This window comes from Lissotriton helveticus, chromosome 2_1 (genome assembly GCF_964261635.1).
Source record: "Lissotriton helveticus chromosome 2_1, aLisHel1.1, whole genome shotgun sequence".
NCBI classification, from domain to species: domain Eukaryota; kingdom Metazoa; phylum Chordata; class Amphibia; order Caudata; family Salamandridae; genus Lissotriton; species Lissotriton helveticus.
The window spans coordinates 1,952,431,675-1,952,575,853 of NC_136059.1; the positions used below are offsets into that span (position 1 = coordinate 1,952,431,675).

Sequence of the window (144,179 nt, forward strand, 5' to 3'; positions counted from 1 at the left end):
GACATCACTGATAACAACATCCAGTGATTTTTTGTTTCTGTAAAGTTTAAATATGTCTTACATATTGAAGAATGAGTGGATGTGTAAGTGTCTGGACGAAGGATTTAGTAGGTGCATGACTGACTGTATGAGTGAGTGATTAAATGTGTCTCACTGAGTGCATGGGTTAGTGACTAAACTGTCTTAATTTGTGCATCATTATGTCTGTTGTTCTGTAAACTGCTGCATGTGTTGATCAGTAGCTATATGAGTAACTATATGGGTTATTGATTGATTGCCCAAGTATTTGTATGGGAGACTGAGTGTGTGTGTGGCTAGCTGGGAGGTGTGTGACTCTGTGCAGATCAATGTGTACTTGTATCAATGATTGTATAAGAAGGTAAGTATGTGTTAGTATATGTTTGAAAATGTAAGGTGCTCTATGTTTAACTGTATAGACAAGAAAATGGAAGTGTCATTGATTCTTTACAGGACTAACTAGGTGTGTGAGTAACTCCATGGATGAGTGGCAGACTGTGAGTGTCTGTATAGGTGTATGAGTGCATATGATAGTGTTGTAAAGATGAGTGATTGTATGTATGAATGATTGTATGGGTGAATGAGTGAAGGTGTGTGTAGACGTAGCAATCAGTGAGTGCGTACGTAGTAACTAGTATTGGTGTGTCAATGGTTTCAAAAATTATACTCTGTATTTAACACTGGGTGAAACAGAGGTTATATTAAAATGTGAGGAGATACATTGTATTGTCACATGAATGATATCATCAGTGATGTGGTCATTGATGTCAAATGAGATGTCATCAGTGATGTCATCAGTGATGTCATTTGAGATGTCATCAGTGATGTCATCAGTGATGTCACTGACCATGTCATGAATGATGTAATATGTGACATCATTAGCAGTGGATTGCGGGTGCGCGATATATAGTTAGTGCAACTAACTATATATGGAATTTCATTGGTTTTATGTCAATAAAATGTCCAGCTAACTATATATGGTCTCTAACCTATGGTTTTTTCAGTGAATTTTCAAGGTTTTGTAAATGCTAATTCCTAACTATATATGGTCTATAACCTATGGTTTTTTCAGTGAATTTTCAAGGTTTTGTAAATGCTAATTCCTAACTATATATGGTCTATAACCTATGGTTTTTTCAGTGAATTTCAATGGTTTTTTAATAGCAAATATCATAAGCTGTCGAATGTCAAGTACGTGGTAAGTAAAAACATTTTCGTGTTTATGCACACTGATCTGCTTTGAATGCTGCCCCCCACCCCTCATTTCTATTAGGAGTACTCTCTCTTTGCAGATAGTGAAGGGTAGTTAACGCAGGCCTTTGCCCCCGCTGTAATCCGTCGTGCCTGCTTCTCTCTCCATTTGATTGATTGTTCTCTTTGGTTCATTCTCTATTTACAAACAAGCACAGAGTCGCAATACTCTGTTTAGTCTTTGCAGATAGCGAAAAATCGTGTAAAAAACAAAAGGAATCGAGCAAAATCAGTAGGCCACTAATGGGATCTCTTTTTGACCTCGCTAAAATAGAAACATTAGGAACAACCTGTTGAAAATAGCAATGTGTATGTACATAAGCGGCGTTCATTTGTGTTCACAGTACCCCTTGTTGATTGTTTGAATCGAGCATTGAATTGTTCGAAGTTGGTTCTCTTAAGGATCTTCTCTGCCTGCAAACAAGGAAGAATAGGAATATTCTCTCTCCCTTTGCAGATAGTGAAGGGTAGGTAACGCAAGCCTTTAACACGTCGTACCTATTTCATTCCTCATTGATTGATTGATTGTCCGAACATTGACTGTTTGGGAATTAGTTCTTTTTGGAGGTATTCCCTGTTTGCAAATAAACGTAGGAAAATCTTTACAAGTAGTGAAAGGGTAGGTAATGCGGACCTTTCTCCCCCGTTGTAATCTGTCATGCCTATCTACTCCCCACTGATTGATGCACCTGTTTCACCCGGACCATTTACTAGAGATATCTGGCCCAACAAGAGAGCACCCCTAGTGAAAAGGACATATGCAATAATAACAAAGTGATCACTGTATCCTGTTAACAGAAACTTTAGCATGAAACAACCTGGAAAGAAAAGAATAGGAAAACGAAAATCAGTAGGCCACTGATGAACATGAACTTTTATTAAACAACGAACAAAGAAACGATAACATAACGTAATGATAAAACCTATTAATGTCCTAGAAACAAGAAAACGTTAGAAATATGCCAGTGGTGAGAGACTAGAAAAACACTAAGAGAAACCAAATCACCCCTCGCTGTCCCACCGCCTGCCACGCCAAAAAAATCGATAGACTAGGGAAAATGCAAGTCAGTAGAAAATCAGTAGGCCACTGATGAACTTTTTATTAAATAACAAACAAAGAAACGATAACAATACGTAATGATAAAACCTATTATTGTCCTAGAAACAAGAAACGTTAGAAGTAAGCCCGTAATAAGAAACCTGAAAACATCGCCCCTCACTGCCCCAAAACGTGTCTGTCCCACCGCCTACCACGGCCAAATAACGGCAAACTGGGAAAGATAGAAGTCAGCAGACATCCGCCCCATTCTAGAAACTTCCAAAGGGCAACAGGTTTTCGGCTACGCCCAGCCGGAAACAACACATATAAGGCGGGTCCTGCTGCCACGCCTCGGAGATCATCACGTAGGGTGTAGCCGGAGGAGAGGCCGAGGCCGAGGCCAGCGGGACCCGGCCAGGGGGATTGACAACGCTCGAGAGTTGCAGGGGGGGGAATGTCCGTGTCCTCGACCCTCCCCTCTCTCTCCCAGTCCGGCCGCGGTGGCCCTTGACAGTTTCAGGTAGTCCCGCCACATTCTCTACCAGTCCGGCCACCAACGGCCGGGGCCGATGGGATCCGGCTGCAGCCGATAAACCAAGGAACCCGTTCATGGGGCCAGAGCAAGGGGCGTCCGGCCGACATCCACCGGAAGCCCGGCCCGAAGACGGACGGGACACTTCTTCTTTCTTGAATAATGGCTGCGACAACACTGGGGGGGATGTCTTGCACATGCCTCCGACCCCCCCCCTCTCGTCCTCATCGCCTGGTCCGGCCATAACAAATCTCAAGCGGGCCGCCGTGGGGTGCACTGGGAGGGAGAGACGGTGCGAACAGGCCTCTCCCGCCTCCCCAGTGGAGGCTTCCCACCTGCACCCTCAGCGCTCCAGGCGCCCGGAAAAGGGTTCTTCCACTGTGGCGATGCTGCAACGTCTCGCCCGGCAGGGTGGAGCCCGTCCGCTCATTTGATCCCGCGAACGCCAGTAGCTACCGAACTCTCAAAATGGCGATCGACGTGGCAAGAGCATAAAGAAATGGCCCGGTCACTGGTTGACTCCACCACAGTAGTCCTCCACGACCTTGAAGATTCTAGAGGAGCCGCGGGAGTCTCCGACCCCCGCAGACACCCCCGATGGGGAATGACTGCCATGATCGCCCGTGGAGTGACGAAACTGTATCCGCGGGACGTCGGCGCTCCCATGCTGGCGCCAGCCTCACTTTGAATTACTAGAATCCTGCAAACCTCAGTTCCGGTGAAAGCACACTGTGACCCGGTAGGAAAAATTGTTGCACCCCCTCCCCTTTTTGACTGATAGTTCAAACCACCGATCCTTTCCTTTGCCCTTTTACCAGAACTTTGGACTGCCTCCCCCTCTTTTACATTTTCTAGAGAAAACAAAACATTAACCTCTACATTAGCACAGCAGTTGACACCAGAACTGTTTTCAAATTGAACACCAACAACATCTTCAACAGAATCCTTTTTGTTTCTGCTGTGACCCTGCTACAGCACAGGCATTGTCCCCAGCAGTAATTCTGCAATGCCGGTAAGAATACCTGTAGTGCCTACTGGACTCACTCACCCCCGCGGCGCCCCACGCCGTTATTTGCTGGGCGGCAACTTACTAGACATCACCTTTGTGCCATCTAGATTTTAGCGCGTTCTGCTGCCTTGGAACTATTCGCACAACAGACTGCTACTGACGACCCACCCCCAGGCAACATCTTCTGAATTTTCATAATTTGAAAGAACTAGTAACATGTCCTCATCAGGAATTTCCTCATGAAAAGTCTGCAATGATGATTATTGTAACTCTATGGTCTCCAAACATTCGATAAATTCGCCATCAAGAGATTGATCAAAAAAATCATTAAAGTCATCTCCTCCTTGTGAGAAAATTTCATTATTGGTGCTGTCAATTTCAATAAATGTATTGCATAATTCAAAAGAAATTGCCACGGTCTCTTCGTTGTTTAAATGTTTTTACTGTTTTTGTTTTGTTGTATATATTTATAAGTTATTAAAGTTTTATAGTCCTACTACTTTGTTGGAGTGCTATATATTTTTAATGTGACACATAAATGTAAAAACTTTGATGTACAAAGAGTCATCCCTGGAATCTTCCGCTTCAGGCTCGGTCCCCTCCCCAATCACAATACAGGATGGTTTTCAGATAGTAGGAACACGTGTGGTGTGACGGATCTCATCGGGTGTGGGCCTTGATCTACTATAACTCCTTTGAAGAGGGGTGATTCTTTACAGCTGGGGCCATAAACTACATCTGCAGGGCTAGCTGATAGCCTGGACAATCAGACACAGAGGAAGAGGAGTGTCAGAGGGTGCGGTAGTGAATAGGGCGAAAGGGAGGTGTCGGGCGGGCACAGAGTGTGATTCTCAGGGAAGAGCAGCGCAGATGGGGAGCGGTTTATTGCCCATGCATAACACAGAGAGCGGGGGTGACCAGTGCCTGGGGAAGATGCTTGCGAGGGTGGGGAGCCATGCTACGAATCAACAGCGTGCAGAGAGTGGGTCTGGTCAAGGCATCTAAAATGGCTGCCGTGCACGACAAAAGTGTGGCATTTCAAAAAAGGCAAGATGGCGCAAACAATGTTTTTCAACACTTCCTCATTTCCTTCGAATCGAACGTTAACAGACGTTGGTGCATATTACCAAAGTTAAGCGATATTTATCGCTAACGATGCTTACCAACGAATTTTTTACCGCTAAGCATCGTCAGAAATTATCGAAGATAAACCTTGCTATTATCAAGGTTTATCGCAAATGCGATAAAAAACGACCGCAATGCATTAATATCGCTGAAAACTCAGCGATATTCATGCATTACCGAGCTAATGCTCTTAGCCATGTCATCCACCTCCCATTGGATAACATGGCTAAGAACTGCTCAGGGCAGGTGTTAGTTTTTGGAGATATTCGCGCTTAGCGCGAATATCTCCAAAAGTTGGTAATAGGAGATATATATCTTGCATGTTGTAATGCAAATTATTGTGGTATATGGAACTCATACCATAATCTCTCAGGAAAGCAGAAACTGATCCTTTTGGGACCGCCTGAGAAGGCCTAGGGGGTGAGGGGTACTCTACTTTGCCCCCTTTTCACGTTCCGAACTATTTTATTTTACTCTCTTCTGTAATTACACAAAATAGCAGCGATAAGATGCATCAGAGACACACAGTGAGAGAAAGGAGGCCGGAGATGAAGAAGAGATGTCAAATACACATTGGAGATAATATAGTGGGAGAAGGGCAGTAAATATGAGTAAACTTACCATGTAACATAAAAATGTTGCACTCTATACTATAAGTCTCATTTTATACTACAATCACTTCGCTACAACCTCATAAATTAAAAATAAAAATGAATAATGTCTCAAACAATTTTTGATTTCTAAATATAAATTTATTCTTCTGAATTTTCTAAATTTGAAAGAACTAGTAACATGTCCTCATCAGTAATTTCCTCTTCAATCATCTCATCTGGAATCTCCTCATTAAAAGTCTGCAATGATGATTCTTGTAACTCTATGGTCTCCAAACATTCGATAAATTCGCCATCAACAGATTGATCCAAAAAATCATTCAACTCATCTCCTCCTTGTGACAATATTTCATTATTGGTGCTGTTAATTTCAATCAATGTAGTGGAATCATTCAAGTCATCTCCTCCTTGTGACAATATTTCATTATTGGTGCTGTCAATTTCAATCAATGTAGTGGACAATTCAAAAGAAATTACCACGGTCTCTTCATTGTGAGCCATTTTATTTTGAAATTGCTTGCTGTAAATTGCAGAAAAAAATAATCACTTTCATTTATCGTTTTTAGTAATACATAATATAAAACTAACTTTATCAAGTATTTAGTATAACAGAAGGACTGCAAATAAATAACAGAAAACATTTTTCAAATTATCTTCAAGTGTACAACATAGTTCCCCTTACAAATTAACAACTCACCTTTTTAAAAGTAGGAGAAGTGTTAGTACTGTGTAAATCAAACACCAGAAATTCACCACCAAAAATTCCTCACAAATGTACCTCAGACAGTAGTATCAAAAAATGGCTGTGGTTTCCTCTCATTTGAGATATATACATAACCAATTAACTTTCATCACACACAAATACAAAACCAAAGTAACATTTTAAGTGGTTCTAAATTTCAACACTTTCAAATGTGTTTTCCCCATGCAATTTTCCATAGGACATTTACATACGTCTACAGCCTGAATGGCTGAACGGAATTACACCAAACTTGGCAAAATGGTACATCAAACCTAAGAGGTCAGGAAGGATCTACTATGCCCCCTTATGGTCATTTGCCCCTTCGCTTTGGCCTCCTCTTGTCTCTCGATCCTACCGAGAGACAAGATGGCGGCCGCTACGGACTGTTTGGAATGTTTACAGACGCCGGAGAACCAATCAGCTTCGCAAAGCTCCGTAACGCGAAAAGTACGCGAAGCGGAGCGCTGTTACAGATATATATCTTTTTTTGAACGTTAATTTCTCAAAATCCACTGGAGCACATATATTGAGACCTAGCAAAGGCACATCGGGCTACCAGTCCCTAATATTTTGCCAAGTTTCGTGCAAATCCATTCAGCCGTTCGATTATTATTATTATTTATTTTTTTGCCCCGCGGGGCCCTTTTAAAACCTCCACATCAAACCTAGGGGGTCAGCGAGGATCTACTATGCCCCCTTATGGTCATTTGCCCCTTCGCTTTGGCCTCCTCTTGTCTCTCGATCCTACCGAGAGACAAGATGGCGGCCGCTACGGACTGTTTGGAATGTTCACAGACGCCGGAGAACCAATCAGCTTCGCTTCCCGGTCCGCTGTTACAGATATATATCTTTTTTTGAACGTTAATTTCTCAAAATCCACTGAAGCACATATATTGAGACCTAGCAAAGGCACATCGGGCTACCAGTCCCTACAATTTTGCCAAGTTTTGTGCAAATCCATTCAGCCGTTCGGGCTAAAAGTGAGGCCAACCGCCCTATGGGAAACTCAATGTTAAAAACACGTTTTGGGACCCCCCTTTTTTCTCGTCCCCCCCTTGACGAAACCCCCCCAAATTTTCAGGGGCTGCTCAGAAACAAAATGTTCCATTTTCCTGAAAATTTCAGCCAATTCCGTCCACAAACGCCAAAGTTATTAGACATAGAATTTTCAAAAATCCCATAGAGAAAAAATCCTAACTATATATACCTACTGGCGACCGCCAGTAGGTAATATATATATATATATATATATATTCCTCCAATCCTGCTTTTTTAAAAAGACAGGTCTGACACATGCTCAGGTTTCCCAAAAGTGATTTATTTCCTCCGGTGCACATTTATCAAGCTTCGCGATGTCCACAGTATCAGCGTCCGGCAGACGCGTTTCGGCGTGTGCCTCATCAGTGCCGGTTAAGTAGCTGAATGTGCCAAGGTGAGTTTTACCACGTAGCTGCTGTTTAAAATGCAGTCCAAGTGTTTTCATTGGCTGGGAGTCGTTCTCATAGACAGCGGACAGGGAAAGTTCCTCCGTTGTTGAATACCGCTGTGCTCCCTGCCAGGAAACCACGGCCCCAGTGCACCACTCCCGCAATGAGGAACCTACGAACAAACAAAGTCAGATTAAGGTACAGTGACCCATCCTCGCACACGATAATGCTTTTGTTGCTCTTTCTGGGTCCTTTAGTTGCGGGAAACACAGGTCGGCATTCGTCACAACTGGGCAAACCTTTAAGCAAACGCAATGTCTGCTCCCTCTCCCCATTACCTTCGAGACACTCCAGGTTTGGGGGGGCGCCGCATATGTGCCTTCTAAGCACTCCAAGCCAGGAAAGTTTGTTGGTTATTATGCGGAGCTCCAGACCGAGGGGCGTGTCAGATGAGGCAGAGCCGACCTCCACCTTAACATACTCCTCCAATCCTGCTTTTTTAAAAAGACAAGTCTGACACATGCTCAGGTTTCCCAAAAGTGATTTTTTTCCACCGGTGCACATTTATCAAGCTTCGCGATGTCCACAGTATATATATATATATTTGCGCTTTCTCCTCCTGCTGGTAATGAATTAAAGGAGGTGTATATTGTCATGTAAATCCGGTGGGGTCGATACACGGCAAAATTTTGGTCTTTGCAAAAATGAATATGGAAAGGCATAATAACATCAGAGAGCGGTAGACATAGAGGTAAAAAACTACCAAAATGGCGCTGTGACTGTCAGTGGCAATATTCAGTAGAAACTAACTGATACACGCAACGTTGGTACGTGGAGAGCAAATAATAAATTTTTATGATGGCTCCTAATACACTGACCTCAACAGTGCCAAATCTTGGCAGTAATTTATCAATTATTATTAATTACAGCCGATACACGGCAACAGAATGCATTTTGGGAACGCTCCAAATAAAGCAATCAATATTGTTGCAAAGTGATGGTCAATAATTTGAATTGTAACACATTTGACGTAATGTAGTTTATGTGTTTAAACGGGATGAGTGACCCAAATACAACCTCGATATGAATATACAACCAATATGGTGGTGGAATTGAGTCCCTTGTTTGTTTCCATAGTGAAAGTTACGTGGATGTGAGCAATGAAACATGGCGTCCCCACACAATGTTTGTAACATTGAGGAAGGCGGAGCGCCGAAACGCGTCTGTTGCGAACAAAATAAAGTTAAATTGGAGAATTATCCCCGGAGGGCGTGGTTTCTATGGGAGTGGAAGTGGAAACCCTGAGCGAGATATATATATATATATATATATATATATATATATATCAAGGTTCACAGATGCCCATGCATAAGAAGCACTCGTTCAACAGCTCACATCAGGCTGCAACACAAACCGCAACTCAGGTTTTCAATCCACGTAGCCTGACGCGTTTCCGACTTTCACAGTCCTTGTTCACAGGCAGGGACATCGCTGTAAATGAAACCAGACTGCTGATTAATCACACCTGAATTTATTGCCCCAGTGGGCCTCTTGATAAAGCAATGCATTCTGGTATCGGCAGTCCTTGAACCGCTTCGCAGTTCAGAATATGTGCTGCTCACAGTTCAAAATTACAGCAGCGATGTCTCCAGTATATTTAAAACAATCCAGCCATTAATGGGCTAACTCTGAGTCTTTAGCTTGCGTGCACAAACATCTTGCGCCATGCTGCTGGTCCGGACCGAGCCTCGTACTCACAAGACCCCCGGCCCGCTTATGACAAAGCGGAGGTGCTTCCTTGCGGCTGGACTGCCGCATATAAATCAAGGTTCACAGATGCCCATGCATAAGAAGCACTCGTTCAACAGCTCACATCAGGCTGCAACACAAACCGCAACTCAGGTTTTCAATCCACGTAGCCTGACGCGTTTCCGACTTTCACAGTCCTTGTTCACAGGCAGGGACATCGCTGTAAATGAAACCAGACTGCTGATTAATCACACCTGAATTTATTGCCCCAGTGGGCCTCTTGATAAAGCAATGCATTCTGGTATCGGCAGTCCTTGAACCGCTTCGCAGTTCAGAATATGTGCTGCTCACAGTTCAAAATTACAGCAGCGATGTCTCCAGTATATTTAAAACAATCCAGCCATTAATGGGCTAACTCTGAGTCTTTAGCTTGCGTGCACAAACATCTTGCGCCATGCTGCTGGTCCGGACCGAGCCTCGTACTCACAAGACCCCCGGCCCGCTTATGACAAAGCGGAGGTGCTTCCTTGCGGCTGGACTGCCGCATATAAATCAAGGTTCACAGATGCCCATGCATAAGAAGCACTCGTTCAACAGCTCACATCAGGCTGCAACACAAACCGCAACTCAGGTTTTCAATCCACGTAGCCTGACGCGTTTCCGACTTTCACAGTCCTTGTTCACAGGCAGGGACATCGCTGTAAATGAAACCAGACTGCTGATTAATCACACCTGAATTTATTGCCCCAGTGGGCCTCTTGATAAAGCAATGCATTCTGGTATCGGCAGTCCTTGAACCGCTTCGCAGTTCAGAATATGTGCTGCTCACAGTTCAAAATTACAGCAGCGATGTCTCCAGTATATTTAAAACAATCCAGCCATTAATGGGCTAACTCTGAGTCTTTAGCTTGCGTGCACAAACATCTTGCGCCATGCTGCTGGTCCGGACCGAGCCTCGTACTCACAAGACCCCCGGCCCGCTTATGACAAAGCGGAGGTGCTTCCTTGCGGCTGGACTGCCGCATATAAATCAAGGTTCACAGATGCCCATGCATAAGAAGCACTCGTTCAACAGCTCACATCAGGCTGCAACACAAACCGCAACTCAGGTTTTCAATCCACGTAGCCTGACGCGTTTCCGACTTTCACAGTCCTTGTTCACAGGCAGGGACATCGCTGTAAATGAAACCAGACTGCTGATTAATCACACCTGAATTTATTGCCCCAGTGGGCCTCTTGATAAAGCAATGCATTCTGGTATCGGCAGTCCTTGAACCGCTTCGCAGTTCAGAATATGTGCTGCTCACAGTTCAAAATTACAGCAGCGATGTCTCCAGTATATTTAAAACAATCCAGCCATTAATGGGCTAACTCTGAGTCTTTAGCTTGCGTGCACAAACATCTTGCGCCATGCTGCTGGTCCGGACCGAGCCTCGTACTCACAAGACCCCCGGCCCGCTTATGACAAAGCGGAGGTGCTTCCTTGCGGCTGGACTGCCGCATATAAATCAAGGTTCACAGATGCCCATGCATAAGAAGCACTCGTTCAACAGCTCACATCAGGCTGCAACACAAACCGCAACTCAGGTTTTCAATCCACGTAGCCTGACGCGTTTCCGACTTTCACAGTCCTTGTTCACAGGCAGGGACATCGCTGTAAATGAAACCAGACTGCTGATTAATCACACCTGAATTTATTGCCCCAGTGGGCCTCTTGATAAAGCAATGCATTCTGGTATCGGCAGTCCTTGAACCGCTTCGCAGTTCAGAATATGTGCTGCTCACAGTTCAAAATTACAGCAGCGATGTCTCCAGTATATTTAAAACAATCCAGCCATTAATGGGCTAACTCTGAGTCTTTAGCTTGCGTGCACAAACATCTTGCGCCATGCTGCTGGTCCGGACCGAGCCTCGTACTCACAAGACCCCCGGCCCGCTTATGACAAAGCGGAGGTGCTTCCTTGCGGCTGGACTGCCGCATATAAATCAAGGTTCACAGATGCCCATGCATAAGAAGCACTCGTTCAACAGCTCACATCAGGCTGCAACACAAACCGCAACTCAGGTTTTCAATCCACGTAGCCTGACGCGTTTCCGACTTTCACAGTCCTTGTTCACAGGCAGGGACATCGCTGTAAATGAAACCAGACTGCTGATTAATCACACCTGAATTTATTGCCCCAGTGGGCCTCTTGATAAAGCAATGCATTCTGGTATCGGCAGTCCTTGAACCGCTTCGCAGTTCAGAATATGTGCTGCTCACAGTTCAAAATTACAGCAGCGATGTCTCCAGTATATTTAAAACAATCCAGCCATTAATGGGCTAACTCTGAGTCTTTAGCTTGCGTGCACAAACATCTTGCGCCATGCTGCTGGTCCGGACCGAGCCTCGTACTCACAAGACCCCCGGCCCGCTTATGACAAAGCGGAGGTGCTTCCTTGCGGCTGGACTGCCGCATATAAATCAAGGTTCACAGATGCCCATGCATAAGAAGCACTCGTTCAACAGCTCACATCAGGCTGCAACACAAACCGCAACTCAGGTTTTCAATCCACGTAGCCTGACGCGTTTCCGACTTTCACAGTCCTTGTTCACAGGCAGGGACATCGCTGTAAATGAAACCAGACTGCTGATTAATCACACCTGAATTTATTGCCCCAGTGGGCCTCTTGATAAAGCAATGCATTCTGGTATCGGCAGTCCTTGAACCGCTTCGCAGTTCAGAATATGTGCTGCTCACAGTTCAAAATTACAGCAGCGATGTCTCCAGTATATTTAAAACAATCCAGCCATTAATGGGCTAACTCTGAGTCTTTAGCTTGCGTGCACAAACATCTTGCGCCATGCTGCTGGTCCGGACCGAGCCTCGTACTCACAAGACCCCCGGCCCGCTTATGACAAAGCGGAGGTGCTTCCTTGCGGCTGGACTGCCGCATATAAATCAAGGTTCACAGATGCCCATGCATAAGAAGCACTCGTTCAACAGCTCACATCAGGCTGCAACACAAACCGCAACTCAGGTTTTCAATCCACGTAGCCTGACGCGTTTCCGACTTTCACAGTCCTTGTTCACAGGCAGGGACATCGCTGTAAATGAAACCAGACTGCTGATTAATCACACCTGAATTTATTGCCCCAGTGGGCCTCTTGATAAAGCAATGCATTCTGGTATCGGCAGTCCTTGAACCGCTTCGCAGTTCAGAATATGTGCTGCTCACAGTTCAAAATTACAGCAGCGATGTCTCCAGTATATTTAAAACAATCCAGCCATTAATGGGCTAACTCTGAGTCTTTAGCTTGCGTGCACAAACATCTTGCGCCATGCTGCTGGTCCGGACCGAGCCTCGTACTCACAAGACCCCCGGCCCGCTTATGACAAAGCGGAGGTGCTTCCTTGCGGCTGGACTGCCGCATATAAATCAAGGTTCACAGATGCCCATGCATAAGAAGCACTCGTTCAACAGCTCACATCAGGCTGCAACACAAACCGCAACTCAGGTTTTCAATCCACGTAGCCTGACGCGTTTCCGACTTTCACAGTCCTTGTTCACAGGCAGGGACATCGCTGTAAATGAAACCAGACTGCTGATTAATCACACCTGAATTTATTGCCCCAGTGGGCCTCTTGATAAAGCAATGCATTCTGGTATCGGCAGTCCTTGAACCGCTTCGCAGTTCAGAATATGTGCTGCTCACAGTTCAAAATTACAGCAGCGATGTCTCCAGTATATTTAAAACAATCCAGCCATTAATGGGCTAACTCTGAGTCTTTAGCTTGCGTGCACAAACATCTTGCGCCATGCTGCTGGTCCGGACCGAGCCTCGTACTCACAAGACCCCCGGCCCGCTTATGACAAAGCGGAGGTGCTTCCTTGCGGCTGGACTGCCGCATATAAATCAAGGTTCACAGATGCCCATGCATAAGAAGCACTCGTTCAACAGCTCACATCAGGCTGCAACACAAACCGCAACTCAGGTTTTCAATCCACGTAGCCTGACGCGTTTCCGACTTTCACAGTCCTTGTTCACAGGCAGGGACATCGCTGTAAATGAAACCAGACTGCTGATTAATCACACCTGAATTTATTGCCCCAGTGGGCCTCTTGATAAAGCAATGCATTCTGGTATCGGCAGTCCTTGAACCGCTTCGCAGTTCAGAATATGTGCTGCTCACAGTTCAAAATTACAGCAGCGATGTCTCCAGTATATTTAAAACAATCCAGCCATTAATGGGCTAACTCTGAGTCTTTAGCTTGCGTGCACAAACATCTTGCGCCATGCTGCTGGTCCGGACCGAGCCTCGTACTCACAAGACCCCCGGCCCGCTTATGACAAAGCGGAGGTGCTTCCTTGCGGCTGGACTGCCGCATATAAATCAAGGTTCACAGATGCCCATGCATAAGAAGCACTCGTTCAACAGCTCACATCAGGCTGCAACACAAACCGCAACTCAGGTTTTCAATCCACGTAGCCTGACGCGTTTCCGACTTTCACAGTCCTTGTTCACAGGCAGGGACATCGCTGTAAATGAAACCAGACTGCTGATTAATCACACCTGAATTTATTGCCCCAGTGGGCCTCTTGATAAAGCAATGCATTCTGGTATCGGCAGTCCTTGAACCGCTTCGCAGTTCAGAATATGTGCTGCTCACAGTTCAAAATTACAGCAGCGATGTCTCCAGTATATTTAAAACAATCCAGCCATTAATGGGCTAACTCTGAGTCTTTAGCTTGCGTGCACAAACATCTTGCGCCATGCTGCTGGTCCGGACCGAGCCTCGTACTCACAAGACCCCCGGCCCGCTTATGACAAAGCGGAGGTGCTTCCTTGCGGCTGGACTGCCGCATATAAATCAAGGTTCACAGATGCCCATGCATAAGAAGCACTCGTTCAACAGCTCACATCAGGCTGCAACACAAACCGCAACTCAGGTTTTCAATCCACGTAGCCTGACGCGTTTCCGACTTTCACAGTCCTTGTTCACAGGCAGGGACATCGCTGTAAATGAAACCAGACTGCTGATTAATCACACCTGAATTTATTGCCCCAGTGGGCCTCTTGATAAAGCAATGCATTCTGGTATCGGCAGTCCTTGAACCGCTTCGCAGTTCAGAATATGTGCTGCTCACAGTTCAAAATTACAGCAGCGATGTCTCCAGTATATTTAAAACAATCCAGCCATTAATGGGCTAACTCTGAGTCTTTAGCTTGCGTGCACAAACATCTTGCGCCATGCTGCTGGTCCGGACCGAGCCTCGTACTCACAAGACCCCCGGCCCGCTTATGACAAAGCGGAGGTGCTTCCTTGCGGCTGGACTGCCGCATATAAATCAAGGTTCACAGATGCCCATGCATAAGAAGCACTCGTTCAACAGCTCACATCAGGCTGCAACACAAACCGCAACTCAGGTTTTCAATCCACGTAGCCTGACGCGTTTCCGACTTTCACAGTCCTTGTTCACAGGCAGGGACATCGCTGTAAATGAAACCAGACTGCTGATTAATCACACCTGAATTTATTGCCCCAGTGGGCCTCTTGATAAAGCAATGCATTCTGGTATCGGCAGTCCTTGAACCGCTTCGCAGTTCAGAATATGTGCTGCTCACAGTTCAAAATTACAGCAGCGATGTCTCCAGTATATTTAAAACAATCCAGCCATTAATGGGCTAACTCTGAGTCTTTAGCTTGCGTGCACAAACATCTTGCGCCATGCTGCTGGTCCGGACCGAGCCTCGTACTCACAAGACCCCCGGCCCGCTTATGACAAAGCGGAGGTGCTTCCTTGCGGCTGGACTGCCGCATATAAATCAAGGTTCACAGATGCCCATGCATAAGAAGCACTCGTTCAACAGCTCACATCAGGCTGCAACACAAACCGCAACTCAGGTTTTCAATCCACGTAGCCTGACGCGTTTCCGACTTTCACAGTCCTTGTTCACAGGCAGGGACATCGCTGTAAATGAAACCAGACTGCTGATTAATCACACCTGAATTTATTGCCCCAGTGGGCCTCTTGATAAAGCAATGCATTCTGGTATCGGCAGTCCTTGAACCGCTTCGCAGTTCAGAATATGTGCTGCTCACAGTTCAAAATTACAGCAGCGATGTCTCCAGTATATTTAAAACAATCCAGCCATTAATGGGCTAACTCTGAGTCTTTAGCTTGCGTGCACAAACATCTTGCGCCATGCTGCTGGTCCGGACCGAGCCTCGTACTCACAAGACCCCCGGCCCGCTTATGACAAAGCGGAGGTGCTTCCTTGCGGCTGGACTGCCGCATATAAATCAAGGTTCACAGATGCCCATGCATAAGAAGCACTCGTTCAACAGCTCACATCAGGCTGCAACACAAACCGCAACTCAGGTTTTCAATCCACGTAGCCTGACGCGTTTCCGACTTTCACAGTCCTTGTTCACAGGCAGGGACATCGCTGTAAATGAAACCAGACTGCTGATTAATCACACCTGAATGTATTGCCCCAGTGGGCCTCTTGATAAAGCAATGCATTCTGGTATCGGCAGTCCTTGAACCGCTTCGCAGTTCAGAATATGTGCTGCTCACAGTTCAAAATTACAGCAGCGATGTCTCCAGTATATTTAAAACAATCCAGCCATTAATGGGCTAACTCTGAGTCTTTAGCTTGCGTGCACAAACATCTTGCGCCATGCTGCTGGTCCGGACCGAGCCTCGTACTCACAAGACCCCCGGCCCGCTTATGACAAAGCGGAGGTGCTTCCTTGCGGCTGGACTGCCGCATATAAATCAAGGTTCACAGATGCCCATGCATAAGAAGCACTCGTTCAACAGCTCACATCAGGCTGCAACACAAACCGCAACTCAGGTTTTCAATCCACGTAGCCTGACGCGTTTCCGACTTTCACAGTCCTTGTTCACAGGCAGGGACATCGCTGTAAATGAAACCAGACTGCTGATTAATCACACCTGAATTTATTGCCCCAGTGGGCCTCTTGATAAAGCAATGCATTCTGGTATCGGCAGTCCTTGAACCGCTTCGCAGTTCAGAATATGTGCTGCTCACAGTTCAAAATTACAGCAGCGATGTCTCCAGTATATTTAAAACAATCCAGCCATTAATGGGCTAACTCTGAGTCTTTAGCTTGCGTGCACAAACATCTTGCGCCATGCTGCTGGTCCGGACCGAGCCTCGTACTCACAAGACCCCCGGCCCGCTTATGACAAAGCGGAGGTGCTTCCTTGCGGCTGGACTGCCGCATATAAATCAAGGTTCACAGATGCCCATGCATAAGAAGCACTCGTTCAACAGCTCACATCAGGCTGCAACACAAACCGCAACTCAGGTTTTCAATCCACGTAGCCTGACGCGTTTCCGACTTTCACAGTCCTTGTTCACAGGCAGGGACATCGCTGTAAATGAAACCAGACTGCTGATTAATCACACCTGAATTTATTGCCCCAGTGGGCCTCTTGATAAAGCAATGCATTCTGGTATCGGCAGTCCTTGAACCGCTTCGCAGTTCAGAATATGTGCTGCTCACAGTTCAAAATTACAGCAGCGATGTCTCCAGTATATTTAAAACAATCCAGCCATTAATGGGCTAACTCTGAGTCTTTAGCTTGCGTGCACAAACATCTTGCGCCATGCTGCTGGTCCGGACCGAGCCTCGTACTCACAAGACCCCCGGCCCGCTTATGACAAAGCGGAGGTGCTTCCTTGCGGCTGGACTGCCGCATATAAATCAAGGTTCACAGATGCCCATGCATAAGAAGCACTCGTTCAACAGCTCACATCAGGCTGCAACACAAACCGCAACTCAGGTTTTCAATCCACGTAGCCTGACGCGTTTCCGACTTTCACAGTCCTTGTTCACAGGCAGGGACATCGCTGTAAATGAAACCAGACTGCTGATTAATCACACCTGAATTTATTGCCCCAGTGGGCCTCTTGATAAAGCAATGCATTCTGGTATCGGCAGTCCTTGAACCGCTTCGCAGTTCAGAATATGTGCTGCTCACAGTTCAAAATTACAGCAGCGATGTCTCCAGTATATTTAAAACAATCCAGCCATTAATGGGCTAACTCTGAGTCTTTAGCTTGCGTGCACAAACATCTTGCGCCATGCTGCTGGTCCGGACCGAGCCTCGTACTCACAAGACCCCCGGCCCGCTTATGACAAAGCGGAGGTGCTTCCTTGCGGCTGGACTGCCGCATATAAATCAAGGTTCACAGATGCCCATGCATAAGAAGCACTCGTTCAACAGCTCACATCAGGCTGCAACACAAACCGCAACTCAGGTTTTCAATCCACGTAGCCTGACGCGTTTCCGACTTTCACAGTCCTTGTTCACAGGCAGGGACATCGCTGTAAATGAAACCAGACTGCTGATTAATCACACCTGAATTTATTGCCCCAGTGGGCCTCTTGATAAAGCAATGCATTCTGGTATCGGCAGTCCTTGAACCGCTTCGCAGTTCAGAATATGTGCTGCTCACAGTTCAAAATTACAGCAGCGATGTCTCCAGTATATTTAAAACAATCCAGCCATTAATGGGCTAACTCTGAGTCTTTAGCTTGAGTGCACAAACATCTTGCGCCATGCTGCTGGTCCGGACCGAGCCTCGTACTCACAAGACCCCCGGCCCGCTTATGACAAAGCGGAGGTGCTTCCTTGCGGCTGGACTGCCGCATATAAATCAAGGTTCACAGATGCCCATGCATAAGAAGCACTCGTTCAACAGCTCACATCAGGCTGCAACACAAACCGCAACTCAGGTTTTCAATCCACGTAGCCTGACGCGTTTCCGACTTTCACAGTCCTTGTTCACAGGCAGGGACATCGCTGTAAATGAAACCAGACTGCTGATTAATCACACCTGAATTTATTGCCCCAGTGGGCCTCTTGATAAAGCAATGCATTCTGGTATCGGCAGTCCTTGAACCGCTTCGCAGTTCAGAATATGTGCTGCTCACAGTTCAAAATTACAGCAGCGATGTCTCCAGTATATTTAAAACAATCCAGCCATTAATGGGCTAACTCTGAGTCTTTAGCTTGCGTGCACAAACATCTTGCGCCATGCTGCTGGTCCGGACCGAGCCTCGTACTCACAAGACCCCCGGCCCGCTTATGACAAAGCGGAGGTGCTTCCTTGCGGCTGGACTGCCGCATATAAATCAAGGTTCACAGATGCCCATGCATAAGAAGCACTCGTTCAACAGCTCACATCAGGCTGCAACACAAACCGCAACTCAGGTTTTCAATCCACGTAGCCTGACGCGTTTCCGACTTTCACAGTCCTTGTTCACAGGCAGGGACATCGCTGTAAATGAAACCAGACTGCTGATTAATCACACCTGAATTTATTGCCCCAGTGGGCCTCTTGATAAAGCAATGCATTCTGGTATCGGCAGTCCTTGAACCGCTTCGCAGTTCAGAATATGTGCTGCTCACAGTTCAAAATTACAGCAGCGATGTCTCCAGTATATTTAAAACAATCCAGCCATTAATGGGCTAACTCTGAGTCTTTAGCTTGCGTGCACAAACATCTTGCGCCATGCTGCTGGTCCGGACCGAGCCTCGTACTCACAAGACCCCCGGCCCGCTTATGACAAAGCGGAGGTGCTTCCTTGCGGCTGGACTGCCGCATATAAATCAAGGTTCACAGATGCCCATGCATAAGAAGCACTCGTTCAACAGCTCACATCAGGCTGCAACACAAACCGCAACTCAGGTTTTCAATCCACGTAGCCTGACGCGTTTCCGACTTTCACAGTCCTTGTTCACAGGCAGGGACATCGCTGTAAATGAAACCAGACTGCTGATTAATCACACCTGAATTTATTGCCCCAGTGGGCCTCTTGATAAAGCAATGCATTCTGGTATCGGCAGTCCTTGAACCGCTTCGCAGTTCAGAATATGTGCTGCTCACAGTTCAAAATTACAGCAGCGATGTCTCCAGTATATTTAAAACAATCCAGCCATTAATGGGCTAACTCTGAGTCTTTAGCTTGCGTGCACAAACATCTTGCGCCATGCTGCTGGTCCGGACCGAGCCTCGTACTCACAAGACCCCCGGCCCGCTTATGACAAAGCGGAGGTGCTTCCTTGCGGCTGGACTGCCGCATATAAATCAAGGTTCACAGATGCCCATGCATAAGAAGCACTCGTTCAACAGCTCACATCAGGCTGCAACACAAACCGCAACTCAGGTTTTCAATCCACGTAGCCTGACGCGTTTCCGACTTTCACAGTCCTTGTTCACAGGCAGGGACATCGCTGTAAATGAAACCAGACTGCTGATTAATCACACCTGAATTTATTGCCCCAGTGGGCCTCTTGATAAAGCAATGCATTCTGGTATCGGCAGTCCTTGAACCGCTTCGCAGTTCAGAATATGTGCTGCTCACAGTTCAAAATTACAGCAGCGATGTCTCCAGTATATTTAAAACAATCCAGCCATTAATGGGCTAACTCTGAGTCTTTAGCTTGCGTGCACAAACATCTTGCGCCATGCTGCTGGTCCGGACCGAGCCTCGTACTCACAAGACCCCCGGCCCGCTTATGACAAAGCGGAGGTGCTTCCTTGCGGCTGGACTGCCGCATATAAATCAAGGTTCACAGATGCCCATGCATAAGAAGCACTCGTTCAACAGCTCACATCAGGCTGCAACACAAACCGCAACTCAGGTTTTCAATCCACGTAGCCTGACGCGTTTCCGACTTTCACAGTCCTTGTTCACAGGCAGGGACATCGCTGTAAATGAAACCAGACTGCTGATTAATCACACCTGAATTTATTGCCCCAGTGGGCCTCTTGATAAAGCAATGCATTCTGGTATCGGCAGTCCTTGAACCGCTTCGCAGTTCAGAATATGTGCTGCTCACAGTTCAAAATTACAGCAGCGATGTCTCCAGTATATTTAAAACAATCCAGCCATTAATGGGCTAACTCTGAGTCTTTAGCTTGCGTGCACAAACATCTTGCGCCATGCTGCTGGTCCGGACCGAGCCTCGTACTCACAAGACCCCCGGCCCGCTTATGACAAAGCGGAGGTGCTTCCTTGCGGCTGGACTGCCGCATATAAATCAAGGTTCACAGATGCCCATGCATAAGAAGCACTCGTTCAACAGCTCACATCAGGCTGCAACACAAACCGCAACTCAGGTTTTCAATCCACGTAGCCTGACGCGTTTCCGACTTTCACAGTCCTTGTTCACAGGCAGGGACATCGCTGTAAATGAAACCAGACTGCTGATTAATCACACCTGAATTTATTGCCCCAGTGGGCCTCTTGATAAAGCAATGCATTCTGGTATCGGCAGTCCTTGAACCGCTTCGCAGTTCAGAATATGTGCTGCTCACAGTTCAAAATTACAGCAGCGATGTCTCCAGTATATTTAAAACAATCCAGCCATTAATGGGCTAACTCTGAGTCTTTAGCTTGCGTGCACAAACATCTTGCGCCATGCTGCTGGTCCGGACCGAGCCTCGTACTCACAAGACCCCCGGCCCGCTTATGACAAAGCGGAGGTGCTTCCTTGCGGCTGGACTGCCGCATATAAATCAAGGTTCACAGATGCCCATGCATAAGAAGCACTCGTTCAACAGCTCACATCAGGCTGCAACACAAACCGCAACTCAGGTTTTCAATCCACGTAGCCTGACGCGTTTCCGACTTTCACAGTCCTTGTTCACAGGCAGGGACATCGCTGTAAATGAAACCAGACTGCTGATTAATCACACCTGAATTTATTGCCCCAGTGGGCCTCTTGATAAAGCAATGCATTCTGGTATCGGCAGTCCTTGAACCGCTTCGCAGTTCAGAATATGTGCTGCTCACAGTTCAAAATTACAGCAGCGATGTCTCCAGTATATTTAAAACAATCCAGCCATTAATGGGCTAACTCTGAGTCTTTAGCTTGCGTGCACAAACATCTTGCGCCATGCTGCTGGTCCGGACCGAGCCTCGTACTCACAAGACCCCCGGCCCGCTTATGACAAAGCGGAGGTGCTTCCTTGCGGCTGGACTGCCGCATATAAATCAAGGTTCACAGATGCCCATGCATAAGAAGCACTCGTTCAACAGCTCACATCAGGCTGCAACACAAACCGCAACTCAGGTTTTCAATCCACGTAGCCTGACGCGTTTCCGACTTTCACAGTCCTTGTTCACAGGCAGGGACATCGCTGTAAATGAAACCAGACTGCTGATTAATCACACCTGAATTTATTGCCCCAGTGGGCCTCTTGATAAAGCAATGCATTCTGGTATCGGCAGTCCTTGAACCGCTTCGCAGTTCAGAATATGTGCTGCTCACAGTTCAAAATTACAGCAGCGATGTCTCCAGTATATTTAAAACAATCCAGCCATTAATGGGCTAACTCTGAGTCTTTAGCTTGCGTGCACAAACATCTTGCGCCATGCTGCTGGTCCGGACCGAGCCTCGTACTCACAAGACCCCCGGCCCGCTTATGACAAAGCGGAGGTGCTTCCTTGCGGCTGGACTGCCGCATATAAATCAAGGTTCACAGATGCCCATGCATAAGAAGCACTCGTTCAACAGCTCACATCAGGCTGCAACACAAACCGCAACTCAGGTTTTCAATCCACGTAGCCTGACGCGTTTCCGACTTTCACAGTCCTTGTTCACAGGCAGGGACATCGCTGTAAATGAAACCAGACTGCTGATTAATCACACCTGAATTTATTGCCCCAGTGGGCCTCTTGATAAAGCAATGCATTCTGGTATCGGCAGTCCTTGAACCGCTTCGCAGTTCAGAATATGTGCTGCTCACAGTTCAAAATTACAGCAGCGATGTCTCCAGTATATTTAAAACAATCCAGCCATTAATGGGCTAACTCTGAGTCTTTAGCTTGCGTGCACAAACATCTTGCGCCATGCTGCTGGTCCGGACCGAGCCTCGTACTCACAAGACCCCCGGCCCGCTTATGACAAAGCGGAGGTGCTTCCTTGCGGCTGGACTGCCGCATATAAATCAAGGTTCACAGATGCCCATGCATAAGAAGCACTCGTTCAACAGCTCACATCAGGCTGCAACACAAACCGCAACTCAGGTTTTCAATCCACGTAGCCTGACGCGTTTCCGACTTTCACAGTCCTTGTTCACAGGCAGGGACATCGCTGTAAATGAAACCAGACTGCTGATTAATCACACCTGAATTTATTGCCCCAGTGGGCCTCTTGATAAAGCAATGCATTCTGGTATCGGCAGTCCTTGAACCGCTTCGCAGTTCAGAATATGTGCTGCTCACAGTTCAAAATTACAGCAGCGATGTCTCCAGTATATTTAAAACAATCCAGCCATTAATGGGCTAACTCTGAGTCTTTAGCTTGCGTGCACAAACATCTTGCGCCATGCTGCTGGTCCGGACCGAGCCTCGTACTCACAAGACCCCCGGCCCGCTTATGACAAAGCGGAGGTGCTTCCTTGCGGCTGGACTGCCGCATATAAATCAAGGTTCACAGATGCCCATGCATAAGAAGCACTCGTTCAACAGCTCACATCAGGCTGCAACACAAACCGCAACTCAGGTTTTCAATCCACGTAGCCTGACGCGTTTCCGACTTTCACAGTCCTTGTTCACAGGCAGGGACATCGCTGTAAATGAAACCAGACTGCTGATTAATCACACCTGAATTTATTGCCCCAGTGGGCCTCTTGATAAAGCAATGCATTCTGGTATCGGCAGTCCTTGAACCGCTTCGCAGTTCAGAATATGTGCTGCTCACAGTTCAAAATTACAGCAGCGATGTCTCCAGTATATTTAAAACAATCCAGCCATTAATGGGCTAACTCTGAGTCTTTAGCTTGCGTGCACAAACATCTTGCGCCATGCTGCTGGTCCGGACCGAGCCTCGTACTCACAAGACCCCCGGCCCGCTTATGACAAAGCGGAGGTGCTTCCTTGCGGCTGGACTGCCGCATATAAATCAAGGTTCACAGATGCCCATGCATAAGAAGCACTCGTTCAACAGCTCACATCAGGCTGCAACACAAACCGCAACTCAGGTTTTCAATCCACGTAGCCTGACGCGTTTCCGACTTTCACAGTCCTTGTTCACAGGCAGGGACATCGCTGTAAATGAAACCAGACTGCTGATTAATCACACCTGAATTTATTGCCCCAGTGGGCCTCTTGATAAAGCAATGCATTCTGGTATCGGCAGTCCTTGAACCGCTTCGCAGTTCAGAATATGTGCTGCTCACAGTTATTTTTCATTCGAACTATGCAATGAAGCTGACATTAATTTTTGCGCAATGGAAAGGGCATGAATATAAGAAAGTTGGAGCATACAAATGTTTCTTTCTATTAAAGCCTTCAAGTTTTCCAGTGCGCACTCTGAAAGAGAATACGGCCCACGCTGTTTTAAGCAGACCACGTGGGTGCAATTCAAAAAACAGAGACTGCCTCCCGTGACCAAGGCTTTCACAAGCAGAAACGTTGGGATAAGGAAGCCTCTTGCCTTCGTGATATTTTACTGAAATAAATGAATTTATTGCAACCCAGCCAGAGCCGGTGTGCCTCTTTGAAAGGAGGAAAAGGGGGATTAGTGTTTATGTTTTCCTGGAAGCCTCGCACCAGCAGCACTGGCCGCCCTGCCAAGGTCCAGGTCTATTTGCGTGGCACTGTGGATTGATATATATATATATATATATATATATATATATATATATATATATATCCATCAGTTACCAGAATCCCCAGAAATTGACTCACCCACTTGGGAACAAGTAGAGACACTACAACTCCCATAAGGCCGTAGGTACGGCTAAGCTCCTCCCCAGGAGCAGGCGTTGACTCTATGCATAAAAAGCTATGAAGAAGTTTCTTTCTGAAATTCATGCCACTGAGGAAGGGAATTGGGTGTTCCCGAAACGCGTTTGGCAGACATGAACTTGTGAGGCAGGTGCCTTGTTTTCCCTACCACGAGCGCGATGCAAATAAACCTGCTGTTTTCATCACGAAGCCTCCTGTGTGTTCGCCTCAATCTTTTGGGGATTCTGGTAACTGATGGATGTTTTGCGGCCGCCCTAGGTCGCGAGGAGGACCCGCCGTTATACGGACCCGCAGCACCATTTGGCAGTCTGCTTGGGAGGAGAGCCGCTTGAGCATTTTACCAGCGAATGCTCACGCGAACACGATTTGCACCAGTGAAGCTGCGTGAGAGGGGAGACATAGACGAATGTCTCAGCCTGATGGAAAAAACTTGGAAATTATTCAAAAGAAATTGACTCACCCACTTGGGAACAATTAGAGACACTACAACTCCCTTAAGGCCGTAGGTACGGCTAAGCTCCTCCCCAGGAGCAGGCGTTGACGCTCTGCATAAAAAGCTATGAAGAAGTTTCTTTCTGAAATTCATGCCACTGAGGAAGGGAATTGGGTGTTCCCAAAACGCGTTTGGCAGACATGAACTTGTGAGGCAGGTGCCTTGTTTTCCCTACCACGAGCGCGATGCAAATAAACCTGCTGTTTTCATCACGAAGCCTCCTGTGTGTTCGCCTCAATCTTTTGGGGATTCTGGTAACTGATGGATGTTTTGCGGCCGCCCTAGGTCGTGAGGAGGACCCGCCGTTATAGGGACCCGCAGCACCATTTGGCAGTCTGCTTGGGAGGAGAGCCGCTTGAGCATTTTACCAGCGAATGCTCACGCGAACACGATTTGCACCAGTGAAGCTGCGTGAGAGGGGAGACATAGACGAATGTCTCAGCCTGATGGAAAAAACTTGGAAATTATTCAACAGAAATTGACTCACCCACTTGGGAACAATTAGAGACACTACAACTCCCATAGGGCCGTAGGTACGGCTAAGCTCCTCCCCAGGAGCAGGCGTTGACTCTCTGCATAAAAAGCTATGAAGAAGTTTCTTTCTGAAATTCATGCCACTGAGGAAGGGAATTGGGTGTTCCCGAAACGCGTTTGGCAGACATGAACTTGTGAGGCAGGTGCCTTGTTTTCCCTACCACGAGCGCGATGCAAATAAACCTGCTGTTTTCATCACGAAGCCTCCTGTGTGTTCGCCTCAATCTTTTGGGGATTCTGGTAACTGATGGATGTTTTGCGGCCGCCCTAGCTCGCGAGGAGGACCCGCCGATATACGGACCCGCAGCACCATTTGGCAGTCTGCTTGGGAGGAGAGCCGCTTGAGCATTTTACCAGCGAATGCTCACGCGAACACGATTTGCACCAGTGAAGCTGCGTGAGAGGGGAGACATAGACGAATGTCTCAGCCTGATGGAAAAAACGTGGAAATTATTCAAAAGAAATTGACTCACCCACTTGGCAACAATTAGAGACACTACAACTCCCATAAGGCCGTAGGTACGGCTAAGCTCCTCCCCAGGAGCAGGCGTTGACTCTCTGCATAAAAAGCTATGAAGAAGTTTCTTTCTGAAATTCATGCCACTGAGGAAGGGAATTGGGTGTTCACGAAACGCGTTTGGCAGACATGAACTTGTGAGGCAGGTGCCTTGTTTTCCCTACCACGAGCGCGATGCAAATAAACCTGCTGTTTTCATCACGAAGCCTCCTGTGTGTTCGCCTCAATCTTTTGGGGATTCTGGTAACTGATGGATGTTTTGCGGCCGCCCTAGGTCGCGAGGAGGACCCGCCGTTATACGGACCCGCAGCACCATTTGGCAGTCTGCTTGGGAGGAGAGCCGCTTGAGCATTTTACCAGCGAATGCTCACGTGAACACGATTTGCACCAGTGAAGCTGCGTGAGAGGGGAGACATAGACGAATGTCTCAGCCTGATGGAAAAAACTTGGAAATTATTCAACAGAAATTGACTCACCCACTTGGGAACAATTAGAGACACTACAACTCCCATAGGGCCGTAGGTACGGCTAAGCTCCTCCCCAGGAGCAGGCGTTGACTCTCTGCATAAAAAGCTATGAAGAAGTTTCTTTTTGAAATTCATGCCACTGAGGAAGGGAATTGGGTGTCCCCGAAACGCGTTTGGCAGACATGAACTTGTGAGGCAGGTGCCTTGTTTTCCCTACCACGAGCGCGATGCAAATAAACCTGCTGTTTTCATCACGAAGCCTCCTGTGTGTTCGCCTCAATCTTTTGGGGATTCTGGTAACTGATGGATGTTTTGCGGCCGCCCTAGGTCGCGAGGAGGACCCGCCGATATACGGACCCGCAGCACCATTTGGCAGTCTGCTTGGGAGGAGAGCCGCTTGAGCATATTACCAGCGAATGCTCACGCGAACACGATTTGCACCAGTGAAGCTGCGTGAGAGGGGAGACATAGACGAATGTCTCAGCCTGATGGAAAAAACGTGGAAATTATTCAAAAGAAATTGACTCACCCACTTGGAAACAATTAGAGACACTACAACTCCCATAAGGCCGTAGGTACGGCTAAGCTCCTCCCCAGGAGCAGGCGTTGACTCTCTGCATAAAAAGCTATGAAGAAGTTTCTTTCTGAAATTCATGCCACTGAGGAAGGGAATTGGGTGTTCCCGAAACGCGTTTGGCAGACATGAACTTGTGAGGCAGGTGCCTTGTTTTCCCTACCACGAGCGCGATGCAAATAAACCTGCTGTTTTCATCACGAAGCCTCCTGTGTGTTCGCCTCAATCTTTTGGGGATTCTGGTAACTGATGGATGTTTTGCGGCCGCCCTAGGTCGCGAGGAGGACCCGCCGTTATACGGACCCGCAGCACCATTTGGCAGTCTGCTTGGGAGGAGAGCCGCTTGAGCATTTTACCAGCGAATGCTCACGCGAACACGATTTGCACCAGTGAAGCTGCGTGAGAGGGGAGACATAGACAAATGTCTCAGCCTGATGGAAAAAACTTGGAAATTATTCAAAAGAAATTGACTCACCCACTTGGGAACAATTAGAGACACTACAACTCCCTTAAGGCCGTAGGTACGGCTAAGCTCCTCCCCAGGAGCAGGCGTTGACGCTCTGCATAAAAAGCTATGAAGAAGTTTCTTTCTGAAATTCATGCCACTGAGGAAGGGAATTGGGTGTTCCCGAAACGCGTTTGGCAGACATGAACTTGTGAGGCAGGTGCCTTGTTTTCCCTACCACGAGCGCGATGCAAATAAACCTGCTGTTTTCATCACGAAGCCTCCTGTGTGTTCGTCTCAATCTTTTGGGGATTCTGGTAACTGATGGATGTTTTGCGGCCGCCCTAGGTCGCGAGGAGGACCCGCCGTTATACGGACCCGCAGCACCATTTGGCAGTCTGCTTGGGAGGAGAGCCGCTTGAGCATTTTACCAGCGAATGCTCACGCGAACACGATTTGCACCAGTGAAGCTGCGTGAGAGGGGAGACATAGACGAATGTCTCAGCCTGATGGAAAAAACTTGGAAATTATTCAAAAGAAATTGACTCACCCACTTGGGAACAATTAGAGACACTACAACTCCCATAAGGCCGTAGGTACGGCTAAGCTCCTCCCCAGGAGCAGGCGTTGACTCTCTGCATAAAAAGCTATGAAGAAGTTTCTTTCTGAAATTCATGCCACTGAGGAAGGGAATTGGGTGTTCCCGAAACGCGTTTGGCAGACATGAAATTGTGAGGCAGGTGCCTTGTTTTCCCTACCACGAGCGCGATGCAAATAAACCTGCTGTTTTCATCACGAAGCCTCCTGTGTGTTCGCCTCAATCTTTTGGGGATTCTGGTAACTGATGGATATATATATATATATATATATATATATATATATATCCATACTAATATTATAAAGAGAGAGCCCAAACCTTTGAGGTGGGTAATCTCAGTAACCGCAGCACCAATCACAACACCCAATACAGCGTTGGAAAGGGCAGTTGCAGCAGAAGGACATAGGCTATGCAGACGGCCACCATGTACATTTAAAAGGTAAAAGAACCGTGCCAGCAAAGTAGTCCCTTGTGGGCGTGTCTGTGTTCTGCTGTGGGCGTGTGCTGGGTGCGTGACAAACGCTGGGGGCGTGTGGTACGTTCCGCCCTTCATGCCATGTGAGTCGTAATTGTGCCGCATCAAGGGGTATGCTGGGGGCGTGACACGCTGGGGCCGTGACAAACGCTGTGGGCGTGTCCGCGCTGTGGGCGTGTGTCCGCCCTTCATGCAAAGTGAAGCGCAAATTATGCAATTGCGCCGCATCAAGGGGCACGCTGGGGGCGTGTGCTATGTTCCGCACTTCATGCCATCTGGGTCGTACATTAATCAGATCGTCTGCTGTGGCCGTGTGCTGGGGGCGTCACAAAGGCGTTCACCTCGAAGCGTGGTAAGTAACCATTCGCAAGACTCCCTTGGGGGACTGCCCGTTGTCTAACACATACTGGGGTGCAGAATGCAGTGTGTGCCTTGGCCTGGGTGCGTCTGAAAGGGCCGAACGCAGTGTGTGGCTTGGCCTGGGTGCATCTAAAAAGCACTCGAGCTGAAGAGCGTCGGTGTGGGTCATAAAAAAATAAGAACAGCGGGAAACAATCATTCAAGACTCACACAATTCTAATTGTTAGATGGTCGCTGCTGGCCCTTAAAAATGGGGTTTTAAACCCATTGAGGGTCACCACAAATGTGGTAATTGCATATCTTGCGATTCAACAATAGAGGGAGTGGAATTTGAACACATGGGGATAAAGTGGAAAATGAATGGTTTTTCAAACTGCAGGACACGTAATGTGGTGTATGCAGTGGCTTGCACTTGCGGAAAAATTTACATAGGCAAAACCACTCAGCAGGCTAACAGCAGGATTACCCAACACAGGTCCAGAATTAAAAAGAAGGTGCTGAGCGCTCCAATGGTCCAACATTTTTTGGATTCAAATCATACTGAAACTGATGTTCGGTGGACCATATTGAGTACCATAGTGCAATCAGGAAATAAAGGTCCCATTGACATTGATGAGACCTTGCTTAGAAAAGAAGCATATTTGATCCTTAAATTCAATAGCATACAACATGGACTAAATACGCTTTCTGAGGTATCGAGGTTGTAATGTATAGAAGAATGAAAAATTACATGGGGCTCCATGTGAGACTGTTGATTCCTCCTTCAAAGCGGTAAACCAGTAGTGAGGCAAAATGTGGGCAGCACAACACATATAAACACACATTACTCAGATTTGGATAACTAGAGATCCAACATCTTTGAGGCTAGAGCGAGTAAAATTCTAAAAACTACATTTCCCAGAATCACAAAGGTCACATGATCGCTTTAAGTAATCAGGTGACAGGGCCGCCGTCACCCACAGTGAGGCGAGCGAGACGTTGCCGTAAATAGGTAAGGAGCGCCGGTGGGGCACTTGGATGGTACCCGACGGTATTTGTGAAGCAACTAGGGATTAAAACCGTGCACCGCTTTTTCCAACAGTGCGTGAATGCGAGAGCAACCTGAATGGACTAATGTGGCGCGCATAGCGGGAGTCTGGCAGACTGATTCAAACAAGGTCAGTACGGACGTGCGGTGAACTGCATGCAGCCACTTGCATTTAAACCCGCCAATCTAAGAATCTGCCGTTTGTTATATCTTGACAGATTACCCGCATGCTTAAAATGTCGAGTATTTGAAGTAAGACGCCCCCAAGTTAACGATGGACCCAACCAGGTATGAATGTCCTCGGTAACGGTTTTAGTAGTACATCTTAAACTCACATAAGCCATCAAGTGGTTAACCAGCATTGTATTACTCTTAGGTCAGAAGGGAGCTGAGCTGTAGGGGCACGCCCAGACACGGAATCTTAAAGGTATGTCACGCAGTGTTTTTGTAAAAATAACCGCATTGGACAAATTTGAGTGTGATTCTAACAGGATTTCATTGATATCCTGTAGATTGCAGCTCAAAGACCAAGATTCAGATATAGGAGAATAAAGGCTACAGGAAAGGTAATATGGCTTTATCATATACCATTATGGAAGCAAAAATACGAGGCTATGAGAAATAACACTAAAACATTTTTTGGTGTTTCTCTTTCTTTTACACACATGCAGATATAAGTGACAAAGCCCTGAGGAGAACCCATAATTGTTTATTGGTGTTCGAAACGCGTCGGCAGAACGGAGATAAAAATTTGAAGTATTTATGATTTTTGATTTGTGAATTATTGTTTAATATCTCTGGTTGATTGTGACTTTGTTCACTACTGTTCTCATTACTATAATCACTGATGGTTAGTAAGGCAAAGAGCTGATATTTGTCCTTGGAACAGACAAGAAAATGTATAAGCTATGTTGTGTATAGTGAATGTATATATTTATGTATTAATGTTTTTTGGTGAATGTTTTGTACAAGTTGTTGTATATATGTGATATATATGTAGTGTTGTCTTTCTGACATAAACCAATGATTTTTTCAAAAAATTGAATTTAAATAACAGGTAAAAATAAATATACCTAACAAATCTAAATAATATTGATTTGTTGCTTAAATTCTGAAGCAAACAAAACAAGGTGGGCTGGCATTCTCTCTTTTTCTTAGTTTATTATAAGGTCCAGCTAGTCCCACATCTTAAGGACCTAACTCCTTTACTTCAAAAAGTCTAGGGCGGGTGTTCACCCGCGAGAGTTGGACACGGGCACTAAACAGTGTGCCCTAACCACTCAGTATTAGAAACGCGGAGGGTCCTTTGGTCCCTCCGAGGTAATGTCGGAAAAAGACACACTGTCTTTTTCGGAATCACACATTCAAAGTTTAATAGCCTCATCTGCTTTTGATAACATCACGTTGAGTACCTCCGCACAACAACAAAACGAGTCAGATAAACTAATCAGACTTAAGAAGAAGCATATTCAAACGGAGCTCCACGGGCATTTTCTCCTGAAGCACCTTAGGGGTGGCACCATCCCATGGGGACTGCAGGTCAAGAATGTCCCTGTCATATTCACGGAGGACATAGAATATAAGAAAGGATTCAGTGGTATAAATACCAAATGTAGCCGGGATCTGATGGTCCATACGATCGAGACAGCCCAGAGACTCTGTATAAAAGAACTAGAAGAAATTGAGACTTTAACTAAAAGTCTTCAAGAGAGTCCTGCGATTACCGATGCAAGAACACTGCTAGAAAAAATTGAAAAAGACATCCTAACATTTAAAGACATTACCATTAATACCAAATCTGCACAGTACGAGAGGGATTCAAAATCATTCACCCTAGAGAGGACTTACCCGTTCCTGAAGGAGGACTACTACACTCAGACGGAATCACGTGGTGCCCTATATAATTTTCAAGGTCGATCGAAAAATCGTTTCAAAACCTTCTCTGAAACTTCCTCCTCTTCGAATTCGTCAAGCACAGAGGACAGGGAAAATAATTCCAACAAGAAGGTGGCTTTTTTAGAGAAAGGTCAACAGGCCAAAACACGATACAAACCTCCGTGGGAAATGCGCACGCGCAGAAACTTTTACAAATCATAGAAACCCCACCATCGACAGTAGTCAATTTATCCACGAAAGTACTGACAAGGGATGAGGAATCTGTCCTCAATCTAGGTTTAAAATTTGTACCCAGCCAGCAAACTGATTTTACCAAACTTAAAATGGAGACTATTGCCTTTTGTCGAAAAATTCGTCTGAGAGCCTTTTTTGCAAACAAACCACCAGTGATTGATATGGAAACAACAGGTTTGAGGAACAAGTCTACGTTTATCCCATATCAAAATATTCCCAAGCAGGTTGTTGCATTTGAACAGATTATGTTATCATCGATAAACAAATTGGAGAAGAATAAGAAATATGTGAAACAAAATATTACAAAAGGTCAACGTGCAGCCCTAAAAGATCTGAAGGATGACCAATCGGTTATTATCAAACCCGCAGACAAAGGCGGAGCAGTGGTAACCTGGTCACAAGAGAAATATCTCAAAGAAGGGGCAACACAGGTTAACAACTGCGAGTGGTATAGAGAACTTCCTGAGGACCCAGTCAGAGCCATACAGGGCCAGATTTCAGGAATTATACAAACTGGACTGGAGAATGGGTTTGTGGGTCAGAAAGAGAGTGAATTCTTGATAAAGAAATTTCCTAGAACGCCCATCTTATATTTCTTACCAAAGATTCACAAAAATTCGGACGAGCCCCCAGGACGACCCATCGTTTCAGGGTGCGAGTCTTGCCTAGAGCCACTCTCAAAGTATATAGACTTTTTTCTTAAACCGTTTGTTGGCACTGTTAAATCATATTTGAAAGACACGACCGATTTCTTGTTAAAAATTGAAGGAATGGAGTTTGATCCAATGAAAGAAATGATGGTGACTATGGACGTTACGTCCCTATACACCCAAATCCCGCAGGACGAGGCGCTAGAGGTATTAGAACTCTACCTCGAAAGCAGGGAAAGACCACATCGAGTACCAACCTCATTTATTGTGCAATTGGCAGAAGTAACACTGAAGAAAAATTATTTCAGGTTTAATGACAAATTTTATATGCAGATCAAAGGTACGGCCATGGGCTGTCCCTATGCGCCTGAAATGGCCATATTGTATATGGCGGAGTATGAAAACAGATTTGTCTATTACAACAACCCCTTTAGTAAACACATTAAACAGTGGTTAAGGTACATCGACGACGTGTGGATCCTGTGGCAGGGGAGCCGCACGGAGTTGATGGACTTTCACCTGTGGATCAATAGAAGGCACCAGGATATAAAATTTTCCTTGGAGTCCAGTAATGAAAAAATGACATTTCTTGACATTGAAATAACTTGCACAGATGGTTACTTAAAGTCATCTCTTTTTAGAAAGAATACGGATAAAAACACGATCCTCCACCATAAAAATGCACACCCCAGAAGCCTAAAAGATAATTTGCCATATGGACAGCTACTTCGGATTCGAAGGAACTGTTCTGAAGTAACTGAATATGAAAAACATGCAACAAGGTTCTGTGGTGAGATGAAGGATCGAGGGTATCCTAAGAAACTGTTAAGTCATTCAAGGAAAAGGGCACACTACACCCCACGGGAGTGCCTACTTGACCGAAAAGTAAAACGTGACCTGGACAGGTTGGTATGTGTAACCACATTTGGACCGGATACCCACAGAGTACGACAGATGGTCCCTAAAAATTGGCATCTGTTGGAAGAACTTGAATGTGCTTTTCCACGGCCTATATTCGCCTACAAAAAAAACAGGAGTATTGACCAATGTGTTATAAGAGCTGATGTACTAATCCCCAAACCAAAGAGTGATCTACTCTCAAAATGGGGTTTTAAACCCATTGAGGGTCACCACAAATGTGGTAATTGCATATCTTGCGATTCAACAATAGAGGGAGTGGAATTTGAACACAGGGGGATAAAGTGGAAAATGAATGGTTTTTCAAACTGCAGGACACGTAATGTGGTGTATGCAGTGGTTTGCACTTGCGGAAAAATTTACATAGGCAAAACCACTCAGCAGGCTAACAGCAGGATTACCCAACACAGGTCCAGAATTAAAAAGAAGGTGCTGAGCGCACCAATGGTCCAACATTTTTTGGATTCAAATCATACTGAAACTGATGTTCGGTGGACCATATTGAGTACCATAGTGCAATCAGGAAATAAAGGTCCCATTGACATTGATGAGACCTTGCTTAGAAAAGAAGCATATTTGATCCTTAAATTCAATAGCATACAACATGGACTAAATACGCTTTCTGAGGTATCGAGGTTGTAATGTATAGAAGAATGAAAAATTACATGGGGCTCCATGTGAGACTGTTGATTCCTCCTTCAAAGCAGTAAAACACTAGTGAGGCAAAATGTGGGCAACACAACACATATAAACACACATTACTCAGATTTGGATAACTAGAGAGCCAACATCTTTGAGGCTAGAGCGAGTAAAATTCTAAAAACTACATTTCCCAGAATCACAAAGGTCACATGATCGCTTTAAGTAATCAGGTGACAGGGCCGCCGTCACCCACAGTGAGGCGAGCGAGACGTTGCAGTAAATAGGTAAGAAGCGCCGGTGGGGCACTTGGATGGTACCCGACGGTATTTGTGAAGCAACTAGGGATTAAAACCGTGCACCGCTTTTTCTAACAGTGCGTGAATGCGAGAGCAACCTGAATGGACTAATGTGGCGCGCATAGCGGGAGTCCGGCAGACTGATTCAAACAAGGTCAGTACGGACGTGCTGTGAACTGCATGCAGCCACTTGCATTTAAACCCGCCAATCTAAGAATCTGCCGTTTGTTATATCTTGACAGATTACCCGCATGCTTAAAATGTCGAGTATTTGAAGTAAGACGCCCCCAAGTTAACGATGGACCCAACCAGGTATGAATGTCCTCGGTAACGGTTTTAGTAGTACATCTTAAACTCACATAAGCCATCAAGTGGTTAACCAGCATTGTATTACTCTTAGGTCAGAAGGGAGCTGAGCTGTAGGGGCACGCCCAGACACGGAATCTTAAAGGTATGTCACGCAGTGTTTTTGGAAAAATAACCGCATTGGACACATTTGAGTGTGATTCTAACAGGATTTCATTGATATCCTGTAGATTGCAGCTCAAAGACCAAGATTCAGATATAGGAGAATAAAGGCTACAGGAAAGGTAATATGGCTTTATCATATACCATTATGGAAGCAAAAATACGAGGCTATGAGAAATAACACTAAAACATTTTTTGGTGTTTCTCTTTCTTTTACACACATGCAGATATAAGTGACAAAGCCCTGAGGAGAACCCATAATTGTTTATTGGTGTTCGAAACGGGTCGGCAGAACGGAGATAAAAATTTGAAGTATTTATGATTTTTGATTTGTGAATTATTGTTTAATATCTCTGGTTGATTGTGACTTTGTTCACTACTGTTCTCATTACTATAATCACTGATGGTTAGTAAGGCAAAGAGCTGATATTTGTCCTTGGAACAGACAAGAAAATGTATAAGCTATGTTGTGTATAGTGAATGTATATATTTATGTATTAATGTTTTTTGGTGAATGTTTTGTACAAGTTGTTGTATATATGTGATATATATGTAGTGTTGTCTTTCTGACATAAACCAATAATTTTTTCAAAAAATTGAATTTAAATAACAGGTAAAAATAAATATACCTAACAAATCTAAATAATATTGATTTGTTGCTTAAATTCTGGAGCAAACAAAACAAGGTGGGCTGGCATTCTCTCTTTTTCTTAGTTTATTATAAGGTCCAGCTAGTCCCACATCTTAAGGACCTAACTCCTTTACTTCAAAAAGGCCCTCAAGCGGGGGCACACGCGACTGACGTGTCTGCGGGGTCAATTACTACAGCCTGTCATACGCGCTGTTACTGAACTATCACATTAAACCAAATTACATGCGCCTGCTAACATCAGCCAGGGCTGTAGCCGGACATAGGCGGCGGATCACTGCACTAATTACATGCGCCTGCTAACATGAACCAGGGCTGCAGCTGGGCCTCGAGCGGGGGGACACGCGCCTGCTAACATCAACCACTGCTGCAGCTGGGCCTCAAGCAGGGGAACACACGAATGACCATATCTGAATACACACATTACACACATTCTATTTCATACCCGGACAACATCAGGACGGGCTGCTAGTTAGAATATACAAAGGCAGTTTGTGGAAAAAGTGACATCAATTGCCCAAAGGTGTCCTTTAAAAGCATTTCCAGACTTACCCCAGTCAAGGTGCCTAGGTCATTGCCACCACAGTGCACAATTATGAGGTCAGGGTGTGGGGGATGCAAAAAGGATTTTACCAATGGCATCAATTGGTGACATTTCAATCCTCTCTGGCCAATCCACATAATATCCACATTTGGTAAGTCAAGGTTGAGAAAGCATCTATTTGCCGCATACCTTTCACTCCAGAAAATATAGATGTGTCCTACAATCCACACTCTAAGCATCTTGAAGGGAGATCTGGATGGGCTCTGGAAATGAAATGGCAGTTTGAAAAGTAGGTGTCACTGTCTCCCTCTCTCTCCACCAATCTTCCTTTTCTTTCCTCTCTCTTTCCATAAATTCTTCTCTCTCACTCACTACTTTTTCCTCTATCTTAATATGCTTCTTTTTCCCTCACTGTCACTGCCCTTCACTCAATCTCACTCCTCTTCTCCTACTGCATATTCTCCTCTCTGTACATCACTCCCATTCCCTTTCACCTGCTCCCATTCCCTCACTCCCCCTCACTCTCTTTCCCTCACTCCATCCACCAGTCCTCTTCCCTTACTTCCCTTTCCTTATTCACTTTTGCTAACTCCCATTCGTTTAGTCGCCCACTACCCTTCACTCCAATTCTCTCTCCCTCTCTTCCTCTGTCTCACTCAGTCTAACCGCCTCACTCCTTCTCAGTCACTCGCTCTCCCTCTGTTTCTCTCTTACTCTCTCTCTCTCTCTCTCTCCCTCACCCTTCCTCTTTCTGTTTCCTTCACTCCTACTTTATCCCTCAGTCCCCTTTCCTCTCTCTTAATCTCCTTCCTTCTCTCTCATTCCCCTTTCGTCACCCTCATACCCTTTCTCTCACTGTTACTGCCTATAACTCACCCTCAGTACTTTTCCCTCACTCACCTTCCCTCACTCCCCTTCCTTCACTCCTCTTTCCTCACTCCCTCACTCCATCTCACTTACTCCCCTTCGTTTATTCCTTCCCTCACTTTTTTTTCATCCATTTTTCTCTCCCTGTCTCCCTCTGTCGCACTCACTCTAACTGACTCACTCCTTCTCAGTTCCTTGCTCTCCCTCTCTCTCATTCTGTCCCTCTCCCTTACCCTTAAACTCCTTTCCTCTCTCTTTCTATCACTCCTCCTCTCTTCCTCACTTATTTTCCCTCTCTCTTAATTTTCTTCCTTCTTCCTCATTCATCTTCCCTCACCCTCATACTCCTTCCCTAACTGTCACTGCCCTTCACTCACCGTCACTCCCTTTCCCCCTCTGCACTTCATCCTATCTGTATTTCTCACCCCTTCACTTTCCCGCTCCCTTTTCCTCACTCCCCCTCACTCTGCTTCTCTCACTCCCCTTCCCTCACTGTCCTTCCTTTACTCCTCTTTCGTCACTCCCTCACTCCATTACACTTACTCCCTTTCGTTCACTCCCTCACTCACTTTTTTCATCCATGTTTCTCTCCCTGTCTCCCTCTGTCTCACTCACTCTAACTGCCTCACTCCTTCGCAGTTCCTTGCTCTCCCTCTCTCTCCCTCTCTCCCTCTCTCTCCTTTACCCTTAACCACATTGGTGCTAAGGCAATTCCCGCTGGGTGCTGATTGATTGAAAATCCCATTGTTCATGACAAGGTCAGCTCGTCATAAGCACAGCTCCAGTGCACTGCATGACGAGCTGACCTTGTCATTAGCATGGAAGGGGTTAATCTTCTTTCCTCTCTCTTTCTATCACTCCTCCTCTCTCTCTCACTCACTTTCCCTCTCTCTTAATTTTCTTCCTTCTCCCTCATTCTCCTTCCCTCACCCTCATACCCCTTCCCTAACTGTCACTGCCCTTCACTCACCGTCACTCCCCTTCCTCCACTCCACTTCTTCCTGTCTGTATTTCTCACCCTTTCACTTTCCCGCTCCCTTTTCCTCACTCCCCCTCGCTCTCCTTCTCTCACTCCATTCCTTACTCCCCTTCTCTCACTTCCCTTTACTAACTCCCTCCATCCCCTCACTCCTCTTCTCTCTCCCTCACTCCCCATCTCTCACTCTCCTTTACCCCCCTTTCCACATCCTCATACCCCTTCCGTTACCATCACTCCACTTCTCTTACCTTCACTCCCTTTACCCTGCTCTACTTCTCCCTCTCCGTCTCTTATTCCCCTTCCCTGTCTCCGTCCCCTACTCCCCTTTTCTCACTTTTCCTCCCTCACTTTCCTTTCCTTACTGCCCTTCCCTTACTCTTTCACTCCCCTTACCCCACTTCCCTACCCTTAGTCCCCTTGTTTCAGTCACTCTTTGACTCCCCTTTCCTCTCTCACCATACTACTCTTTCCTCACTCATTCCATCAGTCCCTTCCTCCCCTTCACTCAGTCATTTCAGTCATTCATTTATACACTACACATTCATTAAAAAAAAGTATGACACAGTATGTAAGAAATGTAGCTCTTCTTTGAGAAGTGAAGTTAGTTCTTAAAAGAACTGTTTATTTTTTATTTTTTTTGTTTTAAATTTTTTTTTTTTCAAACAATTGTATATTTTTGGGGGATTTTTTTGAACAAAAATAAAAAACAGGTAATGAAAAACTGCTCAACAGGAACAAACAAAATAAACAATTAAATTATCTGCGGGAGCATGTGTGCTGCCTAATCTTCAACTAAATCAGGTTGACACTCTGCTCACCATAACACAGAATTTCATTGCAAAAGTTGCAACGGAAATGAACGTTAGCCAAAAGTGGCCGGATATCCAAACTAGAAGAGGAAGGAGATAGTCCTGCAGTAGAGGTGCTGGGGACAGCAGCTGGAACATTCACTGCAAGGGCTCTAGTTGAAGCCTTAGCAAAGTTATTCGGGTGTACATTCTTCACGTGTCTAATCATCGTATGTATGTGCTGAAGGAATAATGTTTCTTTGGATTCCCTCTTGACAGCACACTTCCACAGATTTTACTGGTGACCTTCGGGGCATTAACTTTCTTCTGTCCCTCTGGAAAGGTGAAAAACTTCCAGATAAAGGACTCCTTGCTCTTCTTAACACGTGGCTGTTCTTCAACAAAGTCCACATCTGAGTCAGATGATGTATCCTGTGGCTGCTGTTGCTCTGCCATTTTGTAAAGATGAAAAGCTGGAAGAAATCACCAAAGATCCTTCTCCCGGGAAAGTGAAAGAGATAGTGAGGGAAGTGGGTGGGGTGTTTGAAGATTCTGGAAAAGAAACTAGTATAAACCAATCAAAAGTGTTGTTTTCTAGTCACATAAATTTACGTGCGTGCATGGGCGCACGCACGTTGCGCGACCGTCGCATATGAATGACGTTTTACCCGATTTTCGTAAATACTTTTAAAAACGTGAAATGGAGGCAGGGAAGTGACTCCCTGACTCCCTAGGCCTTCTCATGGGGTCCCTGAAGGATCCCGAAGGGCAAAAAAAATTTATTTTTTTTTAAATCACGAGGTGCGCGCACGTTGCATGCACCCCCCCGAGGCAGAAGTGACTCAAAAACAAAAGTGGAGAACGTGAAAAGGGGGCAGGGTAGAGACTCTATGTCCCCCTAGGCCTTCTCAGGGGGTCCCTGAAGGACCCCGAAGGGCAAAAAAAACATTTTTTTTTAAAATTAAAAAACCACGAGGTGCGCGCACGTTGCTCGCACCCCCGAGGCAGAAGTGAGTCAAAAACAATAGTGGAGAACATGAAAAGAGGGCAGGGTAGAGACTCCCTGACCCCCAGGCCTTCTCAGCGGGTCCCTGAAGGACCCTGAAGGGCAATAAAATAGCGAGGTGCGCGCACGTTAGAAAAAAACAAACAAAAAAAGTTAAATAACAAATTTGAGTGTTTATATGTTGATTGAAGATGTAGACTATACTGTTCAACTTTATCCAAATCATAAAACCTAGCTGTGCAGTTGCATAATACAGGATACAGTCAACGCATTACAATATGCAAAGGCAGTTTGTGGAAAAATAAATATATAAAAAATATAAAAATTGATACAGAAATTAGCATTTTAAAAACCTTTGAAATTCACTCAAAAAACCATATGTTTCACACTAGTTATAGTTAGTAATTAGCATTTAAAAAACTTTGTAAAATCACTGAATAAACCATACATTTCACACACGTTATAGTTAGGAATTAGCATTAAAAAACCTTAGAAATTCACTGAAAAAACCATAGGTTTCACACACGTTATAGTTAGGAATTAGCATTTAAAAAACCTTTCAAATTCACTGAAAAAAACCATAGGTTTCACACATGTTATAGTTAGCTGGACATTTCACTCATACAAAACCTTTGAAATTCCCCCGTTATAGTGTGTTCAGCTAACTGTAACTCGCGCGACCGCAATGCACTGTTGATGATGTCACATATTACATCACTCATGACATGGTCAGTGACATCACTCATGACATCAATGATGACATCATCCAGTGAATGTGTGTCTTTCTGAAAAATAAATTTTTTTTATATGTGTATATCTAAAGGTCGATGAAAGAATAAATGGGTAAATAAGTGTCTAAATGGATGTTTTTTTGTAAAAATGATTGGTTAACTGACTTATTAAGTGTATCTTAGCGAATACATGTATTAGCGAGTAATGTTTAAATATTTAAATATATGTATCAGTGTCTCACTTTGTGTATAAGTGGCTGCATGGGTAGGTGAGTAGCTACATGAGTGTGTATATGGGTTATTAGTTGTTTTTTTGAGTATCAGTATGAGTGTCTGTATGGTTCGGTGGGGGATATTTCTTAGCGCACAGATGCATGAATGAGTGACTCACTATTTGTATGTATTTTGAAGACAGCATGTGTGCAAGACTGTAAGGGTGGATGATTGTGTGTATGGGTGGGTTAGTGAGTGAATGACTGCCTCAATAGTGTATTCATGAGTAACTACATATGTCTTAAACTAGTATATGTGAGTATTGATGTATATAATTGAGTATATGTGAGAGTGAGTTTGGAAGAGTACCTATATAAATAAGTATATGTTTTTATAATTGATTGTTTAAGAGAGTAAATATGTGTACGTTTCTGTAGAAGTACGTGTAGTGGTGTGTATATAGCAGTATAATCAAGTAAATGGATTTTTGATATTTTTTTTGCATGTGTGAATATGTGTGTGAGTAACTATATGGATGAGCATTAGTGTGTAACAGGATGTATAGGTGTTTGAGTACATATGATGAGTAAGTACATGTATGAGTGAGTATATAGAACTGTTGGTGAATGAGTGGATGTGTATGTAGATATTGGAATTACCTAATAGGTTGTTGTAATTGGTATTGGTATCTCTCAATTTTTAAGAAAATGTTAGTTTCTATTTTTGAATGTGTGTGTCAAAGGTTATTTTACGCTGAGAGGAGGTCTGCCACTTTGTCACAAGGATGATGTCATCAGTGATGTCATTTGACATGTCATCAGTGATGTCATGAGTGATGTCACTGACCATGTCATGAGTGATGTAATATGTGACATCATCAGCAGTGCATTGCGGTCGCACGAGTTATAGTTAGCTGAACTAACTATAACGGGGGAATTTCAATGGTTTTGTATGAGTGAAATGTCCAGCTAACTATAACATGTGTGAAACCTATGGTTTTTTCAGTGAATATATATATATATATATATATACTGCTTACTCCGTTCTCGTGACTTTTTTCTTCACTCCAGACAAATGGACGCAGACCTAAAATCGGTGCAATACTATTTTATTTTTTAAATAACGCCCTGCACCAACGCCATGACGCGTTTCGGGCAACACAGTGCCCTTGATCAGTGAAATGTCCAGCGAACTATAACATGTGTGAAACCTATGGTTTTTTCAGTGAATATATATATATATATATATATATATATATATATATATATATATATATATATATATATATATATATATATATATGCTGCTTACTCCGTTCTCGTGACTTTTTTCTTCACTCCAGACAAATGGACGCAGACCCAAAATCGGTGCAATACTATTTTATTTTTGAAATAACGCCCTGCACTAACGCCATGACGCGTTTTGGGCAACACAGTGCCCTTGATCACATGACGCACATGTGGAGTGCTTCCCTTATTTAAAGTGACAGTGCAAGTGCAAAGGTAACCACGTCATAAACATGAAAGACATACTTCATTATTTTCACAGTGAAAACGGTCAGTTAATGATCCCTTGGTTGTAAGGCTATTTACAATAAATGTTAATAAATAAATGTTATCAACAATTCCATAAATAAATAGACATTAAATATGGTAAAAGCATTTAAAACAAAAAAAACAACCCTCGTAGTGAGTTTTAAAAAAAAATTAAATCCAAATTTAAAAGAAAACCTCATAGCTCATAGCAACAACCATATTCCATTACATAATTGTTCTGGTTTATAATTTGTGTGCAAATTTGCAAAAGGGAAAATGTAAACATTTGACTCTGTATGATATATATATATATATATATATATCAAAACAAATCCTGCCCGTCCCTCCTCGTTGAAGAACGGTTACTCGCAGGCACGGACCTCAGGAAAACTCCTCAAGCAAATTAAGGACCTCCACACCCAGGTTTGTGGTGAAGCAGTGCAAAGTATTTATTTTGGCATAGATAATCACATGCAAGTGCCCTCCATGACGCGTTTCGCTCCTCGTGGGAGCTTGGTCACATGATGCGTCCATTGGCTATGACGACATTTAGAGTGCTCAACAGTGAATAATGTGCACGAATAGCCTTAGAAACAAGGCTCAATGTTATCTACACACATAAATACACAGATCATCTAGGCAATAGCAAAGGAATGCACAGTAATAGTATCGTTCGTAGAAAACATATTGACTAATCAATTGTGGTAGTTAATAAACAGTGCAACTCAATAATACATGTATTAAAATAATTAGGTCCATGTTGGATATATATCCAACAAAGAAATGTGCCAAAATCCGATTCCTGGACAAAAGGTGCTTTATTTCAATTGGCGCAGGCGACCACGTGATAGAGGCACCTGATGCGTTTCAGCAGTTGCTTTTTTGAAAGGTGTATTCTCTTAAGTGCACTGTCCCAGATGTACCTGATCACATTCCTCACCATTAGCCATACTTCAAGTCCCATAATACATCCTGTTGAGACAGAAAACAATCAGTGTGTGATCTCCATGATGTTATTAATTTTGTCTCACAATCTCAATAATAGTCGGTGAGTATGGCCCTATGGGGGGAAAAAGCTGGTGTACTTTTGTTGCACGCTGTTGCCCCTCAATCTCCATTAGTGCTGGGTCCAGGACCTGCCAAGCAAAGGCATCTGCCTTTCCCGGCTCCCTTTGGCAAGTCCCACCACACAATCGCCGGCAATCCTCAGGCTTGTGGCAAGACGAGCGGGTCATGCCCCCCTTATTTAATCCAGAGAAAAGATGCTGTAGTCGGGGGCCCCCAACCCTGCAGGGCGGTCATGGCTGATGCGGAAGACAGCGATTTCCGCAATAAACAATTCAACAAAGAGAAATGCGCCAAAACCCCGTTCCTGGTCAAACAGCATCTTTTTTCTGTTGGTTGAGTAATGGAAAATTACCAGTGATGAGAAAAAATGTGTTTGTGATATTCACCCCTCTTTTATTTTTACAATGGATTATCTTTTAAATGTAGGTGTTTTGTGAAACCCCGTTGCCAATTGCAGATAATCAGTGTAAAGATACGATACATGCAAAGTTTGCAACTGTTGAGATAAGGGACCGAGCTCTAAAGAAGTGGTATTATACAGTTGCAGTTATTTATTTCTATGATGTTTGCATCCCTTTTTACAATTGATTAATGGATTAGTCTAGGCATTGTGCACAAATAGGTTGCCAATCACCGATAATCTGATTATCAGTGAAACATGGACTGTCAATTTTATGATCTGGTCCACAGAGGGTTGAAACGCAACATGTAGCCAAAATAAGTGGACTACAATATCATATAATTGACAATCAATTGGGTCCTTTGATAAGCAATATTAGCTAGTGATTACATTATTTTGATTACTGACCCCTCTCTGTGGCCTCCAAGGACACCCTTAAAAAGTAATTGACCAGCCCTCAAACAAAATAAAACTCCTGTATTTAGGTGTGGCAAACCTGCTGGTTCCATTATGAAAAGAAAGCAAAAACGTATGTACATAACACTAATTGATGTGTACAGACATGTCAGAGCAAAATCTCGTGGATGGTGAGTTATGAGGTACCATTTGAAACATGTGTTACGTTGATTTGTTGTCATTTCAACATTTTATATTTTGTATTTGAAGCAGTGTGCTACTTTTACTAACTTTACAAATTAATCAACAAATGTGCAATGTTAACATTTCTAGGACCACATCATATCCATGTCCCCCATCAGACAGAAGTTACTTTTTATACCTATGGCACTTGTGCTTACTTCCTCTGTTCATGTATTATGATAGTCCTCACCACATGTGTGCCTTATTTGACCCGATTGACACAGGGAAATGACATTGGAGCACCTTTGCAGCTATGTCCAGCAGGTACACATGTTGGTGGCACTGTGTCACCAATTTCTGATGCAAGCAGCAGAATCTGCAATGGAGGAGACCCTTTGGTAAATTAGACCTATATGCATGTGATCCTAGGCAGGCCATCTAGTAAAAATGCCCCTACACAGTTTGTTACTTCAGATTGAAATACATTAACATATTTTTGTCCTGAAATTAGAGAGCACTGTGGCCAAACCCTTTGGCATACAAGGTGCATGCTGACAATCAAGTAAGATTATTCTATGGATACTGAGGTAGTGGTAGGAAGCTTTGCCACATTGTTTACTGTATAAATAATCTCAAATCCAAAGACGTTTTGTAAATGATTAGCAGGATTTCATTTGAATTTGCTGGCGGAGGACAACTTGTCACTTAATCTAATTATTGGCTATTGTGGCAGGGGACCTTCTTTGGAGATGAGGTACCTGCTGGATAAAGGCTGCAACACCCTGGATGTAAATGGCAACACATACACACTGCAGCAGAGGTATTCAAACTGTGGGGCGTGCCCCCCTGGGGGTTCGTGGCTGCATTCCCATGTATCAGTAAACACTTGTGTAAACGAAGATGGCCTGGAACTGTGTTTTCGTGTTTCCAGGCTGTCTTCATTTACATAAAGTACTGCCATTGTTCAGCCTATCACTTTCATTCTCCTGCAGAGGCACTACAAGGTCCTCATTAACAATTCAGGGATTGTTGCTTGCCAACAAAAAAAAATCTAAAAGTATGACAGGTGTGATCCTGAACACATCCTGGAAGGGCAAAGATGTGGCTATAACAATGAAAGATTCTGTAAGTATTTAGTTGTTTTTGTTCCCCTTCAGGCAATTGCCTATAAAATAATGCACACATTTTAAATGAAGAGTAAATGCCAATTAAACTAATTAGTTGGAAGTTCTCTCTTTCAGGTTATGAAACCTCAATAATTTTATGGCAAAACCGAAGGCTCCTATTATGCTTTCTTTTCTTGCATTTATTCAAATAGCAGTCAAGAAAGATACCAAAACTACAGTTCCCAGAAGGCCAAGCAAACAACCGGCCAATGGGAACACAGTAAAACAAAACATCATAACCAATCAGGCAGAAGCGGTAGTTATAACGTCATAACTGACTGCGAACAGTCCTCTTTTCTTGCTGCTCGCAGTCAGAGAAGTGCCTTCTCTTTATTGCTCTGTGCTTAATTTTGCATACTTTAACTGTGACTCGTATAATATATTGTTTGGTAGTTCGTTTACTGTGGTGACATTTGCTCTTACCGAATTGTGTAGCCTTCTTCGTGTTCTCAACGTTTCTTTCCCCGCTAGCTCGCTCGCTCGCACAAGTTGTCTGCGCTGTCTAACGTGTCGCGTGGCGGCTGCTTTAGCGTGTGACTGCCGTTTCACCGCTCTTTTGCCCTGTTGGCGGCACGCGTCTGCCTTTCAGCGCGCTTCCGCGTTACTGCCTCACTGAGCCCTTGCTGTGCCTCAGAGCCCTCGCTGCGCTTCCTTCTCCACACGCGTCTGCATTCCTTCAACACTGCTGCTCTCTGTGCCACGGAGCCATGTTTGCTCCCTTTAACGCCGCCCGTGGGGGAGTGCTCCCCAGTTGTACCGCCCTGTTCCTCTAGCATTAACCCTTTCCTCTCCCTGTGGAGCATACATTATTTTACTATGGAAATTGATAGCTCCCCTGCTTCTGACCTGCACAATGAGAAAGGCGAGGCCTTCAAAAGTGATTTGAATTTCTTTATAAATAGCTCAGAGGAGAATGCTGTGGAAGCATCTATGAAACGTTTCTCCAAAGGCATGGAAAATTCAATGCTAAGTCTGTTGTCCAAAGCTTTGGCCCATTCTGCGGGGGATAGCAGAAAAAGGAAATTGGTACCCTCTGTGTCTTCTAATGTCCCCAAAAATGTGTCACACTTGATTGGTGAAACTCCTTCGCACCTGAATGAGAGCTCCGTTCCTCCTAGTCCTCCTTCTAAGGAGGGGTTGTCGTCTCATGACGGAAAAAGAAAATTAAAAACCAAACATGTTAAGGTACCTAAGAAATTAGTTATATCAATCATTATGGACACAGATGATGATATGGGTGACGCAGACGATGATTTGATGTTTCAGACCCTCCTTCCCCCCTTCAAAGAAACTCAAATGGGACTCCTTTGTTTTTATGCCAGTATTAGACTCTGAGGGTGCCCCCATGTTCGATCCTTCCACTATTGGCCACCCTAACTCCACGGAGTGGTTCCCGGCCTCTCATGCTGGCGATTATATCGCATCCGGACTTCGGCTTCCCCGTGACAAGTCAGCCCGTTCTAAGTTAATATCTGAATGTCCTAAACCTTCTTTACCTTCCAATATTACCGTGGCTCCTTCCATCGACCAAACTATTCTTACTTTTTTCTCAAAATTTGGCAAAGACCCTCGCAAAGGGGTGGATAAGGCTTGGTCCACCTGCCAGGACAAGCTTTTGGATGTTGTAGGTCCTATGGCTTGCATTTTTGATTTGGCAGAAGCTGCTCGCTTGGAAGGACATGATCTGAATGCGGAAGATATTTCCTAGTGGGTCCAAAGAGCATTCTGTCTGTTAAGCAACGCCAACGCAGCCATCACTCATGAGCGCCATAAAGGGCTTCTTATCAAGCTTGATCCGAAACTAGCTAACCTGGCTCCTCTCAGTCCCAGCATTAAGGCTGAAGGTCTCTTGTTTGGAGATTCCCATGTCAAAGACATCAGTAAATTTGTCACTACCTTCGCCTCTTTGGATAAGGCTCAACTATCTATTAAGAAAGTTTTTCCCCTCGGGTTTTTGGGCGGGCTGGCAGAGGCAGGTGTCGCTCTTCCGGCCGCTCCTATCCAAGTCAAGGCTCCAGAGGCTCCTTCAACACAGGCTACCAGGAGTACAAACCCCATTTTTACCCATAACGATGCTGTGGTTACAGAGGCCGTGGACAGAAGAATTTCCTTCGAACCTCTCTGATCTCCCTAAGATCGCTGGCTCGGATCGTCGGTCTCCTCTCTGCTTCCATCCAGACTATCTTTCCAGGGTCTCTTTATTATCAAGCCCTTCAACGTCTAAAGATTCGGCACCTCTGCCAAGGTCTGGCTTATTTCGATCTCATCGCTTTGGATCAAGAGTCTTGTACCCCAGACCTTGTATTAGAATCCGATGCAAGCCTATCGGGTTTGGGGCGCCCGTTGTGGTCCAATATCGACTGGCGGTACATGGTCTCATGAGGAGTCGAAATTGCACATTAAATGTTTAGAGATGCTGACAGGCTCCTTTGCCATTCAAATCCTCACGTAAAACAGAGTTTGCTGCTCCATTCTCCTTCACATGAACAATGTTTCTGCGGTCCGTTACATAAACCATCTAGGTGGCACTGAGTCCAAACCCCTCGTAGAGCTGGTAAAGAGTCTTTGGGAGTATTGCCTTTCAAACAAACTCTCTCTCAAAGCACAGTATCTTCCTTGAGATCTCAACTCCATTGCAGATTGGCATTCTCGCTACCTTCGAGACTCCAGCGATTGGAAGCTTCTTCCATCCGTTTTCTGATCTCTCTCTCAAAAATGGAGTCCTTTTCATATCGATCTCTTTGCTTCTCGCCTCAATGCCCAATTGCCTCGCTTCTTCAGTTGGAGGCCGGACCCCCTGGCATTTGCGACAGACGCGTTTCTCCAAGACTGGTCCCTTCATCTCAATTTCCCCCCTTTCCTGATGATCAACAAAGTACTTTCCCAGGTCCACCGCCAATCGACCTCTCTGGTCATAGTAGTCCCCTTTTTACAATCGCAAGTCTGGTTCCCGTCTCTTCTGGAGATGACGGTAGACTTTCCGGTTCTACTCCCTGTCTGCAACGATCTGCTTCTGAACCCCTTGGGTCTTCCTCACAGTCTCATCCTGGACAACTCCTTGGTTCTGTCCGCTTGGAAGGTGTCCAGCCTGTCCCTCCTGACCTCCTCATTTCGCAAGAAGTTTCTTTCTTTATCAGCAAAGGCTGGCCCACAGGTACCTTCAAAGCCTACAAGACCGCTTGGTCTCTTTGGTCAAGCTGGTGTATTGAAAGACATATCGATCCCTTTTCAGCTCCTCTAAACTTCATGGTCAACTTCTTGGCTTCTGAAGCCAGTGCAGGTAAGTCCTACAGAACGGTCAACTTGTATAGATCAGTCATTTCCCTCAATCACTGTCCTATGGATAGCAAGCCTGTCGGGGTTCAGCCTCTCATTTGCTGCCTTCTACGAGGAGTTCGATTTTCCAAACCTCAGTTGGCTAAGTATTCTAATTTATGGGATGTTAATTTGGTTCTTAAGTTATGTTCTGATTGGCCAGATAACTCCGCTCTTTCTCTGAAAATGCTCTCTGCTAAGCTTACTTTGTCTTGTTTCAATCAAACGGGTTTCGGATGTTAAAGCATTGGGTGTTTCCTCTCCCAGTTCTCCCCACACTGGAGTTTTATTTCAAGTTAATAAACGTACTAAGACGAATTTGAATTCTGTTTTTTACCCCTATTTCCCTTCTCATCCTAAACTATGTGTAGGTCAATGCCTCAAGGTATATGAACAAAGAACCGTTGATCTCAGAACGTCCTCTCATTCCCAACTTCTCATTTCCTTTCGCAAGCCGCTACCTTGGCCCGTTGTGTGCATTAGGTCATGTCCCTTGCAGGCATTGACGTCTCCGTTTTTGGGGCCCATTCCACCAGGGGAGCCATGGCCTCCAAAGCTTTTTGGGCGGGCTCTCGTCTGGAGGACATTCTTAGATCCGCGGATTGGTCTAATGATAATGTATTCCATATGTTTTATTGCAAACCAGTGGTCTCTGCTGTTTCTTTGGTTGTTAATATGCTTTGAACAAGCATAATAGGAGCCGCCGGTCTTGCCATAAAGTGTAGATTTTCCAAATAGATTATGTTGGAATGTCTTAATTTTATTATAGACACAAAGGTGAGTATTATCCCGCCTCAACAGTTCTAATTTGTGTTCTTTCTCCCTCCCTATAGCGACTCCTGCGTTTTCCTCCTGCATCCTCGTGATGGATTTCATAATCCGCAAATGTGTTGTGCACCTCCTCACGAAACCTCTCATTCCGGATTGGCTCCCTGCACTGTGACTCCTGCGGTTCGACTACCCTGCTTGGATATCTGTCAAGAATTTTGTTCCTGGACTTTGGCCCTTTGCATTGTCTTATCCATTGTTCCGTTATTTATTGACTCTATCTGATCTGCTCGTCAGCGAAAAGCGAACTGTTCACCGTCAGTTATGACGTTATACCTACCACTTCTGCCTGATTGGTTATGATGTTTTGTTTAACGGTGTACTCATTGGCCGGTTGTTTGCTTGGCCTTCTGGGAACTGTAGTTTTGGTATCTTTCTTGGCTGCTATTTTAATAAGTGCAAACATAATACTCGCTTCTGTGTCTTTAATAAAATTATAGTGACTTCTGGATTTATAGTGCTATGATGTCCCAGCCTGTAACAAAAAGAATCTTGGATAGGTTTGTCATTATTTTAAAATTGTGTTACTCACAGTACGATAGACTGGCACAAAATTATGTCATGTTTCAGGCAAAAAAGGGACTTAAAAAAATACTGTTAGTAATAAGCAGCCAGACAGCACCTGGTGTGAGCATTTTTATAAGTCCATATAAAAGACTTTACAAAACCCGGCACCTTTATATTATCTCTCAAAAATAATAAAACTGTCACCATGAATCTTCAAGTGACTGCAAAAATGTAATCCTATATTTGCTCCCAGCCAGCCTTTACATTTGGTGGGTAAGCAACTGCTCACATTCACATTCATTTTAGGTAAGTGTTGGCTCAATGAATGGGGTGTTGTGGGGACTCCGCAATAGATCTCGCTGAGCCAGCGCATGCACTGCTCTGCGAGACATTTAGTGTGTGGGCTTTTAAAAGTCCTGCCACACGCTTTTGGCTGGCATAGAGCGTGCGGTTATGCGCACAATGACGAGCAGAGGCGCCATATGGCTTTCCTCTCTCGTCACGGTGCGCGCACACCACTCGCCTGCCTGCGTGTTTTTTTTTCTTTTTGCGCGCGGGCACACAACTCCCGGTCGCAGCCGCATGTCTTACTTGCGATCACTTTCGCGCACACCATTTGCTTGTTACTAAGAGTGCTTTAGGAGAGCTACCTGATAACGCACATTGAAGCACATTGTAAACCTAGGCTGCACCCATACTCGAAACCTTGCCTGTAATAGGTTCTGAATTGTGCCCCAGCCAGATTGTCTAAACAGTGACTTTTTGGTCCAAATAAAATGCTGCTTTGCCTCCCATCTAGTTTCTCTTATGCATAGTGCCATTTTCTACATTGTGACGTCTCGTCTAGTAGCATAACCACGGTCCCACTTAATTTTGGAACTCATTTAAACAGAGGTCAATCTGTGATGACTTGTGACCCTCCACTTACACTACTTGATATTTAATTTTCCTCCAAATGAAGGTCACTTCTCCTTGAATGAACAAATGAAAAGGAATCTTTTGTTGTGTTTTTATTTTAACTATGCTTCAGGCTAGTGTTAGCTCAGGGATGATATACAATGGTGGCTGCACCGTTCTTATATAAACTGGTGACGAAGAGCTTTAGTTCATTGCCAGGGTGTCTGCCAACTCTGCTTTTGTAACACATGTGACATTTAGGCTCGCGACTTATTTGATTCCTCTACTACTTTGAAGAATGGCTTGAAGGACGTAAGTTACTTTTATTCTTTTTGAAATTCATGATTTCATGGTGCAGCCTTGATACAGAATGGCTCATTCTCTATAGTAGGATTGTTTTCAAATGTAACATATAATTGACGATGTGTTCTAAGTTTTTATACAGCTGGCCTGCTTTCAAATTTCCCTCGTATTATTTGGCACGCTCCGCGCTGCTAAAATTAACAAACACATTCGAAGAAATTATTTATTAATTTACTGTTTTGTAAAAGTTTCAACGTACTACTTTCCGCTGTGCATATTGTAATAGTATACTCTTTTGAACCGAGATGAGTAAGGTAAGGGCATCTTTCCCCTTTTACGTGGATGCCAGACTTTCACAACAGTCGTTGCTAAGTATCTGTTCAGAAAAATTAGGGTCTTCCTTGACCTTTGATTCCAGAAACGCAATGTATGCTTTTTCTTAACAGGCCAGCAGCACACTAAATCTTTTACAATACCTGAGTTATTGGATCGGGACATTGTCCCTCATTTAAACACTTGTTTTTATTTATGTTTTATTCCATCCCTGGCACCCTCAAAATTACACCTGTCACCATATTCTTTTCATTTTATTTTAAGATATGGCCCTCAAAAAGGTTCCAAAAGATTCACACGATAAAATAACATTTTACATTGTGCAAATGGAGACCTTTACAATAGAATAAACAAGCATTGGCATAGCCAATAGGTCTAGCTTTTGAGACCTTATAAGTATTTAGTTATGCAGCACAATATCCTTGGTGCAACAACATCAACTGTTGCATGGCTAAACACTGATATGGTCCCACAGGCGAGAGCTATTGGCTATGCCAATGCTTGTTTCATTTACAAATGAACAGAGATAGCTTCCTTAAAGAGATGTCCTGAGGAAGATGGCAGGATATTCAGGCTTATTTTTTTAATTGACCAGCACTACCATTAGTGCAGCAGTTTCAGTGGCGCTGATATGGTGGTGTGAAGGTGCATTTACACCCCAAATATGGTTCGGATACCAGCAAAGAGGAGGTTGAGGAGCCATATTCTTTGCTGGAATTGGGGGGCAGGTCACTCTAGCTGTTCTGGTAAGAGTCCCCAAGCTATAGGGGGCCAAAATGTGGGTCTTTCTCCTTTTTTCTAACAAAGAGGCAGACCGCCTTTGTCGGGCCTAAGAGTGCTGGCCTAGTAGAGTGGGCAGTAAAATACATACCAATGGTGCTGCACATGCAGTGGAACTGGCGCCCAAAGGGGTCAGGTCCCAAATAAACCCTAATTCGTCAATGAATAGATCTGCCCCCGGAGGCGGCACCTTATGTTGTGGCACTAACTGGAGTCCCAGAATTAGAGGATAGAAAGTTTGAAGGTTATCAAGATCTTAAAAATAAAGTCATACACTGGTTGAGGCACAATAGGCCATTACCCCCCAATATCAACGGGGAAATTCTTCATGTAAGAAGACTTGGCTGGGTGGGAGACAGACCGAAGGACATCCAGGGGGATGTCATCATTATTAATTTTAGGGACTGCAGGGCAATGACACATATTGTAGACTGGTATACCGAGAGAGGCAGGGGAGGAATTACGACACATGATTGAAGCTATTTTTACCCCCGGGCCTTATTTTTTTTTTTTTTTTTTTTTTTTAAAACCTTTATTGTACAATGAAGCTCACAAATACGGGCCTACAACCCACCAGGGCTGGCCACCACATGGTAGAAAACATCATAACCGAAAATAAGTCCTTTACAGGATACGATATCAGGAGCATAGGTAAAACAATAAAAGACATCGAGCAATCAGAAAGAACAGGATAATAAAAGGTTAATTTTCTAATGCGGGGCGGGGTACAGAAGAACAACGGGCCGTGTAGGAAACAACCAGGGAGGAGGGGCCGCGGCAAGCCGCCATCTTAGGAACACAGAATGAAAGGAAGCCATACAAACATCGCTATCCAAAACAGAAACAAATTCGGAATATAAGGAAACGAGAATGGCAATAATCAAACCGCGCCCATCCATCACCGCCCCCACCCAAAGTGAGGAGGCATGATCAAAGGGCCCGCAGTGTAAAAACAATACGAAACGCACCCCGACAGAAATAAAAGGACCCTCATAAAGGAGGAAAAAGGGGAGAGAGAAAAAGGGATAAAAGAAGGGACTCCCACCAAACCATGCACCCCCAGGAGATAAAACAGGATAGTAGAATCCGGCCAGCAACGTATCAAAAATCGATACCGAATAACCCAGCGAGCCACAATCAGACACCCACCGGATTACAAAAGTCACAGAAACTCCCCAGGGGGACACAGGCGGAAACGGAGTCCCGAAAAAGTGGACACACAAGAGCCATAGAACAAAAAGGGAAAATAAGGGAGGAAAAAGACCCCCCAATGCAGACAGACCCCCCCAGCCCACCCCGAAAGCCCACCCTGCACCCCTGCAGAAGGCTACGGCCAACCCCCCGGCAGCGTGCCTGTCGCCCTAAATAGAACCCGAAATATAGCGGAGCAAAGTGAAGTCGGAATCAAAAGACAAAAATGGGAAGGGAGGGAAGGGAACAGGGGATGGGAGACACACACACACACATATGCGGGGGAGGGCCGGGAGACAGAAGTAAACGTACCCCATCACCCGCCTGAATGAAGAACCAGGTACCCGGGAAGCCAAAAATCATCGGGTAAAGTCCAGGAGCACTAGCCAGTCACACAGAACCATACCGGGACATATTGACCCTCCAAATCACTGCAAGACTACCGCACACAGACTCAGGCATGCATCAGCCCTGTCCTTGTTTGTCCAAAGTGGAAACTTCCCGATCCAGCGAGGACCAGGCCACGAAGAACAGGAGACAGACAGCAGGAAGATCCGACGGCAGTCCAGAAAAGGAACGGGAAATGAGACACGGAAGATCCAGGAAAGTCACTAAGTGGAGCAAACGATGCAGGCACAAGCCCAAGGATATGTCCAGAGAAACCGACCCATCTGGGCCAGAACAGGAGACATCGCCGGGCAGCGGCGGCCGAAAGGAAGCGGGAGAGTCATGAAGGTCCGGCCAAACAAAATCCAGCTCCCGGGCCCGAGAAAAAGGAGAGAGCGCAGGAGGAGGAGGCGCCATCAAGTCCCACACATCCGCAGACGCGGTCGTGACCGGAGCCAATCCCGCCAGGATAATTCCAGCCGCACCCCGCGGCGCCGAAGTCGCAGTCAGCCGTGGGGGCCCCAGAGGCCCGTCGTGAGGAATCACCTCCGAAGCCATAACAGGCGCGGTTGTACAGAGTCGCCAGGAGAGCAAGGCGTCCAGGATCTCATTAAGTGTAGAAAAACCTTTACAGTGTCCGGCACCCGGGTCATGCGGCGGGCCCCCAGCGCTCGCCCAGGCCCGGCCAGGACACCCGGGGCCGGTCGCCATTTTGAGAGTCCAACAAGGCCGCTCGGTCGACAAACTCCGCCGGGGCGGCAGCAAGGCAAGTGAAGTCCCGCCGACCGGCAACCGAGCACCCCAGGCAGGAAGGAGGGCCACCAGAAGAAAGGGGTGCGCCGGCCGCCCAACGCAGCCGGACCCGTTCTCCGAGCCCGGGCGGTAAAATCAAAATGGCCGGACCGGAGAACAATGGGAGAGCAAGCCGGACACACAAGGAGCTCCGACAACGGAAGGCAGCGCCTCCAACATAGGTCTCCCTCCAACGGGATGCGGCCAGTAAGGACCTCCGGCCCACACGAACAGCGGCCTTCCGACCACCTCCACAGCGCCCCGAAGGGGAGATCCGCAGGCTCTGTCCGGCCCGGGAGCCGGGAAGAAGATCCAGGCCAGTCCGCCCTCCACTCCCCAAGACAATCGGGGAGGCACTGCACGGAACCACAGCAGCCAGGACAACCGGAGCAAGAGGTAAGTGCCTGCAGAGCGTTGTAGCACCAGCACACAGCAAAAGGGGCTTTCCGGGGCAGGATAACAACAGGATAAATGTGAAAACACAGGCGGGCGAACGGAGCCGAGCTAAAGCGCGGCCATCACGGTCGCGAGCTAGGCTCCTCCCCCCCCCGGGCCTTATTGACTAATCCTTTATACCCTCGTACACCGTATATGATCAACACCCATGGCCCTAGTTTTAATATCCCTACTTTCAATAGTTTTGCCGCCTTTTCCGGCCTGAAGGGAGTAGACTGACTCCTAAATTGGGTGCCCAGGGGTCATCCTGTACTGAACTACTCGGAAATGTTGGCGGTATCAGGTGTTGGATTGGTAGGGATAGAAACTAATCCAACAAACTTTAGGCCATCCCACATGGAGGCAACATCGTTTGAAAGGGAATGTTTAAGCCGAGGGAGCGGGGGTGATGTAGAAGACCGAAATCTTAACCACAAAGTCATCTTGTATAAACCTGTGGTGGAAATGTCTCCAGCCACCAGCAACGATTGCAGGGGGATAATAACCCGAGGGATATAAGTGAGATGACACACCAACTCATGCGGTTTGACCCGACTCTGACTAAATCACCGGAGCCGCAGGAAAAGGATCCCGATAACATCAAGGAACCGGAAATGGGTTCTGAGACCTCCCCGTTAGCTTCTGAGTCTGACTACCCAAATATTCTGCAACTAACTAACACCCCACCCTTACAGCCCCCAACTTACCAGCAGGAGTGTGACCTGCAGTTTAGTTCCCCTTTAGCTTTAGGCCCAACCGAGGGTTCAACACCTAGGATGGGTAGATCCACCAGCATTACAGAGGCCTCATGGACTAATAAATTATTGTCTTGGAACGTGGCGGGTTTAGCTGATAAAACTGCTAACTCCACGTGGCTGGATATTGTGACCCAATACAGCAAAGTTTGCATACAAGAAACTTGGACAACCAACGAGATTCATCTTTTGGGTTACATAACTTTTCACACGCCAGCTACCCCGAGTCCGTCTGGCAGAAATAAGGGGGGATTATGCACATATATTTCTACCACCTCTGGCCCAGCAGACGTAAAACTCATATCGACAGAATTCTTTCAGATTATTCTTACCTCCTGGGGAGTTTTAAATAACCTCGTCCTGGTTAACTTTTATAACAATATTCCAATGCTTCAATCGACACAGTTGTAAATAACTTAAAAGGAACTCTATCTAAAACAGAGGAACAAACGATCGGCGATTTGGCCCTCCTCTGGGTAGGGGATTTTAACTGCTCCCTGTGCTCACGGAGCAAGGCGGGGATCTGTGGCTTGGGTGCTTGTAACGAAGATGCACCAACCCATTTCTCTCACTCCAAGTTGGGAGATCTTTTGAATGACGTTATCGCCCACTTTGTCCTGTCTTATGCTAACAAACTCTGCTCCCCAGCTAAGCCCTTTCAACCCACTTTTAATGGGAGAGGTTGTTGTTCAACCATAGACTATACCTTTTTATCATCTAGGTGCTCAGGGGCAATACGTAATTGGGACACATTAGATACCGCCCTAAGCGACCATTATCCCATCGCTTTGACCCTAAGTATAAAATCCAACGACCTATCACATAAAGCAAACACGACTTTATATAACCCACCACTAAGACTTGCTAGTTCAAACGGATATTATATCAACTGGGACAAAGTAGTGCCGGCAGACTTCCTAAAAACCTTCATCAAAAACGCTTATGAGGACATCCAAGTATGCCTAGCGTCGAAGGAAGATCCCCAGTCAGTCATAAATTCATTTACCAAAATCACATCAGAGGTAAAAAGAATTTTGGCAAGGGCACCCAGACAAACCCTTCAAGACAAACAAGGTTGGTTTAATGGAAACTGCACTAAGTCACTGAAAAAATTAAAAGAAGCCTTACATACTACCCCAAGGTCACAGGTCAATATTCAGACAGCTCGGTGTGCCTATCGTGCTGCTTTAGCACACAGAAAAAAACAACTTAAAAAGGATGCATGGTAGGCACTTGAGGATGCTAGTGACAGGAGGGACAATACAGCCTTCTGGAAGGCAGTTAATGCTCCCTTCCTGCAAAATAAGCAGGCCGCAAAAATAGACTTAGTAATACCTGGTGACACTTGGGTTTTACACTTTAGCAGTTTATACGACAAACCACATTCCCTGGTTCCAGGAACAACACAGGTGTTGGACCTTGCAGGGCAAACTAAATCTAGCGCATTCCCGTTAGGCATTATTTGCGAATGCGAGGAAGTACTTGTGGCATTGAGGGAAAGCCCGTCGGGGAAGGCCCCTGGCCCGGACTGCATTCCTTTCGACGTATACAAATCAATGACCGATCTCTGGGCTCCACTGTTAACCAACGTGCTCAACTCATTATTTTCCTCCAGTTTTATTTCTACATGGCCAGAGGCTATCGTAGTGCCGATTTTCAAGAAAGGTGACAGGAATGATTCTTCCTGTTACCACACAATCTCACTACTTGATGCCCTAATGAAGGTCGCTGGGAGAATCATTTTAAATTGAATACAGGAGTGGACTGAAGAGCACGATGTAATCTCGAAATCACAATATGGTTTCAGAGCAGGCAAAGGAACTATTGAACAAAGTTTAAACCTAGCCCTAATCATAGCCAAATACACGCAGGCAAAAAAGGGAAACCTTTACGTGACGTTTGTGGACCTCAGTTCCGCATTTGACTGTGTAGATCACGAGCTGCTTTGGGAGACACTTCTGGGGATCGGTATAGACAAACAAATCCTCCTGTTTATAAAAGAACTTTACAGGGGGCGGGAGCTCGCGTTAGATATGGAAGAGGAGGCGAGTGTTCAGAAAATTTCCAGATTCGTAGAGGGGTGAGACAGGGGTGTATCCTAGCACCCCTGCTCTTTACCCTCTACATAAATGCCGTCGGTGATCATCTTAATGTAACCTACCATGATTACCCGACCATTAATGGGACCCCTATACCCATATTACTCTATGCGGACGACGCCGCAATAATGTCGCAAACATGCGTAGGATTACAAAGGGCTGTAGGGAAGTTTACTGAGTTCATGAAATGCAGGGGCCTAAAAGTAAACGTCTCTAAAACATTTACTATGTCCTGTGGGTCTGGCTCCAGAAAGAAGCAATGTTCAATCTTCCTGGATGGCAGAAAGTTAGAGAATATAGAGAGGTTTTCTTTCCTCTTTATCAATTTTGACAAGAGGGGCACTTGGCATGCAGCAGCAACAGCAAGGGGCATTGCGTTCTCCAGGACAACAGGTGCACTCACCAACTTTGCAGAAAAACTGGGAGGAAGGCCGGTTAGGTCCCTTTTACAGATATATAAAGCCAAATGTATACCCAGTGGCACATATGGATCTGGGATCTGGGGGATTGAGCGTGCGGATAGCTTGCAACGCATTGAGAACTCTTTCTTTCGATACCTACTGGCCGTCCCCCGGGGCACCTCAACATCTGTGGCCCACAGTGAATTAGGCCTCACCTACATTACAGATACTATCTATTCTTCGCCCATTTTACTGGGGCACAATGTTTGGGCCAAGCAGGAGACCAGTTTAAATAGGCAAGTTATAAAAGACTGTCTTACTCTGGCCGGTGCCGATAACATTGAGTGGCTCAAGTACGTGAGAAACATGCTGAACGACATTGGGCACCCAGAACTTTTCTATAAACCAGATAACATGAATACCTTGCCCAGAGCCACCCTTAGAAAAATGGTTTTAGGGCACCTGGACAGTGAAAGACGATCTGTAGAAACGGGCAAGAGTACGGTTGTAGAACACCAACTGATCACTAAGTGTGAAGTGATACAAAGATACTTAATATTAGAACCTTCTCCCTACATTCGCATGCTCCAGACCAGTTTCCGAACTGACACTTTTTACAGACTAGTAACTTTCCCATATTCCAACAACTGGTCTAGAAATTTAGAGAACTGCCCCTGTGACAACATCTCAGCCCAATCTACTATCCATTGTATTTTATTCTGTAGGTTTTATGGGCACCCGAGGGAAAGCCTCTTGAAACCACTATTGAGATCATGGGGCATACGTAACTGTAGAGCTGCCTATCACAGATTGAAAATTTTAGAAAATCCGTATACCATCAAAGTTGTATCCACCTATCTTAAAGCAGTTGTTAGGGCCTCGATGCAACCTTAGAAAAATTGGTAATTAACATGGAGCGGTAAAATGCCATTACCTGCCTCGTATTGGTTATTTCTGTCTTTTTTATCAACAAGTCTCCCGAGTACTGTATTGCTTTTATTCTGTTTTTAATCGAACTGTTTTTAACATATGAAATGGTTTTTACTGTTCTGTTTTTTATATTGTACTCTTTTATGAACTTGTTTATACAACTCGAATAAAGCTTGATGAATATGAATATGAATAATAAAGCCTAATTATGGTTGGTTTACTACCCTTTCTTGCTTGCACTAGGGACCAGTCCACCCAGCCTGTGCCAGTGTTGCTTTGGGTCTCGGAACAATGGCCAACGAGATGGCACAACTGAAGCAGAGGAAACACCACTAAATTAGGCCTCACAGAAATGACACGATGGGGATGGGGCACATGGAGTCCCTTTTCCTAACAAGCGGCAGAGAATACTGCCCTCTTCACAGGACGGTAGCTCTCATTTATGAATCAGCTGCAGTGGCACTGGGGTCCAGGAGTGAGAGGGGTTCACTGCATCACAGTTCTGACTGTCATACTTTACAAAAGAGGCATGGAGGCTCATTATCCTTGCAAGCATTAGGGCTGAGGACACTCTTGCTGTAAAGAGGTGGACAACATGTGAGAGCTCCTTTCAATTATGTTTCGAGATTTTATTGATAGCCAGACCGGAGTAGTAGATTGCTATTCAGTGACATAGCTGTCATGTGTGCAGCAGTTGAAGTTGAACTGGGGAAGAGGCGTGCGAGGGGCTCAAATCACCCAAATTTGGGGAGTAGTATTTTTTGTCAATTTCAACTTTGATGTATTTGCTCTTTTCCATTTATTGTTGATTATTAGCGGCAAAAAAAGCACTCCTGAAAATGATCTCAAAGCACCCCTCTCCCCTCAAGTCATGCCATGAAGGTTTAGTGGGGGCCTGGCTTCAAAACATTTTGCTTAAGGGGGGCTCAGAGTAAAAAAGTTTTAAGACCACTGCACTACAGTATGGTACAGGCAGAAGATCTTTCACGGTCCAGGCCCCTTTAGTTTATAGCCTCTGGCGAGGATGTGAAAGGTGCATATCCAGGTGAGGGCTCACACAGGAGGGTGCCGGGTCACTTACTACAGCTATTATCCGTCAGAAACAAAGGTGGCATGGGTAACAGAAAAAGTTGTGAGTTATTATTTGTGCTTTACAGCATGGCTTTCTACAATACCTATAAAATATGTATGGTGAGCTTTGGCTCCCCCTAGAGTATCACTTGCTCACTTCCTATTATTGGTTGTTTGGAGTTTCAAGTGCTTCCATTGGTAGCATGAGGGACAATGTTATAACTGAAAAGTATACTCAGTCACTTAGCTTGTCACATTTAATTCGGTATATTTTATACAAAAAAAACAATCTTTCTTGTATTTTTCTTACAGCTCCAGGATGCATTTGTAAATGTCTGTCCAGCGGCTGGAGTGCGATCCACTGCCTTTTTTCCTTAACCATTTATGGATACCTGAGTAAGCATGTTTTGCATCGTTTACTACATGAAACCAGAAATGCAGGTTGTCTGGCTTTACCATTTCCAATATTTTTTTTCGCTGCGGGTCCGTCTCGAAGAGTACACATAAGGCGTGCCTCTCACACTTTCTTCTGTCGTGACAACGACTGAGTGACGGCCACTTTATTAACCCCTGTCAACTAAGCCGCCCCTGGGGCCTCTCCAGCCAATGAAAACATTGCGAACTACCTCAACGGAAGCATTGCTAAAGTTCCCGGCTGCGCAGCGGATTCAGTTTTTATTGGGCTCCGCCCCTCAGCAGCTTTTTTCGCGCTTTCTCATATCGAGAGCCACTCGGTACCACGTCATCTTCTGCGCCGTCCTACTGTCTATCCCGCTGCTAAAGCGCCGTGGCACTAGTCCAAACCTACGCCTTGGTTCCAGCGCTGCACCGAGTCCTGCCTTCCACTGTACCGTTGACACTCTTTCAACCCCCACCTCTGGCGCGCAGCCTCTAATTAGGTGAGTGCAACTTTTACCTCCAGAAAGGGTCTGTCTGAGTTATGGCTCCCACTGCTTTTGTTGTCTTCTAAAAAACAGTCGACCCTTTAATGTCGGTACTAATAACAACGCTGGGGTTCACTGTACGTGACTTATACACATCCTGTGGGCGAAGGCACTCGAGTGGTTGGCTAACTTTCATGTTCGCGTATCTAGCGTATTTATATGTATCTGAAAAGAAAAGGGTTATACGCCCTCCCCTTGGTGGCTAAATGTTTTTCGTACCCAAAAGGACGGTCTTGTTTTGTCTCGTTCAACCAAAGATCCCCGTTAAATATTTTTTTATACATGAACTTAAAATTACATTCTATGCGTTTTTCCGGATTGCACTCGTTTTCTGTAAATGTTTGTGTCCCAGCTGAAAATAAAATTGTTCAATATGTGTATGTGTGCTGAAATTAATGTCTGCGTAAATTCACAATGCGAATATCGCGATTCCCATCACTTTCTCCTATGTTGCAGTGCTGCCCTGAATGATGTGTAGACACTGGAACAAATGTACTTTCTTTAATACAGGCCCAAAGAACTTTTGCGCTGATTCAAACCGTGCGCGATACCATTACTTCTAGGAGACATCTGCGTATAGGTGACCAAAGGCCACTGCAGGCATCATCAGCCAAGGTATGTGTTAGGTTTCGAAAGACATTTTGTTCCTAATGGGTTGGCAAAGGACTCACAAGTTCCCTGTTGCCATCCTCCTGTCACTGACATTTAGAAAGCTGGACACCGTTTGCAGTGAACAGTAGCAGGGATTGCCCAAAAAGAAACCTTACTCCTGTTAAAACACGGATATTACTGATGCACAAGGCAAATGTAACTGCATTGTTTTTCAACAGAAAAAGTAAAATCCTCGCGTATGAAACGATTATTCCGCCAGCCCAAGCGCTATGCACCATAGCTAAGATGTAATTGTGTCCTGATGATGGGCGAGGGGGGGGCAAATGGACCATCAATGGCCATCTGCACAAATGGCTAAACTACTACTGGCAGTGGCACTAATGGTGCCTTGGTCTTTCCTCCTGACGTAACCATTAATTGCCAAGCAGTGCACGTTCTACAGAACTTTTCTGTGTATCCCCTACCAGTTAAACAGAGTCCAACCTATCCCTAGTCTTCTGGATGTACACATGTCTTATAAAAGGCACTTTATTGGCCAGTAACAACGGGAAGTTTCTCTGCCACAGAGGAACCACTAGTCTTTCTTGCACCTGGCTCAGTATTCAGGGGCTCACAATACAGAAGTTCACCCCCCCAGTGAACCTTATGCATTCTGGCCACTTGCTGACTTTTCCAGGGCTTTCGTCCAAAGTCCTACTAGTGTAGGCCACTCAGCTTGTGGATCATGTAGATTCTTCCTAGCTAGTTCCTTCAAACCCTGCATCTCTGATAGTGACCCTGGCTCCAACACTTGGCCTGCTACTGGTGCCTTGTCCATCTCTCCGTTTGATGCAAGGAAGACAGGGCTTATGGCCTGTGCTTTCTTGGCGTCTGTCCTGATCCACGTTATATCCTTCTCTGTTTTTTTGTAAATCTGGGTTTTTCCCATTCTCTCCCCGAGACAGATGCGTACCCTGTGCTCTGTTCAACACAGCTCATGAAAAATCCACCCCCTCTCTTCTCTTACCCCTGTGTCGACCATGGCCTTATTGTCATTGAGCTCATCAACTCTGACAATCTGGTATTTCATGTCGCTCAAGCTGGCTACCAAGCCTGAGCTATTGTCACCAGGGAGAATATCTTCAAGATTGTGATACTTACTCTCAACCATAGTCCTGTAAGTGCCTTGATCTTTAAGGGCAGAAACTGCTTACTTCTAATACTGGTTTCTAACACAAAACCCATTGTATAAGAATGCATGATCTTGAAGGTACCTAGATCCAGTTCTCAAATGTCCATAGCAACTAAGATGAGTGCCACACTGCCCTCATGGTCCCCCTCACCCATATTTAACACACTGCCTATGGTGGGTGCAACTGGCACAGCATTTTTCACGTGACGGTCTCTTTTGTTATGTCCCTACTTGTGGAACAAATGGCAAGTGACCACTTTGGGCACAGAGGAACTTTTACTTTCCTCTCTTGTCCTTTTTTGTTCCTGGCTAGGAACCTAGTTCTCTTTCTGCCTTTATCCAACCCTGTATCCGGGTAAGTTGCCTTGGCCCTCCTGTTTGGAACTAGCCTGTTGAGAGTTCCTCTCATCATTTGGCTTAAAGCTAGGCTGCTCCAGCCATGTTAGCCCGGGTAGCTAACCACTTGTCACTAAACACTGCACGTTTCTTCGGATTCTTGCCTGTTAAATTGACAGCAGTGCATAAAGGTCTCGATCAGGACAGGGAATTGCACTTTTTCCTTACTGACTAATATGGTTTTCAACAGCATATTTGAGTGTTTCCCTGCCAAGGGGCCCTGCAAAATTACATCAAACTATATCTGCATTAAATTGTAAATTGTACTGTGATCTATTTTAGGATCATAAATGTACATTTGTATCAGGTCAATCTGAAGTAGTTATTATTCACGTTTCACCTAATACAACATAATGAATGTGGGTTTTTTGGTCAAAGACCCTGTAAAATAACATTGAGCTACTCAGTCATAAAATGAAATTGTGGCTCAAACAATACGTTAGTGAACGAATATGCTACATCTTGACTACAAATTTAAACACAGTGTAATACATTTGTTAAATCCTGTGATACTGAAGTTTTCATATTCTTTCTTGACTATTGGCAATGTAAAGCACTTTTCACTCGGGATTTCTTTCCTTTGTGACTCTCGCACATTACACATTTCTATCAACACACAGTTGTGTCATGCCATGGTACCTTTTACGGCAAACCATTTAAAAATATGGACAGTTTATCTTTGCAAAGACCCTGTAATATCTTCTGTCATTAGTATTGTTTGTTATTATTCATTTTTTTATTAGTGTGTATATAATATATACATACACACGGTCCATCGCCATTACTACAATGATAAAACTTTCATTTCTATCTGCACTGGGTTACTATTCTCACTATTTATTCCCTTTTAATAACTTCTCAATTATTATTGCTGTAAGATGTTTATACTTCTTTATTCACATTTCAGACAGTATTTAGTTCATCAATTTCTTTGTTTTCCAATAATTAAAGCACATCAGTGGTATTGAAGTATTTATATGTGTAATTGGCACATTTGCTTTCTACATACTTAACAACATGGCTCCTGTTTTCAACCGAGTGAGGCTGCACATCTTACTTCCTCGCAGTCCTTCCTCTCTTTCCAAACATAATGTTAGGTTGCCGTCTCCTGAAGGCCCAAAACACACAGATGTCAGGACATAAACCGGTCTGTAACTGCCGCACTTACGTTTTTTGCATTAATTTAACATTATTTTGTCCTCATTATGTAAATTGTTTAAAACAATTATTTTTATTAAACAATTGCTTGGTACACCTTTGCAGTAATACAGAAACGGTGCCATTGGGCGGTAATGAGCAGAATGGCCCCATTTCGCCAGATATCTCCAAGGCGATCTATTCCAGTGAGGCTCCACCTACGAAAGCCCTGTAAGCATTTCACTTCATTCAACAGGTCACATTCCCAGAGCGGGGTCTGTTCAATCAATTTAACCTCTCACCGCAGTAGCTTCGTAGCATCTCACCTTGCTCGCACTACCGTACGCGGGGATGTTGGAAGAGATTTCTCGCAGCTCCTGCGATATAGTGGTGCTGGGTAGCCGCCGTTTCCCATGACATGTCGGTCTACCTGATATGCAGACTTGGAGAGGGTTGTAAAGACCCAGTCATTGGTAGTGATGAGCTGGGATGCCAGATAACTCCTGATGTCGGGAACTGCCAGTCCGTCTCATCCCCCGTAGCGTCGAACCATCGCTGCGAAGATTTAGCACTTCAATTTGTGAAGAAAGTGGAATTGATTTATCAGGGCTTTTCCACTGGGATTGCCCCCACTGAGAATGCTGTGCTGTCAAGGACTGACTTTAGGGTGGACAACTGTATGTCTGCTTTTCCTTTGTTGTCCCTGCAGGAGTTTGGGGCTTTAAGTGCTAAAATCAAGTTGGGCTCGCCAGCGGACCCGATGTCGTCGACCCATTTTCGCCAGCTTCTTCCTCTTATTTCCCCTGTGGCACTAGAATTGGTCAACCTGTCACTGAAATCAGCCTCCGTCCCTAGGGCGTGGAATCATGCAAAAGTGATCCCACTGTTAAAAAAGCCATAGCTTGATCCGGACGACCCTGGAAACTACCGTCCCATATCTCGGTTACCTTTCATGGCGAAAGTGGTGGAGGCACATGTCAATTCCATCCTGTCTAAATACATTGACACGCATAACATCTTTGACCCTTCTCAACATGGGTTTCGCCCCCGCCACAGCACCGAATCAGCTCTCCGTGCTGTCGCAGAATCTATCCGTAGCCGGTTGGATGCAGGAGACTCCGCGGCCTTGGTCCTATTGGATCTAAGTGCCGCTTTTGATACGGTGTCACATGTGATCCTTCTTGAACGCCTTTGGACGATCGGAATCAGGGATGTTGCCCTGGAGTGGATTTGTTCCTTCCTGGCTGGGCGATCGTTCCAAGTGTCAGTACCTCCTTTTCACTCTCAGGATCATGCTTTATCTCGTGGGGTGCTGCAGGGCTCCATCCTGAGCCCGCTTCTTTTCAATCTTTATGTGGGACCTTTGGCGGAGGTGGCCAGAGGTAGAGGGCTATTTTTGGTGTCGTACGCTGACGACACCCAGCTGGTGATCGCCTTCTCCAAACATTGCCTTCTCCAAACATTGCTGTGCAAATTTGGAAAGCTTCAAGACGGATCTGTCGGTTATCTCGGACTGGATGAAGGCTAACTGCCTTCAATTAAATGCCAGTAAATCCGAGATTCTTCTCAGGGGTGTGGAATTTAATAAAATATCTACTTGTCCATGGGGCAGGTTGCTTCATAAATCTACTTGTCCTGTAACAAAATCCTCCACATGTCCCTTTGGTTCCATGTAGTGCAGCGACAAATTATGGCATTATATAAGAGCTCTGATATAGTCTCTCTTGATTATGCCAGGGCTCCTACCATAGTAGTGTTTGAATACTTGCAGTCCCCTTATGTTGCCACGTTTCTGCAGGTCTGCATACTGGGGCTGAAGGTAGTGGTAAGCAATAGTTCCAGGGTTAGAAAGCCCTTTTGAGTCTGTGCAAACATACTGACGTGCATGTTTTAAGGGGTTTCAACAACTCTTCTCTAATCTTTTCCCATACTGACAAATGTTGGAAATTTACTCCTGACAATGACAGATGTAAACCTTCTTCCAGAGTTGGGATAAAAGTGGTTGGATGGAAAGTGAACTTCAAACACTTAGATTTTCACAGGAGCAAATCTACACATGCATATTTGCTCATGCTAAAATGCAGTTCACAAATACTTTCTAGGAGTACTATTTCTTGACCTACTTTTGTACATTTTTGGGAATTCACGAAAGCCATATAGCAGCACTTAATGCAAGGACATATACCATGGGTGCCCTTTTGAGACTTTCTTTAATAATTGGGCCCCTAATTTGGTCTGGTGTTGACCATGACCTTTTGCGTTTATTAAAAGTCTGTCTCTCTCTCTCTCTGTATTGGCTGGCTTCACTGTGAGTGACGGCATTCTGCTCTTTCAGATGGAGCATATCGGCACACAAAGTAATTTTGTTCAGTGCGAGTAACTACTATGGCAGTGTGTGCTTTTTGAGACTAAAAACAATTTTTGCTTTTGCCAATGTTTGTTATAATGGTGACGGCCCGGCAGCTCCTACACCGATAAAGTTTTACAAAAACCATGCCAAAACAAGTCGCACATTGACAAAACTAAAAAGCTGTCCACCAATTTCAGACCTATTGGCTTTGCCAATGCTTGTTTATTTTCGTTTCCCATAATCTTATTGGAACTGTTTACACTAATTCTCCATTATGAATATTTTTGGGAAATACTAGCATGCATCAAAAACATGTTACTAAATGATACTGCAAAGAAATGGCACCAGATATTTTACAGTTGTTTAGCGAAATGTTTTTTTCCTGCTTCCATTTGTTTAATGAACATTTTATTTTGAAAGGAAAGTGTCATTAATCTTGATTTCAAGCTTCTTCAGATATTTGCATCAAATCAGAGAGCATTCTGGGAGGATTATACATAGCCTAATGTTGCTAAACCTTAAAAACGTGTGTGCACGTTTTTATACAGGAAGCACTGTCAGTAGTGCAGTTAGTGCTTACAAGATTTACTTTGAAAGCTCACCCTAATAATAAAGGTTTTCAATTCATGAACGATAAATACAAGTTTGAACAGCATAAACATATGGACCAAAACTGCAGACTGTGCCCTCCCCTGATCCATAATATGGCACTGCAAACTGGCAGCTAAAGGGTTTGCGCTGCAGAGGAGGGCCTACTTGTCCCAAGGACAAAATACACATGAAAACTTGTTGCCCTTGACCCCAAACAATATGTCCTGGGCGTCGGGCTATAGGAATTCCACATCCCTGGAACTTCTCTATGGGAAAGACCAAGAGCTTTGGACGGAGCAGTGGTGGCCTGATCATCTTAAACCTGCTCCGTTACCGAAGAAGATGGTAAAGAACCTGGGTGTTTGGTTCGACAATGCTTTATATCTGGGCGACAATAGAGCGAGTATTAAACGCCTCCAGCGGGTCCAGATTGCGGCAGCACATATGCTAGTAGCGCTTCCTAGATCGCAGTCGGTGGCTCATGTGCTCTTTAAGTTGCACTGGCTGCCCATTGAAGCCCGTATTCACTTTAAGGTGCTGTGCATCGCGCATAAAATCCTGATGCACCAAGCCCCTATCGGGCTCTCTGGTTTATTGAAGCCCTATATGCCCTGGCGTGCTCTGAGATCCACCAACTGCGGGCTGGTTTGTGTCCCTCGAGTAAGAAAAGCTAAGGCGGGGGGGGGGGGGGGGGGGGGGGGCTCGTTTGGCCTTTTGGCGGCCACACTTTGGAATTCCCTCCCAGCGAACATCCGAGTCATATCCAATCTTGACATTTCGAAGTCTGTAAAGACATGGTTGTTCTCTACCATCTAACAAAGGACGCTTGTTGTATCCCCCTGCTCCTCTCTGGTCTCTGGTTGCGCCGGGACACCTCATTGCTGAGGCAGCCATGCGCATTATAAATCCTGTATAAAATTTAAAAAAATAGGCCCCTTGTTGCAATTTACGCAGTGCTATGCGCGGGTTACCTCCCTCACTCAGTAGGCTATGCAGTTCTCCTCCAATTGCCCAAAAGAATGCATCTGGGACCTGAAACGGGGTGTTTTGCAGCATATACAATAGGCAAAGGAGAGCAATCATCTTGAATAGGGCTGCCCAACCCATTAAAGAGACTGGGAACCGCCGCCAATGATCCACATCGTCCCGCAATCTCACAGGGTGTGAATGCAGATTTAAGAGAAAATCTTTCTGCGACTTGGTGAAACAAATACAAAAATATTTGAATTCCTCACGCTGTACCAATGCCGCACAAGAGGACGTGAAGGGTGGGATACCGCTGGCTAAAGGGAATACCAGCGACTTGTCCCAGTTTATTTGGTACCCTGAATATCTGCAAAAAAGTTGAAATATGTGACTGAGTCTGTCAAATGTCTGGCAGGGCTTGTGAGCATAGAGTAAAACATCATCCGCGTACACTGAGATACGCTCCTCCCACCCACCCCCAACATTGATGCCATGAACCAGAGTCACCACGCACCCAAGCCGCAAGCGACTCCAGTACCAACGCAAAAACCATAGCCATGTGCAGTCTGTATGACCTGGATACTGCCCCGTTCACACAGGCTCTTGCCAGCGGGTCGCAGTACTCGAGACAGACCCAGGCACGAAAATTTGGTCCAAAGCCAAGCTGAGATAGAACTGCAAACATGTATGGCCAATCGATACTATCAGAAGCCATACTGGCATCCAATGAGCGTACCAACGCAGCCTCTGATGGTTGGGCCGCTGTTTCATTCATAACTCCATGTAGATTTCGGAGATTCAGCCTAGTTTTCTAATGTGGCATATACCCCGACTGGTCAGGTTGCATTACTGTAGAGTGTCGGATGTATTCGATTTGCCAATACCTTCACCAGGACCTTAGCTTAGCTTCACTTTTTTTTAAACTCTTTTTAATGGTACTTATATGATGATGAGATAAACATGGAGAAAGTATATTCGCGCCACATTTTGTTCTACAACTCTGCAACCTTTTCATTACATTTTACTCCTGAAGACAGAATATGTCATTTCACAATTTCAATATTACAGTCCTCAGTAAGCCTGCCAGACTCCCAATATTTCCGCCCCCTTTTTGGGGCACTCCCTGCTCTTATAAATCACACATTCTGCGTGCCAACACCAGTCTAGGTCTGTTGCCCCCTCCTCCCATGTTGGGACAGTGATCACCCCCCATTTCTTTGCCAGATTCCTTTTCGCCACTACCGTTCCAATTGCTAGCCAATGTTTTGTATGCCTCGGCCAGTCTTCATTCCCAGAGGTTGCCAGCAGGAACCAGTTAGGCTCCAAAGGGACCTCAGAGCCGACCACAGTCGCCAGAGTGCTGGCGATCGACCGCCAGTATACTTGCAGGATCGGACATTCCCATATAAGATGGTAAAAGGAACCCTCTGAACTACAACTCCTGTGGCACAATGCATGCTCGCCGCTCCCCATACGGTGTAGGACTGTCCTGGGGTAATACCCTCTATGCAGCACATTCAGCTGTATAAGCCTAAAGTGAGACCTTATTGCTACCTCACTTGGACCTCCTCCATCCATTCTTCATCCTCCAGGGACCCCACGTCTTGTTCCCAAGATGCCCGTAGTATGCACAGGGGGTCTGGGGCATTATTTATGAGTTTTTATTGTAAGAGGGAAACTTTTAAGCTGTATGTGCTCTGTCAGGACCCTATCTTCCAATAGGTGTCTAGACTTCCAGCCTATCTCCTCCTCTCATGTACTTCCTCACGATTTATTTATTTATTTTGAAGCTTGTAAAGCGCACGGCTACCCCCAACGGGGGTGTCCCGGCGCTGCAGACAGCAGGCTAGAAGTGTAATGGCGGCACTTAGAGGCTAGTGAACCGCCAGGTTTTCAATCTGCTCCGGAACTCTGATTCCGAAGAGATGAACCTAAGATCTAATGGGAGGCTGTTCCAAAGCTTAGCGGTCACTACTCCAAATGCTCTGCCACCCATTTTGGATCGACAAAGGCGTGGGGAAACAAAGAGGCGCAAATTGTTCGACCTCAGTGATCTAATGGAATGGACCAGTTTGAGCCTATTTCTCAGATATCCCGGGCCCAACCCATTGAGTGCCCTAAAGGCAAAAATCAGGGCCTTAAATTGGATGCGCCGGGTAATTGGAAGCCAATGTAGCTTCCTCAAATAGGATGCGCCGGGTAATTGGAAGCCAATGTAGCTTCCTCAAATAGGATGCGACCGAGTGGCGATAAGGAATATTGCCAATCAGTCTGGCCGCCGCATTTTGCACAATCTGCAGGCGCTTAATTTGGTACAAGGGGGCGCCTACATATAGACTGTTAGCGTAATCTAAGTGTGAGGTGATCAAGGCCTGTATGATGGTTCTACGAGAATCCAGCGGGAGGTAAGGGAAGATCTTCCTAATCATGCGCAGTTTGCCGAAACAAGCTGCCGTAACCTTATTAATTTGAGTTTTACAGGATAACGCCTTGTCAAATTGAAAGCCCAGTTTTCGAACTGCTTGGACTGGGACTGGGGGTGGATTAAGCTCTGTCGGCCAGCACTGAATGGCAGGCAGTGCAGTTTTCTGATTAAAAAATAAGACCTCCGTCTTATCAGTGTTAAGTTTAAGATGATTAGCGGTCATCCAGGAGGAGATATTGCTAAGACAATGGCGGAAGTTGGTAAAATTAATGTCAGAGTGATCTCTAAATGAGAATACAAGCGGAGTATCGTCAGCATAAGAGATCACTCTGACCCCCCAGGATTCCACAACTTTCGCCAGTGGTGCAAGGTAAACGTTGAACAACAAAGGGCTCAAAGCAGAGCCATGTGGCACACCACAAAACAAAGGTTTACTTTCTGATTCAAAAGGTCGAAGAAAGACGTTCTGAGTCCGTCCTGTAAGAAAGGATCTAATCCAGGTCAATACAGAGCCTCCAATTCCAATCTGACCAAGTCGATCCAACAATATCTCATGAGATACCGTGTCGAAAGCTGCAGATGGGTCGAGGAGGACCAACATGGCCTCCTCGCCCCTATCCACACACTCACGAATCGTCTCCGACACCTCTAGAAGAGCGGTCTCAGTGCTAAAACCGGATCTAAATCCAGACTGCGAATCATGCAGTAGTTGATTAGCTTCAAGATATTCTGCCAATTGTTTCTTAACAGCCTTTTCCAGGATTTTAGCTGGTTTAGGAAGGAGAGAAATCGGACGATAATTACTAAATTGCGATGGATCAGCGTCCGCCTTCTTCATAATTGGGACTAGCATGGCCTGTTTCCATGCAGTTGGGAATTGGCCAATGCGTAACGAGGTGTTCCAAATAGTGAAGAGTGGGCTAATCACTAAAGGAGCAAGATTGCTCATCACCTTTGCAGGAACAGGATCTAAAGGAGACCCTGATTTGCACTGGTCAAACAAAATCGAAGCAGCCTCAATAGTAAGATCTTTAAAGGAAGTCAAGGACACTTTCTGCGCGTCATGGGCATTAAGAACGGGGGAAGCCCTAACAGGAGTAAATGCAGATGTAATTTTAGTGATTTTTTCCTGAAAATAGTCAGAGAGGCGATTACATAAGGCCTGGCGGGGTGTACTCTGTGACACCATGGCCGGGGGATTGACAAAATCCTTTATGATATTAAAGAGGGTTTTAGCTGAGTTGTCAGCATTCTTAATTTGTTGGGCAAAGAAATCCCTCATAGTGGACCGTTTTAATTTTTGAAAATTCTTTAGAGCGGTCTTATAAATAGTTTTAGACTCAGTATCATATGTCCACCGCCATTTGCGTTCTAATTTTTTGCAGCGGCTCTTTTCCTCACGTAAGGCGGAGGAGAACCAGGGTGCAGATGGCCGAGATCTAGAGGAGGCAATAGATTGTAATGGGGCAATAGCATCAATGACAAGTAGAAGGGTGGAATTAAATTTGGCCACTACTTTATTAAGGTCATTCGAGGAGTGTCCTAACTGATTGGGGAAGATGGGATCCAAGGCGACACATGTGACTTTATGCCATTTTCTCCCACGCTCCCTCCCTAATGCTGAAGTGCTAGGTAATAGAGGTAAAGTTAGTTCAAAAGGGATGAAATAGTGATCTGACCATGTAAGAGGAAGTGAGGGATGAATTATGATCCCAGGATGATTTATAAATATCAAATCAAGGGTATGGCCCGCTATGTGGGTAGGACCCTGAACAAGTTGAATCAAGTTCAAACCCTGCATGGTCTCTAACAGGTGAATAGCTTGTGTGCATGAGGTGTTCTCAACATGGAGATTAAAATCACCGAACACTATAAAGTGCGTATGTCTGAGGGAGAGATCCGCTGTCATGTGTAGCAAAGCCACTAGCGAGGAGGATAGTGCGCTGGGGGGGGTTATACACTAAGATACCAGCCAGAATAACTGAAGCCGAATCTGAGATGGTAAAGTACATGGCTTCAATAAGACCAATTTTCGTGATTTTCCTAACGGTCAAGTTGTAATGTGCCCGTAGGATGACGGCTAATCCTCCCCCTGTTTTTGCGCTCTCTCTATTTATTCCCACTAGTCGATAACCTGAGGGTGTTGCTAGATGAATGTCAGGTTTAGATGTTTCTTTTATCCACGTCTCGGTAAGAAACAGGATATCCCACGCATGGGTGGAAAGTGATATCCAAATATCACTAGCGTGGCGAGGAAGAGAGCGACAATTAATCAAACCCGCCTTCAACGTCACAGGAAGACTAGATCGTTTGGCCTGATTCGAATGATGGTGAGTCCGTTTCATCCACGGAGTTAAAATATAAACGCAGTGTGGGCATTTAAAAGAATGTTCCTCAAGGCTGAATGGGCAACAGGTGGCTGGCGAGCACGTACCTTGTCTCATCTTTAAGAGCTGGGATCTGGACCAGCTAATCTGTCTAGTTTTGGAGCAGCCGACATAGGGGCTGCGGCTGGTCGCGGGCCAGGTGCGGATGGGCGCAGACGGGCTTGCCTTAGGCGCACCTTCGGCACGCCCGCTGCGCTTCGTAAACTGCATGGAGTTAAATAGGTTAGTACGCTAACCCTGGCTCCACCCTCGCGGCCGGAAGTGTAGCGCGGTCGCCCTCTCTACCCTCCACAACAATCGGGCCCAGCCCGTGGTGGACCGGGGTAGGAGGGAAGGAGGTAAGGAGGTGAGCAGACAGGTAGGCGTGCAAATCAGCAATGTGCAAACAGAGCAAGTATTAAAATACACTTTGAGTTAAAAGTTTTTAAAATCATAGCAGAGTAACCGAGTACATTAGCAGCGAGCGCGACCGACTACACGAGTAGCGCTATTTGAGCCACTCCCCTCTCTGTAGGTCGTATTCTTCCTGCAAGTCACGAAACGTTATGTATGCCCTCCTTCTCCAAATATCTCCCAGTGTCTCTAGCCCCTGTAGGTCCCACTTGGCAAAGCCCACTAGTTGATTTATTTCCTTTAGTCGGTTTCCTGCCCAGAGTGGTGTCATCCCTGTGAGTTTGTTCTCCCAGCCCAAGTACTTTGTTGCTGCTTTCCATATTTTAACTACCGTCTTCGTTTGACGCGGGAGCGTTTTCTCTACATGTTTGGTTGTACAGTAGTGACCTTGGACCCTTCTCACCCATGGCATCCCTATCAACCCTATACACTGAGTCTGCTCTGTCGTCCAACATCCACCTGTTCACATTGGCCAGTTGTGCAGACCAATAATAACTACGAACATCTGGAACCGCTAGGCCCCCTTCATATATTCCCCTCTGTAGTAAACGCATTTTGTTGGGCCGCTCCGCTCCATAACAGTGAGCGGAATTCTGAGTCTACTTGCTTAAAAAATTAGGGGGGTACCTCATAGGGGGTGTTCTGTAGTGCATATAGCATATTGGGGCGTGCCATCATTTTAAACATAGCGGCCCGATCCATCATAGTTGGAGGGAGGGTCGGCCCAGGTTCTTACGGTGGAAGACTTGGGCGTCTCTCGTTATGTGGCTACCGAGGTATTTGAAACAATTTTCTTCGATGGGCACTATGCACATAGACATTAGGGTGGGCACTCCTGATAAGGGGTAGAGCAGTGACTTGTCCCAATTAGTACCATATCCAGAGTACTTCCTGTATATTCGAAAGATCTACAGTACTCTATCTACTGACTGTCTTGGTTTTTCAACATACAGGAGGATATCGTCCGCATAGAGCGATATTTAATCCTCCCATTCCCTTCCTACCGGTATTCCCCATATTAGGGGGTCCTGAGGCACCCAGACCTCCAGCGCCAACTCAAACAGTATAGGGGACAATGGGGTGTGTGGAATTCCTACCGAGGTGATATATGCCTACCACCTTGCATTGTCAATTATGATAACCCCCCTTCCACCTTAGCCTTTCCATGTGATATGTGTAATGAATGATTTCGCCTACTGTCTCCATGATGCCAGATTTTATTGCTTCCTCTGTGCTGGAACTAATAAGCTGATGTATATTAAATAAAAAGATTTACAAAAAAAACAGTATAGGGGACAGCGGGCAGCCCTGTCTAGTTTCCCTCCGTAGGGCAAACTCTCGGAATACCGTAGCATCAACCCGCACTCTCGCCATTAGCTGTTCATAGAGGAGTTTAATCCAAGTTATAAATTTAGGGCCCATTCCTACATGCTCAAGAAGAGCAAATAGATAATTCAATTCCACACTGTCCAAAGCCATCCTGGCGCCAAGGGATAGGATGACCGATTGTCCGAATCTTTCCCCGTTAAGTGAAGTATGCCAAACAGTCTATGGCGGTTCAATCTGGTACTCCAATGAGGCATGAAGCCTGATTGATCCGGGTGTATTGCGGTGGAGATCACAGTGGACAAACACCAGGACAAGAGCTTGGCCAGTACTTTGACCTCATAATTGAGTAATGAAATCGGACGGTAGGACCCGCATGCTGTTGGGGGGGGGGGGGTCTGTATTACGGTAATGGCGGCTGTTCTTTGATCTGGGTGCAGTATTTTATCTTGTTGTGCTTGTTCGAACATGTTTAACAAGTGCTCTGCTGTTATATCTAACATGGTCTTATATATTTCTACTGGGAACCCATTAGGCCCTGCTGCTTTCCCTGATTGGAATGATCAGGATGCTATTTTAATCTCTTCAATGGCTAGGTCCCCCTCCAGTGCTTTTCTCCCCTCCTGCATAACTCTCGGTAACAAAGTATCTTGCAGGAGGTCTAGGCAGGTCTCCACCGTGTACGTTGTACAAGATGTGTGTTAGACGGACCGGGAGGGTCGGCCGAGGATAAGGGGAGAGGTCTCCGGGGAGAGCCGTCTCCAGTGAATCGTACAGACAAGTAACTCCCCCCCCACAGACGGACACCACACAATGATAAAGTTCAACGATACTTTATAGGCAATTCTTCAAGTACGGTAGAATGGTACAAGGAGGTCTGGACTCAGGGGTCCCCTCTATTCTGGTCTCTGTTTGGGAAAAGGGTAGCGGGACAGTCTTGTTACCAAAAAGATGGAAATAGCTCTCAATCCTCGAGCTCGGTGGTGTAGATGAACGGGCCGCGGCGGAGCCAGCAGGTCCCGAGATGGATGAAGGAAGACGACGGTCCGCGCAGCGCCCGGCCGACTACCGGGCCTGTCACAGTCCGCAGGGGAACAGCCTCCGGGTAGCGGGTGGCGTGGTCCACTAGCACCAGGATGAATCGATGGCCTTGTTTTGTGCGCGGGTCCAGGGGCCCTACGATATCGATTCCGACCCTCTCGAACGGGGTGGTGACCACGGGAAAAGGTTGCAGGGGGGCTTTCAGTTTGCGGCCGCTCTTTCCACTGGCTTGGCACGTGGGGCAAGATCGGCAATGCTGGTGTACATTGTCCCTCATTTTGGGCCAGAAGAAGTGGGTCACCAGGCGGCTATAGGTTTTGTCTTGACCCAGGTGTCCTGCCAGGGGGACATCGTGGGCCAGGTTTAGCAGAAAGTCTCTAAAACGGAGGGGTACCACTAGGACTCGGCTGGCCCCCAGCTCCGCGATTCTTTGCTCACTGTACAGCAGATCATTGTCCCAGTAGACCCAGTGAGTTCCGGAGGTATCCCCTGCGCTTTGGGCTAGCGCTTGCTGGCGGAGTCCCTCGAGGGAGGGACAGGTCTTTTGTTCTTGGCGAAATTGTTCTTGCGTGGGCCCCCCCCTCTTGAGGCCACTGGTCGGGGTTAGCGAGGTCTGGAGGTTGAGCTGGTTCGGGGGGGACGTCACGGTCGGTGGTTTCGGCGGGGGCGACCGGAGGCGGTGGCGCCGGCCATTCGGGTTCCTCTGGGCGGGGGTTGGCACGGGCGGTCATGGACCGGGTGGTGACGCACGCCCAGTCCGGGACGCCCAACATCCCCAGGTGCTCTTTTCGTTCGACTGCTGCCCATGGAGAGCTTTCCAGGTCATTACCCAGGAGGCAGTCTACGGGGGCATCATCTCGGACCGTCACCTTCAACATGCCGGAGACCCCTCCCCATTCGAAGGGGACGCAGGCCATCCGACACAGACTTTCTGAGTTATCGGCTGAACGTACAGGGCAGAGAATGTTTGGTAAGTATTGTTCGGGGGTCACCAGGTGACAGCGGACGGCTGTTACACTGGCCCCAGTGTCACGAAGGGCTTCAGCCCGGCGTCCATTGATGCCCACCCATTGGCTGTACTTCTGGGTATTAGCGGGTAGGGGGACCCGCGGGACCATGTCTCTCCCCCCTAGGCAGGCGAGAGCCATGGCGGCTGGCTCCCATTCTTGGTGTTCCTGTTCATATTCTTCTTGTTCCTCTGAGATCTGTTCCTCCCCCAGAGCAGCAGCGGCTACTTGGCGGGGTCTTGGGCTCTGGTACTGGGGGCAGTTTGGGTCGTTTGCATAGTGTCCGACTCGTTGGCATCGATGGCAGGTACCATTGGCTCGATATCCCGGTCGCGCTGGGGTGCTGCCCCGGTTGACCGGGGGGGTGGTGCTGGTAGTGGGGGTGACCGGAGCGTTGCTTCTTCCGCGTCCTTGGCCTCCTCCTCCTCGGGGACGGTGCTGACCATTGTTGTTCCGGTTCTGTTCGTAGGACCCATTTCGACCCACTCTGGTGATCTCCCACCGGTCAGCTTCGGCTGCGAGCTGCCGGGGATCCGTTAACTTGCTGTCGAGAAGGTGCTGGCGAAGTTCAATGAAGCAATTGTTCGACAGATGCTCCCATACCATAAGATTGAACAGTTGTTCGTAGGTTGTGACCTTGCTTCCTTTGATCCAGCCCTCGAAGGCTCGGCTAAAGTAATTGACATAGTCCACCCAAGTTGTACCCGGGATGCGGGTGCAGTCTCGGAACCTCTGACGGTACATCTCGGGTGTGAGGCCATAGCGGGTGAGGAGTGCAGCTTTCATATGGTCATAGGAGGTCATCTGGTGGTCCGGGAGTTGCAGCAGGGCGTCGCGGCCCTCATTGAGGAATCTCCCCCACAGACCGGCCCCCCAATCGCTTCTATCGATCCGGTGTGCAGTCATAGCGATTTCATAGGCCTTAAACCATTGCTGGATGTCGTCCTCTCGGAAGTATTCTCGAACGACATCCTTGGGGATGTGTACCTTCTTCTCTGTTGCCCCTGGAGTGTGGGGTTGCTCGGACACCCCTGCTTCTTTATTCTGTTTGCGTAGGTCGATTTCAGCTAGTTTCCGCTCATGTTCATATGCCAGTTTCTTTTCCTCGAGCTCCCTTTGTCTCTGTTTCTCCTCTCTTTCTTCTCGGAGACGCAGGTGCTCTAAGTTGATTTTCTGTTCGGCCAACTTCAGTTCAACGTCCATTTTGATCCGGGCCATTTCCAGCTCGTGTAGTCGGGTTCTTTCTCGTTCCTGGATCTCGTCTGGCGAGAGACCCGTTCTTCGCTCTTCAGGGGCCATGGGGGTTTGTGCTGCAATGTTTTGATCGGGGGTTCCGGCAGCCCCGGTTTCTGCCCAAGATTCTAGGGCCTGCTTAAAGTCATCTTTGGTATTTAGTCCGGTGGTAGCGATACCTAATTCGATACAGAACTGTTTAAGTTCACGATGGCTGTACTCCTCCAATTTCTCCATCTGGAATTTCTCCGTTGATCCGCTGTCTTTAGTTGACATCGTGATTCGCCGTGGGGTGAGCTACTCTCTGTACGGTTTATGCGGTGATTCGGATCGCGCCGCTGGCCACCAATGTTAGACGGACCGGGAGGGTCGGCCGAGGATAAGGGGAGAGGTCTCCGGGGAGAGCCGTCTCCAGTGAATCGTACAGACAAGTAACTCCCCCCCCCCACAGACGGACACCACACAATGATAAAGTTCAACGATACTTTATAGGCAATTCTTCAAGTACGGTAGAATGGTACAAGGAGGTCTGGACTCAGGGGTCCCCTCTATTCTGGTCTCTGTTTGGGAAAAGGGTAGCGGGACAGTCTTGTTACCAAAAAGATGGAAATAGCTCTCAATCCTCGAGCTCGGTGGTGTAGATGAACGGGCCGCGGCGGAGCCAGCAGGTCCCGAGATGGATGAAGGAAGACGACGGTCCGCGGCAGAGCCAGCAGGTCCCGATGAAGGTGGTGGTTACAAACGGTCCGCGGCCACGCCAGCAGGTCCCGACGACGATGAAGGATAGGGTGGTTCCCAAAGCCGCGGCAGCGCCAGCAGGCAAGACGAGGGTGCACAAGACAGAGCTACGGCAGCGCCAGTAGTCCGTCAAGGATGAGTTCTTCTTTGCGTCTCTCGACTCCAAGATACAACTACCGTCCTGCTCTGGAGCTGCCCCAGTTATAGGGCTGGTGTGCTTTGATGTCCGGACCCTCGCACCTGGAGGTCGGGAGGTCCGGGATGAGGGAGTCCCGACACCCAGCAGGGGGGTGGAGCCAGCGCCCGGGGAGGCGATGGGCGAGCGGCACTTGGCGGGGGAGAGCCATCGACACCTCTTGCTCCCATTGACTGACCAAGTAGCCCGCTCACCTCCTGGGTGGACGTTGGTGCCGGAATGTCTGAGGCCTGGCCAGGCCCAGGGTTGAGGTCGATCGGGGGCCAGGCGGCCTCGTGGTGGAGTGTCCAAGATGGCGCCCAGGATGGGCGCGCAGGCCGGTAGTGGGTCGGCCTACGCGGTCAACAGGTTCGAGTGTAGGGGTCCCTGCGGGGACGGTGGACGTGCAATGGTGGTGTGTGGTACTTGCGTGGCTGGGCTCGGGCCTGGTTGGGCCGGGGGAGAGCGGCCCTTCATGTGGCCTGTCCAACAATGTGTAAATCCCTTCATAGTAGTCCGCGAATTGCTCCGCTGTTCCATAATGTCCCCCGCCAACCAGCCCAGGCATCCATCCTCAACCTGTCCGCTTCTTATCCAACCAGGTCAATAGCTTGCTTGTCTTGTCCCCTACAGCATATAATTTCTGTTGTGTTGCCAGCGCCTGAGCCCTTGCGCTATTTTCCAGCAGGTCTCGTAATTCCTTTTGGCTTTACCTTTTAGATGTTGTCTAGCAGATCTCGTAATTCCTTTGGCTTTACCTTTTAGATGTTGTCTATCTGCCTTTGCCTAAGGATCAGTGCCTAATGCCCTGCCCTCCAGTTGTACTATTTCACGTTCCAGTGCAGCGCCTTTAGCATCTTTTTCTTTCCTAAGTTCTCCAATCTTTGCCAGGTCACTACCTCTAATAACTGCTTTAAATGCTTCCCACAGAGTCACTTTGGAGATGACGGTGCCCACATTTTCTGCTAAATAGTGTTCTGCCTCATCTCTAACACGGTCTAGGAAATCCTCCTCTTTGCGGTAACGTGCAGTCCCTAACTGGACCTGCAAGCGAGGCCTCGACCAGGGAGTGATCCGACACCCCACGAGTCACGTGTTGAGCATTTATGAATTCTCCCAGCCCGAGCCTTGTGTAATGAGGTAGTCCAGTCTAGAAAGGCCCCCCGCCGCAGCAGATAAATGAGTGAATTGCTTCTTGTCTGGTTGATGGTGTCTCCAAATGTCCCCCAGTCCCATGGCCTTGAGAAATCCCCCCCAGTTGACCTCTGCCGAACTGTGTTTGTCCCCAGGGCCCCCCCCCGTCGCGTCAAGCTCGGGTGATGTATCATTCGTGTGCCCACCAAGAATCAGTCTGCCTTCGGCAACTGAAGCAGGATTGAACCCAGCGCTTCGAGAGCTACTGCTTGTATGCCCGTGGCGGGGGGCGCCTACATTGAGCGCAAATGAAGCCTTTCCCACTCCGATGTCCCACTCACTACGGCATCGCGGCCAAGCGGGTCTGTCCAGGTCTTATTTTGTATAAAGGGAAACAACTTCAGTATCAAGACTCTCACCCCCCTGGAACTCGATGTAAAACCAGAATGTATTATTAGAGCATAACCAAACCTATTGAGAGCTTTGCAATAGTTGAATTCAGATGTGTTTCCGGTAAGAGGACCACATCCGGTGCATGCTTCTTTATAAATCGAAAGACTGTAGTCATTTTGAGTTTACCATTGAGGCCGATGACATTCCGTGACCAGACCTTCAGCAAGGACTGTGTGTATTTTTGAGTAGTCATTTGAAATAGGACTCTTGTCCGGTACCCATATCGGGGCAGGCCGAATCAGTGGCACAGACTTCTGATCTTTCCCTTTGAGTAGATCTCTAATTTCGTACATCTGGGGTGATACAGTCGCTTCACTGGCTCCCTATCCGAAAGCGGATAATGTTTAAAACGCTCACGCTGGTGCATAAGGCACTTTCTGGCTCCGGTGCTAAGTATCTGCAGCGCAGACTGGCCTTTTACCGTCCGGCCCGCTCCCTGCGGTCGGAATCTTTGTTCATGGCCGTGGTGCCCCGTGTGAGGAAGGCTCGCATCGGGGGTCGTTCCTTCAGCTTTAAGGCCCCCCAGCTGTGGAACTCTTTGCCCCTCGCTTTGCGCAGCATTCCTAGTTTGCTCCTGTTTAGGAAAGGCCTGAAGACCTGGATTTTTAATCTTTAGGCTGTTCTTTTACTTTCACTCTTTTTTCTCTGTTTGCTGACTGTTATGTTTTTTAACTGCTGAGTCGCACTCTGAAAGCGCCGGGACACTCTTATTGAGTAGCCGTGCGCTATATAAATAAAACTGTAACATAACACATAACAAAGAAAAATGTCCCCACCCTGCTTTTATGGTTGTGAAGCCCCCAACTTTCGAACCTGCAGAACGCCTGTCGCTCTTTAACTAACATAACATTTCTAACTAATGACTAATCTAGGGGGATGCTCAGCCCAACCTGACTCAATCTACTAATGTTATCATATTCCTATCTTACTAAGCCTGACATGTAATTGTAGCTTAAATATGTCTCTTCTGGGTTAATCTTACATTTGTTCATTTCGGGCTTTATCGCGTGCCTCAGGGTTCATCCTGCATCGCAGGGGTATAATGTGCGTGGGCGGCATCGTCCAGCCTTGCGTCTTACCTGCATCCTGGTATCTAGCACTTAAGGGATTTTTTTCTCCCCTGGCTCGCCCCCCCATGCGATGCATCTCTTTGACAGGGCCTCGGCCCACAGCGCGTCAGCCCACCAGCCACTCCCACGTCTCCTCCGGTGTAGTGAAGTGCCATGTTTTCCCTTTGGCTATTACTCGTAGTTTGGCTGGAAAAAACATCATGTACTTTACGTCCTTAGCTTTCAGTTCTCTTTTTAACTGTTTCAATGCTTCTTCTTTGGCTCCTAAACTTGAGTTAAAGTCTGGAAAAACCATAACCGAGTATTTTCATATTTCATATTTCCTTTCGATTTCGCCACTTGCAGTATAGCATCTCAATCTCAACGATTGAATATCCTGGCTTTGATGGTGCGCGGCGTCGCACTGGGCTTTGGGGGTGACACTGGCGCTCTGTGCCTTCTCGACAGAGAAGAATCGTGATAGACGAGGGGCTGCAGTTTATTGGTTATGAGGTCTACGTTGGGCCCCTCCGCCCCATCCATGACCCCCACCACACGTACATTCCTCTTTGTCTTCTAGCCGTGCCTCTGTGTGCAGTCTGTTGGGTTAGGCTATGTACCTGCTCTTCAATGCACTTCTTTTTGGACTGGAGTGTAATAATTTGGGTCTTGGCGGTTGACACTTTTTCACTTAGTTTGGAGAGGTCTGCCCTGATTAGAGTAACTTCTGTGGACATCATGTCTATTTTGGGCTCTAGGGAGCCTTTAACATCTCGTATCGCAGCAATTATTGCGGCTAATGACTGCTCCTCTGTCCCTTCCCTTCTTCCGCCATGTTCGACGGTTGCTTCGTAAAGCTGTAGTTATCCAATTTGTTCGCAACCCCTCCTCTGGGTTTCCCCATTTCTGCTTTGCCTGCTGCCTGGAAAATGTGTGCGTCTCAGTACCCACCTATTTGCCCTGGGCTCCATCACCTGAGGTCTTTTCTCCCTACCGCTGGACCCTCAGATGGTCTGTTGATTATGGCCATGCCTGGCCGTCAGTCCTGACTCTTGCTCTTCGTGGGGAAAGGCACAACGCGGCCAAAGACCGGATGGGCCCACCGCCCGTTGGTAGCCCAGGCTCCGGGCCGAATGTGTCTGCAACCGTGTCTTCCCCACTCATGGACCCGCTCTACTTTAACTGTGTTTCCTCGTCTCAGCAAGGGAGGGGGGAGTGAGGGGGGACAAATCCGGCTTCGCCTTTCTTGGGCTTCACTGCTGGCACACGCTCTACTCTGCTAGGCTGCGTGCTCGTTTGCTGCCTCCTCCAGCCGTTGGGTCCTCTTTCCCCCACTCACCTCTCTCATGCATGTATAATAAGGCTCCAGGTACAGTTTGAATATGGGCCGTTCCTTCCGCCCGGACCGGGCTGCCCCGCGACTCACCTCAGTCTCGGCGGCTGCTCAGCTAACACTGTGACCCACTGCCTCACTTCAGCGAGGCCATGCCTGAACAGTGCAGACGCTTGTGTCTCGTTTCTCCGTGCCCACAATGGCCAGCATGGTGTCTACTCTTTCTCCCCACTCGTAGGCATTATCTCCTTCTTTCGGATGGGGCTAAAGTAAAGATTGTGGTGCGGATTATGAGGGCTTGGTTCCGGAGCTCCTCTAGTCTGCGGCCATTGTGGTCGGTGGCTAAATCACGCCCCCCCTTAGATTCAAAGTTAAGTAGGGAGATAAGCCTGTAGGAGCCACATAACTCTGGGGGTTTGCCCTGTTTAGGAATGACTACTACTACTACTACTGTGGTAGCCAATCTTGGGTCTTCTGGCAGTCGCCTGTCATTTAACGCGGTTTGGATTTTTTTTTTTTTTGCATCGGTTAAGCCACTTTCTCTGCCACGCATTTATAGAGACCAGCAGGCAATCCATTTGGGCCAGTTGCCTTTCTGGACTGCAGATCCGGAATGGTCCCTATTATCTCTTCGGCTGTCTGATTCCTATCTATTTCTTCTGTTGAGAGTTCCAGAAGGTGGAGGTCTTTTAGCAGTTCTGCACTGTCCTCTTCAGTTCTACAAGTGACCGACTGGTATAGTGTTTAGTAAGTTGCAAAGGTCTCTGCTATGGCCATATCGGACCTGCATATAGAGCCATCGGTCTTCCGCTGTTCTAGACCCAGTTCCAGTCTCTGTCCCTCCTCTCCAGCCACGCTATCAATTTTGTTAGCCTTATCGCCCATGTCATAGAGCTGCTTTTGCATGGGATCGGGCTGCGTTTTCCTCCAATTCTTTAAGCTTCTTTTGCCGGAGCTGCAGCGTATGTCCAAGGGTGGGGTCAGATGTCCTCTCTCTCCCTATCTATCCATCAATTGCTGCAACTTCCTGTTCGAGCTTTTCATATCTAGCTTATCGTTCTTTTCTCTTGCTCCCAGCCAACGCCTGGATGTGACCCCCGGCCAGCACTTTATCCACCTCCCATAGGATACAATGGGAACTAACCGAGCCCATGTTCTCGTCAAAGTATTGTTCCGTCCATGCCTATAATCCCGGTCGGGCCCCAGAGTAATACCGCTACTGGTGAATGGTCCAATTTGCCACTTGCTCTATGAAACTCTCGAAACAGTCCCACACGTACACATTGTGTAGAAATATAATCGAGGCACGGCCCATTACTGTGTGCCGCCAAAGTGTTTACTGCCTAACATTTGGATTATGCACCCTCCACAGGTCTGTTAGTCCCATCGCCTCTACAAATGCTTGCAGAGGTTCCAGCCCGGTGGCTCTACTAGAGATCGTACCTATATCCATATCCAGGGTTATTGTGGCGTTCATGTCTCCACCCACAGTTACAACTCCTTTTGGGCATATCGAGCAGTATTTTGTTAAGCTCCGGAAGAGTCTCTGCAGGCAGCTTCAGTGGTATATAAATAGAGCATAGATTAAGAGCTCGGCCCTCCCATGTCCCAGTTTGCACCACATATCTGCCTGTGGGGTCTTCCCAAGCGCGGTCCGGCAAGCGCGGTCCGGCAAGAAGACTGCCGCATTTTTAGCTAGAATCGCCACTCCTGGGGCATAATGTAAATCCCGCGTGGGCCAGTAGAGTATCTAAATCCATTGAGTGCTAAATAATGGTTAATATAGGATGCCACTCCTTAACTAGGGCAGACTGTAACTCGCCCTCCTGTCTCACCGCCCTTCCTTCTCCCTGCTTCTCTGTGTCTGAATATTGAATACCTTGTGTACTGGTGTCCCCATAGCCAAGTCAAACATAGCATAGAACTTACATGACAAAACAATACAGACACAAATCCCAGGTAATCGCACCCCCCCCCCCCCCTGCTACCCTGCACTGTAGGTCTAAAACTACCCACAGCCCCAGTTTGCGGAGCGTCTGTCCCCCAAAACGTAACCATCACAATGCATTGGGGTCGGCTAGCACCGCCTCCTCTGTTCAGATGGCGGCTCCCCACCTTCTTCCATGACTCCATTGGTTATTGTATGCCCAGTCTTGTGTCCCATTGAGGCTCATCTCTTCCCTGACTAGCAAATGGAAAGGGGACCTGAGTTTAAATCTTAGTCTATTTCACCCCAGGGTCGGTTGGCTCCAGTGTCGAATTTGATGCAATCCATCATGCTTCATCCTTTTGCAGGGTTTGCGCCCCCCCCGCCCCCTACTTATTCACGGAAGTGACCAAGAGGGCGTCCACCGGGGAGAATCTACCATCCAAAGCAGAATCTACCATCCAAAGCAGTTTCCTGAAATTCATGGGGGGAGTTGTTGTTGAGGTCCCTGCGCTGCCATGCTCCTGGCGCCACTGGGGTTTGGCTGCTTGTCCTCTTTCGTGCCAATCCCACACTTCTGATGCCGCTGTGGTTTGGCTGCTCATCCTCCTTTGAGACAAACCCACACCTCCGGCGTAGAAAAGTACCATGATTTGTCACTGTCTAACACTCGGAGCTTATCCCGAAACAACATCATGTACTTAAGATTCTCCGCCCGCAATGTTCTCTTAACCTCATCAAAGGTACGTCTTGGGTGATGCACTAACAGGGTGAAATCGGGAAATAACCTTATTGGGTTCTTGTGGGACTTGTCCCCCAGTGTGCGAGCAGCCTGTAAATGGCAATGATGGTTCTGGGTGGGGCCCCTGGCTTTGGCGAGGACACTGGTGCCATCTGGGCCTGTTCAATGGAGAACAAATTGGAAAGGCGCTTTGGTTTCAAATGGTTGACAATAAGGTCCTCCAGTCTGGTGCCAAGCCACGCCCCCTCTCTCATATGTAATTTATTATCGTTCTCATTTCATCCGAAGTATATTTCCTGAGCGGATGTAGCAGGCCTATCATAGCCAATTAATCCTACTTCTTGGGACTTCCTACCAGCACCCCAAGAGATACTGATCAGTCAGTGCCATAACTTCGTAATTTAGCTTCCTTAACATAATTTTTGGGACATTCCATTTCATCACCAATGTCAGTCATAAACTATTTTATGACTATTCTCAGCACACCATCAGATTTAGCTAAACTGTCGGAACAGCATTGAATTGATTTCTTCATATCCACCATCAACTTATGCAAAGTTCTTGATTATCTACACCTCCTCCATCCTGCTAAGACTATGATGTAAATTGGGCTAATTTTGACCTTAATCCATATATAACGTTAGGTATTGATTCGGACTCAAAACAGGGGTTACTCACTCTTTAAAAATGTATTTTAACAACTACACTCCACTTAAATTATTCCATGGCTCTCAAGTGACTTTTCGCTATTTATTTACCATACATAGGACTAATCTTCATGCAGTAATAACCACTTTCATCTTAACATCCGCAATAGTACCAATCATGGACTTTTGGATACAAAGGCATAATATCACATGTCTTCATGTTCACTATGGTAGGTTTTTGTTTTTTTCCTTTTCATGAACATGATACTAACACAACAGTTCTGCTGTCTTCTTTTGTATATTTTTGGAACAAGGTTCAGCTCATCAGGCCTTGCTCATTCTTCACTTCGTCTCATATAACTTATCGCTCACCTTATATGTCCACATTTCTACCCCAATACACTCATCCAGTTTGTCCTGTCTTCATCCACAAAGTTGACTGTAAAACATGTCACTCATAATTGACTATGGTGTTGCGCGTGCATATGGCGTTCTCTTCATAGTGTTATAATTGTATTCCCAATTTTAATTCCAGCTTTGAAAAAGTCAATAGGCCGAAACGTGTTGGCTTACTTTTGGGTGTTTTGCTGTTGCACAAGCATTTGAGAATTTTTTCATCCGCTTCTTAGAGACACCCATTAAAATTAACTATGGAAAAATGTATGTATTGTCTTACAACTTTTCAAGTTGTACCAGAAAACCACTTATTTGTCTGCGCCAGTATCTCTTGTTATAGTGATCAGACTACTCTGGCACTGTGAGCAATCCACAAGATCTTTTATGTAGCTCATCAACCACTATATGGCTGGGGATGGCTTTTTCTTGAAAAAGAACTGATCTGTTGCACACCAACCAGTAAGCTAGATTAAGCCTCAGACTGTCTACTCAAATTCCCCAAGCTAAAAAAAGCTGTAGGGCAGTATATCTTCTTCTGCATTAACTGCGCAGTTGTTGACTGCTTAACCTGACCAGCTGAGAAATGTAGAAAATTGAGTTATGCAATTTCCATCCACGGAAATGCTCAAAATGCAAACCGAACCACACTTTCTATAGATCCAGATCATTTACCACTTCCGGTGTAGACGATGAATGTGGCTCCTTGGAAATAAAAGAAAAGTCTGGTGTTCTCTGGAGCATTGGTCACTATTAAACATTGTATGAGTAACCGCAGTACAAGCACTGCATTTTGAGGAACAAACCATCTTTGTGCCTTATTGCACAGGAGGGTCAAACTTTCAGTGGTGGCCAATATTTATATTTCACTTATGGTTGAGAGCTAAACTTGCTTTTATTAAATCTGCCATTCTGTCACAAAATCAGCCTTAGCACAGAGTAACTCCTTTTGTGGCCATACCGGTAATGTTAATTGCAATTGTACTGCATTAGCACAGCCTTTCTTTTCCTGTTCTGTTACAGGACCCTCCATCCCTACAGGTCAGAGGCTCAACAGGTGGCACATTAGGAGGTAAGATGGTAGAATGATGGGTCTGTTTGAACAGGCCCACTAACCGTTTTGCTTTCTAAGATCCTGAATTCTCAGATAGCAATGAATGAGAAAAGGTTAAGCCTAAAGGACATCAGAAAAGCCGTCCTCCCACTGCATAAGACCCCTCTCTCAACTTCCATGGAGAAATTACATGTAAAATAAAGCCATTAATATGCTTTTTCATCATATGTTCTGAAAAAAGATCTGAGGAGCTGCTGATGTTCTTAGCTAGGGACTAATAGTAGACCTTTCTGCAATATAAAGCCATTAATATGCTTTTTCATCATATGTTCTGAAAAAAGATCTGAGCTGCTGATGTTCTTAGCTAGGGACTAATAGTAGACCTTTCTGCAATTTGCTTCAGCACTGAGCTCTCATGAAGAACTTCTAGCGACAACCAGTGCCTCCAGGTTCTCTGAAGAGAGTTAGAAGTATTTGTAAGGTAAACTTCCCTAGAACTATGTGCTGAAAGTGACTGTTGGTAGGGAGCAGCTCCACCCCATTCCCTATTGGCAGGAGGTCTTTAGTCTGCAGGACACAGATGAAGACTTCCTAAAGCTGATGGAGCAAGTCTGAAAAACAGACTTTGCAAGTCCAAGCTGCGACCATTGTTATAAATGAACATCATGGGCTCTGTAATCTGATGGGTCCTCTGAATTGAAGCATTCCTTCTAATACTAAGCAGACTTGTGGTAATATGCATGGACAATGTGAGGGCTGTTATCCATATAAGCAGTGGTGGCACGCACTTCCTGGCAACTGTACAGGCGTCTTCACCCTGCACGCAAATTATCCCATCTCTTGGGATCGCTAAGACTTGCATTACTTCTTTGCCTCTCATCTGAACAGAAAGACGGTGGTAAGGCTGGTGTGTTCTTTATTTTTCTCTACTTATATTGTACTAAAACAAGTGGTTTCAAAAATCGTATTTTCCAGGGATTGTCATATTGTGAATTATTTTCCATAGTAACATTTCAGTGAATTGTTGTTTTTACCCAGTTTAAGGCCTTTATGTAAGCATTTTCGTATTGTTTGTTTTCTCCTTTTTCTTAGAACTGATAGAATGAGTCTCCGGAAACAAACTCCAAGTGACTTCCTGAAGCAGATCATCGGAAGACCAGTGGTGGTAAAATTGAACTCAGGAGTTGATTATCGAGGTAGGTTTTTAAAATGAGTTCAGTAGGCAACAATAGTACATTCATATTTGATGAAGAGCTATACTGTCAGCCTTTTTTTCTCTTCGTTAATGTTTTAGTGCCATTTGCCTTGCAATTTTTGTGCTAAAAAACGATTGCAAAAGTGAGCTTGCCAGCCCATTTTTGTTAAGATATCCTTTGTTTTTTTGATTAACTTTGCTATGTGTACATACATGTGCAGTTCTCAGGTCAGAAGGCTGTAGTCTGTTCTCCAGCACATCGTTTTCACTCTGAGAGCATAACGTATTTAATCTGGAGGTACCACAAAATAGTGCCCAATAAAGAACCCATGCCACAATCCTTGGCTTCTATACTTGGAGGTTACAATGAGATTATGATTGATTGTACCAAAAAAATGTAGCATTATACTCCAGCCCTGGATTGGTAGTGACTTTTTACTGTTAACTATTGTGTGTCTGAAAACAGTGACCCAGAGGCACCGTCCTGCACGTCTCGTCTGATACTATACCCAATCCATTCCTTACGTGGTTCTATACTTTGTGGTTGAAGAGAATCCTAGAACGAAGAACTACTTTCACTGTTGGTGGAATTCTCTCTGTTGGCCTGGCTTAATACTAGTTATTTAGTCGAGGCACCTCTTCAGTAGAGTTAATTGTCTTCTGAGTGTTTCGTGCCGTTTGAAAGCGTATTAATTGACTGTTAAGATGACAGAATACCTGTGTTTTCTTATATTTATTGAATTTGCTTTATCGATCATTAAATCTTTGTTTTTCTTAAATATTTATTGGTTTACAACAAAAGGACAACTTAGTCAGCAAGTGCTCGCATCTAAACCATAGTTGTGTGGTATAGAGTTAACTCAATAACACCAAACTGTCACTGGCGATCAGTCATTTCATACAAAAAGCTGTCAACTGTGGAGCTGGTAAACCAGGGTCAAGTTTCGACATTGGCTTAGCATCCATTCTGGGCAGATCACTTATTCTCCCCGTGCCTACAAAAATGAATGGGTCCTCGTGCAAAGGAACTGGTGCTAATATAAGGCACTCCAATACCTTCAGGCGGTGTTGACGCTATGTAAAAAGTGCACAAAAAATTCACAGTGCTAGGCGGGATTACCGCAGTGAACATGAGGAAATGCAATGCATCGCCAACAAAATTAAAAGTACTACTTTAGTCATGGACAATGAGGGGCAGGCAGACCTTGATGACATCAAGACTCCTTTGAAAAGAATGCCGGTTTTTGTACGTCTACTGAATAAGAATCATGATTTTATTAAAGACTAGGAGGCTAGCATTCTGCATATTCCTTTTATTCACCACTTCAGAGCAGCAACATTAAAAGTTCCAACAGTGGAACTAAAACTACATTACAACTAAACAGAACACTCCAGTCCATATAAGTATCTCAAGGTTCCATGTTCCTCTTTTCTTTGTCCTCTTCATCTAAACCTCTTCTTACTCCTCAATTGTACAACCTTTCACTGATCTGGGAGGAAGAATAAAAAAACAACAGACACACATATATCCTTCCCAAAATATAAAGTAACATCCAAGGCAATACAATTCCGTAATCTCTCTACAAAAATTCACTCTTCAGTTTAAACCAAAAAATCACTTGGGTGGGTGAGGTGGAATAATGCTAGCCTCCTTGTCTTTAATAAAATTATGAATTTTTATTCAGTAAACCTATAAGTGTCAACATTTTATGGCATGGCAGGAGGCAAGCATTATACATGTTCAAAGTTTCTCAAAGCACAGGGTGAAACATGATCAATTTGTCTAAAATAGAATCTCCTAAAATCTGCATTAGACCAATCCACTGCCCTCAAAATGTAATCTAACTTCCTTCCTGACAAAAAGTCTTACCTGCAATGGCACCCCTCACCGAGTGTGCTGTGTATTTTGACAAATAAGTACCTGCTTCTCCCATACAGATCTCACCCATCTTGCAATGAAAGCATTTGTCGCAGCCCGAAAAGGCTTAACGTATAAAATCAATAACTGGTTCTCACTCCTTTTCTCCAGCATATGCAACCCTTATTTTTTCACACAACTTACTACACATAACTTGGGGATTTCAGTCCAAATTGAATAGAAGGTAGAACCTGACAACGTTTTTGTCCCATTAAAAATTCTAAACAAAACTCCCAAACGTTGGCAAAATTCTTTGACATGCATTCTCCTAACTTGTTGATATGTCACACCCGTTATGTTGTCCATCTTCAGCAAAACCAAAGACCCTCAACAGCTTAAAACTGCGAAGAGCAAAAAGCCATTCTTTCATCTCTAAACAATTGATATTATCTTCCCTCTCTGTCAGATTCCAAAAACCACCTGTCCCTTGTTCCAAACATGTTGCTCCCCAACCTGTTAAACTGGCATCTGTTTCCAGTGCAAGTTCTGGTTGTACCCCAAAAATCGTTCGACCATTCCATGCTTCCATATTCTCCATTCACCAACTCAAATCCTTGTTTTCCCCTTCCGACATAACCACACTGTCCCCATACCATAACACTTGTGCCATGGCACCTATCGTGAACGTCTGTAGGCCCCTGTAATGCAAAGGGTCCGGAAATATTTCCTGAATAGAAGATGACAGAAGCCCTCTCACACAAGCCAAATCTCTTAAAACTATCTGTTTTTCTCAACATTTTCCATATTTCCTCTTATTTTCTTCTGAGGCGACAACAATTGACTCTTCAAGGTCTCTACTACAAAACCCCAAAAATGTAAGGTCTGTCCTGGTACAAACAGATTTCTATGCACACACTATGAATCTGAGAGGTTCCAATTGGCCATTTACCAAACTCAAATGACGCCGCAATTCTTCCTTGCTTTGGTTCATTATCAATATATCTTCCAGATATAGGATCAACCTTACTCCCCTTTCTCTCAAATAACCTACCATCTGAACTGTAATAGCTTTTGACTCTCTGGATGAATTGAGATTGTAAAATATGCATCTTTTAGATCCGACTTGATTAACCAATCCTCCTCCAACAACAGATCCCTTAAAAGATGGATACCCGCCATCTTGAAATGATTGTAGGTGACTAACCTATTCAACTTTCTTAGATTTATGGCAGGTCTGCACACTTTGAAATATTGTACTCCCAAACCTTGTTGTCTCCCACCTTCACTATTGCATTTTTTGCTAACATTTGAACCACTTTTTGCGATACCACCCCTTCTAACTCCTTGTGAAAATTCAACTCTCTTGACTCTACAGCCTGAAAGGGCATCCCTTACAGATCTATTAAATACCCTTGTATCGCATAAATGACCCATGTCGTTAACATTTTCCACTCTTAACTGAAAAACTTCAAGCCTTTCACTAACCCATTGATAAATAGAACCAATATCTATCCTCATACTCACCTTGATTTGATGCTGATCCTTGTCCTCTGGCTCGCTTAGATCTAGTTCTTGGAACTTTACCCTTTTGGTTATAGAGCCCAGTAGGCTGACCATAATAATTGCCTCCTTGATAGGAAACACCCTGTTCTCCTAAATAATGAGACTTGTAATAACCTTGGCTGGGAGGTAGCACCCTCCTCCCATAAAAACATCTTCCAGAAAACACTCTTCTCATTGAAGATTGTGCCCTGTCCAGACTTGTAAAGGTCTGGGCATACTTTACTAAATTTGAAACCCTCACCACTCTGAAAAGGAGATCTTTTGGCTTATCTGAGGATTCTCTGACCCTGAAATCTACCAATTTGGGATTTATCCTCATCAGGATAGTCTTTTCACTAAAAGACCTGCATTGGCATTCCCAATGAATCAGCCCTTTGACACAAGCCACCCAAGAGATGTAGGTTAACATGTGTCCCTTTAATATAGGCCTCCTCCACCTGATAAAAGTCTCGCCACAGGTCCAAGAATATCCAGCAAGAATTCAAAGATTTCTCTAAACCTTTCCTTGGATCCTTGCCAAATTTAAATAAATATATGTAATCTCTGTCAGTATTGGGGGTAATCGTCAATTTCTCAACTATCTGGGGTCATCAGCACTCTTCAGTCAATACACTTCTTTCCTCTTTCTCCAGGTTTATGCAACCATAACTTAAAATATTCTCTGTGATCCAAAGGCCACTACTCCTTGCTCCTCTTTCAGGTCGAAAAACTTTTCACAGAGTGCATTCAAAACCATAGACCTTTTTATGCCTCTAAATCATCTTCGTGATCTAAATCCAACACATTTGTCATAACCCTGATGCCCATCCTTCTGCTTGAGCTCATCCAGCTTATCCCTTTCCATTGCAGTGTTAAACTGCCCATCTCGATTGCCACGAAGGATAAATAATCTTTTTGAGCCACTTGGCACACCCCTCTCACCATACGCATGCTTCCTTATGCGCATATAGTCGCTTTCCCCCTGGACCCTTTCATATTTTCCTCCTCTCCATCTGAAATGGAATAATACTCTTTCTCTTCTAAGTTCTTTCTCCTGCTCTTTTGAGCCTCTTTTACTGAATCCCTCATTGCCTGCTGTACTTCCTGTGCAACTATCTTTATCTCCTCATGCGAAAGCTCATTTTTTTTCTCTTACATTTTTGCCTTTAAAAAGGTCTACACAACTTTTTGTAAAATTTATACCACTTTTAAAATTGTGGGTCAGTTCCCAATTTTATTTTCTCCACTTCAGAACCTTTTTCCCCTTTTTAGGTCTCGCCTTCGTAACGCGCATGTGTTGCAAAGGCAAAAAGACCTCTAGTGATCGCTCTGGCTTTTCAGTCAAGCACATGCATGCGTACCATTGCCTTCAATGGCAACGCGTGCACGTCGGGAGATTCACTCGCGGGAGCGCGCGGCCTATCTGGTCGCAATTATCGCTCCTGCGAATGAAACGCGCCCGTCCCCTTCCTCTCCCCCTTCCCCTCTCCCCCCTCTCACCCCCTCCCCCTTCTCCCTCCCCTCGCGAGGCGCTAGTGTTTGTTGCTTGTTTATTATTTTTCTTCAAATCTTCTGAGGAGAAAAAAGGCATTGTAGCGCACTTATGTTGTTGCGTTTACCGTATCCTTCAGTTGCTAAACAACCAAATGGCAGGTAAGAGACACGATGACGCACACTCACACTTCAAATAAGCCCAGTTTTCCCCAAAAAGAGAAGAGCTCAAGGGACATGTGCAATGCGAAGGACTCGCCTAAAATGGCAAGGCATCACGTCTAAACTAGAGTGGGTGAAGCGATGCAAGGGCAGACACTCCTCCATCACGAGCCCCAATGGCAAAGGAAGCTCTAGCTTTTCAAAACTCCATGCGCATAGCACAAATCATTTAAAAACTGTAATTTTTCCTCGTACCTCCTTCCTCTGTTTATTTATATTTCACACCTGAATGACATACAATTCTTTCCCCGTATAAAACGAAAAACCCTAGTTCTTAATTTAAAAACCTTCTGCTAACAATAAACATGCCTCAAAATAACCTATTTACCCATGAATTGGGTTACATGTTGACTTGATCTTCATAATTCAATCGTCCTAAAACAAAACTAGCCTACCCAGATTGTAAACCTAATACATTAAGTTCAATTATGAGAACGCTCCCAAGAGAACGCTCCCAAGAATAGTTATCTGCTCTGAAGCAGCAGACAAAAGAGGAGGAACATGGAACCTTGAGAGACTTGTATGACTTGAGTGTTCTGTTTAGTTGTATGTAGTTTTAGTTCTACTGTTGGAACATATAAGGTTACTACTCTGAAATGATGAATAAAAGGAATATGCATAATGCTAGCCTCTTGTCTTGCTATAAAATTCAAATCAAACAACAATGGCGTGTGGAAGCACTTAACCAGTGAATTTGGAAAAAGTAAGAATGTGTCCAGATAGGAGAAATCTGATGAAATGGAGTCCAACCCTATGAAATAAGAAGCAACAAGGTGAGACACTAACAATTCAATCACTTCACACAGGAGAAACGTGGCTATGCAATTAGAGCAGAAGACACAGGTACTTAAGAGGCTCTGACATACCTTGTGATAACTCGTACCTGATTCACATGAGGTCTGATTTTCCAGCCATAAACACTAGTGCTGAACGACCACGTATGCTGTAAACAAGGACAAACACCTAGTACCCACACAGGAGGAAAATTAACAGAAAATATGTGTGCGCCAATTAATAGCAGCCGTGCACACATGCTCTAATCAGCACGTCGGCTTTACCCTAACCGGACATTGAAAGGCAGAACACCACCACTCACTAGAACAAAACTGACTACAATGGGGGTTTAAAGCAGTGACTGTGTCCAGGGAGGGCTTGATTTGTGGATGGTGCAAGCACCAAGAGGTGCGAGGGAGTAAGCAGAGACAGGAGGACGGAGGTGGGGGAAACTGAAAGCTGCAATGAAGGAACAAGCAGTGGCGGGAGAGGGGGTGCTCTGTGGACGTGGCAAGCATCTGGCGATGCGAGGGAACAAGCAGGAACAGAACAAGGCGTGAAAAAAAGGAGAACATTGGGGAAATGAAAAGCAGTGACGGTGGAGAGGGTGATCTGTGGATGTGACCAGTACCGGGGTGTGCGAGGGAGTAAGCAGCAACTGAAGGGAAGAGTTGGGGCAAACGAAAAGCAGTGAAGGGGTAAAGGGTGATCTGTAGACAGGGCTTGATTGTGTGTGGGAGGAGACTAAGCTGGTAAAAGTACGAGCACTGTGTAGAGTGCTAAGAAAAAAGTAGGTCCTAAAATGACCGTAAACATGGGGACAGTGGCTGTTTACAAGTACTTGGTCCGCTCACTGGGGAGAGGGCCAAACCCAAGAAGAGACACGACCTTGCATGCCAAGGACAAATGGTGCCTATATGAGACAGACGATGGAGCGAGCAAATGGGAAGCATTTGGGCAGGCTGAAGCCCACAGGTTAAACACGTCTCTTCGAGGAGACCTAAAAACGATGCAGGAATAGGGTAAAGATGTGGCAAGAACAATGTAAATACATTTCAGCCGCAACTGTCACTGCACATATTGCAGTTCTGGGCAGTTGTATAAGGATTATAGTGTGACTGTATTTTTTTCTCTTTTTCTAATCCTAGTCATTATTAGGTTAATGTACATCACTGACACCTGAACATTGCAGCAATCTTCTTTTGCACGTATGAATATTACAGCCAACAGTTTTTCCCCTTCGCACTGCAATTTTAGATTACATGTTCATGCACTGTAAAAAGACCACCCAGTACCGAGATCTGGGCCTAAATTATTGTTTTTTTGCTCCCCATGCCACTCCTGTTAAATGTAAATGTAAATGTAAATGGGGGGTGTTTAAACCTAGCCACATGTAAATCAGTCTTGCCCCAGTTCCCCATTTGAATACTCCAGCCCGAACTACCAGGCCAGGTCCTCCCTGGACCAGAAGCAAGCATCCTGGGACCGGTTACAGGATTACACCCCTCACCAGCCAGTCTGGCTTGACTCCAATGGCATGGAGAGCACAGGACCCACGTATGGGCATTCTGTCAGGTTTCTTACGTTGCGCCAAGATTCCACAGGTACTGCAATTGAAACAATGCATACAATGAAAATAAGTAAATAAACAAAGACCCTTACCCCTATAGTGCACTCAACTTCTGTGCTTCACTTACCCAAAGAGTAAGGTGAAAACGCCTTGTTGGCCTAACGGCTAAGGCGCTCGACCTGGGGATCTGGGTTCGAGCCTTGGTAACGACGCCAACAACCTCCTGTGATTCTGGGCAAATCACTTAATCTCCCCGTGCCTAAAAAAATGAAAGTGTGTCCTCATGTAACGTAACTGGTGCTATGTAAAGCGCTCTGATACCTGATTCGGTTCGGGTCTAGTTCGCGCTATATAAAACTCTGCAGCAAAAAAAAAAAAAAAGGAATTTTTCAAAGAGCATCAATGAAATGTGGATGGAAGCATCTTTATAGGACTGGGGTGGATTAGGTACCTATGAATGTACCAGAATGCTCAAATTGGGAATAGGGGACATAAGAACAAAAAAGAGTATGAGAAGCTCTGGCCAGCCCCTGTGAATTAGACTATAGAGGTGGAGCAGACACTCACTCAAGAGGTGTGTCGTCCGGCCCTTAGAAACAGGAATGAAGGCGGAACAACCACTCCCTCAAAGGTAAAGGATTGGGGGTAAAAATGGACTAAAGAAAGGCTCAAAAATAGTTAAGTGAATAGAGCCCACAATGTATCAGAAAAGTGGGCCAAAAGAAATGGAGAGCCAGGAATTGGTTAAATACCGTCCAGCTCCGTGTGGGAGGCGAGAAGGAGCGGGACAGCAAGGCTCACCGGTGCAAAAAGCGAGCGACTCCGTCCGGCTCCGTGAGGGAGGAAGGAGCGGACCAACCGGAGCTTGCAGGTGTGGAAAAGCGAGCGTCACCGTCTGACTCCGTGTGGGGTAGGAGCAGAACAGTGGGAGCTCGCAAATGCAGGAAAACAAGAGACACTGTCCGGCTCCGTGGGGGGTAGTAGCGGAACAGCGGGCGCATGCAATTGCGGGAAAGCAAGCAGCGCCGTCCGGCTCCGTGTGAGGGGAAGGAGCGGAACGGGAGCTCACAAGGGTTGGAAAACGAAGGAGAATCTCACGCGAGGAACGCCACGAACAGGAAAGGGGCGTGGACACCACTAGGTCAGTAAGCCAAGCACTGGCTTACGTGAAGAATGTCCCCTACAGGCTAGAAGGGACAGTCGTAAAAAGTTTAATTCCCACTGAAAGCGTCTCAAGTTAGGGAATGGTAACAAAGAGTTCTCAATCTGGCATCACATAAGGCTGAGTACACAATAGGGGCCCTCCACCTCACTTATTCCTAACACATACCTGTCGCACTCAGGGTGACAAATGCAAAAAGAACAATTGATGGACAGAATGTTGAACAATGTCAAACATTCACCCCAGTACAGCGTTCTGGGCCTAAATCCATTGTTTTTTGCTACCCTTGCCACTCCTGTTTAAACCCAGCCATATGCAAATCAGTCTTGACCCTGTTGAGCCTTGCTGATGAGGGGTGAAACCCCTAAACCGGTCCCAGGATGCTTGTCTCTGGTCCAGGGGTGACCTGGCCTGGCAATTAGGGTTGGACTGTTCCATGAGGTACAGTCAGGACTGATTTGCGTATGGCTGGGTCCGAACTGGGGTGGCATCGTGAGCAAAAGAACAATGCATTAAACCTCGATCTCTTGAATGGGGGTGAGTTGTTGAAAAGTTTCAGCATTCTGTCCATCATCTTGTAGTGTTTGCTATGTTCGCCCTAAGTGGCCTAGAGTATGCCCAGACGTGAGTCCCTTGCTCGCTGTGTCACTAGATTCAATCTAGCATGGCTGCTGATGGGTGAAACCCTGAAACTGGTACCAGGATGCTTGTTTCCCTTCCAGCGAGGACCTGGAAGTTCGGGCTGGACTGTTCCAATTGGGAACCAGGTCAAGACTGATTTGCAAATGTCTTTGTCCAAACTCGGGCGGCATAGTGAGCAAAAGAATGATGGATTAAACCCAGATCTGTTGACTGGGGGTGAGTTGTTGAAAATGTTCATCGTCGTGTTGTGTGTGCTGTGTTCTTACACTGTGCCACTTCTCAACTTGAGACTGTGCCACGAAAACCAGTTGTCATAGATCCTCACACTGACAGACCAGTTTATTTTCCACTATTAACTCAAATCGTATCACTTTTTCTTTACTCCATATCATATTGTGTTCAAATCTAGAGGATGTATGTGGCACATTGTGCCTTAGTATTCTCCAGCACCCACACCGGGCACAAATAATATGCATGTGCAGAAAAACCCATTGGTCAGCTAGATGCATTGCTGTTTACAATGTGAGCCAGCAATCCACAGACCGGCATAAGGCATCAGCAAATACTCACAACTTGCATGTGGTGGGGCACACACGGTGAACTGACTTCTCATATCTGCTCCTCTACTCACACGCTGAGCACCTGGCAAGGCAGTTACTCGTTCCCCCATCAAGATGACTGGCAGACAAGTAAAACCCTCTGGTATTTCCAGAGTCCCCAGCTGCAAAGTTCAAATAGCAACAGAGACATCAGAATACAGTGCACTAGAACCTCGCTGGCCAGCTGTAGTCCACTGATACTCCAATTGACTAATCATTGGTCTAGACTCTAGACCCATGTACGTCCCTACACCCAGGTGCATTTTTTGGTAAACCCAATAGGATCTAATGCTTAATCTCTCACTGGCTAGTACAGCTATGTTTATAATAATGTGAGGCATCGCAACGTAAGAAGAAACAAATGTACCTCACCAGAGCGCATCATAGTACATCCCAACCAGTCATTCTACTGTTACATTCCCATTAATAGGTATAGTTAGAGGCTCAGTTTTGATTAAATATCTCTGTAAATGAAGCTTTCCTCTGCTCCAGTTGAATGTTGCATACTTGCTTTTTCCATACCAAGAGAGCAGTAGCATTTTCTTTGCTCCGCACTGGCACAAAGTTTTTGAAAACGTTTCCACCCGACAAGTTGCATGCATTAAGTCTGTTATTTGTATTCGTTTTTTAGACTTGTTTGTGTCCCTTTATGCACACTTGTGTCCTCTCCCAGGCACTTGGCCTTGTGTTCTCCTGTGGAAATGCGGACATTGGCACCCTAGCAAACAGTGTTCTCTTTATAGCAACACAGTATATGCCTCCTTTCTATACTATGAATTTCCTCCCTTTCTGGATACACAAGACCATCTCCTTGCAATGCAGCCTTTTGCTCCAATGCAACACTTTCACTTGTGTCACCTTGTGGATATTTTGATTTGCCCATATATGCATTTACAGGTTTTTTTTTGTGTGTTTTTTTTCTCCTGTGCATCTCCTGACTTGTGCCCCTCATGAAAACATTGACTACTGTCCACTGGTCAGCACCTACGTCTTCTCCCTCTGAAAATATATCACTTTGATAAATTGTCACCGTTAGACTGTAATTTCCACTACTGTTCAACAGCTTGTGACTCTTCTTGAACACCGTCTTTAATATTTTAGATCACACCTGAAACTTCTCACTCGCACAGAAATACGCTTTTGTGGCATTTTCCAGACAGTTTTCCAGCTTGTCACCCATCCTCGATACACCCAAGATGAAACTTGCATGATATTTATTTTTCAAAGTGTACCCTTTACAGGATTTCCCACAACAATAAACCAGCTCCTGTGTATCCTCCAAGACAGGCTGCAGTCTTCCAACATTATTTTGTTTGTTAGCATGACTGTCAGCTTGTTTATGAAATACTCTGTTAGCCATGATCACAGTTCGAAATAAATATATAGTATTGCATAGGTCCCTAACTTTCCACGTGCACCTGTTAGAGCGATCGTGTTTAACTTCCAAGTAGTCCTCATTTGTACGTAATATTCTCAGGTTAGCAGGAGAAGCTATGCCACTTATGTCAAGACGACCTTGCGTGTTTGGCCTCTTTGGCTGAGTTGCCTCATGAAGACCTAACACTTTAAGTGTAAAGCAGCAGATTTTATCTTCCACTACCCCATGGAAAGCACTGGGAGCATAGCAGAAGTCCTTGAGGTCATCCTTGCCCAGTGACCAGGCTTTGTGTATTCTTCCAGTTAGTCTTTATCAGACAGCATCTTTACTTTCCCTTTTAACATTAATTTCGGAATGGCATTGGTGCTTGTTTTGTAGTGTACTGTTCTGTGTCCCCTTTCCTCTCCTTTTTTCCTGACATTTCGTATTATACTTAAAACTCTTGCTTAATTCAGTCTCCTAGGTCCTGTCCATTCACTTTCTCAGCCTTGCCTCTTAGTACAAGTTTTTGTTTCAGCTGGGCAGAGCTTGCCTTTCAAATACGTTTTTTTAGATCGAGCCAACAAATCTACTAAACTTTCACCTCTTGAAGCTGTGACTCTTTTTATGCCTGTTTTACTCCTTAGTTTAGACGTTCTCTTCTATATATTTTCTAGCTTCAAAATTTGTTCTCAAATCCTGTTTCATCTATCCCTTGTTTGCTATATTACCTTGCACTCCCCTTCACATAATTTGCAATAATCTCTTCAATGTCTCACTCATGTTGCCATGGTCGTCCACTGTTCATCACCCATTTTTTTTCTGTTAAATTGTTCTTCAGTTGACACTGAGTTTTTTTCCCTTTAAACCAGTTTATATTCTTAGTTTCTCTCTCTCTCATTGCACTGCAGTCGCTTTTCTTCATGTTAGGTTTCTCAATGCATGTTTCACTCTCAGCGTTCTCCTTGTGTATCATTTCTGTTTCTCGTGTTCCCAGGATGTATAAGCAGTCCTATGAATGCATAACACAATTTCATCTCCCATACACCTTTCCCAGTGCATCTAATTATTTTCTATCCTGGTTTGCATCTGATCATGTGGATTGCCCCCCTCTTAATTCTCCTCCTTTAGGACTAGATCACAGTGACACGACCACTCTGTTCTAGGCTCCTTCTGGTCCTTTTATTATCCAATTTGCTTTCAAATGATGTTTTTGCTTTTAGACTGGTCTTTGACCTATTGTTGGAGATTTCTTGCCCTTTTCCATCTCTAGGGATGCTCCTTCCTCATTTTTCTCGATGCATGTCTTTGTTTTAACAACTTCATCTCTGATCTAGGTATTCTTTCCTACCTACTCACCAGCATAGACAAATTCACTCTTCTTTTCTGCCTGCATTTATGAATCTCTCTTCTTTAATATGTGTGCTCTATTTATTTTCAGACTTCAGTATTTCACAGTGTGCTTTGAAAACACTTTTTCTTCTCTCTTACATCGGCACAGTTTACTGGTTTTAGAATTTGTTTTTTCTATGTATTGAGTTTGATCAACGTATTTAAATCTATTCCTCATTCTCTACCAGTTCTCTTCATTTCAGACTATCTACTATATTCCTGCTTCACTCCACAATCCTTACCTTTTTTGTTTTTTTATCTTCGTGCCCCATTTGTTCCGAACACTGTGATATCTGACATTTGGCTGTCACATTCCCTTTCTTTTGTCACTTATAAATGCAGCATAGACTTAACTGTTCAGCTTCAGAGATTTGCTTGGCATGCTGAATATTTGTAATACCTGTTTATTCACTATGTTTAGTTTGTTCATGATTATTATTTAGGCAGACGTGTCTCATGGAGGTATACTTTTAATTGGCAAAGGTATTCAAATGATGACAGCCGATCCATTAGAATGAAGCCATAACTGCTATGAGAGGAATATTCTGGAATAATTTGAGAACAGTGGTGATTCTAGGTACGGATTGGAAGCAAAAGAGGCAGGTGGCTGGTGTAAGACTGAAGAATAAAGGGAAAGAAATTGTGGAGAAGAGTGACCGTGCTAGTATGCACAAGTAGCATTGTTGACTTGCACTGGTCATAAATGCGAGCTATTCCCTATACCTTCTTAAATACCACAACATTTTGCTCTGGCCCATAGGCTGGGTGAAGACCCATAGTGAGTATTACTAACCAGCTCTGACATCAGCGACGCTGCGTTAGACCTGGCATCCGTGGCGTGGTTTTACCCTAACCTTTTGCCTTGAAGCCTCCTGTTTTTGCAGCCTAATAAACTGCTCACTTACCATTGCTAACCTGTGATAAAGTTTGTGTGCTCCTTCACTAAAACTATGGTAACAGCTTATATCCAATTGGCATATTTAATTTAGTTGTAAGTGCCTAGTAAAGTGGTACTTCCTGTGCCCAAGGCCTGTAAATTAGATGCTGCTAGTGGGCCTGCAGCACGGATTGTGCCACCCACTTAAGTAGCACTCTTAGACATGTCTCAGGCCTGCCATTGCAGAGCCTGTGTACAGTTTTAAACTGCCATTCAACCTGGCAAAAACGTTATGCCAGACGCAAACCTTCTTTTTAACACAAGTCACCCCCAAGGTAGTGCCTGGACAGTCCCATTGGCAGGGTGCAGTGTATTTGAAAAGTTGTACATGTATTTTTAGAGTTGTACATGTCCTGATACTGAAACTCATACATTTGTTTTTCACTACTGCAAGGCCTACCTCTCCCATAGGTTTTGTAAGTGTCATTTCCAAATGGTAGGTGGTAACCCTTTCATGTTTGGTGTCTCTGGAATCACAATTTAAAATCCTACTTTATGGTGAAGTTGTATTTTAAATTACAATTCTGAAAAGGCCACTTCACCTCAAGGATAAAGTTAATATTTGGATTTCAATAAGAATCAATCTTCCCTAAAAAAGAAACATTAATATTATCTGGACATTACGGAGTGTGGGAACACAGCATGGGCCATATAACCCCATGCTATACATAAGGGGTAGGAAAGCTATTGGAGTGAGCTATTTTGGATTTATTGGCTACAACTCCGGTTTGTTCAGCGGATAATGTTCTTTTGAATCATTTTTATGTTTTGAACTAAATTGTGTTGTGATTTGTCCCGTCTATTGTTGGTGCAGTTTGTCTTGATTATTGTTCTGATTGTACCAGAGGGATGTGAATTTCATAAAAATGAGATAAATACTCACTCACGAGATTAATGTGTACTTGGTGTTCTTTGAATTAATGATAAATTAATAGCTGTTTTTTTTTTAGCTTTCTTGTGTTCCCTTTTAGAAAGTTGACATTTCCTTGTCTTAGCCATTTATTGCCTGATGGTTTCAGATGACTGGTTGTAGTTGAAAAGTTGGGTTTTGTGTATTTCTTCTAGAAAACCGCACACAATGGGGAGCTTAGGTGTGACTGGATATGCAATCACTAGCAGGATGGAAGAAAGGAGCTGCACCTGGTCCCACTTACACTTAAAAAGGCTATGTCCTATCTCCACACAAAGGGCTGCATACCCCCTGCAGTTAGTCTGGAGCCAGGACCAAGAAGGTAGGGCAGTTGTGCCTTTCAAAGGCCTGCATCTAGAAGCTTTCCCCAACTTCAGAGGCACAACTGGGTAGAAATGCAGGACCTCGGACACCACCACTTCAGAACACTTCTGGACCTGTGGAGACCATGCCAGGAAGGACTGCCACTCTGCTGGACTGCTCCTCTGAAGGAACTGCTGCCCTCTTGCCTGCTGAAGACTGGACCTGCATCTGTTGAACCCTGATTGACTCCAAGGTTTAGTTGGCTGGCCTCCTGATCTGATGTAACAGGCTTCTAACAGCCTGGCATCTGCACTTGGACTCTGCCATCTGTGAGCCTACCCTGCCAAGTAGTACCACCCCAGTCCTGGCCCCTTCGAAGTGTGCTTAAGGTGCTTGTTCAGTCTCTGTGGATCCAGCGGAAGCAACGCATCTCCTATGCTGTGCATCTCTACCCTGAGCCGAACAAGACTCATCACTCTTGTGTGTGGATTGGGCCCATAGCAAAGACCCGCATCGCAGCTTTTCGGACGCGCTGCATCACTCCGCCTGCATGACGCATCCTCTGTGCAGGCCCTCTCATCCTTCGACAACTGACTCTGCATTGCAGCTCTTCTGAACAGACGCATCGCCCCAACTGCGCACTGCATCCTCAATGACGGGACTTTGCATTGCAAGCTCCGTTGCCTGGATCTTCGACGATGCAGACCCCCGCATTGCAGCATTGCTCAATCTCCAAACCGGTGCATCTCTTTGGCTGCCTGAATGGTCTTCGTGGATCCTTGAACTGCTCCGCAAACCAGGGTTTAAGGTACTCCGAATGAGCCTAACTGGGTCCTTGTAGCTGGTCCACACCATCGCGGTCAGCCTGAGCTTGTGACTTTGTCCTGGTCCGGCGTGGCTAGATATCTACAGTTGGCACTCAGTGCTTTTTGGCACTATTTACACTAAAATCTCTAGAATTTAATTTTCTTTGATTCTACTTATTGGATTTTTGTCCTTTTGGTTTTATTATATTAATTTTATTTTACTCTACTTTAATAACCTGGTTAATATTCACTTTTATGTGGTTGTTTTACTGTTTGAAGTGTTTCACAAATGCTTTACACATTGCCTCTACGTTAAGCCCGACTGCTCTGTGTCAAGTTACCAGGGGGCTGAGTACAGGTTAATTTGGGATTTGCTTGTGCCTTACCCTGCACAGGATTGTGGCTGCTGCTTGACCAGGGCTCACGCCCCATTCATCCAGTAACCCAATTTCTCACACGTTACATTAGTTTACTATTAAAAAGTGTTGGAGGAAAAATTTGAATTAATCTCAGCTACTAGTGATTGCTCGCTGCCACATTCCAGCCCATCATTTTTTACCAGTGTGCCACTTTAGACAAAGACTTGCCAATTCTAAACCAGTCTTAATTCTGTTCTGGTAGGACCAGTCCATCCTGAACTGCTGGGCCATGTTCCGTCCAGATGGGAAGACCAGTCTTGTTAATGAGGTATAGCTTGAGTCCTGTGAGGCAGCAAGTGGAGGACCCACCTCAGGGTATCCCTGTTACACCTGTGTGCACTTGTGGAACCTGTTACGACAAATTAGCTAAAGAAATGCTTGAGTTAATCTCCGCCACTGACGATTGCTTGGGTCTCATTCCTGTTCATTTTTCACCCATTGTGCTACTCTAGAGAGAGACCAGCCATATGTAAATCTGTCTTAAAAGGTATAAGAATGTCTCCTGCATTCAGTTAAGATATGGTGGTGTTGCCAAATTCTTACCTAATAAAGGAGTTTTTAGCTCGGAGGCCAGTTTAAATGAGCCTTGGATTTATTAACAGTACTCCAAAATTAGCACGTTGTTTTACCTTCTATAATATCCTTTTGTCCGAAGCAACTCTGGTTTCCTGTAGTAATCGTAGATAGTTTGTAAAAAAAATTGCTTCGGAAGGTGATAGTAAGGAGTGATCGAAATCAACTTTAGATGAACCAACTGCAAAGCAAGTTTTCTCTAGCATGTGCTGCGACAGGATCCAGGCTCACTCAAACTGCATTAAAAAGGGTATCCTGGAGCTCGACTGGTAACCAGCCACAATTTAGGTGTTAGGTCACTGGTGTATTAAGGAGGAGTTGTGCAATCCAGAACTGAAAGTAGATGACTGGAAATCATCACGTTTATTTAGGAGTTTTCTATAGCCACTATATAGTCCTGCTTGTTGACTGATCACAACACGTTACTGTGCAACCTCAGCTGGCCAGTAGTCTTAAACATGGGATGTTTGGACCTAGTTTAGAAAGGGACCAGAATACTTTGCTGCATGTGCGGCTCTACACTCTGCGTAACACGTTTTAGAAAACAGTCTTCCATTTCAGTCCTTTCTCTGTTCTGAGAAGGATGGGTCGCGAAGTGTGTTGCTCTGAGTTCCATTAGTACGTCTTTGCTCCCTCCTGGCCATGCATCAGGCTTCCTCTCTGCTAGTCACACAGCTCTATATATACTTCTTATGGGGTTCCCCCACACATTGGCAGCGGTGGCCCAACAATTGTGCTAAATTATATAGCGTTTATTTCCTTTTTAGCACGGATCTTCGTTAGCAGGACTCACTTTCTGCACTCTCTTTGGAGTATAGGTTATTTATCCCAATAAAAATTTGCGTAAGCTTATTTTCTCAACTAAATTCCTGTTGCCGTGATGTCTCTGCAAGTGGACCATTGGCCGAATAGGAGGTAGACAAGCAAAAACAGAAGTAAGGAGCATCATTCAGAACTCTGTGTTCCCCAGCTACTGAAATGCTGTTCATGTCTATGGCTGGATCTGCCTCGAGTTTCCTACTCTGTTTGAGGCCATGCTTGGACCCGAGGTGTTCACGTCCCATTTCCCAATCACAAAGGTACTTAAATGCCCTAGTACTGTTCCTTCTACCACGTGCAGTACTTTAAGCCTAATAGGCTAAATGAGCCTCGGGTGTTCCATTTACAGCATAGGTCTAGTGTGCAGTCACTTACGCAAGGGCTACCCTCGAGGTAGGCCTGACCACCGTAAGAACCACTAATTGAAGCGAACAGTGCTGTACCTTCAACAGTAATATTTCTAAATCCAATTCCAAGGCCGGAGTGACTGTCTTCTACCTATATATGAGACTGTTTCTTCTTAGAGGGTATGGTCATGCCCTATGAAACAGTCACTGTAGGCCTGGGACTTTGTGAAGTTTGCAATAATCGACTGTGGGTCAAGATTTATTTGATTGTCCTCCTCTGAAGCAGAGGGAACTGTCGTTTGTCCTCTCCCTCCGGTAACCAAGGAAGTCCTGTTCCCAATGTGATTGCTGCCCGTCCCATTATCTGGTTTAAGTTGACAAAATTGTCCAAAAGCCGTACGAGATTTTTTGGGATAAAATAAATAAATCGATAGCAGTTAGCTTATCAGGTAAATGGAAATGGCCTGTGCTGCACCCACCTATTCCCCAACTGCCACAGAAGAATCTCCTTTGTTGGGATTAACTTCCACTAGAGGGCAACTGTGAACCAAAAATATACGTAGATTAACAGCACTCACAGAAGCAAGTGAGGCTGGGGTTGAAGTCCATATGCTTGAGCCAAAGTTAGTTTCGACTGTGTTGTGTTGGAGCAGCAGGCTTTCAAAGTTTTGAAGTGCTGCTGGTCGTCATAAGAATCTTTGCCTTAAATAACGATTTGAAGCATCAGTGAAACATTTGAAAACATAGGTAACATTTTTAAAATGCATTTTAAAGCGAACATAACTATTAAAATGCCCTGCGTGTACATTTCGGTTTTAAAATAATTTACCCTACATTTCTCGGGGGGAGTTGTATCCACTCTTTTGGCACTCCAGAGCTTTCTCCAGCTTTGTAGTGTTTGTAATGAGGATTTCTATCGAATGTTGGTTTTGCACAGGCTTTACATTTTTGGTGTTGGGTAGGTGTCTCCACTTTCTGTTGGCCCTGCTATATGCCTTGTAGGGAAAGAGAGCAGTCTAATACCCTTGTGACCAATGTTCCAATAGTTATTTATTTGAATTTCAAATTGAATTTTGGAAGTCATTTTATAGAACGTTCACTCCCGTCATTTCTTGTTTTAGGGGTGTGAAATCCAGGAAGGAACACAATATGCCGTTTGATCTTCTTTTATTTTGCCACTGCACAGTAATGGATATGCACAAGTCTCACCTTTCACCTCACCATTTTACCGCTAACTAGCAAAGGAAATCTAGAAACTGTTTAATCGTTTTGGAGAACTGTGGGCCTTCCTGTGCTGCATGTTCCCGCTTTGGAACTGATAGTAGCCAACTTCATTTTATTTCCATTTTTCTTTTTAATATTCTATTGCGGAGCATTACACCTCCATTTCAAAATATAGCATATTCAAAACTTGTGTTACTTCTTTTGGATCTAGGGATACAACTGAGTCGAAGTCTCTTGCAGGTACAGTCCCTAGTTGGAGAACAGAATCGTTACTGAAAAAATCTACTACACCACTGGTGACCTAGAATGAGTGGCCAAGCTTTCTAAAACCCCAGATCCTTATTTTCAGGTTGAACAATAATAGCATATATCCTTTATCCTCATAACCTGGATCCTAATGCTCTAGGTAACTATACGTTTCCTTCCATTGCATACGTAATGCTGTGCATATAGGCTTCATTATGAGTTCAATGCTGACTCCTTGGTGTTGATTTGTATCTCCTAGTCCATGATCGTCTAGTTGTCTGTTTGTTTTAATTGCAGAGCTACAACTGTAGTCTTCTGCATTCAAACCTTTTCATGTATTACAGGAAATTTCTATCTTGTATATGTATACATTGACTAGTTTGCAGACCTGTTGGTCCAACTGTTGGTTAAAAAGGCTGATAATCCTGCAGCTTTAATTAAAACTAACATGCGTTTTAGGTGTCCTGGCCTGCTTGGACGGCTACATGAACATCGCTCTCGAGCAGACAGAAGAGTATGTGAATGGACAGCTAAAAAACAAGTACGGCGATGCCTTCATCAGAGGAAATAATGGTAAACTATGTTCGGTTGTTTGATAATTGTATGTTGTGGTTTAAATTGAGCCAAACTCCTTCAATCAGCAGAGATAGTATTTACGCACTGAACAGGTCTCCCCAAATCAGATTTTGTAAAAACTTTTGTCATAAAACAATATGAGCCAATTATGATTTGTGGATTAAGATAATTCTTTGTTCATTTAGTCCAAGCAGCACTTGCATTTCCCATGAAGCAGGGACAGTATCATTCAGAATGAAAGTGTGCTCCTCTTCCAGTTGTTTGCGTGTATAAACATAAAATATTATAGCACTAAGGGCCAGATGTATAAAGATACTGGTCACAAATAGTAGTATATGAGAAATAAAAGGGATCCACCCTTGAATAGATATGTAACCGTGTTCTCCCAGACTTTGTGTCTCCCCTACAATGGTGGAAAGCACATAGCTTTGTTTAAATACCCCTCGCACACCAAAAGGGCCCTTGGTGTCATGCTTCATCATAGGGGTCTTCCCGCCCGCTGCAGGACGGGGCGTGCTACAACCTACGACTACGCGGGAGCACTAGTTTTAGAACAAAACTATGTGTAGTGTAGGAATGTGAGTGGAAGGGTCAAGAGTGAGTGAAAGAGTGAATATATATAAAAAAATACCTTGCTCTATGGAAAGAAAACTTTAATATTCTGTTGAGCTGGTATTATTAAAAGTGGGGAATGAATTGGAGATACAATGCTATAATGAGCTGTTTCTCCTATGTCAACATGTTTCGAAGCCCTCCCCTTGCTTCATCAGGACCGAAGGATCCTTTCTACACTAAAAATTGTAATGTAAAGAAATGTAAAAAAGGTGTATATACATGTAGATAATACGTGGTGGACATGTCAAAATAAACATGCACTGTATACAATACCTCAATAGGTATGCTACTTTATATTTTTTCTAAAAAGGAGCCGCGGGGAGTTAGTATCCAGGAGAGGCAGTGATCTTGACATTCATTTGACTATAGATACTCCTTCCACCCCGTTCAGAGGCTCATGGGGTATTATTCTTTTTAGATCTCTCCACAGTGCCTCTTATTTTCTGTGGTTTTCCCCTGTAAAATGCTGACATTAGACTGTCAATAACTGTTGAATTTCCATTCTCCAATTCTGAGCCGTTTCTACTGTGAGATCCTGACCTGGTCCTTTCAGTTCTGGCCTGCTAGTCTTTTCAGAATTTCTGCACTGGTTCCATGGAATTGGTTATAGGTAGTGTGCTGTTGTTTGATGTTACTTTGGCCTACTGCATCCACTACCTTCAAGCTCTTTTTTTTTTTTCTGTGCCAAGTGTGCTCTTTTTCTCCATTTCTTTAAGGACCTTAAATAGCCTTTTTACAAATCTTTGTTCTCGCCAAGGGTCCTATTAGGATTTTAATATCAAATAAGAGATTATGTTCCATGCAGCCCTTGCAGACAGAGAATTTTTTGGACTCTTAATTGCGAGGCTTTAAGCGCTACATGGACAGGAGTAAAAGTATTGAATTCTCTTGAAGGGTGCTTGTTGGCTTTATTGTATGCTCCCTGGCAAGCAGGCATACAGAGCTTTACTTTGCTCCTTTAATTGTTCTCACCATGTCTGAAAGGTACAACGTTGCAGGTGTCTCTTCGTGCCAACTCAGATTAGACTCGCCCATATGCAAATCAGTGTTGGTCCTGCTCCAGTAGGAACAGCCCAGCCCAAACTGCCTAGCTAGGTCCTATTGAACCCAGGAAACACAATTGCTTTTGGCCTGATTAGGCCTCTTCAGTCGGGTGTAGCTTTGTTCCAGAGGAACGGTGAGCAATGGACCCCTATCTGGGTGCCCTTGGCCACTTTCGTGGGTTACATCAAACAGACAAAAGGTGATGGGTGGAATACTAGCAATAAATCTAACCACTGTCACGCAGGTTGCTTGTATTCCATTTTAGGGCAGTCCTGGGTGGACTGTTCTATTGAACAGCGTCAAGACTGATTTGCATATGGCTGGGTCCAAACTGAGATGGCATGGTGGGGAAAAGAACAATTGGTTTGAATGCTACCCCAAGTGATCGCCAGTGGTTAGACATATTGCAAGCATTTTTCCCATCACCTTTTGCGTGTTTGAGGGGGAGAGAACACAGGTGATTGCAAGTTAGTCAAAGGAGTAACTTTTGTCATTCATACATAGCCTCTCCCCTCACAGGTCCCATCATCTGATGGTCTGTTCACCTAACTTTTGTCTTCTGCACCATATTGAATGAACTGCCATTAGCAAAGCCAATAGGTTCAACCTTTCCAGTGGGGGCTTGAACTGTTGGTTTGACATTTCTCGTGTGGCATGGCACGCTTCACGGCAAAAACAGTTAAAAAATGGCTGCTCTTGTGCATACTTCGGTGCAGCCGCCTTGAAATGTTTTTCAACAAATCATTCCATACCAGCTGTACAAGCATCTGCATGCACTATCAGCAGTCTTGGACTGCTTTTTATACTTTGAAAAACCCTGTTTAGGATGTTTGTACCTGGGTGAGCAGCTTGGATTTTTATTTTCATTTTGGGACTGTCAAGAAAATAAAGCATGTGCGGGGTACGAGCAAATGGGGAGAAGAGAGCAACATGGTACTGGTATGCAGCTGATGAACTCTCTCAAAAACAATGTAAAAGAATTAAGCACAGCAGGGAAAAGAAGTGGTGAGGGCAATGGACCTGTTGGACGGTGGTTGTGGAAAAAAGTAGGAAGAGTTGGAAAGCCATTTGTTCTGTGTAGTGGAAGATACAAGTCTTGCTGTCAAGAGAATAGAGACGCTACCAGCGACTGAGTGGTAGAAAAACAACATTGTGCTGGAAGGCCATAGAGCTAGGAGACTTAAACTGAGATAAACAAGAGAGCCATTCAGTCACGAGTAAGTGACTGAGCCAGATGCACCCTCTCTGTATTGTAGACACTGGGTCTTCAGTAAACGAGGTAATGCTGTCTGTATGTGAGACAAAATAAGTAAGATGTAGCATCGTGTAGGTTTGGAAAGGGCCCATCTATAATTTATGTTGCTGTCGAGATAGCTATGTTTATGTTCTTTGCCTTGTGGCCAAGAGTCTGCAGGGAGACGGATTGTGGTCTGCCACAACAGGATTTCCTACTGTTAATTTGCAAACAGCATAAAACTTTGAGTGTAGAACCCAAATGAGCGAGATTGTGTCTGCATTCCTACGATCAGTATACAGGCAAATGACATTACATAAAAATGCTCTGTTGTACTTTACCCCTCTGCCTTTCATTAGAATATTGGTCTCTTATAACCCTGCAATTGTCTGAGTTCATTTTAATCCTACTTTCATATTTTGTTCCCTATTATGCCCCTCCAAAGGACTGTCTCGGATGTCTTGAGCTCACAACATCCTTAGGTAATCTTCCATTCCAGGTTTTTCTTTTCATTGCATTCTGTTGCTTGCAGTACTGTTTATCGCATTATACATTCCAGACACAACCTACCAGAATGTAGGAATAGAGGCCTGGAATGGATGCCCTGCTCGTGCATTACCCTTGGTAGTTTGAGATCATCCATACCCCGTGGAGCTTGAGGATGTTACAATATTACGATTTCTCTTTGTACAGTCCAGCACATATATTGCACAGTAACCTATGACTGCTATGTTATGGGTAAACTGCAGATTGTTCGATTGTACTCCAATAATGGGTGTGAATTTATATGCATCTGATCTGGAATCAATTGCTGTGGAGCTACACCTGTCCTTTTCAACTTATTTGCCACATTTGACGTGTTCGACATCTTGGTACCGTTCATATTTTCTTTTGTGATCGCTCTGGGTCTCCAATGCTCTCGCCTGCATATTAATGTATACTCAGACTCTTTTTGAGGTTGTCTATAATTTCCTAGTGCCCACCCTAAGCGGATGGCACACATGTATCACAAATGTATCAGAAATTGAATATTGCCACTAATACTTTGAACCCTTTTATCAAGAATCCTAACGCCTTGAAGATTGTAAGAAATCCAGCAATGTTCAATTAGTTACGTGACATAATGCCATTATCCACTTTTGAAACAAGGTCTGATTAGCCCTTGCCAGTATCATTCATTCACGCTATCCACTTCAGTGCAGCAGTTACATGGTGAGGCTACCCACCACAGTCCAGGTTAAACAAAAATATAATGGATGCGAGCTTCACCCCGAAACCTGCGTGCTTTTTCCATTTGGATAAACTCTGGAATATTCTGCTTGTCCAACAAATATCAGGCAGTGGGCAGTATGACTATCAATCTGCAGTATATTACTGCATTCCATTGGGCACCACCGTGGTAACTAAATTAATGCCTAGGCTTTGGGCCGGTAGGAGGGGTAGTCAATCTGGTGTGTGTTTAGAAATAAAACGTTAAAAAATCCAGTTCGAACCCCTCGGATCACTCCAATGGCTTCCTTTGGCATGCAAAATTTAATTTAAGGTAGGAAGCCTGGTCTTCAAATGCCTACATTTTATGGCAGACTATGAGACTGCCACCCCATCAGAATTTTAAGATCTGTAGGAACACCTGAGATTGAAATGGATAAGAATTTATAGAGCACAAGTTCGCTCAGAGAAGAGGATATTTGCACTGTTATTGGATCTGTTAACTTTCATCCTGAGATTATCTGAATATCTCCGGGTGAAAGTAATTAGTAATTACCTGTGAAGTTTCTTATTTTGGGGCCAAACTCCTCACAGGTGTGACATTTCTCACCCTTTGACCTACTAGCACCTTGGGTATTTGTAACCCGGGATTGGGATACAATTTCCAATTTTCTGGCCCACTCCTAACAAGAACCTAGACATACAACCAAAATCTTCCTCACAATTAACAGATTTCATGTGGATGTGAAGGGTTGAAGGTTTCAGGTTTGGTGGAGCTTCATCATTTAAGGCACTACAGTCTGGTTTTCTGCCCCACCTCTTTTCCAGTCACACCAAGAAGTCTTCCTTCGTCCAGACCTTTAGACAAGAGTAACAAGCATTGGCAAAGCCAATAGGTCTCTCTTTTGAGACCTTATAAGTATTTAGTTATGCAGCACAATATCCTTGGTGCAACACCACCAACTGTTGCACGGCTAAACACTTATAAGATCCCAAAGGCGTCTCGAGACCTATTGGCTATGCCAATGCTTGTTTCTATAGTGACAACCAGGTTGCTCAAGGCTAAATGAATGGTGCCAGTTGAAAAGCTGTCTCTCTCTTCTAATTGTTTTTTTAGGAATGTGTTTTAGGGGCATTGGAAAAGCTGCGTGACTTTTCGGTTCCTATATACATTTATAAATTGCAAACCTTGTGTATGTAACTAAACATATTTTTGTAAACATTATACCTACATACGTATGGTTTTGCAATTCAAAAATGTGAATAAGGACGAAAAGACAGGCTGCTTGTCAGATGCCATGTAAAGCACATTCCCCCAAAAACAATTAGAATAGAGACAGTCTTTCAATGCGCACAAACGCACCTATAAATGTGAATATATTTTCATCTTCTCACATTGTCACCTCACATCTGCAAGCTCTGCAGATTTTATAATTGTAGCGTTTCAGACAACATTTGTCTTTAGCCCGCAGTCATAAGTTTGTTGCCTTCTGTGCCCGCCTCCTTTCTCAGCTGTAAATTCACCGGTTGCAAATCTGATGCTTCATTAACACTGCATTTCGGTAGCTTTTTATAGACTCTTTCTCACAGTGCTGTGGTGTAGCCGAACACTTGAAAGTTAACATGGTGTCAAAGTTTGCCCTTCTAAAAGCCACTGGCGTTCACTGGGAACTTTTGCATCATATTTCAAAGAGGAAGTCTGTTAGAAATGAAACATTTGGTTGGCTTAGTCGTTTGCTCTGAGATGAAGCTATTCTGGTAGCAAATGTAAATAAATGTAAATGTAGTTGAGCTTATATAGCGCACAGCTACCCGCAGTGGGTGTCCCGGCGCTTGCTTAGGGAACCCGTCCTGATATTCCCCTGTGAGATAGCAGGGTATCCACAAGGTGAAAGTCAGGCATCCCGCCGCGAGGGGCCGTTGTGGAGATTAAGCAAGCTATTGCCCAGAGTCGCAGAGTGTGAACCCGTGAGTCGAGGAGGCACCGGAGCGAGAATTATCGAGTCCGTGGAATTTTTAGCCCAAGACCCGCCGAGGCGGGGAATTGAACCCTGGTCCAGGACCGATCTCAGCTTCCGGGTCTGCTGCCTCTAACCCCTGAGCCACACTTCTCCAAAGCCTAAGCCAAAGGCAAAGCCTATACATAAATAGCAGGGTTCTCTAAAGTCAGTCCTGGAGGGCCGTATCCATGCCAGATGTTTAGCATATCCACATTTACATAAATGTAGTTATCTTACAAATCTGGCATTGGATCCGGCACGATTCATTTGCTCATATCATTGCAGTCAGATAACTTAATTCTGTCCCCAGAATCCTAAGATGGAAATAGGCATTTCCTGCACTTTCCTGTGCGTAATTCAGCGCTGTTCAACTTAAAGAAAAGCGGCCTATGTATTTACTTTTCCAAAGTACTCCGGTTGCAACCTCTAAGCTTCTAGCTGGCATTAGATTTTTTTGTTTGAACTGCTGGATGCATCTCCAGTAGAGAGCAGATTTGAAACCAGCTGCATGGCTTTTAGGTGTGCCGATATGTGTAAAATTCAGGCCTTGGAGACAGCAGAAAGTTCGCTATTTGATATACACATTTGCAACAAAAGTGGTAGAAAAATATCAATGAAGGCATGCCATTGCAGCTAAGAAAACATGTCAAATTATCAACGCCAAAAATATTATATTTACCATACTGCAATATCTTTTCGTTCCTTCAATCCATCTATGTATGCACACACTTTTGCAGTTACACCACCCACCTGCTGGAGAGTGCATTTGTTGTTGCGTGTCCTCTGTTTGAGTCTGTATGTGTTGTCTGTGTGTTGGGGGAGCAGCTTCATTCTTGGAAAAGTAGGCAAAGATTTTGATTTGAATGTAAAAAGGTAGGCTTTGCAGGTATGTATGGAAGGCGAAGTCTTAAGCATTGCAAGGCTAGGATGATCGTAATGGTAGGTGGTGATCCATGAGGGAATACAGGCAGGTTTTTAAGTGCAAACTAGCAAGTCACCAGTTGAGGCAAGTCAAAATAGTAGTAGCAAAATCGAAGGCGGAGTACTTAAGACATGGCTACTGGAACGACAACAGTTACCAAAGTGCTGTGACTAGTAAGATACTGCGTTTAAATAGCATTGGAAACTGAAAAATGATGACTGACAAGAAATAGATGTTTGTTTCTATTTCTTTGCTTTTATAATTGCGGCTCCGGCGCTTTACTTTTAACATTAGTGAAGCGCGGGTGCCGCGATTATAGCAAAAGTAAAGAAATAGATGTTTTTCTATTTCTTTACTTTTGCTATAATTGCGACACCCGCGCTTCACTTTTAATCTTAAAAGTACAGCGCGGGTGCCGCGATTAGCTTTGCGTGAAAGAAAATAAGGGATGCGCGCGCCCCAGAGGCGGAGCGTGGCACGCATGTTTGTGCGCGTGACCGCAAGCTGGTGGCCGTTTTGGTAGCACTTCCGAAAGCAGCTTACTAAATGTCTCGCCAGAGCAGCACATGCGCTGGCTCAGGTGAGACCTAAAAGCAAAACTGTTTTTAGAAGTTGCCAGTACTTCAGAGTTAAAAAGGGCAGTATATAAATACTGTTAACAGTATACGGTCAACTCCCCTAAGTGCTTAAAAATATGTAGTTTCCCAACTAAAACAAATGATACTCCATAGACTTATTTTTTTGTTGCATGTTGAATCTAAAAAGCTTTTAAACTGTTTCAAAGCAGTGAAGTCTTTAAAGTAATTCTTTTTTGTTTATCCATTTTCAGTTTTGTATATCAGCACTCAGAAGAGGAGAATGTGACAAAGGAAATGTTTAGGTATTTTTTTGTATTTATTTTTTTTAATAAAGAAGAAAAAATGGCGGATTCAGGAAGATCCTTCTTCGGTTTACTACTTTAACACTGAATATTGCTCTCCAGTGTTCCCATCAAGAAGTCAGGGATGCGGATTGTTGGGAAGGAATGTGTTCTTTTTGCCTCAAATACAAACTTGAAACAATTAAAAAAATGTATATACGTTTACTATTTTTGTCATGAAGAGCCCTTTGTTCACACATTTGTATCTTCTATGTTCCTTGTTGAATAAAAACACTTCCCTACACTGCCTTTGTAATCTCCTGTATGTGTTAAACCTACAATAAACGCTGCTTGGTAGTGTTTTGATCTTGTAATACTGCTGGTAATGAACGAACGTTGAAGTCACTACATTTGAAACCTGCTGACATGTGGGTTAGTGGGTCTTGCACCATAAAATGGATTGGAATTTCTTTGCACTTATAAACATGCAATTTTCTCATTTTAGTGTGAAGTGAAACTCTGTAGGACTTGGGCTTAAGGCTAGTAGGTAAACCAGTAATATTGTAGTATATTGTATGGTACATTACTGGAAAGATGTCATGTAAAATTAGAGAGATATGCTTCTAATGGAAAATAAGCACACTATTTGATCTATATTTCTTTAGAGAGTTTTGTTGGAAATTGTCATTGTACTTTAGCATTGGATCTTTCATTGAATCTCCTGCTTAAATTATCCTGTCAACAAGCTGAAAAATGTAAGTAGTTGTAATATTGCACTTTATGCAGCTTATAAGAGTAAACACTAGCTTTAATGTTGCACATAGTACAGCCCATTTATGTTATTGCAAGACCCAAGCTCCAGCAAGTGAGGTGAAGAGGTGCGGAGCTCTACTCCAACCCCCTTATTGAGGCTTCCATAGCTCTTATTTTCTGTAGCACGTGAGGTAAGAGAAATCCCCAAAAGCTGGTCTATGAAGAAACCTACAAATAAGACTTTGTATTTTATTTTTCTTACACGTGCAGTTACAATGGTGAGAAGTGTTATTTACCACTGGTGTCCCAGCATCACCAGTGCTGTTGCGCTCCATTGGATAGCAAAGTTAAATCAAAAATTTGACGTTGGTAATACTGTTAAAAGAGCTAGTTAACAGCACATCCATGAGATTGTAGTGGCTGGTTTTATTGTGGACAAAGTAAGAGCCCCAACTGAAGCTACAACAGACTGTAACTTTGCTACCAGAAGGTGTGTTAGGAATAATGGCAAGACCATCACTGATTTGAAAACAGTGATTTCTCGAGCACAGCAAATATATTAATAAAAAATAAAGCACAACATAGTGCAAAATTTGTTTTGTTAAATCCGCATTTACTAACTCTGCAGGAGGACTCCAGCACCTTTGCCAACAATTGTGGAAACTCCAAATTGAATACTCGCCTACTGATTGGCAACTACTGACTGTCATAACCATCCTACAGGAAGGACCACTACACCTCACTGCACTATACCTATGGTTATATTTTATTAAAAGTATAGCACTGGCAATTCCAGCACATAGTTATCTATTCCTGATACTCTATCTAGTATGGATACTGGATGTAGAACACATTACTTCTATTGCAGTTCATAATATCCTTGAAAAAGTCTGTGGCGAAAGGTGTCCGCTTTATTTGATGCAACTGCCTGTATCTGATGCCAATTGAAATCAACTCTGACACCTTGGAACCAATTGTATACCGTATTTGGAACAATTTCTGGGCACTTGAACTTACCATGTAGGTTTGAAACATTGTATACCATTACAATCAAAAGAAGATACAGTTATCAGTCTTATACACAATAAATGAATGTATATTTACGATTTAGCAAAAAATGTTGGCATTATGTTGTGCATCGTCCATATATGTTCTGTGCTTGAGACAATTATAATATTTGGATAACAAAGTAATTCAGTTTGAGTGCTTGACAAGTTACAGGTAACAAATGCATGCAATTGTTGCAGTGGAAGCTTTTTATACTTTAATGACAGTTCTAGGCCCATAAATAGTTTTACAAATTTAGTCACTGAACTCCGATTCTACACTTTACCACAGAGGCATTGGTCCTCAGATGGACCTTTGTCATAGTGGGGGTGATAAATCGGGATGTTTCATTGTTGACCTCCCAATGAGGACCAATAATTGGTTGCCAACTCACAAATTTGAGATAAGGTTCAATCAAATTAAGCTATAAAAATAGAGTATTACATTTGGAAGGCCTAACCTTCTAAAGAAGTTGTCTAACCAGAATCATACAAACTAAGAGATCTGCAATCACTGCAAAGTATAAAACCAGCAGAACCTGATGTTCTGAAAATAATCCAGGACTCTCCCTGTCACGCATTTAGAAATCAATATCTCATGGTACCTCCATTTGTACTGGTGGCTAGTTTATTCTTTATAGAAGAAAGTATTGAAGCTCTAAAAAATCACCCACTATTTCACTTACACCTCTCATTTCTCCCGTTTTCTTCTTTTAATTCTCCTTAAATTTGTTGTGCATGATACATTTTTGGGAAAAAAATTCCCACGTTACAACTTCCTACCATACTTTATGTACTTGATACAAAACATTCTTTCAGCAAATCTAATGCAATACAGGACAGATAGGATTGAATCTTAAATATCTTAGCAAACACAAGGAGATGACGGACGGCGCGCTGAAACTTTTCAGACACTCACTCCCAGACACAGATCTGGGTTGAATCTAACATCGTTCTTTAGCTCACTTCATCATACCAGTATAGACCCGGCTACATGCAAATCAGTCTTGACCCTGTGCCTTGTGGAAACAGTCCAGCCTGAGCTGCCAAGCCAGGTCTTTCTGATCCGGAAACAAGCATCCTGGGACAGGTTTCGGGATAACACCCCTCATCAGCCAGACTAGCTGGAATACAGTGGCAAAGTGAGCATACCTTGCCAACTTGGGGGCGAACAAGGCAAACGCAAGGAGGGGTCTTAACTGGAAAGGCATGGGAAGCAAACAAATGATGGATTTAGGCCAGATCTCTGTACTGGGGTGAATGTTTGACACTATGCAGCATTCTGTCCATCAATTGTACTTTTTGCATGCGTCGCCCCAGTGGGACGGGTATGGCCAGACGTGGGTCCCATGCTATCCATGCCACTGGAGTCAAGCTAGTCTGGGTGCTGCTCCGAAACAGATCCCAGGATGCTTGTTTCCAGTCCAGGAAGGACTTGGCCTGGCGGGACCTGGCCTGGCAGTTCGGTCTGGATGGTTCTCATGCGGTATAGGGTCAAGACTGATTTGCAATGGGGGGGTCTGATCTGGAATGGCATGAGGTGCAATAAAATTATGGATTTAGGCCCAGATCTCTTTACAGGGGTGAATGTTTGGCATTGTGCTGCATTCTGTCCATCAATTATTATTTTTGCATCTTAAATTTCTTACCCAGTTTTCATAAACATCAAATGTATGCTCACATTCACTATAATCTACAAATTTTGGGTAAATATTTGATCTTTTTCTATTCAACAAAGCTTTCCTTTATGTTGCCATTCTAAACGAATGTAGCCATTCCTTCTGCTATTTTGTTTTCTTCTTCCGGTAATTTTCAATGAGTTAGTTTAGGAGGTACATTAGTGTTAATTGTCGCCTCACTTCGTCTAATTTCTACTAAATCTATCAATTTCGTTTCAGCCCTCCCTAATTTACATTTTATTTCTATGTGCATAAGCAATATCCAAAGATTGAGCTGGTCAAAATAGATAGCCCATAAACTCAGCTAGTGAAGCTTCAGAATGTGGATTTAAGCTTTTTAGTACAGTAAGTTCAGAAACGATCAGATCTTCATTTGAATAATGATACTGCCAGTGATCAGTACCATAAAACAAACTAAGTAATACACTGCAAAAAGTTCCACATGTTTATGGCAGATAACCCATTCGGAAACAGATGCAGGTAATTGCACACAAACGTAGCGATCAACATCCATTGTGTCAATGTGCTAATTCAGTAAACTGGTGTACACATTATTGGGAAAATCTGAGTTTACATCCAAAGCAGTAGAATCGGTGCTATTGAATTTAGCAGTTTTTGAAGTTGTAAGCTTGGAATCTTCTATCGGTACATAATGTAGCAGGTTTAAAATAATAAGCAATGCAACAAATATCAAAGCAATAACAGAAAATTACATACACGTTTGAATCTGAGAGATTTCAGTGTTAGGCTTCATGGTTTCTCAATTCAGACATAATTTTAACCATTTTTTTTGGTTTAAATCGCAATAAATGGTTTGAGCAGTTCAACAAAAACCGGCACAAACATGCCAAGGCACAATTTGATGGTTTTGTTCAATATGAATAGACAGGCAGATCAGCTTTGTTGAAGATATTCAGGATAAATTGCATCAGTTCTACAAGTGGTACACCAAGATTGAAATTTAAATCTGCAACAAAGCTTGTTTCAAGGAGGTTCCGTTAGATCAAAAGAGAACTTTTTCTCTCCCATTCATTTGCTGCTAGATACGTCCATTCAGGAGAGGAGTACCTTTGACTGGGTACTCTCGCTCTTTTTGATCTCCTTACAGCTTTTAGCTCATCATCACTGTCACTCTCATCGGACTACTCTAGACCCATAGAAATGAATAGGTAGCAATTCCTTATTTGCGATTTGTAATTTGCGAGTCACAAATAAGGAAAGTGTAGGAATCACAAATTATTTTGCGATTCCTTCCTGCATTAGGAATTGCCATTCCTAACTTTGATCAATATGGCCCTGTATCTCTAGTAGTCAACTCTATTGGCTGAGACCCATCAGTACTGACAATAGTGGACTTGCTCAGACCCCCCTCAGGCCAAACAAGTGCTGACCCAGCTGCTTTCTGGTCCCCCACAGCTTGAATAACCTGCTCCCTGTGTCTCACTGAAACTACCAGCCCATCAGGAAAAGTGATGTTGTTACGTGAAGAGTACATTGGGACTCTGCAAGTATTTTTTGCATGCATCCAATTCAGAAGACCTCCACACTTCACAATAGTGCTTATGACAGGGATCACCTGGTAGGGTCTCCAACAGGGTTCCAAGCACGATTTCTGCACGTGCTTCTTCGCCATTACCCAGTCACCAGGACTGAGGTCATGGCACTGATCCTGTTGAGTAGCAAGGGCAGCCTCACCAACCTGATGAGACACACAACATACCACATCAGCCAAACCTTTGCAGGAGTCCAGGATTAGATCTGTGATATTTACGAGCATTTGCAGGAAACAGCTGGCTATCATCACTCTGCCCATAATGACTTAATGGGGTGACAATCCTGTCCTGTCTGGTTTTCTTCTGAGACTTCTCAACACAAGAGGCAGTGCATCTGACCACTTCATAGACTTTGAAGCATGCACCTTCGCCAATCTGGATTTCAGTGTGCCATTTATCTGCTCCATCAGTCCAGAAGCCTCTGGACGGTAACTGCAATGGAGCTTTTGCTTAACTTGTAGTGTTGCACATAACATTTTTAGGACCTCAATGAGTTCCTCGGTCTGACTTGAGAAGTCTGAAATCCAAAACGTGGAATCGACTCTTAACAACAATTTGTCTACTGTAAGACTGTCATTTCCTTGTGTTAGATAAGCTGTTACCCATTTTGAGAAAATGCAAACAATGACCAAGACATATCTGAAACCGTTGCAAAGGGGCATCACTATGAAGTCCATTTACGTTCAGTTAAAGGGACCTACTGACTTCCCTACATTACTCAAAATGTGTGTTTTTCTTCCAGCATTTTGTTGTTGACACAGTCTGTCGGCTGTGACACATGTTTTCACCAGTCAATCTTAATCTGGGATTAAATCACACCAGTCAAAAGAGGCTCATTGTTGCATCTCTTCCCACATGTGCAGGACCATGATGATGTCTACCCATGGGTTACCACAAACTATCTGGTAATACGGGTGTCATCACTGTAAACCCAAATTTCATCTTCCTTTTTGGTGTATCCAGCTTGCACCCAACTTTGTCGCTTCTTCCTGCAATCTCCAAACCTCTTCCCATGTGTCTATAGCAGTTAATATCCGGTTGCAATTTGTGATGTCTGATGATTAAAGGTATGGGCATTTAATGCACAATATTTGGTGATCTTGTCTGCGTATCTATTGCCAACGATTATTGAAATCAGTGCCTTGTCTGTGAGCTGTGCACTTAACTACTTCAATTTGGGCAGGCAGTTGAAGGGACCGCAAAAGGTTCCTCAAATTGCCCAAGGTCATGTACGTCTCCAAAGCTGTACTATCGGTAAAAATTGTTACTCTAAGTTCTGAATGGCCGCAAGCACATGTCAAGGCATACAACTCAGCAACCTGTGCCAAATACACTCTTTGAAACCATGACGCTTCCACAACACCTACAACTGTACAAACCCCATAGGCAACTTTCAAATATCCTCCACTGTCTCGCAAACTGGAACCACCAACAAACCACACATGATCCGATTCAAGCAGTGGATCATCCTGTACATCAGGTCGGGGCGTGGTGCATAACTCGTTCACATCCAAGCAATCATGCTCAACGTCATCAGTCACTGTTTTATTTCCAGACAATGGCAACAGAGTGAATTGATTCAGAATTGTGCACCTTTTAAGGGTCACATTCTCTGTGCCCAAAAGAATTTGCTCATACTTCATAAGTTGAATGTCAGATACTGCTTCTGAGTAAGTGTCAACAGTATCTCCACAGAATAGGGTACACATACAGTCAGTGGATGTCCTATGACTATACTTTCACACTATTCAAGACTCCCACATGCAGATGCAACTGCTTTCAAACATCCAGGCAACGCTGCAGCAACAGAATCCAAGACTCCCACAGGCAGATGCAACTGCTTTCAGACATCAGGCAACGCTGCAGTAACAGAAATCAAGTGCCACTGAGAAGTAGATAATTGGCCACTACTTCTTCCATGCATTTGTGTCAGTACTGAAAGGGTACAGTCTTCTCTGTCACTACAGAATAGCATTAAGTACTTGTAAAAAGGCATTCCCAGAGCCTGTGCCCTACAAAGGCATTGTTGCAGCTCAGTGAAGGCAGTCGTACAACTGTCATCCCATGGTACCAGGTCAGATGCATCTTTTTTTGTCAACCTCTCAAGCGGCTTTGCTGTTAAGGAAAAGTTTGGAATGCATTGTTGACTGTAGCTCAGCATTCATAGGGACATGCGGACTTCCTGTTGGGTAGTTGGCAGACTCCTGTTAAGAATCGCAGAGATTCTTTCCTTTGACACTTTCCATGCTCCTTTTTCAATGCGGTGACCTAAGTACAAGACTTCAGTTTTGCAGTACTGTATCTTAGTTTGAGATACTTTATGTCCATTCTCAGCAAGATAATTTAAAGGGCAATAGTGTCACTTGCAAGTCTTCATAGTATTTGACACCACCAGTAGGTCGTCAATATATTGTACTAGCACTGAATGATTTGGCATTATCAGAGGCTCTAGATTCTTTTTGAGAATCTGATTGAAAATTGAGAGGCTTTCCATTTAGCCTTTTGGGACTTGGCATCATGCCAAAACACGATCGCTGGAAAGCGGAGAGGAATTGACTATCCTCATGCAAAAGAATAGAAAATAAGGCTTGGTTCAAATCAATGACAGAAACCCATTCGGCTTCGCATGGAACCTGAAACAATATCCCAGCTGGATTTGGTACCACAGGACAACATGGAACAACTATGGCATCCACCTTCTTCCAATCCTGCACAATACCATGATTGCCATTTGGCTTCTGGAAACCCATATCGGGAGAATTGTATGGACTCCCCTTTATCCCCTTTAGGACTCTTCGCTCAGTCATTGAGTCGATCACCGGAGTAATACCGGCAATAGTATCTGGAGTCAAATTGTATTATGAGATTCTCGGAAACACTGCATTTGGTTTGACAGTGATTTGGACTGGTTCAACATCTTTTGATTCGTCATATCTTTACCTGTAAAGTCTCAGACTTTAGGTAACGCAGTGTCTCTTAGTTCAAGCGAGGGTACATTCCCATGTCAAATTTCTGTCGGGCTGATTTAAAATTAACATCCTCATCACTGAAATTCAATACTTTTTGATGTGCAATAGATAGAACAATTAAGCTTGCACAATAAGTCATGTCCAAGCAGATTCAATAAACTTGAATCGCACACCACAAATTGGGGTGGACAACTTTTTATTTGGAACTCCTACAACTTGGATACTTTCTACTGAGAGGAGTAAGTTGAGAACCTCTGCTTTTCTTACAGTAGAGCGTGTAACAAGGAATGAGCCATGACTCCCATTGACTTCTCTGTCCACATATGGACTACTCTGGCGTACCTCTAAGGCTGCGCCAAGCATACAGCCCTCCTTCACCCTCAGTCACAGTCAGGCTGACTGGTCCTGATCAAAATAGCTGAATGAAATACTGTTGTGATGCGCTTTGATTTGGAAAGGAGTTTCTATTGATCTGCTGACTGATTCATACCTTACCTTTATACCTGAGCATTTTGTTGAGGCATCGGAGCTTGTGGTATCTGCATTGATTGGGATGTATTTGTATTTTAAACTCCGTCCTCGTTCCTTTTGAAACTGGACAATGTTATTTCCCTGAGACGGCATATACCCTCCATTCGGTATCTGATTTAAAATATTATTCACAATAAACCTACACTTGGTTTCCAATGCCCTAATTTTCTGCTCGCTGGGCATGGATTTGTTTTCTTTAAAGCTGACACATCAGCGCCAGTTCAAGAATCTACTGGAACACCACGACCTCTATCCTGTGACTGAAAATTCTGCTTTTGAAAATCATTAACACCTTGCATCATAGAAACTTGAATATATCCTCCCTGCACCAGAACGAGGTTTTCAAAACCTGACTGATTCTGACCATCCTGCATAGCTCTAATTTGTGTGGCCATCAATTGCTCTTTGAGCTTCTTATGTTTCACTTCTATCTCATCTCCACAATACTTGGCATAACGCAATATCTCATTAAGCGGTTTATTTTGCTAACAGATTAATTGCTGATGAATCAGAAGAAATCTCAGGTCTCAAACCATTCGCAAATCTGTAAACAAAATGTCCCATATCCTTCTTGGCTACATTTTCCATTCCACTGTACTGTTTAAAAGCCGGTATCAATCTTTCATAATAGGCATGAACTGATTCTTTACGTTCTTAAGCCTTTCTTAAACCAATCAATCTCTTTAGGAGAAATCTTGGTTTTAAGGGGATTGTTTACCTCTTGATATTTCCTTAATACCACTGGAGATGGTGTGCCTGTTCTTGGATCTCTATTTGAGTCTGCATCAGGCCAATCTGCTGAAATTTTACATTCAGTCCATATATTTCCTGGAACCACAATGTCAAACAAAGTATTCAAATCAATACATAGAACTTTCAAAATTTTCAAAAACCGTTCAATCTGGCTACACAATTACACAGATTTTTCTCTCAATTTTGGAAATTCATTTGTAAATAACAAAATAGCAGACCTTGTCCATGGCATATGTACATAGTCACCACCAGGCATTTCCCTCAGAGGAAGCATCTGTATTTCTCCATCTCCACCATTGATCACAACTGAAGGTGTCTGCCCTCTAACTTTTTGTTTACTTCTTCGACCATCTGCCTTCCCATTTCTCTCACTCCATTTTTTGATCAGTGTCATTTGTTTCTTAATCTGTACTTTCATTCCATTTGGCGTCATGTTAGCAAAATCTGTTGCTAAAGTCCAAACTGTATGTCCTTTGCAAAATCTTTGATATCTGAATATCAATTTCATATTTGAGGCAATTCAGTCACTTACTCTTGTGTCAATCAAGCTCATTGGATAATGTCTTTACAGTGAAACAATAGTTCCTCCTCTCCTGATAGGTATCCAGTCGTGATGGACTAAGAGTTCCCAAAATCCATTCTTCTAATGTACCCTTAGCTTGCTCACGTCTAATGTCTCATGCCCTTTTCCTGTCTTGGAACAGTTTCAGGACATCTGACTATTAAATGGGGTACTAAATCCTTTGAGCCACTGGTCAACACTTGAGGAGTAAATCCTGATTGTTCTCTTTGAGTATTTGAGTACAAATCTCCATTAGTTAAATTTGTACTCGTTCTAGGTTGCATATTTAATTCGGATGTATCAGGAACTGAAATTCCCATTGGAAGAGACATATCTGAAGCATTGTAACTCCTTTCAGGCGGGCCACTTGTTCTGTGGAGATAAAAAGGTAGTAACCTCTGAGCCATTCAATTTGAAGGGTCAAATTGTATTGATTTAGAATGGAACCTGTATTCTTAGTACCTGTAGTATTGTTTCATGTCGGAACCATAGGCATCTGAAGCAAAGACCTTGTCGCCAATTCTAGTGTATTACCACATGCAGTATTTACTCCAGCAGGTACAGTCAAATCATGGACAGTATTTACCTGTGACCTAGATTTATAAATAGGTACAACGGGTCCAATAGTAATGGGAACAGTTAAAGCATCTGGAGCATTTGTATCAAGCATGTTCAATGGAGCGGTTATGCCTGCACATCCCCCCCATCCTCCCCCTCCCCCCCCAGTGTGGTCTCTTTTGGTATTTCCGGAATTACAAGGGAATTTGAAATATCAGCTGTATTTCAATTTGTCAAATTCTCACTCTGAGATTCATTGTATGGTGATGGACGATCCATCAACAAGTTATTCAAAAGATCATCATCTATGTCACTACCTTCTCCTTTTTCAGCATCACTATTTTTCTGTCTCAATAGGTTTCCTCTTCTCTTTTCGGTTTCCCTTAATGTCTACTTTGACTGCTATCAAAGGATACAATCTCGTTCCCTGAATAACATCTGCTCTCCATGCTTTCTGTTGTGATTCCCATCTTGCTTCTGTATACTGATCTATGGTTCTTCTACATCTTTCTTGATATTTTTCTTTCTTCTTCTGATAAGCGATGTGTTCCCCAAATATTTAATGCCTCAAATTGTCCAGGTCTAGGAGGTGGCCCCATTTCATATAATTTCCTCCTTAAATTCTCAATGATTCTCAAAATAAATGTTCCATAATGAGGAACCTTTAGATCCTCGTCTTTCTCTAATTTTGTGCCATTGTCCAAGCCAAAGACATGGATATAATCCTGTATCCATCAATACGGTGCATCTTGGTGTACACTCAGGTGGTACATCTTCTCATACTCTAACGGGTATAGTCGCATCTCCTTGTATTAATTTTTGTAATGCTTTGAAATATTTCATTTTTATTTAATTTCGTATTTTGCAAATGTCTTCTGCTAAATCAAGGAAATTGAATTCTCCCACAATTGTCTACTTTGGCAATCACAACCAATAACAGCACAACCTTTTATGACTTAGTCAACCAATCTCCGTGCTGCTTTACACTAACTGACCAATCCCAGTGCGACACACTGTGACGTCAATCTCACTCCTTGCAGCAGCTCACCCTCCTTCACATTTTTCTTTAGCAAGTTTCTAAGCAAAATACACAATACAATGCAAGCAACAATTAACTCTGTCTGCTCCACTAAAGGCAACTATTATCACTCTCACAAGGTAACTAAAACTATTTTCTATATTCTAAACAATCATTCACTTCAAATAAAATCTCGACCAGTGGGATTTCTCCTTAATTGATAGTTATTCCCTGTGCACCTGAGAGCAACTATACCAACCGCTTAACACTAACGCACAAAAAAGTCCCTTTCAATACGATGTTGCTGACTGCGTCTCACAACAATCACCACAACACAGCAGACAACTAAGTGTCTTCTACAATGCGACTACTACGTAGGTTATTATCTCGAGATCTCGGGTCACGACATTAAGTGATATGGCGCAAAACTTTCTCAACTTCTCATATCATCACATAGCCATTTTAAAAAAACTACTATCTAAGCCAAAGCAATCACAATGTGTATCCCAATTAATACTCACACTTCTTTGTTGCTACATGTATTTGGAATCGAAATGACATTCCATCAGTACTCCATCAATCCTTCTGCCGAAATATGGGATTTTGGGCCTTTTGACTTGGACCGGGGAAATCTATTTTGGGCACCCTAAATGCTTCAAGTCTCCAGACAAAACCATAACTCTGCTACCAAGTTTTGTTGCAGCAAAAGCTTTTTCTACTTTAATCACTGATCTGGGCCCATAAAGGATTTTACAAATGTAGTCCCTGTACTCAGATTCTACACTTTACTAAAAAGGCATTGGTCCTCCGGTGGAGTTTTCTTTGCCATAGTGAGGTGTGAAAAATCAGGATTTCACACTGTTGACCAGCCTATGAGGACCAATAATTGGTAGCCAACTCACTAATTTGAGATAAGGATCCAATATCTTACCCTTAGAACCATGCTATAAAAATCAAGTATTGCAACTGGAAGACCTAACCTTCCAAAGAAGTTCAATCTAACTCGATTCATACAAACTAAGAGTTCTGAAGTTGATAAACAGAATTAAAGCAGCAGAATTTAATGTTCGGAAAATAATCTATGACTCTCCCTGTCACGCGTTTATAAATCAATATCTCATAAGCAGTTTCTATGGAAAGAAAATTAAGACACCATTACAATACTTAGGCAGCTTAGGTAATTTGGTTTTTGTATTTAAGAGCCAAAATTAATGCATATAAGGAAGATTTTAACTAGTTAAGTCACAAATCCTACAGCTCGTAGTATTAAATGACACATTCAGTCAAATTATTCTATTCATAAAGAGGATGGTTAAGGTTACAAATTCCTACTACCAATGAAGGCTGGAGGATGATTCAAAAGAGTTCTCTCAGATGGGGCGAAGGGATCAAGTTATGGTGCACTAGGGGAAATTTCATGGGCAAAGGGAAAGAAGCAAAACTCAGGAAAGTTAAAATCTGGTCTCTCACCAGACAGCTCCAAATAGTTCAGCAGGCAAGTAAATTTGCAGAGAGAGAAAGGCAGGGGCATAGAAACGTAATGAGGCTGTCTGCAATGGACGATTCTAATCGATCTGCTAAGAGCAGCAGTAGATGTCCCAAAAAGAAGAACCCCCTCTTTCTTTGGAGAGACACTTTTTCTACTCCAAATCGTCCATTTGTGACATCAGTTGTCATTCCACAATGGCCTGGCCATCATGTGCCCATTCTTCCATTTGACAGATACAATTTGATACTCCAGCATATTCGCTCATGAGATACGATTGTCCATTTCGTCCAAATAGGTTAGTTGACAAATAGCTATATACTTTGTTGCTCTTTATTGGTTTAGTCAAAAGCTTGAGTTCCCCCCGATTCACTCCAGTGAATACTATAATAATGTCCTGATGATAAAAGAATGTTGCATAAACAGAAGAGATAAAGCAACATTTGAGGAAACGTAGCAAAGTCCGTTACACCTGGCTATGAAATAATGCAGCCTAGGGATAAAAAAGGCTATTCAATTAGTTTAAAGGTAGCATTTCTTACTTAGTAAAATAAACTCATAATTAGGTTCCAACATAACAAAATACATCAAACGTTTCATATAGAGAAATAATTTCTAATGTGATTTTTGCCTAGAAATGTCCAAACCGGAGTATGGCCTAGTACTACACATTTCAAGTACATACATGTAAATTATTCATAAAAATCATTTTCCTGAAATCGTTTTTTTTTTTTAAACATTTGAACAGAGCAACTCACAATCATTGTTTACACATAGCCAAGTACAATGGCATCCATTGTTATTTGATAGTAACCCGGTACAGCTACAATACAATTTTAAAGCATCCTACACTCATCAACTGTCCTTTATGTCCAGAGTTAAATTAGGACGACCTTGTGTTATGTGCATTCATTCTCAGTGTTTCCCACTCGAGTCTAACGAGTGGGGGTGGGCATATATTACGCTGATAGGTGTTCCACTTTCCTGAAATTTGTTCCCATTTCTTGGGGCACCCCCTATTTTCGTAGGTTGCTTTCTCAGGCAGCATGCTCCAATCCATATCATTTTTCCACTCAGTCTGAAGTTTGAAGTTTATTTTATTATGCTTGATTAATTAAAACCATTGCATACAAAGGATAAAATTTCTTGTGTTAAAAAATGTTATATAAAAAAAGGTTTTACGTCATATTAAAATAACACAAATGGTTAAGACATTCTGTACATTAGCCTTGCGCATTACTAATATTATTTTGAATTTGGCTATTCTTGTTGCATTCCAGTCAGTTCATGTAAAGATTAGTCTTTTTTCGGCTCTTTCCTGTGTTTTATTCTTTTTGCGGTTATATCAAGGAATTTAATTAGCCGGCAATTTGGCTGAACCAGATCTGGGTTGAAGCACAGCATTAGCGCTTGCCTGCATGTTCTGGCTCCGTACTGTTTGAATGTTGGCTTTAGCAGAGTAACCCTTATATCTTTTAACGTGTTGCAGATAGCATGAATTTGCATCCTCAACACCACTGCCGCATAAACGACACTGCTGAGCTCCTTCCTTTCTCTCCCAAGGCGGCAGGAATTGTTTAAAGGGGCCGACTCCCAGTCGAAGTCTTAGGAATTTTTCCTTGATATTAATTTTTAATCCCATGTTCAGGTAAAACTGGGGTTTTAATTTGTTGTATGTATGCAGGACCATCCAGCCGTGTGATTGTTTTGCTAATGTTTTCTTGTCCTCAATTGCGGATAGTAAACAGGTTACCTTTGTCACCATTTTTTGAATGTTGGATGGTTTACCTGAACGTCCCATAGCTCTCTTATACCTAGGTGTTTAATAGATTCCTCAAGGTAAGCGCTTATTGGTGATTTTTCTGGGCGGCAAAGCTCCGTCCAAAGTTGGTCGTTCAGGGTTCCCTTTTCATCGCCTTTAAATTTGTACCAACTTTTCACAAATGCTCCCATGCGTTCAAGGGACTGTTTTTGGAGCCCAAATTCCAGTCGAATTTGAGCCGGGGACACCATTTTCGGGAGTTGGAAAATCGCGCAGTATGAATTAGATATTATATTGTCGAGAGTTGTTGCATCTTTTCCCTTCAGCGCTTCGCTCCCGTAAGTAATCGTTGGCTGGAATTTTGCTTGCAAGATCCTTAGTAGTGGGTCGATTGTCGGGTCCGGTAAAAGCTTCTTTAAGGGCTTTATGGCTAGGTAGGTCGTTACCCCCTTTTAATTGTGGTTTTGATGAATAGTTTTGCTCCAGCATTACCCCTAGATATTTATAGCTTACTCCTTGTTCCAAGCGATGACCATCAAGGAACCAGCTCCGATGTTTCTTCTTGCGGTAATTAACTGCCATAGTTTTTGTTTTGTTAGTTTTATTTTTAATGCATTTTCTTGTGAATGTCTGAGTGACGTTCAGTAAGTGCTGGAGACCTATTGGGGTCCTGTTTATCAGAACTAAATCGTCCGCATAAAGCAGGTTTGACAAAGTAGAGTTCCCTAGTTTTGGTGCGTGAGCTGCACAGCTGTTCAGCTTCGCTGGTAAGTCCGCTAGAAAGAGGTTGAATAGCGTAGGGGCTAAAACGCACCCTTGTTTAAGTCCTTTAGAGGTGGGATTTTTTTTTATATTTGTCGACCGTCTCCGAGCTTTATTCTGACCCATCTTTTGGTGTGTAAGTTCCTTAATTGAAGTAGGAGGTTTGAAGGAATCCCCCAGCCATCTAGTTATGTGGATTTATGATTCTAATAATATCCAGCATTAATACTGAACATATAATTCATGTAACATATTGCATGTATTTTTTGCGCCCCTTTTAGTCTTGTAATGCATTACAGTGAAAGCAAAAGAGGCTAAATTTCATCACTAATAAATGTAATAACCATTGTTAAAATAATATAGAAATCGGTTAATAATCATGATAAATTCATTGCATTTAAGTTCTTTAATTTCAACAAAACCCTAGCACATGTTTATGATGCTTGTACTTCAACTTTTCTTGGTTTCAGCGTTGTTTTTCGAGATGTGTGCAAAATGCACATTAGAGTTTGTGTCAAAATCTTTTATTGTGTCATGTAACGAAAAATCAGCTTTTACGCTGTAAAACAGTCAAGACTTACTGTAGGAGATGGAAGGATTACAAACTTAAATACAGTATGCCACATTAAGTCCGTGCAATTCTCAGCCATAACTTAAACAGCGGTCACACACCAGCCCTTCAGTGTTGAGTTCACTAGTCTCAATTCTAGTTGACACGACTACCATGTTTTGGTAGTCTCTGTCTAGCAGGTAACAGTTCTAGGGTGCGAGCAATTAAAAGCCATGGCTCTTAGTCTTCAAGTAACAGGGAAAGAAGTTGCCTGAGGAAAGTCCTTAAAAGCAGTCTGCCTGTTGAAACTCAAATTGAGAACCATATTTTGATAGGACACATCCATATATTCAGTTGGCAGTGGCACAAATTGAACTATTCTAGCACTGAAACCTCAAACTACTATTGGGACCTGGAATTTGTGGTCATGAGATAACCAGATCTTTAAGTGGCAAGAGGGCTAAAGACTAATGCAGCTGTTCTAAAACAGGTGTGACAGGCCACAGGCAGTGGGGAACGGCCTCAAACAAGAAGCCCTATTCAGCCTGCATGCTATGGATCTCAGACTCCGTAACTCAAGAGGCCATACCTTATATTGGCTCACCAAACGGCCAGATCAAGCCAGTGCTGCGTTACAGGTCCGGACATGCCTTCAGACATACAAACAATGGTGTGCACAGACTACAACACATAAAAAAATTGTGTGAAAGCAAGGAAAGTACCTCACGGACGTAACACCCGAGGGGGTTCCCGGTCTATAAATGATCGGTCTACCCACTTCTCATCATCGGTTACTTTCCTTGCTAGGAGGATGAAAAGGAATGTGCCAGAAACGAGTGCACAAAACAGAAAAGAGAAATGAGAGAGGGAGTGTATAATTACACTACCTAGTAGGATAGAAAAAGTGTTCGGAAAAAGATTGACAAGTACCTACACCCAACACCAACAAACATAAATATAAAATAGTGAGGTTTGGCTGGCTGAATCGATTTTATTCTGGTGCTGCCAAACTTCACTTTTTTTTAAAAAAATGGTTAAATTGATACCATTAATGTTGTAACTGGACCAACATGTTTCATTGCCTTTTCATTGGCAATTTCATGGGGAACGGCCACCAAGGCACTCCCAGATAGCTTGGGCCAGGCATATCTAGAAGCATGTATGTTCACCAAAATTGCAGACATAGAAAGAACCTCTGCATCTCCTTTGGGTCTGGTTACTTTTAGATGCTACTGAGCCATTCTGGCCAGCTGCACTGTGGGCTTTTCTTGGCTTTATGGTTACACACAGCAACTTGTGCTGGTGTTCACCAGGGTTCTGCTCCACCCCTCATGGCAGTACATTTTCCCATTTTCTGGACAGGTCACAGCAGCAAGGTCCCAAAAGCGTTCTCATCCCGTACTAAAATTAAAATCAACAAACTGCTATACATGGAAGTTCTATCTGTGCTGGTGCATTCTACCAAAGTTAATGAGGTCTAAATCCTCTGGCCCAGTGCGCCGGAATTTATTCAGCTGTAGATGCAGTGTCATGCAGTCAGCTTTCTTTGTACTAAAACCAAGATTACATTACATACTCCAATGTGTACTCTATGAAACCTCTGCTTGTCTATTCTGATGGCAGTGGTAATGTCCTCACACCTGAATTAAGAGTCCCAAAAAGGTTGGAAGGAAAATAACCGTCAGTCGGTGCACATGGAACGGTGAGAGACAGGCACGTCGCAGTGCAAGGAACTATACAACAGCAGTGCTCGAGCCATGAGAGAACGGAGTAAACGTAAATGAGCCAGAGTAAATACAGTGCCGGATACAAAACCCCTCCGCATTACAAAAAAAGTTTATAGCATTCTGTAAAGTGCCAACATCCCGCCTCCCCGCTACTTCCAAGCGCTTGAACGTCCTTATCTTCCTTGTAGTGCGTGCGACCCTGAGAGCGTTCTTGCTGGCTGGCGGGAGAATCTCGGTTACTCTTGGTAATGTTTGTGTCTCCTGACCCCTTTTGCTTCCTCCCCCAACCCCACGCACACTCCTGCAGTTGCAGTAAAATAATTCCCTATATCTTCTCTTGAAAACTCTACATTTTGTTTGTGTTCTGATCACGGTGCATGTGATTTCCCGTAAAACAAGTGAGTTCTTTATTGCTCAGTAGCATTCAATTCCAACAGTCTATTTTTTGTTGTTGTGACTAGAGGCCTCGCGGCAGACAGGTGTTCTCAGGCTCCGATTTAAAACACCCGGTCCTATCTTGCAGATGGACGGGGGAGGGGTGCATTTTCTAATTTCTACTCCATTTCAATAATCCTACAGTTTGGTAGCTGCAGAAGAGGCTATAAATATTTCACTCCCATGAGTGATATTGCAGGTCTCTAACTCTTTATTTTAGACCTCACTATTTTTTTCTTCACAGAAGCAAAGTTTATTGCAATCCTTGTGGGAGAGCTAGTATTTCTTTCAACTTTTGCTACAAGCACTCTCTGTACTGCACTTGTCCTATGTTCAGAAATGTGCTGTGCCATGTTTGACTCTTATGTTCTCTTTTGGTTCATGTTTACATAGAATACAGTCTTCCTGCATCCATCTGGGTCTCTTTGGGTCCAGTTGACTCCCTTTCCTTCTTGTAAATGCCATGGTACCTCCCGGTTTTCGCCAGGATTCTTCAACGGGCAGTTCTCCTAGTTGCACGAGTTTGAGCGGCACAAGCTGTATGGCTGCATGTCATCTGCTGCCATTTTGCAGGCCTGTTCTTAACGGTGCTCAAATCTTTCAGCGCATCTGCGTGGGTGTGTGGTGCATGCGCCTGATTAAATGTGAACCTTATTAGGGGTGCAGGCGCCGGCAGAACCTCAATGTACATATCTACTACTTCACCCCGTTAAAGGGACAGTGACTTAGACTGACATCCTGAGACCACTGGCCACCAGGAGCCTGCATAAAATATCAAGAACACTCCTCGTGCAGGTTAAAGTGTAAGTGGGGCGTCTTCTTCGGAAAGGACCCCTAAAAGCTGTGTAATATAAGATTGTGTTCTTGTGCAATGTAACTGGTGCTAATGTAAAGCGTTCCTATACCTTCCGGTCGAGTTTCGCTCTATAGAACTGCAAAAAGAAACTGCTTAACTGGGCCATTAGCGAGATTAAAGACTGCATGTGGCGTGTGCATGCACAATCGGTAGCCAATCTCTTTCTTATCTGAGAATTAACACTAAAGGAATGTCTCTTTATAAAACGTAGTTTCAGCAGCACGTCTTTAAACAGCACACAGAACGACTAACCGTGCCACCGGTGGGCTTTCAGATATCAAATCAAATCAAATGTCTTTATTTAGATATAACACAGATATCTTTAAAAGAAGAGTACAAAATTCACACTATAATCCGAATGTTAAAAAAAAATACAAAGACGCGATCGATTATTTAACAGTCGTGTAAATATAGAGATCATCCACAACTTGATCCTTCTTATCCCATGACATTTTAAAATGGGCGCAATTAGTGGTATCATACGTATAAAAACAACCCAATACTCATACAGATACATCTCGTGCTCATTTCATTTTTGCTTCCTTAGAAGTTGGTAAATATGTAGAGTATGTTAAATGGTTAAAAGGGATCAAGGGGAGGCTTTATGAGATCTCATTTGCTTAAAATTACGATATGCTTGCTGAATGAAATTAGCTAGCCTTATATTTAGAACTGTATTTTCTGGGTTCAAGGCCACAATAATGGCTTGCCTACAGGTCTGAGCACCCAACCTGTTCCATTCAGCTTTTAATCTGCACCTACGTTGAAAATTAAAAAGTGGGCAAAGGCAGACCACATGCAGCAAAGTTTCTGCCGTTTTGCCACACCCTCTACAGGTTGGATCTTCCGCCATACGTTGCCAGGGGGGCAAGTCTTGCACAGTCACCCATTCTAATAGCTATAAGGCTACGTTTAAGATACAGTGAGTATGTACAAGACAAATAAGTAGCGGGGGCTAGCCGTCTGTATGAGTTTAAGAGAGCCCAAGAGTGACTACGTTTTGCAAGAAGTGCTTTATCTATAATAAGCGATCTAGTTCTCACGCATTTTTTAATGCCCATTTTAAAAGCTGTCTGACTGGGATTGAGGGCCCATAGGTCACTCGCTGACGTTTGATGAATGGCATCCTTAAAAAGGCGACCAAACGTTCCATCTAGGTTATTCTGGGTAATTTCTAGCCAGACTAAAGATTCTAATGTGCCTGGGTCTGCTTGTCTTAATTTATGACAGAGCTTTAGATAAGTGCCCACATTTGAAGCCTCATAGTTTAAAAGCCCCGTCTCTAATCGTATCTGCGCTGGAGATGCAGAATTTGGCAGCTGGAGAACTCTTTTGTATATTCTGGTCGTATGCTGGTTTAAGGCAATGTTCAGTTTCCCCCTAAATATCTCTGTGCCATATGAAAGGGTGGGGCCAATTTTAGCTCTCATGACTTCCAAGAGTGGTGTGATTGTTGGGCCTGATAGATTTTTAGAAAGCTTGCTTAGTGACACTGCCAGGGTCGTGGCTTTAACTGCAATCTCATTACGCTGTTTTAATAGGTTGCGTCTGGAGTCTAAATGGACACCTAGGTATTTATATGACTGACCTATAATGAGACTTATTTTGTTAAATAGCCACCCACCACCGGCGTATCGTTTTTTACCAAAAGGGACAACTTGTGTTTTCTTAAGGTTGACCTCTAATTGGTTCGTGATTGTGTAGTTAAGCAGTTTGTCAAGTAACCTTTGCAGCCCGACCCTGGTGAGGCTAAAGAGAACCAGGTCATCGGCGTACAATAGGTTATTTATAGCCATGCCTCCCACCTTTGGGGGGTGACTGTTTGTGTCATCCAGGGTACTTGACAGATCGGATATAAATAGGTTAAAAAGAAGAGGGGCCAGCACACATCCCTGCTTCACACCTCTATTTGTCATAATTTTCCACGAGAGGTGTGTGCCGGACCCCAACTTCACCCGAACCCAGGTGCGGGAGTGGAGTTGAATGATTGCCTCCAAGAGTTTGTCGGAGATCCCCCACTTTCTTAGTTTTTCCCATAGATCTGCCCTAGGGACCCTATCAAATGCTGCTTTAAAATCGACAAAGCAACAAAACACTGACCTAGATGTTAAAAGTGCTTTGTCGACAATGGTTGATACAGCTAGTAGATTGATCATGGTCCCTGAGTTGGCAACAAACCCTGTCTGGTTCAACGGGATCAAGTTACGTTCCTTTGCCCATAACCTCAGGTCCTCCAAGAGGAGGCCTGCATAATGCTTGGCCTCAATGTCCAATAGGGCAATGAGTCTGTAGTTATTCGGCTAGGAGCGGAATCCAGATTTGTAAATTGGGTGAATTATGGCGCCCCGCCATGAGTCGGGGATTGTTGCAGTGTTCAAAGCATAATTAAAAAGATTTGTTAATGTTCCTGACCAGAAGGCTGGGTCAGATTTAAACAGACTCTGGGGCAGGCCATTTGGACCCGGTGCTCCGTCTGATCTTGCTTTTGTCACTGCTGTAGCAACCTTTTCTTGTGTCACCTCAAAGTCCTCATTGACAGAGTGTAAGCCATTAGTCTCTCTTAGAGTGTTGTAACCTGTTGGTCCTAGATGTTCAGAGGATTTGAAGTGGTCGGTGAGGAATGTTCCCAGTCCGATTCTTGGATGTTTGCTGTTCCGAAGCTCGCTGTGCTCGGATTAGTGTGGTTGATTAGGGCCCAAAATTTTCTTGAGTTTTTACTCTTACTTTCCCACACCAATTTGCGCCAGAATTGAGTTTCATGCAACTGTTTGTCTTTAGTCATCGCCAGCCTAAAAGACTTCTGAGCAGCTTGGTAATGATTTAGGCATTCACTATTCCCTGGGGATTTTGCGAGTTTCCACAAGGCGTTATTTCTAGCTTTCTTAAGTGACTTTGTCTGTATTGACATTGTGAACTTGCGGTACTGGATTGGCCTTAGGGCCTGTTGTTTTGCTGGAAAAAGGTTGATCAGGTGAGAGCAGAGCATCGACCAGGTCGCGATTGGCGAGGTTTCTTGATCGATTCCGCCTCTTATGGCATTCATGCTTTCTTGCAGAATATTCTGGCTGAGGTCTTCACTCCACTTGAGGCGCTTTAGGTTCTCTATATATATTCCTCGGCAAGTTGAAGTGGCAGATTTGTAAGTTACTGGTTTTGTATTGAAGGATATGACCTGAGGTCTATGATCACTTTCAATTCGTGGTTGGATGTGGAAGCTTGCCAGACAATGTAGCAAGGATGAGTTACAGATAGTATAGTCCAAATAAGAACACTTGCTACCATTTGTCCAAGACCAATTTGGGGGGTTATCTCCCACCGATCTTCCTTTGATTACCAGGTATCCTGCACTATAAAATTGTATTACACAGAGTTCGCCCAGTCCGCAATAAACTTGATTGGGCGGTTTTATTTGTGTAACAACATCATTGATCGAAAATAAGAAGGGCCCTTCGTTGTCTGCTAGTTTGCCTTGAAATAGGTTGGTGTTAAAATCACCTGTGACGATACAGTCTGAATTGGGGTGTTCCGCGGCTATGTCGCTCATAATTTCCGTTAGGCGAGCCAGATGATCTTTTTTTTGTACGCGTGCTTGGATAAATGTCCACGTTTAAAAGGAAAAGAGAGTGCTGATTCAGCCAAGAGTTGATTTTGACCCCGAGTAGCCATTCTTCGTCGATGGATAGTCTTGAGAGTGGGCCTTTTAGGTTATTTGATATGTATATTGACAGGCCCCCTTTAGAATGACCATAGCGGCTATCCCTGAGTGCTGGTTTCCATACTTCAGTGTAGCCAATAACGGGGCATCCTTGTAGTGCCCAAGTTTCCTGTATGATTATTACAGCGTGCTCACATAGAAAAGAGAGTGTTTCAGGATTCATAATTTTCTGATGAAGGCCACTTACGTTCCAGGAACATATTGAGAAGGTGGAGTCTGCTTGTAGGTTAGGCACAGTTGCTGATGAAGTTACTAGGGGGAGTAACTTTGCCAGAGTTTTGGGCTTGGGGCCCCTGCACTCTACTTCGGAAGGTCATTCTATACTTTTGATTGACAGGATGGCTGGAAGCCACTCCCAGCCTTGGCTTGTGTTGACATGGGAGACCAATATTGGAGGGATTTTATATTGTTCTTCCGGTCCTGATGCATTATTTAAAATTGAGTGTGGTCTGGGGGAGTTCCTCCAGACTGGTGGTTCCAGCTTCCCGAGGGGTGATTGGCTGATTTAATAGGGAGGTGGGGTAGCCTGGGGTGGAGTATGGATACACTCGGATGCCCCAATCCCGCAGGATGTCCTTGTGATCCAAGAATGCTCCGACCCAGTTGGCCGACTTGAGAGACACCAGAGTAACCTCAGATGGTTGGGCGCCTCTTGGTGGGAGGAATTCAATAGGTTCGATGTCATCTGATACCAGACCTACGAGCCCCGGAATGCCATCCGCTAATTTTATTATGTTCGACCTGTTAAGGATGTCTTGCCGACCCTTTGATTTATATTCCGGTACCAATAAGATGTAGAAATGTGATGAGTCGTTGTTGTTCTCCTTATTATTTTCACTTGGGGCCGTCTTATTGAGTTTGTTCAAAAACCGACCTGCGTCCGAATCTTGCTCTTGTTGTGATGGACGGTAGGGAGCCTTCCGCAGAGGCTGATTATTTTTAGGTAAGATTATTTTTTGGTTATGAATTGTTTTTGTGAGGTTCATTCTTGTTGTTGTGGGGTCCACCCGGGGCAGAGTCGAGACTGAAACTGATTTAGATTTTTCTTGGGTCACTGTTGACTCGGGTAAGATTAGTTCATCGGTTGTCATCCTTCGCTGTTCTGTAACTGTGCTAGGCTCGTCTGTTGCTGTTCGCGCAGCTAATTCGATTGAGTCGTGAGAACTCCCCATGGATAGTTGAATAGTGGGTGCTAGTGGAACCACTTTTACATTGCTAACACTAGGGTTTACTGGGGGTGATGGTGTAGCTGTCTCACTTAAAGCTTTTTTGTTAGCCGCCATATCAAAAAGGGGAAAGAATTTCGAGTGGGCAGCAATTGTTTTTACCCTTGATTTATTTCTCTGTTTACGCAAATGTTTATGCTCTCTCTTGCTGCAAGGTGGTAGGGGGGCTGGTGCTCCTTCCATTTTGGAAGTGTCCAAGGTCATTAAACTGGGCGTTGGCCCTGTCACTTGATGGTCCGGACGGGTAGTGCACCCACTTGGGGCCCCGGCATTTTCGGTCATCGTTTGGGTCGGGACAGGCCCCGTTGGTGTTGCGTAAGGCTTGCCGGTTTTTAACTGTTCACTCGGCAGGGTTGGACTGAGAACAGTTCCCCCGCTTAACTTAATGCCTTTATTTGCAGTAGTCCATGGGTTAGCTAGATGTTGGGGAGGGTCTTGTATTCTTTGTGATTGCGGAAAGGGAGTTGTATATAAGTTGCCTCCCTTCAACAGCTTGACTTCTTTTATTACACTAGTTAGGAAATCAGGAAGCGATGAGAGTGAGTCAATAATTGGGGAGCAGCAACAGACTGACTGTATAAGCTTTGTTGAGGCTTGCGCTCCTAATATTAGGTTGTTCAGTTTGTCAAGTTTACTATCGAACCCTGCCGTGAACAATGCTAGGGTGTTCAAAAGATCGACCTGCACATCCAGTTTGTCCGAATGGTAGTTGAGTGCTTTGACTGTTTGTTGGAAGGTTTGAAGAAGTTGCGGCCAAACCCCTGTTCCTATAGGCTCTTCTTGGTTGGGCTTTGGGTTTGGCGTATGATTGGTTGGATTTTATTTATTTTTAAAGAAAAATGACAGATCAGCTAAAAGCTGATCATTTGGATCAGAATTTTTGGGCGATTTTTGTGGGATATCATTGAGGGTGCCGGTGGTGAAAAAGCTGTGTGCTGGGGACTCGACGCAACCGGGTGCTCCTTACGTGTACTTATAGTTGGAGATGAGTGGGACGGTTGAAGAATGTTGTTGTGGACATACGAATTTTGCGCATGTATTTGTGCTAGAATTGATTGACGATGAGGAACCATTGTGTTTCCTTTAACACATCAAAATCTTGTTGGGTGGGAGTTGTTATTGTTTCCGGTTTCTGAATATGATCTGTCGAAAAACTTGGGTGATGTTGTAAGCTCCCCGGAGGGGGTTGCAACGGGCATACTCCTTGGTTGACCTCTGCTGTAGGTGAGCATTGCAGACCGGGAGGCGGCTCTTAATGGTGACTGGATAAGTTTTGTTTAAGGCCTGGACAAAATTGGTTGCCGTTGCACTCAAGACAGTGTATATGGTGTTAAGTAACACAATAGAACAAGCATATATCAAAATGACAGAATATCAGAACAAAAGAACTCTCAATGGGTATATCTTGGAGTCTTTAATGTGATGAACAGCCAGCCGACACGTGTTTCATCGCACTCGCGATTCCTCAGGGCTGAAAATGAACAAAGATATACAATGGAGCATGTTTTACACAAAGATGCTTATTACCAAAAGACCTGAATACATGGTCTTGCATGCACAGTAGTTGCTGCTACCAGTGTGCAGTAATGTATCTGTTATTATTTGAGTGCCACCCCAACACATCCGTGTCGTAAGTGAGAGATTATCACTATTATTATTTACCTGTGCAGTTGAATAGTGATAGTGAAAACACACGTGGCTATCACAGAAATCTCGTTGCTTGGAGACAGAGTTTAAGATGTAGAAGTGAACTATTAGTGAGCGATACAATCATACTGCATGCTATGGTGCATGTGTGAATAGTCTCAAACTCTGAAACTCAGAATGTATTTATCACATACCTAGATGGCTGTAATCCAGTCAGAAGGTCTATATATCATTGCCAAAGAAAACATGACAACAGGAAAAAACTAATCACTATTGATCAAACCATTCAAAGTCCAGGCAAGAAGAATACAGGAATGAGAAGGAAAATAAATAGGTATGTAGACGCTCACCGCTCAGCTGGTGATACTTCCAACCCAGCCGGGCCCTTGACCTAGATACTCCGCTCGAGTATCCAATATGAAAGTATTTCTGCAATCAGAAGTAGTCTCAATTACTAAACAAGCGTCTGCATGTCATTACTTTCAGAATGCAGTCTGAATAAAAACTACAAAGTACGGATAGTCTGTGACTGTAAATACCCACTCACTGACTAGAAATCCAACAGAGAGACAGCGCAATCTGGTCATCCACATATATCGTGTAGAAAAATAGATTCAGTATCAGGCACAACTATAAAATCCCCTTGGTTACAGATACATGAAAAACTTTAGTTGTTCACACGTACCATATTAAATAACACCTGGTACACTTACATAAATCACGGTGTATCCTAGGGTATCCCCTTGTCGATATCAGACTTCAATAATGTTCTATATTGTTTTGCCCACAGCGAGTAGGATAGTACTCGCCGTTCTATTGCCGTGGTCTATGTCGCAATATTTCAGCGTTCCCAGCTGTAACAAGATCAGAAGACGAAGTGAGTTAAGCCCCTGAGATAGTACTTCGGTTTAGTATAAAATAGGCTCGAGATTGTGGCCTCTGCCCACAAACAACCGGGAGCTTACCTTTGTCAGGCGAAGAAAACGGCACGGAGAGCGTCCGTATCCGACGGCCGTGTTCCTGTTTGGACACGTGACCGCCGTACTCACGTGATTAAGTAACGTCTCAGCCATGCGCATCTACAAACTAGAGCGTCTACCTCGACTACTCGGTCTCCATGTTGGGTTTGTCACGGAAACCATGTGACGCGAGCCTAGAAGGCAGCATTATGTAAACGAGGGGGAATTTAGTTATTATTGTAATTATCAATGTGGTCGGCCCAGATTGAAGTCCGGAATCAGGTCAATAACAGATTCCAGCAAGTAGTAACTGCGCGTTTTTTCCAAAAAATCTAAATGAGATTTTGGAACAAATAATACATTTCTGGTGAACTAGGGTAGTGACCCCCGTGCTGGAAAATCTGTAGATTAACAGTGCCCATTGCATTCATACGTGGGTTTCATAATATACATTTCAAATTCGGTATCACAATATACATATCATGTACAATGTATACATATTATGGTATGTCGGATCATGTACACTTTCATTTGTGAAGCGAATTTCATGACCAGAGGAGGTGCAGGCGAGTCATTGTGACATAAAGGAAATGTACATACATAATGTCAACATATGTCGCAACAGTAATTGCTATGTAAATACATGCTTAGCAAACTCGTGAATCTCTCCCATATATCAGTTACCTAGGAAATATTGCATTTCATGGTCATAATTGAGTCCCTGTTCCACC

General features: G+C 44.5%; 1 protein-coding gene across 1 annotated transcript; it reads left to right on the top strand.

Annotated features, from left to right (window-relative positions):
- The first annotated feature begins 61,170 nt into the window (after positions 1-61,170).
- On the top strand, positions 61,171-117,208 carry LSM6 (LSM6 homolog, U6 small nuclear RNA and mRNA degradation associated). The gene is made up of 4 exons (XM_078676892.1): positions 61,171-61,329; positions 89,147-89,250; positions 108,902-109,015; positions 116,872-117,208. The coding sequence occupies exons 2-4, from the start codon at positions 89,157-89,159 to the stop codon at positions 116,904-116,906; spliced, it is 243 nt and encodes an 80-aa protein (XP_078533018.1). The 5' UTR covers positions 61,171-61,329; positions 89,147-89,156; the 3' UTR covers positions 116,907-117,208.
- Positions 117,209-144,179: the final 26,971 nt, after the last annotated feature.

Excerpts from the sequence above, each read along its gene's own strand:
- LSM6 (XM_078676892.1), top strand. The coding sequence starts at position 89,157 with ATGAGTCTCCGGAAACAAACTCCAAGTGACTTCCTGAAGCAGATCATC. Across the intron at positions 89,251-108,901 it reads CTCAGGAGTTGATTATCGAG|GTGTCCTGGCCTGCTTGGAC; the intron begins GTAGGTTTTTAA and ends CATGCGTTTTAG. Across the intron at positions 109,016-116,871 it reads CTTCATCAGAGGAAATAATG|TTTTGTATATCAGCACTCAG; the intron begins GTAAACTATGTT and ends ATCCATTTTCAG.